The following is a 144179-nucleotide window of genomic DNA, read 5'->3' as shown; positions in this document are numbered from 1 at the left end:
TCAAAGATGGCCCCTCACTTCAGCTCACCAGTTGCTTCGCCAGTTTGCAAGTATTTTCAATAGCACAATACGAGGTAATGTGACGTGAGTGTTTGTGGAACATCAGTCAAGCTTTATCCAAACCTTACCCACAAATCTGATGTAAACTTTTGAAAAGTCATCAGAGTTAGACCCTGTCGAGTATCTGTGTTTTAAGCCTATATTGCCTACATTTTGGCAAATCTGCATTAACATTTCCCACAATTTCTCCATGAATAATTCTCTAGAATTCCCCACATTTTAGCTGCCTCTAAACACTTGAACGAACAGTAACAAGTGTACTTCTGTGAAGGAAACCCAGTGGGATCCTGGGAAAGAGCAGAATGAAGGCCCATGCTGCTTCCTGGCTTTTACAAAGACAATGAAAGTGTTCATAGTTTTTTTTTTTAATGCTTTATTGATAGTGTAGAGACAGAGTTGAAATGGGGCAGAGAGAGGAGTGACATGCAGAGAACGACCGCGGACTGGAATCAAACCCGGGTCCGCTGCTGGCCGAGGCCCATGGGGGGGACGCCCTACCAACTGAGATAAGGGCGCCCCCGTGTTCATAGTTTCTGTCGCTGTTTAATACAGAATGTCTTAAGCCGCTATGCCTTAGGGACTGTTTTAAAAAATTAACCCATTGAAATAAATGTCATTTATACTGCTTTTATTGTAGAACAAACTGATCCCTGATGAGCCCATTAAAGAATGCATTTTCTTATGTGAAGTTGGGAGAGTCCTATGGAAAATCGGGAGAGTCCTGATTCCCTGCATTGGCATTGATGAATATAAAGGCTCATTGTTAGTAGCTTATTGTTGTCTCTGTTGTCTTCCTTTTGAACTGTGAAGTGGGAATATGTTCTTAAAAATGTCTTTCTTTTTTTCCAGTGAGAAAATACTTATTTTTCTTTTATCAATCTGTTTGCTGATCTTTGTGTGCCTCGGCCAGTGAATTCAATCAGAATGCAGTACCTTAAGCCCTTTGATTCTACCAACAAAAGTTGATGGTCTCCCTGCTTGTAAGCTGCCTATCAGATAATAAGGGGGGACCGGAATACCAGCCCGTTTTGCTACAATGAGGGTGGTCCTGGTGTTTTCACCTGACGTCCTACGTGTCTTTGTCGGCCCTGTCCCGCCGCTCTCTCCAGGGAAATCTCCCAAGAGCAGCTGTCCTTATCAATGTGCCGGCTCCCCGCTCACCGCATGCCTGGGCCGCGTTCTCCATGACAGCAGCACTGAGGTAGCGGTAATCTGCCAACACTTCAACAAAATTAAACCGCCAACCAGGCCACCAAGGGGAAAGGCAATGAGAAAAGATTTCCTGCTCACCATGATATGGCAACAGAGTCCACAGACAAACGCACCACTGTCCTCAATCGTTGTTGTGCTATGATTGGCTTCACCTCAACGCAATTTTGTTTATTTTGATTCAAAATTCAAGAATAATGCACTTTAAACACATCAAACCATATGTCAGTGAGCTTGTTTACACCAGTGTGTTGGCATACACTTCTGCAGCATACAGTACATCCCCAAACCTCCAACTACCTGGAAAAGCTGGTAGTAGCAGTGGTTGTTGTTGAAGCATCTTGTTATGTTTTGCATGAACCAAACCTTTCAAACCAAAGTACAATGCTGAACTAGGGGTGCAGCTACAGCACATCGGAACTAAACAAGCTACATTCTGAGTAGCTTGACCAATTTAAATTAATTAATGAAAAGCTCACCACTAGACAAGTCACCCGAACAAAACCGATTGGTTCATGATCTTCATTAACTATAATCTTATTCATTCCTTGATATATTTGTTCTATTCATGAAGATCACTTTCTTACTAAATTGTTGCTTAAATAAGACTCACCAACAGGATAGCGGTACCAAAAGGTTTTCACTAGAAAATAGCCACACATTATAATAGACCCAGAGAGGTTGAAGTTAGCACCCAGCAGGGTCCCTTCTAGTACTATGACCATACCATATCTGATTTATATCGTTGTAATACATGAACTGTTTTATTACTTTGTGACAGGATGATATGGTATTTGATAAGTTAACTGCAGTGAATTGATTCACTTTTTTTTAATCTATATCATGAGCACATGGGTGTGATGGTGGGCTGTCAACAGTAAGCAATGTTTCAGTAAGTTCAGAAAACCATCACAATGGTGGCAGTGAATGCAGGAGAATGAGAGGTATAACAGAGGGGTGCTATTGAATGATACCTTGCTGAGACACGCTACATGATTTGTCCGCGCTGAAGACCTTGTGTTGTTTTCAAGCTTTTTTCTAAAGCCTTTTGTTACGCTTCTGTGCTGTTGTTAAACCTCTTCGCCGTGCTGTCAGCATCATGAGTGGTTCAAGGTAAAAACATCATCAGTTACTGTATATAAAAGTAAATGCTGCGTATTTGAAAACTCTTGGGGGAAGCACTGCGGCTCATTGGGGGCTAAAACAAGGAGAGGGGAGAGAGGCAGGAGGATTAGATAAAGTCTGGCACATACTGAGACATTAATAGGCAAGGCAGGAAAGTGTGGGAAATAGAGGGAGAGAGAGAAAGACAATCAGAGGAAAACAGAGAGGGGGTGGTTATAAAATGATTAAGGTGCATGCTACATAGAATATCATGATTTGAATTACAGGTCTGTTCGATGGCTCTGCCTCACCATCTGTTAGCTATACTGCCAAAATGTACAGCGGGGTAAGATTTGTGACGAAAAAACATAAATAGCTCTGTGAACCAGTTAATAGTTTGGCCTTAGAAAATTAGGTCATGTTTGACACAGATACTCATTCACAAGTTATCACAACACATACAAATGTGTGGACATACTGTATAAGAGAAATAGAGTATTTGTTTATTTTAATTATATATAAACTATATACACATCATTTCGTATTCCTTGTTGTATAGATAAGGCTGTAAGTTGTTTTGAAAAGCTCTGCAGATAACATCATACAACACCATTGAATAAATGGTTAATGGATTACATGCTGTAAATACTCTGCTGATATTTTTGCTCTGAGGAGCCTCTGGCCCCTTCTTGTCCGGAGCCTGTGAGTCTGGACTCACAGACTGAGGGCCAAAGTGGCTCGCTAATGCCACATGGAAACACACACACACGCAAACACACACACACACACACACACAGAAAGGGACATTTATTTTGCAAAAACCCCTGGCATGTAAAGTGCGCTTTGTTTGATCGCATATACTGCACCTTGTAGGGTAAAAAGGGGAGAACCCGATATCGGCTCACAGTATCATTCATAAACTATTGATTTCTTAACTTTTCATAAGAGGAAGGTGCATTATAGTAATATGATGCCTAGTCTGTGATGAATGGCTGTGAATATCTCTTCAATCCCCTGAGCTTCTGCTTACTCTTAATGGGCGCGGCTTCAAAGGTAATTATCTGAAACGGTTTTATTAAAAGCCCTACATGTAGCATTTGAAACAAGCTTGAATCAGTATCGTAGTAATTGTGATCCATTAGTTTAAAAACAAGGAACCGTGTATCAGACTGATTATTCTCTGTGCGACTGTAGGTCAGATTTGAAGGAAAATCAACAGCTTGAAAACAGGAAAAGGGCACAGAGATTTCAGATTAGCTGGGACTGGCAGATAAAGGAGTGAAAGGCTAATGGATATTTCAAATATCTTTACTTTCGCCTTTACTTGAAATTATAAAGTCTTGTGGAGTTTGTGTGTTGGTCCCTTTCTTTTGTATTTTGCACACGCTTAAGTATGGACGTGATGTATACAAATACATTATTATGGTATGCACATGTAATGCTTTCTGAATAGAAAAACAACATTGGAATTATTGGAGTCATAAAGCAGCATAACACTTGTTTAATGCAAAACACATAACTCATAATCCCATATTGAAACCAGCAGGCGCCGCGAAGACTGAAATAAGGAACCGTTTCAAAACATTCATGCAACTTGGCCTGATGCAATTCTGACTTTTATTATCACATTGACTCAGTTAAAATTTAGTTTTTTACTTATTTGTATGAAAGTCATTGTCAACTACAGATCATGTTTTATATTTGATTTAATTTACATTCTTAAATTATTGTTAAAAAACATTATTGTAGGTATGCATTGTGAGCCTAATTCATACATTGAGGATTAAAATCTGCAGCACAAAACAATTTTATCAACTGGTATAAGCCCTCTTCCAAAATACATTTGTAGCTATTTTTATGAAAATAATACAAACTTATAAAGATAGCAGCCCTGGATAGCTATTATGTGTGCCCAAATAAGTTGTATTCTGCTGATCGACAGTTGGTTGAAGTACTGACCATCAGTTCCATACAAGGCAGTGAAGAAGACTAAAAGCTAAAAGGATACAGATTTGATACATTTTGGTGAAAATATTCAGAATGTGAACATTAACCAAGTGTCCAGACCAGCTTTATTTACCATATATTTCCTTTAAGTGCGAAGAACTTTCAGTTATTGTAGATTCTAGCGGTCCCTTTGGACAAAAGTGGTAGTGTTATTATGTCACCAGTGTCTGCTGATCTTTGCTAGTGCTTGCATTTGTTTAGAAAGCGATGAAGTAGTGTATATGTGAACATTTCGTCATAGTCTCTTTAAATAAGAAAACCTAAATGTTAAAGCACCATCAATATAAAACAATAGGGGCAATGTAATTAAGTATTATAACTACCTGAAAGTGAATACATTATTTTACATGCTGCATTTTCCAGAAATATCTAAGATGGGAGGAAATTCTAAGCAGTACCGCAGATCAACAACAAAGGCATGCCTAGTCGTTAGCATCAACATAATCAGACTGAATGTTAAAGGAACCGCTAACAGCGGTATTAGTTTATAAGAAGTTGTAATGGCCGACATAAAAAGAGAACAGGAATGACTGGGCCCATCATATTATAAGGGCTATTCCGATGCTGTTTTACCACCATAGTCCTCCCGGATGATTACAACAGCAGCACAGTGGGAGGTGAAATAAAGCTGTATGGCTGGCTCTATAGCTAGCATCAGATGACTTAATCAGGCCATAAAGAAGGCCTCACTTACAGATGCTGTGTTGCCCCTGTGCTCCGCATTTCATCAGCCCTAGGGAAGGGTGAAATATGCTCCCTCTGAAGGTAATGTGCCCTATCTCTGTCCAAGCGCTGACAAATTTATTGGCCCCTCCACTATTTACAATCCATCCGGGCCGTGATGATTTGGCTTGTGTTATTTAAGCTGCAGAGGTAACAGCCATGTCGATGATAGTGCTGTTGTGAGGTGCAGACAAAGGGACACAGCAAAAACCAGGGCAAAGGTAAAAAATATATTTATTTCATGTGTGAGGTTGACATACCCACGTTAGCTGGTTTCCCATGGCATGATTAAAGTAAACCAAAAACATGGTCTGCTTTTAAGAGTTGAATGCAAATAAGTATTGCAGCTTGAATAATCAATGAAATGCATTCTAATCAGTCTGCCTTGCATATCAACATGCTGAAGGTGGGATAATCTCGTGTTTCTACCACATTAAACATGATCTTCTCGTACCAAATTATACCAAGGCAACACATGGATGTTATAGTACTCGATAGGTGCAGTCAAAATAATTTACAGGTCCTTTCTGTTGAGCAGTATGCATATAATGTATTGAAAGTTGTATTACCTTAACTGCACACTTAATTTAATATTTAATAATTCTAATTTGTACATCCATTTTTTAGGGATTCCAGAACGTATTTGATTTGGAATTAAATCTAACAGCTAAATGATATGCCAATATTTCAAGATTGCTCTGTCTGTGACTTACCTTGGTTAAAAGACCAAGGTTCCAAAAAGCCATTGAAATTAAGCCAGAGACAGGTTATATGTATCTCAAACACAAGATTTTCTCTCTGGAAAGCTGATTAGCTATTCACATTTAATGAACCTCATTAGGCACATTCCAAACTAAGATGCACAACGGCATTAAACTATTGATTTACTAATGTGTCCAATATGTATACAACCATAATCAATAAATACTCATTTGCACTTTTAAATTATGAATGATCTTTGTTGGCTACAATGAATAGCCAACAATATTATCAGATAATGACACAAATATCATAGATTTTAACTACACCAAGCCTGTTGTATTTGTGTTCTCTGTGCTTGGTTTGGAACATGTGTAGAAAAGCTGCAGGAATTGGACAAGTTATGTTTTTTTTAATGCATTATGAGACACACACACACCGCACACACACCTACACACACATACTTAGTGAACCATCAAATAAATTATCCACCTTCACCAGTGTGCAGACTCATCACTAAGTCTGCTTCATTATGCTGAACAGCTCCACAACTTGCTGGACAAACCACAAACAGGGACTACATGCTGCAGAGGGGGCTTTACGGCTTTCTGAGCAATCTACTATACATTTAACATGAACACAGTGCCGTGACACCCAACCACACACACACCCACACCCACACACACACACACACACACTGTTTCTACAAAACACTTCTCAGAGATCCTACAAAATTAGATATATTTATTGCTGCCTAAAAACGCACCCCTTATTCACCCACTAACTGCTCCCTATAATGGAGAACTCAAAGGTTTACTTTATACAGACTACTAAACTATGGCTTTGGACACCAACAAATCAACTCTTTTCTTGTGACTCCTTGATCTCCTTATGTTCCTTCTGTGCATTACTTGCATGCTTATGAGAGTGATGACGTTAGTGCGTGTTAAACCAATACTACACTTACCTGTCGACCTGGCTGATTGATCTCTTTAGGAGATCAATGAAATAAATACAACTTCTGGTATATTATATCAATGAACTAAAGAATGGACTGATTCAGAACGCCACATCTTCATAAAGCAAATAAGACCCTGCAAAGAATACGATAGACTATTTATATTCCCCTAGATGGCTATTTGTGTCTGAAAACTGTCGGGTCAGTATTTGCTCTGCAGTCTAAACTGTACTCCTATGTCTAATATCAGATCCCTCATTATTTTAATGGAACAGAACGCCAGCTGAGTATCTGCCGTGGGGTCATATTGTGGGGCTCGGATGTGAGAACATTGCAGTGTTAGCACATCTACAACAAGCAATAATATTCCACTTCTAACAGGCAATATGGCTCTGACGGAGAAGGACAGTCAGGTCAAGAGGAGTAAACAATGATATCTCACTGCTGAAACTGGTGACTAGAATAACCATGTCATAACAGGTCCAAATTGAAAGCTTGTATATCCTTACATATGTTTCCACTAGATTAAAAAAATAAAAATGATCAAACGTATACAAATATTTATACTTTTGATAGACCCGAGCCTTCACACCCTTATCACTTGGATGCCTTTATACCATAACATACGTTTACACACTTCACTTGCCCTTTGTTTCCCCACTGAAAAGTACTCTGCAGGTGAGATTTTCACTGGTGAAATCAGAGGCCGCGTCTCATTGCTTCATTTTATCCCTTGGCACTTTCCTTTGAGGGAATTCCCACAGTCATTCACAGTATGTTCCATTATTCCGATAAGCACACTGTCCAAGAGAAACCCCTCAAGGCCCGGGGAAATGAGCCCATTCAGAGCTGTGATATTGTATTACTCATTGCCCTATGTAATCACTGGCCCTATTATTAAAATTTATCAGGCCAGCTTAAGAATTAGTTAGGATTAGCATTCCATGCAAATTCTATGATCCCATTTGTATTCTGCATCCTGTCCTGTGTCCAGCCAATGGCAGCAGTGAAGTCGAGAAGATGTGTTGAGAATAATAGGAGGCCAAGAAGAGAAAAAGTGTTCTAGCTAAGTAGTATTAGCTACCTAAACTGAAATGAGTCAACACAAAACGGTAACACTTTATTTGAAGGGGTATGCAGAGGACTGACATAACAGTGTCATTACAGTGTCATAACCATGACATGACACCTGTCATGAACATTATTATAGTTATGACTGTTGTCATAAAGTGTCATTCGGTCAATTATGTCACGTTTAATGCAACATTGAAATTGTATGAGATGTCTTTGTTATGACAACCTGACATAAACTGAGACGTGCCTGAGCACGTTGCAGCATAACCATACATGGAAAATCCGGATTGTTCTATGTAGATAAATCCCGGAAATTTGAACAAGTGAATCGCGACCAGTGTTCCTAGTGTTTAGCGCTCTGCACAGCCACCCCAGACGGTCAGCAGGGAAGACGTCTAAATACATTTAAGTCATTATTTGACACTTTAGTATGGTTAAACATGACTATAAATCATTATAACAACGTTTATAGGTCATAAAAGGCATACTTTCAGTCAAGGAAACACACATTACATGCTCAAAGTATCTTAACAAGGTTGTCTATAGATGAGAAATGTATTTGTTGCTGTTAGTGTAGAGAATAGAATAAAAATGTACTAAAGCTCACCAAATGTGACATGGAATCAGGTTTTCTTAGCCGTGACAGCAATCTGTTTGACAATATTGTGTTGAAAGACACCGAGTTGAGTAGAAAACGACAAAAAAACACTTATTGACTAATTTATGATATTTGATAATTGACCCATAATGAAACATACCAACAAATATGTTATGTGATGATAATGTGGTTGGGTATTCACTGGCACTGTCACAATCAGATGGTTTTTGATTTACTGCACTAACTGTGAAACTAAGATCTTTATCCACTTTGTATGCACTTTTTGTCGGTTGAAAAGATGAATAATGAAACAAAATTGACATGGAAATGTTGTCCTGTTGGAAGCTATATATCACTTTGTTATATGAAGCTTGATCAGTGACAAGCTTCGACTGCAAAAATGTAAGATCAACCAAATATACCCACATCAATTTATGTAACATGAAAATGATGTATGGCCAGTCAGCAGTGACAAGGACTTAACCTAAATTGGGGAGAAAAGTGGAGTTAAAACATTGCATCCAGTGGGTTCAGTCAGTGCCAATCACATTTATTTTTCTTCCAGCCCAAGCCCAAGCCCAAGCCCAAGGTGATTGGCACAAGGAAAGCCAACATGTTCCACTGTGCACACACGCCCTTCAAACTGCCACAGAAATAAAATAATTAAAATGGAAAAATAAAAGAAAAATCAATATCTGGAACCTCAGTAGAATATGCCGGAGTTTTAACATCCCCAGATGCCTTTTTTTCAGCCTTTTCTTAACACGTGGAATCCCGACATCCTACCCTGTGTCAATACGATTCCTTTCCACTTGTCCTGCTCGACCCAACTTCTCTCAGCAGTGGCTTAGAAATGATGATTGCTTGTTGTACTGTGACTTTCCCAGCCCGCTGCCTCTCACTCACCTACACACACAGTTTACTCCCTCTATTGTAGCCTGGGGGTCCCTTGCCTCCCTCGCTCTCTCCATCTCCACCTTCCCATTCTCTGCTTCCTCTCCATCCTCCACTCACTTCAGTGCCTTTGTGATCGGAGTGACAGCCTTTACAATATGTCGCTGCGGATCTACCTCACCTTTAATATTTCAATAAAATGCCAATGTGGCATGGTGTAGGACCCAGGGGAATGACTGGCGGAGGAGGCCTTGCTCTGTCTGTATGTCCCTCATCCGGGTCTTATTCTCTTTCTCTGCGTCTGCCCTTTTCAGTCAAGACAAAAGGCTAAACAAACAGCCACAGCCAGTAATTATCAAAGACAACATAGGGGAGAGATGGCGCTGTGTTATGTGATCGGCTAGCTGAGGACGAAAAGTCAGTCGAGCCTTGAGAAGAGAGTTGTTGAGAAAGCTAATAAAGAGAGCTAATGAGATTTTCTGGAGACTTAGGGTGTATTCACACAGGGAAAGTCCGCTAGTTCACTTGCTTTGGTCCAGACCAAATAGAGTTTAGATTTTTTTTATTTTGGTGTGGTCCACTTTCATATTGCCCCTTTTGCAAGTGAACCAGCATTAAGGAGTAAAACCACACGTGATCTGAGGTCATTCATTCATTAGACAGGCATTCTGGGGTGGAGAGAAGCAGGAAGTAGGAAGTGAAAACTGCGAGATATATAACTGATACGATATGGGGTTAAAAATAATGAATAAATAAATGTAAATAAATAGGCCTACATCTAGCCTATAAATAAAATAAAAAAACATACAATTATTGTTGTTTCATATGGTTATAATATGTAGGCCTGTGTCAATGTGTGGCTTGTAGCCTACGATGTGAAACATAATATTTACTGTATTTGTGCTGCTGGACGCGCAGCTCGCGAGGAATAGGCTCAAGCTGACACACAGCTGATTTAGCTGTGTATCAGCTGGGTGTGAGTTTGGCGCGGCTCAGCTCCAAACTGACATGGGGATAGTAGGCTATTGATGGTCCCACATGGGAAGCAAAATAAAAACACGCACTTCATACAAAGCTCAGCGTGAACCCGTTGTCACTGTGCGGGAGACGCTCCCCTCTCCTTCATCTGATCGCTGAACACATCAGCATGTTTACGCGTCCTGTCTATCAAATGTAATATATTCGCTCGGGGCTCCCGGTCAAACCACAACTAATCTTCCCAACAACGGCGACAACAACACTTTCCCATAATGTGAAGCTGACGGCGATTTATTAAAAAAGAAAAGGCACAGTGCTTCCTGCATTTGGGTCGGATCGAGTCCGGACAAATTCACACCACAAACGAACTGCAGCAGAGTGCGTATGGAAGCGCATCGAGACCACCTCTTCAGCTGGGTCTCGGAGCACTTGTTTGGTCCGCCCCCGAGTGCGATTGCTGTATTCACACGTCTGAAAGATGCACACCGAAGGCGAAGTGCACCTGAGTTAATTTCAACCGAACTAAACACGGCATGTGTGAATACACCCTTAATCAACAGCTCTTAGGACCTCTGTGAATTCTTTTTGTATAGATTTAGTATTGAGTGTTGAGAATTGTGTAAAATGAAACAGTACTGGAGGGGTGATGAATTTTGATGTGTAGGCCACACCTATCACAAATAGTACCAGCCAACACCTGCAAAATAAATAAATGAAGTCAAAATATCTATTGCAAATAAAGAACCACTTTGGTTCCATTTTTAGGTCCCCATATGATAACGTCTAGCAGCATCAGATAGATTGTCATGAAATATGGTACATTGTTCCCACAAGGACTTATATTAATAACTTTTTTTAAACGCTGACTTTTCACAAAGTGCCATCATCTATCTATCTATAAAGCAAGACATGTCTGTCTGTCTGTCTGTCTGTCTGTCTGTCTGTCTGTCTGTCTGTGTCTCTCATAGTATCTCTCTGACTGTTAGTCAGATCAGCCTGAACTTCCGGATGTGGCTTGCAGACGGCACAAGGGTGTGCATCCTTGAAGTGATTTGGACCAACTATGTAGAAGTTATCATATTTATATCATGCTGGCATGCGCATATGTGCGCATACTGAAGCCCGCAGTGAGAACGGGCATGAAGTAATCCCCGAGTACAACCCACCTCCCTCTGATTTGATGGGCTGCTGCTACCAAAACGTACATTGACGAGCGGGAGTCGGGACACGGCAGGGCAGGCACAGCCTTTTGTTACTGCCTCATTCCATGCACCCAGCATTGACTGCCGGGATGACTTCACAAACAAAACGTTATTAAACCTTTCCACAGACACAACCAACCCCTCAAACCTGTGCACTTTAGTGTTAAAGATCGCGCTTTACACTATTTTCACTGTAATACAGTTAATGTATTAAACACTACCGCGACAGTGATGCTAATTTCAGTTAATGTGTCACACACTCACACACACACACACACTGTGTAGCTGACTGCTATTGACACGTTAACGTTATTTTACAGTTATCCAGACTCTTAACTTTTAAACTGTTTCTGTAGCTGGCAAATACACATAATCCATCCTCCTTACTAATGTTGCATCCATCCAGCTTATTACATGAAGACCAAAAGTGACATTGACGAGCGATGCGGCAGCCATTTCAATGACTGTGTGACACTGCCTATGTGTAGGCTACATCTGTTTCTATGTCCCATTTTCATAGACATGTTACATTTAAGCATATAACTGCTTCCTAAGGGCACTACACTAGTCAGGTTAAAACAAAAAAAACAATAAGGCAAATACTTTGGTTTATGGTCAAGGTGCAATGCAATTGCAACAGTGTATACTTCAACGCACGTTTGGGTTAATATCAACTATTTTTTTGACCAAATACCTTCAAAACAAATGTCCAGGACTGCTCTTTGAGATTGCCCATTAATGCAACATAGCTGTACTACATCAGCATCAAAATACCCCCAATTGCAAAGTCGGAATTTATTAATGCCCTTTAAAAGGCAGCAGTTCAATAGCAGAACAACCCATTATCCCCAGCTTGTCACTTCTACTGCCAATAAATAAAATGAGAATACCCAGCACAGTACACATATCCTTGAATTGATGCCAATTATACAGCAAAATGAATATTTATCATGGTCTTATCTTAGGCCTCTTAGAGCTAAACACGGTTAAATCTCCTCGAGTAAACACGTTATAACAGACGATATCTACAACAATGATTGAGCACCGTGACTAAAGAGCATGTTTACTTTTCCCATGATTATCTTCCGTCAGCCTGTCTTGAAATTAGGTTACAGTAAAGATCGCTATTCATTTGCCTGACATTTGATCTTATTTTTTATTAATTAAGGATGTCAATTTTAGATCTAAAAAGCCATTTATTGTAGTAGGTGCACCTGCAATACAGAGGGATAGTAGTCAGGCACAGTTTCCACGCCCCTGAACAGGAAGATTTGTCACCTGCATAATAACCGCAGTGAAAAAGACACCCCACCCCCTTTTACAAGGATTTAGGATCAGTCAACAGATATCATTAGGACACAAAAGCCTAACAGATATCTAGAAAATGTGTGTGTGTGTGTGTGTGTGTGTGTGTGTGTGTGTGTGTGTGTGTGTGTGTGTGTGTGTGTGCGTGTGTGTGCTCCAATCTCCAGTATTAGAACATGGCCCGGGGATAATAGTTAGCACTAGGGTCTTTGAATTCTTAATCCAAAAGACAAGAGGCATTGATTAATCATGGAGGAAATCTATTTTAGCGACAGGTCAAGTATGTTTGATAGGCATTAGCTGAGGGCAGAGTGCTAATACAAAAGGTTAGAGAAGCTACCAATGTGATCACTTTGGCGGACGATGAGATTTTAATGAAATGCATCCAAGGGGCTTTCATGGTTATAGAGTTAATAGAGGCTTTTGTAAGTGTTTATTGGATATTTTGTCCCAGATTTAAACACGAAAGACAGAAAAAGAAGGTGAATAGAATTTAGAATGATGCATGCACTATTGAAAATGTCGCAAACTTAAGCAATCATTCCTGTTCAACTTGTTTGCTTTAGAAGAGAAAAGGTGTTTCTGCACCCTGCAAAACTGTGCTCGTTAGCATCCTGCTGATTAACTGAACTTGTATGCTCGACTCGTACATGGGAGTTCCAACAAGTAGCCTACTTTGTAATATTTTAAATCCCGTTTTACCCAAGGTACATATTATTATTAGTTTGACTTAGTAGAACAAGCCATTCAGAAGCATAATGTTGCCGTTCGCTGTGAAAGTAGGAACCAGGAAGCTGCTGCGACGGCTTGACAACAAATAAAAGGGTGGGTGCGAATAGCAGCACGTGTTTAATGCAATTTAGAAAAATGCATCATGCTCTAATCAATGTTAATTGCATTTCATTTGTTAATGCTGGCAGCCCTAGTTATAACCCAAAGTCAGGAAAACAGACAACCATTTTGCTATTAGTAATAGTAATTTTTCAGCATTAGCTGTTTAAATGTTGTATACAGTATTGCATTGTTAGTGTCTGAGTCCGCCATTTCCGTGTTGTATTCAAGCTTCCTACCGACTCATGTATTAACAGGAAATGATGTATGCATCAGTGTTGCATTAAGTTAATGCTAATGCAAACCCAACATTTACTGCTGCTGCTTGTTCATATAAGAAGCATTCAACTGGAAAAAACTGGGTGGCTTTTATTGTAAAGCAGTCAGAGAAAACACAACATGTATGCCAATAAAGTCCATTCATCAAATAATGTATGTATCTACAAAACAACACAATGGTCAGTTTTAAATAGTGGTGGGAGTAATGGAACAAGAAAAAGGAGCCGTAATGAGCAGATGTAGTTGAAAAAGTTGACCTTCTTTGCACATTATTTCATTATTTGTCTTCTTTAAAATATGCTCACCAATTTCAGGAAAGCTTTCTGTGAACCCTACCAACATGCCGTTGAGACCCCTGCCGCTACAGACATGCAGTGAGTGTAGAGTGTATGGAAAACTCTGGAGGAGAAAGGCGATACCTCTGTCGCCTCTCCTTCAGTTCATTCAAATGTGAGCTTGATCAATGCTTTGGCTCTGTATGGACTGGGACTGGTGTTCCTAGGCGTCACTGCACTCATTTGTGTAGACTAACCCCCGCCAGTGCAATCACACTGTGGAGACTCTCACAAGGAGACAAGTAGTATTTAAAAGACTCACTGTGATACCTGAAAATAATACGCCACCACCTTTTTCAATTCTTCTCCTTTGTTGTGTCCTTTGTCCCCTTTTCTTCCACACTCGCTCCCAGCAATATTGTTCTCTCCGCTCCACTCTGTGTGACCTCAGTGACAAGATAAGCAGCAGCTACATCACCAGCCGCAGTCAGTCAATTGTTCAGTGATCAAGCATCGAGATGACATCATTATGCGCTGAGACATTATCCCGAGCCCGACGGTCTTTTTTGCATATTCATTGACGTTATGATCTCCTTGACGTGTGCCCAGGGGAATCAGAGGGATAACCTGAAGTGTTCATCTGTGCCTGTGTTTATCTGGGCCGTGGCACGGGGAGGGGCGGCTGTTAGGGTGCAGAGCGAGGGAGCCAGGGCTCAACTGGGTGTGTGCATACATGATTTATGTGGCTTATACACAGAAGGGGCGAGGGAGGGAGGGAGGGAGGGAGGGAGAGACGACCTTCTTTGCAGCTGGAGCCAAAGATCTCTCTCTACATGTTAGAATGCACCTGACTACTGTAGGCATGATGACACTCCACAAGAAATGTCAGATTGCAACATAGAAGGCGTGAGATGTATTGCTTTAAAGATTCAATCGAGGGTGGTCTTTCATACCTGCCATCGTGAGTTTTATGGCTGGACTTGAAAGTAGTTTTCCTGTTAAGAAAAGGGTTTGGAACTCTTTTTTTTACACACAAACCTATTTATTGTGATGCTGTTTGTTGCTCTGTGACACAGCAGCAGTTTAGCTCCCAGCCACTTTACGAAGCATTTTCCTTTTAAAATGTTTGCAAATGAAGCAAGGCATTTTACATGTAGGGAAGTTATAAATTAAGGCAGAAAGAGAACCACGAACCACTGCAGTGTCTTCATTATTAGCACTGAAGTGTGGCAGCAAAGCATCAAACATTTATCACTAATTGTGTGGCATAAATCAGGAAAAAGACGGATAATTAAAGTAAAAGCCACGTTACCAAAATAGGACAACATGGATGTATCATATACACTCAACAAAAATATAAACGCAACACTTTTGTTTTTGCTCCCATTTTTCACGAGATGGACTTAAAGATCTAAAATTCATTCCAGATACACAATTGTACCATTTCTCTCAAACATTGTTCACACATCTGTCTAAATGTGTGATAGTGAGCACTTCTGCTTTGCTGAGATAATCCATCCCACCTCACAGGTGTGCCACATCAAGATGCTGATCTGACATCATGATTAGTGCACAGGTGTGCCTTAGACTGTCCACAATAAAAGGCCACTCTGAAATGTGATTTTTTTTGCTTTATTGGGGGTCTGGGGACTCAGAACCAGTCAGTATCTGGTGTGACCACCATTTGCCTCATGCAGTGCAACACATCTTCTTCGCATAGAGTTTATCAGATTGTCAATTGTGGCCTGTGGAATGTTGGTCCACTCCTCTTCAATGGCTGTGTGAAGTTGCTGGAGACGGCTTATGGTGGAGAAATGAACATTCAATGCACGAGCAACAGATCTGGTTGACATTCCTGCTGTCAGCATGCCAATTGCACGCTCCCTCAATGCTTGTGGCATCTGTGGCATTTTGCTGTGAGACAAAACTGCACATTTCAGAGTGGCCTTTTATTGTGGACAGTCTAAGGCACACCTGTGCACTAATCATGATGTCAGATCAGCATCCTGATGTGGCACACCTGTGAGGTGGGATGGATTATCTCAGCAAAGCAGAAGTGCTCACTATCACACATTTAGACAGATTTGTGAACAATGTTTGAGAGAAATGGTACAATTGTGTATCTGGAATGAATTGTAGATCTTTAAGTCCATCTCATGAAAAATGGGAGCAAAAACAAAAGTGTTACGTTTATATTTTTGTTGAGTGTAGTTCAAATATCACACATAATGCAAATGAAGTGTTTTATGAGGTTTGTAGGATGGCTGAAAGGAGAGAACAGTAATTAAATGTCTCCAATAGTTGCATTAGAACCTCCCCCCCCCCCCCCACACACACACACACATCTATTAAACTTAATTTGAGCTTATAATGTGGCCACTAATGTCTGCAGCGCTTGCATGTGGTTTGACGAAATGAGGTCCTTTCCAGGAGCTTCCTTTACCCTTTGGTTCACTTTGTGACAATCTTATCCTAAATCAATGGTGTGCTTGACTGTGTGGAGTGTTGAACCCTTGTCAAAACAAGGGCACATGTAGGAAATGTTGCATTCAGTTGTTGTGGTTGAAACCTTGTACACAATTTCACAGTGTCATGATTGCAAATAGGACCTCGCATTGATTTGTGTTTGACATACAGGCCACTACACAACAAGACACACTTGTTGCCTGACAAGCTGTAGAGTACTACGATGCAGCGGAACATGCATATTAAGTAGTGCCAAACGTATTTGCCTTTCTGTATGTGTTGAATCTCCTTACTTGAATCTTAATAAATACATGTAACCAATAGACAATGTGGATGGAAGGTTTTTAGTGTAGATTAATGCCCGAGTTGTCGTCTGTGCGTTTTAGGATAATTGTGTGAGGATGAAAAGAAACAATTTACCTGTCCTTATGACTGAATCAGTCACCCGCAGTATATGCAGTCATTAATGTGACAGGGCCGTCACAGTTGTCAAATATAGGCCATGTAAAACCCTGGCAATATGACTACGCAGGCAGCATGTTGACTCAGACGAGATTGCTCTGCGGAGGTGGTAGGTGGCATGTTTTGTGTGTGAATGTTCACGGATCATGCTGAGAAAATGTAGATGTAAGTAGTATGTTACACCTGTACATGGACAGTGTGTGAAATGTATTTTCAAAGGCTTAGTTGAGGAAGAGGGGCTGTGTTAGGCAGTGTCGTTTTGGATAATTTTCATCTTTTTATTTCCAAATAATTAAATTATATTCAAGTTTATTCAACTGTTATCTCCTTCTGGTCTGTGTCATGTCATAGAAAGACGTCTCAACTCTCTCTTTAACGTCTTCTCTACTGACATACCTGCACCTGACAGTAATAACTGAAATCATTTGGGAACCTTTACTTTGATGGTTTTCTATGGTATTAAGTATAGTGTGATACGAGATTTTGTATACTAGTTTCCCATCGTTTACTGACACCATTTACGGAACCATTATCTGGATTTAAAGCCAGGATCAAGGCTGTATTTGATCATATTCTGAATATAATGTTTGCATGGAACACATAGGTAGCCTAATCTGATTATCCATGTTGCTGAATCCATACTTCAAGGTTCTATTCCTGTCATGGGCGTAAAATTGCGTATGGACGGTGTGGACGTGTCCTTACCAATATTCAAACGTGCTGAAATTGTCCACACCAATATGACAACGATATGACAACGACGAGAAAGGGTTAATGCGTTGCCTCAATAGTCCCGCCTTATGTATTTTGTGATTGTTTTTGCCTCCTGTTGGTTGTCGTGGGTTGTGCTTCGGTTAGCGGTGATTGGTTGCTTAATTTGAGAGCGGTAAAACAGCTTCTGCTGTCATTTCGGAATCAATCAGCTCAGCCGATGAATGCGGCTATGAATGCGGCTGAAGTTTGACGTCAACTGAGGAAGAATGTCGGGGAAAAAAAGGAAAGGAGAAGAAGTATTTTCACCAAACAACGGTAAGTTAAGTTAGTAATCAAACAAACATCTCATTGTAACACTGACAATGATATAGGCCTAGTCTAATCAAGCGTTGTTGGAAAATAAGATCTGACAGGACATGTCTGTCTGGACCACCGGCCATGCAAAGCGAAGTCTTTGCTTTGTATTTGTCCTGCAGGTTATCCGATGCCGACAGCCAGACATTAACAGCCTATAGGCCTAGGCCTACATCTTATTAGACAATATTTGCCAAAATAGGCACTTAACTGTCATAGCCTAGACAAATGAACTGTAAACTAGAAAGCAATTTGTCCATGTGACGAACAGCCGCAACCCATATCAGAGAGCATGTGGTTCAATATGCAAGAAGAATCAATAGGTCATCGTGATTCAAATAGCCCTGTTACAGTTAGGCTAGTTATAGTAGCTTATTATGCGTGTAAATATATATTGCACAAATGCTTTAAAATTGTCTAAAACATTGCATTGATTCTGTCACTGCCCATTATTTTCTAGGCTAATCAGAAGGAGACAGAAGATCCCCAGCCAAGTAGTTCAACCTCAGACCCAACAGAATCAAGAATACGGGTACATTTGACAGAATTGAATGTTATTAATGTAGGCTATATTTGACTGTTAATGCATATGGCGAATACATCATAGGGTAGGCCTAGGCTACATGTTATTTCAAAGCCAGACACCATGTGTTATTTCAATAGGATGAAACTACAGCAGGTCGGAAGAGCGGTAGTTCAGGGAGAGACCAGCTATATATTATATATTTCTGATGTGCTTATGTTATGCCACAACTATGACTATACGTATACTGTACTTGAGAATCATTTGTTGTAAGAAATATCTTGGTAGTTCACCTGTGTTATAACCCAATCTGATAGAAAAACTTTGCCATGTGTTTTATTTCTGTTTTGAATGGAGTGATATTTTTGTTTAATAAACTAATTGTAATTGTAACCAAGAGATTAAACATGAGTATTTATGAGTAATTATATACAGTATAATAAGTGTTGAGAATAAAATCTCTCATTGGAGACTTTAACAAGCATCCCAGGGTCTCAGACTTTTCTCTTTTGTCTATTCCTTTCCAACCTCTGGTTGGCATCAGTCAAAGGAGCCCTTATCAAGTCAACTGACCCATTTCCTACCATAGGGTAACACAACCTGTTGGTAAGTGAACTCAAAGTCAAAGTCTGCTTTGTGGTCAATTGTTCATATGTACAGGACATACAAGGAATTGAAATTGCGTTTCTCGCTATCCCATGCATAGACTAGACAAAACCAACACAACACACAATTAGTAAAGTACTGGTAAGACACAAATGGTAAGTAACACAACATAAATGATCTAACTACCATTAGTAACAACAAAACAATACAATAGCAACACATAATAATAAAAGTGCAGATGGTGGCATAATACTCAGGTCTTGAAAGAATGATGTAATGTAAACAATTGATGTTTCAACGAAAAAGTAGTGTCTGTGAAACATAAGCAGCCAATGATGTATGAATATAATACGTTTTTAGTGCAAAACGATTGATAGCCGCTCAACTCTTGACTAAACAGTACATACAATCATATGAAAAAGTTTGGGAACCCCTCTCAGCCGGCATTATAATTGACTCTGCTTTCACAAAAAAAATATAAAAGTGGTATGTCTTTAATTTTCCAGGAACAGCTAAGTACTGGGATGTTTTCCAAACAAAGATTTTTTGAAAAGCAGTATTTGGTTGTATGAAATAAAATAAAATGTGAAAAACTGGCTGTGCAAAAATATGGGTACCCTTGTGGTTTTGTCGATTTTAATGCCTGTAACAGCATGTAAAACTGATGAATTTAAACACAAAGTTGGTTGGATTATGTTGTTAAGCCTTGAACCTCATAGAAATGTATGTTTAATCATGAGAAAATGTATTTTAGGTGCCTAAATGCAAGTTGCACTTCTCTTTGACTCTCTGCTGAAGTGAGACAGAATGGGATCATCAAAACTGCTCCCAAAAGATCTTAAAAACAAAGATGATTCATTATCATGGTTTAGGGGAAGGCTACAAGAAGCTTTCCCAAAGGTTTCAATTGTCAATTTCTACTGTAAGGAACGTTGTCAGGGAATGGAAGGACACAGGCACAGTTGCAGTTAAACCCAGGTCTAGCAGACCAAGAAAAGTACAAGAGCGGCATATGCGGCGGATTGTGAGAATGGTTGCACACAACCCAAAGATCACCTCCAAAGACCTGCAAGAACATCTGGCTGCAGATTGTGTATCTGTACATGGTTCAACAAATCAGTGCAATTTGCACCAAAACATCTGTATGGCCAGGTGATGAGAAGGAAGCCCTTTCTGCGCCCACGCCACAGATACAGTTGCATGGAGTATGCAAAAGCTCATTTAGACAAGCCAGATTCATATTGGAAGAAAATGCTTTGGACTGATGAGACACAAATTAAGTTATTTGGTCTTTATAAAAAGCAGATGTTTGGGTGCAAATTGCGCTGAATTGTTGAACGATGTACAGATACACAATCTGCAGCCAGATGTTCTTGCAGGTCTTTGGAGGTGATCTGTGGGTTGTGTGCAACCATTCTCACAATCCTCCACCTATGCCGCTCCTGTTTTTTTCTTGGTCTGCCATGCCTGGGTTTAACTGCACTGTGCCTGTGTCCTTCCATTTCCTGACAACGTTCCCTACAGTCGAAATTGACAATTGAAACCTTTGGGAAAGCTTCTTGTAGCCTTCCCCTAAACCATGACAATGAACAATCTTTGTTTTTCAGATCTTTTGGGAGCTGTTTTGATGATCCCATTCTGTCTCACTTCAGCAGAGAGTCAAAGAGAAGTGCAACTTGCATTTAGGCACCTAAAATACATTTTCCCATGATTAAACAGACATTTCTATGAGGTTCAAGGCTTAACAACATAATCCAACCAACTTTGTGTTTAAAGTCATCAGTTTTACATGCTGTTACAGGCATTAAAATCAACAAAACCACAAGGGTACCCATATTTTTGCACAGCCAGTTTTTCACATTTTATTTCATACAACCAAATACTGCTTTTCAAAAAATCTTTGTTTGGAAAACATCCCAGTACTTAGCTGTTCCTGGTAAATTAAAGACATACCACTTTTATATTTTTTTTGTGAAAGCAGAGTCAATTATAATGCCGGCTGAGAGGGGTTCCCAAACTTTTTCATATGACTGTAGATACATGATAGAACTGGTTTGGTTAATAAACTAGTGAGCGGTTGGATGCTGGGTCTGGGGCGAGGGCGTTTTCGCCAAATTGTGTTCCCACCAATATGAACATCAAAGTTACGCCCTTGATTCCTGTGTGCGTTTGCATGCACTGCCTGCACACTTGCACGAGTGGCCCCCATTCCCATGCTGCTACCACCTTTTGTAAGATGATAATTTCCTTTTGTAGGGGAATTTAATGTGATGCCAAGTCATGTTCCTGAGACCTTTTTGCCATTCTAAATGGCTTCTCGTCCTTAATTATACAGCACCGTCCCGCTGGCAGCACTTCCACATGTCCACACACCACGTCAATCTAATAAGACACGCACAAAACAGCATGCTATTATTCAGCAGCCTGACACGGACTGCATGTAAGCATGTTTGATTTAAATTCACAGTCACACTCAGGCTTTTCTATAATTTTGGTCAGAAAGGTTGGCAGTGTGACCCTGTGGTTAGCGAGCTTTGATCTCTGCCACAGCAAATGTGTCTGCCTGCTGACCATTCACTGTAAGTCACTTTGTTTGGGAGTGTCAGCAAAATATTCCAGGTTTGTTCATTGCATTTTTATTTTATTATTTGAACTTTTTTTTTTGTTGGCTCAGTTAAAATGACAATAGATTAGCCCCCATGCACACAGAGTTACATTGTAATCATAATGTTCAAATGCAAAAGGTGTCACTCAACAGCGCAAAAGCAAAGCACTCGATATGCATGAGTTGTTTAACAAGGACAAAGGAATCAGTTCAGTAAAGTAACAGTTTCGTTCTTGGGAGTTTCACTGAGAAAACGACAGCAAGAACATCTTGAGACGCACAGTTAAGTCCCGGTGCAAGGAGCTCTATCAAGGAGTTTCTAACAGCCGCTCGGCTTTCTCACATCCATCTCTTCTTGTGGAAGGCCCGACAGCATGAGCAACAGCAATTACTTGAGCTAAGAGAGAGAGAGGAAGTCCCATTCTAGGGAAGTATCAGCAAATTTAAGATCTGTGCACAAAACCGTAATGATTCGGTGCATTCTACAACTTCGGTTTGGTGGTTTGAAGCTCTTGATAGATGTTTGTTCATTAAAAATATAATAATTGTCAGCGGAAAGTAAATCAGAACAAATAATTCCAACCATTCTTTCTCCCAAACCAGGTCTCTGAGACAGCATGTAGACCAATATGTGATGGTCAAACCATCCATTGAAACTTCCTCTACCCCTTCAGGGAGAGCTATGATCATAGGCCAACTGTTTGCCAGAACTGCCAGGCCCTGAAGGACCAGATCACAATAGCAGCTGTAGGTGGCTGAGACACTAATTTGACATGTGCCCTGACAGAGGCAGTCGGCTTCTGAGATTTGTACCTGGGAATTTTAAAGCAAGACAAGCACTTTTTAGGACTGTCTGTCCCTAAATGAAATCTAAGGTGTGAAGAAGTTTTGGTTCCTTGCAGGTATTTCTCTTCAATTCCCTGCGACCAACAACATGGCAGGTTGAGGTAGGTTCCTCCATAAATCAGCCGTCTAAGCAAGGGGAGTTTAGAAATCCAAGGTACAAAAGTATGACAGTTAGGCATGGTTCACACTAGGGCAAGGACTTCACATTACAAAATTAACCCCTTTAACACGCAATTATTTTTCAAAATATAGTTTTATGGAGCTGGAAATCAATACACATATCACAAAAATAAATATCAGGTATCTACAATCTCCGTGAGGCCATTCACTTTCGTATTAAGAAATTATAGCACAAACAATAACTATTTAGGTTATATGGAAGGGTAAACTATCAAATGCTCTGAAATCGACCGTTTCACATTTTGGATGACGGCTCACTTAGATTATTTTGTTCTTTAAAGGAAAGCATGTGAGTAGCATCTGTGGGGGTGTTAGTCTTTTGGAATCCCATGATTCTATTCCGATTCTCAGGGTCATGATTCGAGTCAAAATCGATTCTCAATTCAAAACGATTCCTGATTCGAATTCTCGATTCAGTTCAAGGGAGTATTTCGGGATCTACTCCAGTCCACTGTGTGCTACTCGAAGAGGCTCTCAGGCAAAGTATGGCATGAAAGCAAATTAAAGTCCATGTGTTATCTATCTTCATTTAATGTCTAATACATATACATATACTGTATATAAAAAACAATAAGAATGTAATAAATGTTTTGCAATTTATGAATCGATTTGAAATTGCACAAGACATTTTTTAAAATAATAACATTTATACATTTTTTTCACCACGCCTATGCATCGGAGTGATCTCTCTCTCTCTCTCTCTCTCTCTCTCTCTCTCTCTCTCTCTTTCTCTCTCTCTCTCCATGTGACCCCGACCCCTGCAGGATACCGCAATTCATGCTGTGCCTTCAACTCTTTGCCTCTGTGATGGCAGCACTCCTCCCCAAGGGTATACACTGGGAGATGTTTACTATTGACCGCCCTGGAGCTATTAAGGATATCAGAAACTCAACTGCATCATATTGGCTGGTCACTGACAAGTCAACATCAGCAAACCAGGTACAATTTTCTCTCTGGCTTTAGTGTGCTTAACAATCACACACACACACGTACACACACACACGCACGCACGCACACTCACACTCACACACACACACACACACACACATATGCACAATAAATATATATTTACCAACACCTCATCATTAATAGAGGAATATTCATAACTTTTTCTGTTATCTCTACTCCATTGATTCCAACAGCCCATTGCCTAATGGGTGACTGAATAGGAAACATAAGAATAAAGAATACTGAGAGAGAGGCTTTGGCAGTGTGTGTTTGAGTAAGGGAAGATTATCCATATATACCCACTTTCTTCGGGCCATATTTAATCACCTGGCGTTCTGGAGCCAGCAGTTGAAGCCTCTCACAAGGCCATGGGCATCTCATAATGGTATGAGCTGCTCTGTGGCTAAGCTAAGGGCTGACACTTAGACTGAGGCAGAGGAACTCCAGCGCTCTCTTTAGGAAAGACAGCCTCACTCTCGCTGACGAGGGCATGTGTGTGTGTGTGTAGTGTGGTTATCAAAGGGGAGCTGCAGAAACACATCTGTGCCCCCAAGTGAAATCATTAGATTTTAAACGAGACGTCAAGTCTAATGCACGTGACAGCTGAGTTTGGAGTTCGCTGGTTTGATAGTAAGCTTAGTCGAGTAGTTACACACAACTTTAACATTTGGAATAACAATGACAACAACAAAAAAACACATTACAAATGTTAAAGCGGTGTGAAAAAGCTTAAACTATTCTACATTGGTGCTCATACACAGTGATCATAGCCTCAGGTAAAAACCAATCCCACGGTGGGCGGATTAATAAAATAGTAATCAACATTGAATTCAAGCTTTGTTACTTGATTCGGGGCAATACTAATGCAGGAAAACAATAAAAGGCACCGCAACAAACATGAAGAGAAATGGACCAAATCAAGCAGGGGCTTTTTCGAATTGCAATTGCGGAGAGGCTGCCTACCTGTTTAGGAACGAGGACTGCTATCCCGCAAGTGAATTACCTGACTGTATGTATTTCATGAGCAGCAGACCATATTTAATATCCTACCCTGAAGAGAGAGTATTTTTTAATGATCTGCACGTTTATCAACAACTGCTTTTATTAATCAGACTTGTACAACCTATTTCCAATCTGGGCCGTTATTACTGGGACTCTTTCTTTCCTCTAGTGGGCTGAAGTGAATCTCCTGTACATCAATGAAAAATGAAAGTGCACCTGCATCAAACTTTGAAATATGCTGGTGAGCAAGTCTGATATGATGGGTCTCCGGGCGAATGGTGTCCTGAGTATTCTTGTCCTGTCGTGCACAGCGACCTAAATGGTCTGCAGACCTGTAACCGGAAAACATATTGTTTCCAGTTAGCCTTTCCTCACTAAAAATCTGCCTCTTTTCAAGCTTAATTCACTTCCCCTTATCCCCATCCAGATGAACAACTGTTGCAGCAAAGGCCAGTGGAGCTTGACAATAAATAGCCTCCCGTTTAAAGACTATTGTTATCCTTACCCTATCAACCGTACGTGTATTTAATGAGCTCCTTGCCATGCAAAATAATGCCACTGCCTGTCCCCCAATAGAGCCCTATCGCACTGAGTTTCCATTGCAGTGTAAGAATGCAATATACCTAGCTGTCACTCAAAGGCCCTGCTAAGAGAATATGGAACTGGGAGTTTAAAGGGAGGAAAGATAAGCAAGCTGTAATAGTGCTAGCGTGGCCCCCTACAATTGCAGGTGTTGGAAAATGTGTGGCCAACCTGTCCTTAAAAGGAGATATTGTTTCCAGCATTGTACATGATCTAACTTGACTGTACAGTAGCCTTAAAACTACGGATGCAGTACAGTAAATCAAATATTGAGGGATGAGGAGAGACACGTTTGCATACATTAAAGAAAACAGGTTACAGTCGTTTCGCCTGTTTCTAATTAAACATCATCAAACAAGGATCCTGTTTTTCTGAAATCAGGGGAAATGATTCAAGAAAGCTGAGTAACAAAACTACAAATACCCTCGGGAAACCCTGATTTTTTTGGTCATGTAGACCAAGGCTTTTGCTTACACTATTTGGAAGTTATTTTGACGTTTAAGTAGCCCTACTCGAGTGCTCTTTATGCCTTATGACCTGTAGCTATGTATATATCAAAATTATTAAACTGAGATACCATTGATTCAGATTCTAAGATTCTAACTTTCCATGTCATAGTGAAACTAACGTGGCTATTTTACTCAGACTTTAATGTAGTTTGATACAAAAATACATTTAGGTTTCAAGACAAAAAGGTTGGCATCATACTGTAAGTAGCATTCTTATTCAGGTTGAAAGAAAATAAATGAGGCAAGGACATTGATCAACTTTCTTTTTAACAACCCAAAGCCTAGTAATAAGAACATCTTCTGCCAAAATCTATTTTATACCATCAAATACTGACCCCCCCCCCCCCCCCCCCCCTCCCGCCCCCACCTGTAGGCTTAAAAGGTGGCTGTGGAAAGCAGTTTCATTCTCCTTAGAGAGCAGCGCAGTGGTCAGCATGAATTCATGTCAGCTGGATAACGGTCACAGCTACATTTATAGCCTACAGGGGGTGACTATCGGATACTAAAAAGAAGACTATAAGGCATTAGAAGGACAAAAAAGTACTTTGGAGGAAGAGGTTGATTACTGTTAAACCGAAGAAATTGTGCACATTATAATAATGAAGGCATCACATAAAAATCTTAGACATAAGGGTTTTAGTTCAAGTTAGATCCCTCACAGCAAAACATTAATAAAACTGTCTATTATAGTCATAAATCAATTTGGTTGATAAAGTAAGCGAAACGGTTTAGCATATGGATTTTATGAAATATAGTATGTAGGGATTGATTACTAACAAGCTCATACGACAAAATTAAACCAGAGCAATAGCATTTATATCATATATATGTTTAGCCATAATCATTCTAGATTACATGACATCTTGAAATGAATAAAGACAGCTTTTAAAGCTGCATGCATAAGGATTGTAATGTATCTACAGTACTGTATATTCCTCAAATGTATTAACACTAGTAGTGCTACTTAGCATAGTATGAGTGGGTACCCATTTTGTTGGCATGCAAAATGATCAAAAACATCAGCTTTGCAATTGTTTTAATGGGGAAGGAAATCCATATGTGAGGTCTCAAAGGACTGCAGCAAAAAAGTAGAATTCCATCCGCCTAAGATTGATCTTTTTTGCCTGAATGAATTTGAGTTGTAAGGTGTGGACAAACTCAGTTGACAAGAAGATGCGTCAAAGCAAACTGAGGTGAATTAGCAATGAGTGAGTGCTACTGTCATGATGTGGGGGGGGGGGGGGGAGAGACATGATGGCAACACATCCACTCACAAGTACTGTAAATTAAATGTTAAATGTGGGTTTTTTTACTTCTTGCAATCATGATTGGTGAATTGGGCCCTTCTAGCCTTTTATTGAAATAATGACCTCCTGCTGCCATTTGGGGAAACCAAACTGTACATTTGTCCAACAGCAGGTCATTGCCTTTGACAGATTGTCACATAGTGTATCACATTTATATTTGCAGGCCTACATTGAACTAGATGTTTAAAATAAATGTACTTTTCCATGACCTCCAAGCCAGATTAGACTATTTATCACATTCTATTAAACAGTAAATGCTGGAAATCCAGTCATTTTATTAAAGAGGATATGATGCATTTGATAAAGGTAAAGTAGGTCTATACAGTACTGTTCACAAAGTACTTAAGTGTTCAAATGTGTTGTATAGACTATAAATCTGGAGAGGAAAATCTCTCTTTTTTCAGTCGTGCTATAAATAAATCAGAATTACCTTTTACAATATAATATAGTATATGAAGTTTCAAAGATGTATTTAGAAATTCCAGGGGACTCCTAAACCCATTATCACAAGCATTGTACGGCACTTCAACATATCCTGAAAACCCATTTGGCTCCACCTGTTTCTGCATAGTGAGCCGCAGTCGCAACACAAGGATCTCTTTACAGCTCACTTCACATTTCAGCTGAGAGCTCGGTACATAAACCAGACTGCTGCACTTGCTCTGTGCGCCCGCCAATGCTGAGGCAAAGGGACAGGAAATCATTGCCATCAAAACAACTCTGGCAAAGGTCAGTCAAATCAGGGAAATGAAATTAGTCACCTTGAAGAAAAGCAGAGACCTTGTAACAGATGTGGAGGGTGGGACAGGAGGCAGAGACACTCAATAAACTCTCTATGATGGAATGGATTTGCTCGTGCGTGAGTGTGTGTGTGTGTGTGCGTGTGTGTTGTTTGCGTGTTTGTTTGCTAATTACGATATGTAATTAGGCCATTCCCATTTTGTACTTAACATGATAATAAAAAGGGATTTAAATGACAAATGACAGTTGATACACTCGGAAGTAGATAACAAGGCAAAACAATCAAACCATCTGCAGTAATGCTGCATCACATGTGTCACCATGCAGGAATGTCCACAGAGGTAAATTCTCTGACCTAGCCCTTGTACCTTATTTCACACTGGCTACAAAAGAAAAAAGGAAGAAAATAAATAAGTATTTTGGAGCTGAAGGTGGAAACATTGTAACATAGGGATACATTTTAATAGGAGTTGCATTTCATATACAGACACCAGTGAGCAAATATTATCTTCCAGTAAGGTCTTGTTCATGCTATCACGGCTACAATATGAGGAAAGGTTGAAAAAGGTCACGACTGGCACAATTGTTCCTATTGTAGAACACACAGAGGAGGGAGCTGCTGGCTCTTTGTCACAGAGGGGGGATTCATCAGATGCACCATTCATTTGGTTGTTAGCGAAGTCTCATTATGACAGATACACAAAGGCTGTGGCAGTATACTGTTCACACAGTCATCAAAGCATGTACGCACTTGTCATACGCCGTAGGTGGTATGAGATAAAAGAGATAATTTGATAATTCACACAAGAACCGTTGCTTGGTAGCCTTGTCTCCTGTGTCATTCAGCTGACTTAGTACTTAAAATTATTTACACAATATACCTGGAGGTACCATATGTTTCTACACTGTTACAATCTTAAATTCCCTGGATATTGGTTTCAAACCTCCGCCATTTCTTATGGAGCATAACATGCTCTGTGCTAAAGGCAACACAGTTGAAGTTAAGAAAATAACATATTTAGGTATTATTTATTAAGAGTTTCATACTCAGCTGCCGCATCTGGACTGTATGGTTGGCATTTGATCAATACGATTGACAATGGACTGGGGAAATCAATAAACAACATGGATTGGTACTTAGATATATACGTGACATCCCCTTTTTCTGATATAAGTCCGGGTGTTCTTTAAAACCCAAGCACAAACAAAATACAAAAATCTATAGTATGAAATAAGCAAATCTTTTAGGACTTTGAATGAATATTCTGCTTTCCTGTTGAACTCCATTGTCCAGAAAATAAAGGTGCATGTGTGTGTGTTTGTGTGACACCTGGAAAGTGTGCACTAAAAATAATGCAAAATACAATTCACGCCACCTTTTTTCATCTTCAGTGGCAAGTGTTAGGCAGTTCAGTGTTCATTATATTATTCTGTCAATAATAACTCTAGTTATTTTATCTATCTGGAGTGACTTAGTTTACCACTACTTGGAAATCAAGATAATACAATGACTAAGTACTTTAGAGTTAAAATCTAGAACAAAACTTCCAGACAAACTGAGTGAATGCATATCTCTTTTTTAATAAGGTATTTATTTTCCAACTTCTATCCATCTATACCATGACTAAATGTATACGAGTATGAAAATAGCATTGAATGGTTGGGCAAGTTACTGCATACATTTTAAAATCATGACATGCTGACGACAAGAACATGTGCAATTTTTCAACCGGTAATTAGCGACAGTAAAGTGTCACTGGAGCATTTCTTAGCCACAACAGCCTGAACTGTAGACGAGCCCACAAGACACTGCAGTTAATAGAGCTATATTGATTTCATATAGAGATTTAATGGCTTGAAAAAAATGCAGTTTTTGAGTATGGTATTTATTATTTATGGGCGGTTCAAACATTACTCACTCAGTTTTAATTGCAAACAGACACAAGAGGACAATATGATTAAATTATTTACAGTTTGGTGTTCAGGATCCGACCAATTCCACAAACAATGATTATGACCAAATACAATATCAAACAACAATTGTTTTCCACAGAATGCCAAACATTGACAGAAGTAACCTTCAACGCTTTCAAAATATCACATCACAGGCATGGCAGAAAGCTCTGCCCTAGCCCTGTTTACCACCCACAGTTACAATATTTTGAAAAAGGAAAAAGGCCAGCGTGAGCTCATATTGATTCATTGCGAAAACAAAGGTTCACTGAGAGTGTCGAAGTCCTGTTGTCTGAAATTAACATCCCTATTATGTTCAGGTAATGCTGAAAAACAAGGGACGCTGCACAACGGACCCATTCCCCATGCTGTTAAAGAAAACTGGATCCAACTGAAGTTTTTCTTATTATTCTGGGAAGCATACAGAGACGAAAGAGGGGATTGAAGCCCGGACGATTATTTACAGCTTATTAGGCGGATGCAGTGGGGCATTACTTAGCTGCATGCTGTGCGCCCTGCCATCTTGACTGCATCAAGGGACCTAACAACAGAATCCTGTCATCTACAGCACATTGGTACGTCTTTGCACTTTCTTCCAGGCGATGTGGCAAACTCTTTTACTGGCTCTCCTGGGACAGACAATGACCAACTCTAACTAAATGTCCTGTGCAGTGGCCCAGAGTAGCCATTTAGGAATGCAGTATAATGTTCCCTCCGGCACCTACTGCCTCGCCAATTAGAGGTCAGAATGGAGGTACTAGTGCAGAGTGCCCCGTTGGATGGATGATGTCATTGTTTCGGAGATGAGCACAAAGCAAAATGAGTTGTCATGGCTGGCTGGATCCCTAAGTGCAACTTTTTTTTGGAAGCTCAAAGTGAAGGCAAAGGCTTTTTGAAACAGCGAGAAGCAGAAATGACACACACATTGAGTAAGAATAGCAGGCAGTTCCCCTGCTTGGACACAGCGCACTTCATGTTTGCATGCCACACAAATAAAACAATAAAATTAACATTTATTATGTGGCATTGGCTGCGGCAAGGTTTCTTAATACGTGAAAACAAGAGTGTTTGTTTTGGCGTGGACTTTGTTTACTCCGCCTGAGGACAATGGCTATATTTGTCTGCAGGGGCCCACACAGTCACCATGACAGTTTTGAATAAGGACATCAAAACGACCCTATAAGCAAGATTGTACATTTGCCTTTGGCTCAACTCTGCAACATTAAGCTCACATGCTTGGTTAATACCACACAAACAAAAACACACACCACGATGCCAACACACCATCACAGATATAACATTATGAAACTGGACAAACTGAACACAGGACACATACGTGATCCTCTGCACAGAGTAGCCTGTAAGTTGAGTGCAACACCATTGGTGTAGTTTTAAAGCAGCATTGGACCAAATTGCTCCAAACCCATTTGTGCTGAATTGAAAGCGCAAATGAAAAATGAGATCAGTGAGGCTGGATTAACAAATTAGTTCCAGAGTATTTTTGGCGGCGTGTGGACGGTGGATTTTACTTCTTTTCAATAAGGTTAGAGAAGAGGATGTTGAATATAACCCACGTATAGTGCAGGAGTGATTTGATTATGATTCATGTCTTTTAGACTTGACTTATTCATCTAGAATTGAAACAGAATATGTCACTCTGAGCTACAGAGTTCTGACGCTACAGCTGAGCACAATCCGACCAGTTTCTATTCACTATAGCTGAATCATGTGGCTGAATGTGGCACAACATATTTTATTTGTCCACTTAGGCTCTTTAATTTCACAATTCTATTCCGACTGGAGGAGGTTGTGGACGGATCAATGTGTGCAGTTAGAGACACAGGGACCTGCAATTAACCATTTTGCTAATGTGCTCGAATGGATTTTCTGATTTGGTCGGAGGGAAGCAATACTGTACAGCTAAATCTCCCACCACCTGTCCTCAGTCAGCGTCTAGCTGACGGTTCAGTCGGAAAAGCCTAAAGCACCTCTGATTCACCCACAGACTGCAGTGGAATACCTTGGGATAATACCACACTATCTGCTCACAATGCTAGTCCGTGATCTCCAAAGCATACAGGAGGCACAGGAGAAACAGACAACCCTGCAAAACACTGCTGAGTTGAAGGAGTTCTTTTGTATTCATCGCTTCTTGCAGGGAGAGAAGTGGAGACACCGGTCAATAGAATTTCATTTAAGCAAATAGAGAGGATAAGTGAGATCTCGTTGGTGCGCTCAAATTAATCTTTAGGGCTGATACAGCAGCACACTTACATTTTCACACACATTGGGAGGATTCTAACAATAGTAAAACACAAATTCAAATTTAACATGCTACATAAAACCTGTTCAAATGATTGAATGGTGGTCTTAGTGGAATGTCTGCATTTCTGAGAGGCCTTGTATATTGATATATTTTAAACTACTAGTGCTTCCCTGTTATAATTGGTTTTAATGTGGCTTTCTAGGGCTATTGCTATAATTTATTTTTAAATGTATATTATTTGAAACTGTATTTACTGTTTAGTATCTAGTATTTTTTATGGCCTTGGGGGCAGACTTGTCAATAAAAGTTGCCTGTTAACATACCCATTAGCATTCCCATGCAGTTGAGTGTTTTGCCACCTGATGAAAGTTCAAAATTCAGTCAGCATTTTGGCATGTTTTGTTCTCAAAACAACGTCTGAGGGAAATAGCTGGCTCTGTAGCTTCTAAAGGCTCCACCATTGCTGATTTTGGCTGATAACCAAACGCTGTTAAGTGCAATTACAGAAAAGTGAAACTGTGGAATTGTGGGCCATCAACCAAACCAACAATGAGCTGAAAGACGCCGTAAGGCCCCACAGAGCTCAGGGGAACCGTATTGCTGGGTGATGGTTATTTGTGGGTTCGTCACTACAAGCTAGAACTTTCACATTACGCTTCATCCATTTTTTTATTTAAAAATATTGATTAGGGCAGCTTTAGATGTCCTTTTGTATTCATTAGCAGCTCCATAAAGCAGAGGTGGGCAGCTAGGATTTGAGACGCATGATGCAAACGGTTGAATAGCAGGCTTTAAACACTGTGCCACTATTGGTGAGCTAACCCTATCCTTTACCATCGACATCAGTGTCCCTGTGTGTCTGTGTCTGTGTCCAGATAAACCCTCCACTGACACCACAGGTTCTCTCTTCCCCCGTCTTGCCCTCTGTGGAAGATGCACAGTACCTTAACAGAAAGTGAATCCTGCTTTCTGTCCTTCTGAAACAGCATCGATTTTTTTCTTCAACTTTGCAGCCACCAAGGTCAGCGCTAAGAACAAGCCAGGAGGATCTTATCACCTCACAAGTACAGGCCTTTCTCTCAGTCTATTTATCCAAGGGAAAATAAACACAAATGAAGTTGAGAGCAGCTGTCTGACTCATCGTGACCTTGCATAATAGCAAAGAAGCAAATGTTAGGACTGAGAGGGGTTTTGAATTAAATGAAAAATGTACAATGTGGTATGATGTTACATATCATTTACTGATTACGTATTTTGCTAAAATAAGTGTGTGTCTATTTTCTTTGTCTATTTCATTTACTCTTTCTCAGGGTGATTTACCCAGTAGACTCAGACTTAGCATTTCCTTGGCTGTTCTGTGATATTCGACTCGGGCTGCGCTGCCTCGGAGGCACTAAACAAGTAATGGGTCTAATCATGGCAGGTGACAGCGCTCTCCAAATTAATTCTTTCCCAGCGAATGACTTGAACTTGGCCCTAAAGTGCATGAGAAGAATTCAAACCGACAGCAGACCACAGGGGGCATCGATGCACCAACACAAACATTACTCATTGCATGATTGTGTTGTTGTTATTTTAGAAACCCCCCCCCCCACCCATAGTAAAATTAGGACACAAATTACATGTTCATTATGGATTTCACAAATTATTACAATCCAGATTTTGTATTTTTCCCAAATGATAAGTATAATACTTGTTTGTATTTCCACCAAATTTACACAAAGCATTATGTAATGAATGTTTTTCACAAGTTTAAAAGATGAACTTAGCCTTTCATTTGTTTCGTAAAATATACCAATCCCTCAAAAGCTACTTTTTAAAAGTACATATATTAAGCAATAATCATACTGGATGAAATGGACAAATGGGTGGATAAGCAACTGGAAACTGACCATAGAAACAAATAACTCAGATGTAATCAAATGAAGCCATAACTAAGTCGTTATTGCTAATGAAAGTTATGACTGTTTTACAACAAGAGTGAATCAACCTCCATCAAACCACAACATCCAACTTTAAGGAAGGTATATATCGGAAACATTGCAAAATACACTTTTTGCTGAGGGCTGCTTGTAGGAGGATTTATTTTCCTATGGACATTATTTCACATTAAGCGTACAGACATGAGTGTGGTATTGGTATTTTCCTATAATTTTGGCAAAAACAAATAAGTGTATCTCCCATTATGAGAAACGATTTCTTAGTTAGATAACCTGGAGATTAAGGGCTCTTAAGACTCTAACTGCCTCGCCATTAGAAAGTGTCTGATTGCAGCAAGAGGCATTAGACAAAATGTCATCCTCCCTGGCCAAATGGATTGATCCTCTCGTAGCAAACACGGCATGCATTGGCGAATTTTCAACTCATCTCATGCCCTTTGCCTCACGTTGCGTGCTTGCCTTGCACCCTGAGGGAATTACTATCTTCTCATAGAAAAAGAATGGAGGCAGAATTGATTTGTCAGTGGTCTGCAGTTGGTCTGGCTCGCTGGTGATCCATAGTCCCAGTCCTGATGTTATCGTAGAAGAAGTAGTAGAAGAGTCAAAGTCTCACGTACAAAGTGTTTTAGCTACTTTCCACTACGTTGACAGTCTCAATGCTAAGCTAAAGAGAATCAACTGATGAACGTTGCTTCATATTTAGCATAGAGACATGAGCTGTGTTGATCTTCTTGTCCAACTTTTTGCAAGAAATTGAATGTACCAAAATGTCGAACTATACCTCTCAAAACACACTATGTTTGTTTTTAAATTAATATAACATATGTTTTACATACAATATGGTCATAATAGAGATGGCCCTATGTCTGTAGGCCTACGACATTGGTAAAATATTAATTTCGAGCAGCATCATTTCCTCAGACTTGGGGATATTTATTTGTGGAATCCTGATGGGACTATCACTGTATGTCTTTAATTATGTACTTATCAAATAACCTCCATTAACAAAAAGACAATATTTCCATTTTACAAATTGCACACTGGGTTTGTCATGGAGTCAGCATAATACTTGGCTGAAGCTGCCATTACAGCTGTCACATGCAGGTTGTACTTAGTAACTTAATCTAATTGCACTGTAATGTAACTGATATTGGGGGGCATTAGGGAAGTGAGTCTGCAGAGCAAGGGATGTAATGAATTAATTGATTACCGGGCTCTGGATTGACAGGCCAAGATCCTGTAAAGTGATTGGGTGGGGCGGGAGAAAGGAGGTAGGTTGGGAGTGATGATGCGCATATGTTTCGTGGTTCATGGACTGTAAACTAGGGGAATGGAAACGTCTGAGGCAGGAAATTTTGCTGTGGCCGCTGTTATAACTTTTCCACTGATAAGTACTGGCACACGCTGTGTCCATACAGGGAGATGCCAAAGCATGGAACAAGATAACACACACTTGGAAGAGGCATCCAGATGGATCCATGCGTGAAACAGTCTTTTGGGTGAGATTAATGAAGTTTGCTGTGAGAAACGGGTGAATAAGGAGGCGAATAAGAGATGGAAAGTGTGTTATGACACACCAGCATTCACAGATGCGGGGCTCTTTTCTCTGGGAGTGAGATATCAAAGTAGCCTGGCATCGATCCCCGGGAGCAATCAATAGGAAGCCATTGCACCTTTGTATTTGTTGCTCAGCAGTCTGCCTTCTTCTGAAATGGGCGATCATGACTCCAAAACTGTGTGTGGATGTGTGTGTGCTTATTTTTCACGGATATTTGCTGCAGTGTGTGCCTGTGTGTTGGGATCCTATGGGTTTTGCATGCTGTTTCGGCAGGTCACTATGCATGAGGGGTGTCAATATGCAAGGCTGGGTTGTTGTGTGTGTGTGTGGGTTTGTTTGTTGCAGCCGCTGACAGGTCCAGTAATACTGACAGGACGCAGGCATTTCCCATGAGGCAGTGCATGCTGACAGCAGCTGGCCACGAAGAACAACAGCTGCTGATTGGCTTCCAGTTCAAAAAGCCCACACAGAGCTTAGCCTTCCTCTCTATCCCCCACTATACATATATATTTACTTTTTTTTTTCAATTTCTTAGTTTTATTGCTAACATAGCCTCCCCCTTTGTCTGTCTCTCTCTCTTCCCAATATAAAAGCATTATTTTCTCTTTAGTTAAGGCACACATACGCTCCATATTCCCTGACTATGTTTGGACAAAACTTTTGGTGCTCGAGGGAGGAGAGGAAGAGGAAAAAAATAAAATAAAAGCGAGTTATGGATTTTTCTACGACACCCCTCATTGTCCATTTGGCTTCCACCTGTGCCGCCATGCTTGACCAACCCTCTCCCACCTTCACGATTGTCTCTTGATTTACACGCCTTACAGACAGAGATAGGGCTTTGGCACACGTACAATAAGGACACGTACACACGCTCAGGCACTCCTCTGCTGTTCCGCAGACCCAATCATGTCCCCTATCATTTAGATGTGGGACTAAGATTTACATATGCAAATAGGAATTGGCCAATTTCAATTGAAGAACATACGCTATGCATATCTGTGCAAATATGTGGCTCTCATTTGAGAGTAGGGAATTATTCTGATTATAGGCAGTGTTGGGGACTGGATGGTAGGGTATAGGGATGGTAGTGTGTGTGTGCACTGTAAATGTGTGTCCATTGTTGTATTTCTGATCAAGTACATGAAAAAGGGCATACTGTACAACAGCACTGTGCCAATAAAAAATAATAATAACATAATTGGCAAGTTCACTTGTCTATGCTGGACGATTCCACATCTTAAAGCCCCTATCTCACTGGGCTGCGACTGTTTGCGACAAGTTGGAGACTGCATTCGCAAACGAGTCTCTAAACTGTCTCCAAACGTTCGCGGAGGTCTCAATTTCCTCGCATGAGTCGCAGAGCCGCGCAGTCTTGTCGCATGAATTTTGAACATGTTCAAAAAAAGTGTGCAACAAATCAGTCTCAAAATAGTCTCAGAGTCGTCGCAGGTGTGTCGCACGCGTCGCAAACCCTTCTCAATTTAGTCTCCGCGAGTCAGAAAGTGCGAGAAGTGTGAGACAACTTTGCGAGGGTTTGGCGACATATGAAACTAAATTGCGACTGATTTGAGACAAAAAGGAGACTGACATTCCGTTCGTGAGACATAAATGCGACCTTCCGGCAAAGACATTCGCAAACGTGTCGTGAGGAACCAACTCAGTGAGACTGCAAGTGAAAATTGTCGCAAATTGGCACATTTTGTCGCAATTTTGTGTATCCAACTGGTCGCAAACAGTCGCAGCCCAGTGAGATAGGGGCTTAAAATGTACTCTTAATGTTGCCATTAACAGGATATTTCCTTAACATTCACCATACTATGTTTCCTGCAGATCAGTCATTAATTTCAATTAGCGACACCTAAAACAAACAAATCTCATGAAATGCACAACCTGGCTGAACGTTTGCTACATGGCAATGCAATGCCAAGTCAAAGTAATATTAGGATAATACTATTAGGTTTATATACAGTCCCCTCCATAAGTATCGGAACAGTGAGGCCATTTCCTTTATTTTTGCTGTAGACTGGAAACATTTGGGTTTGACACGCAGGTACAAGCATTGTACCTGCTAAAGAGGAGACTGAAGAGAGTAAGCAAACAGCAACTGAATAAGGCTGCGGTGAAAGCCTGGAAAAGCATCAAAAAGGAGGATTCAAAAGTTGTGTGATGTCAATGGGTCACAGGCTTGATGCAGTTATTGCAAGCGAAGGATTTGCAACAAAATATTAAGTCTTATTCACTTTAATTTATTTGAAGTCTATCTGTTCCAATACGTTTGCTCACCTAAAAATGTGGTGTTCCTTTACAAATAATGCTATCTTCTCAGTTGTGTATCAGATCCAGATGTGAATACCTGGAAATTAAAGCTGAAATGTTGATCTATTGTCTCATATTCATATTTTGGTGTCAAACCCAAATGTTTCCGGTCTACAGCAAAAATAAAGGAATTGGCCTCACTGTTCCGATACTTATGGAGGGGACTGTATAAATGAGTGTTAAGATGTAATGTCCTCATCTGGAAATTATTTATACTTTTTGATGATGGTATGAGCCATCAAAAATATATAACATAACATTTTTGAAAACCACGACATAAGACAAAAAAAAAAAATATGTTTTACCTCCGCATTAAATGTGCATTGATGAGTCAGTGGTTTGTGCAGAAAGGGATGCTTCAGATGTTTTACAATGGGAATATATACAGTATATTACCCCTGATAGAGTATGCTCTCACCAGGTTATCCCTTCATGATTCACTTGCTGACCTCAGCCTGGGTCATCTGTAACAGGTTGGAAAGTTTTCTCTGTATGGGTGCAGACACATTGTCATTCATTTACTTACTTTATGGACAAAGGTAAACCGTGCCAGACATTTCAGTGGGAGCTGGGTGTTGGCTGTGTCTTGGCCTGGCAGCGTTTCTACCTGAAGCTTAAGAGGACAACATGGCCAACAGCTGCTTGTCTGTCTGTTCTGTCTACCAGTGACAATGTCTGCAAACCCTCCTGCCAAGTGCATAGAATCACAGTCTGAATTCCGCATGTATTTCACGGTCCAGTAATCTATCCTATTGTATATTCCCATTCCTGTCTTGCACTTTGTCCAATTTTTTTCTTTTGACCAGTCGGATGTGGGTGTCCGACTTTGATATGTGGCTCACTTTTGGATTACACCGCATCCTTAGATAATGTTTGTGTGTTATTGTGTTGCTGGTTTAACATAAATCAAACGTATCCAAAAGGGAAAATTGGAGCTTTGAATATAAAATCAATGTTTGCTACAAAAGTATGGCTCATTTCCCTTGATGGTTACTGTTTCCATTACTCAGGCTGAAAAACACATCAGTTCATGCAGAATTATGTCCCTGCTTCATTCTGTGTATAGTTTCGGAAAGGCTGAATTATTAAGTACACACACTTTCCCAAGAGTTTCAGTGCTTTAATGGCAGAGTTGGATACAGATTTAGAAGCATGTAAATATACAGTACATGCACGCACATACAGCCACTTTTCCAACCACACACATTCCCCAGCAATATTTTATTCTGATTCCAATGCTATTTATTCACATTCACGTTCCCTGCCTTGAACTGTGCTGTTCTTGCTTTAAAAAAGGTAGTCATAAAAAAACAACAAGCTACACAGCCTTTTGTTGAATTTCTCCTCTCAAACCACTGCTTCATTTTACATTACTATGAAATGGGATACAGTGAGCCTGTCCTCATGTTGGCATTTGACCAATATGTTTTTGTTAAGGATTTTAAAAAAAGGGTGGAGAGTGTCTTTCTTGAAGAGAAAAATGCCGCTAAGACAATATGACAAGACAATACCTAGGGCCTATTGTATCAGTTCACACACTACAGACAGGTATCGATGGTGAGTAAAAATAAGCAAATTTTGACAAAAAGTGTTATTATTATAAACAACAAGGTGTGTATGGTGAAAAGCAGTTTTTGCACATTTACAGGTCCACGCTTTGGTTTTAAAGTAGTAAAGAAAGGTCAAAATGAATCCGTGTACCTTCCGTTCAATCCATATCCGTTTGGAAATCAAAACACGAAAAACGAAAAGTGACCTGTTTTTTTAATAATCATCCTCTCATCTACATTATATATTATACTAAAACACGTTTTTATCTATTTTTAATCACAATTCATGACCAGGATATCAAATATGAGAATAATGGCCTAAATGTTGATTTTGAAAAATACATGTTTGAATTTAGTGAAAGAAGTGCGTGCGCACGCGTGTGCGTGTATGTGTGTGTGCGCGCGCGCCCAGAGGCGAACTTAACCATTGCGCAAAGGTAGGCAATTGCCTTGGGTCTCATAATCATCTAATACATGTTTGTTTTACTCTTCATTCATTAATCACCAATTATGTGCAGACGTCAGCATCGCACTGGGAACTGAGGGACACACCCTACATTATTGATAATGTTATTGATACTCGTGATCAGCTGAGGCATGAGCCCCAGTGCAGACAGCTGCATATGAAAGCATTTGTATTGGTTAGGTCCACGAGTGAAAATTGCGTCTGAGGCGATCGTCGTCTCTGTCTCTCTTTTTTCCCTGTCTTCACTTCACTTGCCGAGTCAAAGTGGGCAATCGCCCAGTTTAAGGGGACGCGCGTGCGTGTGTGTGTGTGCGTGTGTGTGTGTGTGTGTGTGTGTGTGTGTGTGTGTCGAGGAAAGAAGAAACTTGTATAAGCTATATTTTGTCCACGTTTAGGCTATAGGCTATCTGAATTGAGCTTTTTGTCAAATAAGGCTCTTGATGTTAGCCTATGACAGAAAATGACATAGCAGCCTTTGGCAGCCAGCCAAAATATGTTTCCCCTCTCAATAAAGATTAAACATTTGGTGGTTTGTCCCGTTTTGATCTGGATCAACAGCTGTATGTCTGTCGCTGTTTAGATCATGCCTCGTTTCCTCTGAGCAGCACAGTTCGGTTCTGCACGGTTCGGCAGGGTTACCCTACTAGATCTGCCATGCGTTTCCACTACCGACAAGAGGCTTTAGCCTACTTAAAAGACGGAGATAGCCACGGTCAGAAAACAGTCTATGGGTCAGAGCCATCACGGCGCTGGCCGCGCATAGCTTGTGGCATTGTGGCAGCGGGACACATTTTAACCTAGCCTGGCTCCGCCCGCCCGACTACTTCCGGCCAAATTTCATTTTCCCTTCAGTAGTCAGTCTGGGTGTACAGTGCATTTCCCAGTTTTACCGGAGAATCTACAATCGTCCAATCAGCGAACAGAGCGAGTGGCTGAGAACGATTACGTCTAAGTCGCGCTCCAGTTTCAGTTGAATGCTGCGTTCCTTTATACTCGGAAGAAGAAGATTTCCGACTTGGTAGTTCCGAGTTCCGTCCTGTCTGTGTTCCAGTGCATCTGCTCGCGAAAGTATGGACGCCTAAAACCTTTCTCGTCCAAATAACTAAACGTTAGGCTCTAACAAGTTACTGTTGCCAGGTACCGGTAGATTCATAGACTACAATATGTAGTGAAGTCGGAAATTTCCGAGTTCCCTGTCCAACTGGAACGCACCGCCAGAAGCCGGCTCATGACACACGTGACGACCAAACGTGATGCGATTGGTTGGCTAATCCAGAGTGGCACTGGGCAGATCCAATAGTTTTAAACTTCGACAGACACCCGCCTCCAAGTGAATGAACGTTTGCCAATTACAGCACTTCCAGACCTTCTGTACAAATGAAATGAAGTACGATGGTCTGGTTGGACTGGGCTAATTTTAACCCGCTGATGAATATAAATTATTATTTGGAACTTCAAAAATGAAAATGCAAATTTTTTACATTTTCTGTTTGTCTACTTTCCCATTTTCTTATGTAAAGGGCGACATGGGAAATAAAAAATAAGAAATGGCAATCAATTCATGTTTTACAGGCATATTTTGAATAAAACAGTCCGTTTTAATTTTTTTTTAAATGAAACAAATAATTAAAAAATTAAATCAAACATTTTTTTTTCGTTTTTCGTGTTTTGATTTCCAAACGGATATGGATTGAACGGAAGGTACACGGATTAAAATTGATACGGCATAACTAAATATTATCCAGTGAGGCGAATATATTATTGACACTTGTATAAGAAAAACAAGTTTAAAGTCCACAAGAATATTATCGTCATACAAACCTATTTACAAGGAGTTACATAGTTGCTGACTTATAACTTGTGTACAATTCTAGACATAAACAGAAGCCTTAAAAAAGCACACTATGTTAGGCTATATTACAGAAAGCTTCCGATGAATGAAAGGCTTATAACAAATAAATGGGGTGTCGTGTGTCATTACTTTCTCCAGTAGAAGCGCATATGTACCATTTTCCCCCGGACAGTGAACTCAGCAATGAGACTACTACTTTAGTGTCGCCTGGTTGTGGGAGTTGTAGTCTATGGAAGCACTTCTCTCTCGTATCGTGTGTGGTGGAAAACTACAAGTTCCAGACTTGACAATGCGGAAGTAGCGCAACAAAACACTGTGATCTTGCAGCTGAGCTGAACCGCCGAGAAGATGTCTCATGTCGCCAAGAAAAGAAAATTGGATAAAACCCGACAGGACAGACTGTACTTCGACAGCTACACCGATGTTACTATCCACGAGGAAATGATAGCGGACCACGTCCGGACCAACACGTACCGGATGGCGATACTGAGTAACAGTGAGTCCATACGGGGTAAAGTCGTGCTGGACGTCGGGGCAGGCACCGGCGTTTTAAGCATGTTCTGTGTACAAGCGGGGGCTAAGAAAGTCTACGCCGTAGAAGCCTGTTCTATCGCCGAACAGGCTGTTAAAATAGTTAAACAGAACAATATGGAGGACAAAATTGAAATCATTCGGGGCACGGTGGAGACGGTGGACCTACCGGAGATGGTGGAGGTGATAGTGAGCGAGTGGATGGGTTATGCCCTCCTGCACGAGTCTATGCTCAACTCGGTGCTGTACGCGCGCGACAAGTGGCTGCAGCCGGGCGGAGTGATACTGCCCAGCAAAGCCGAGCTCTTCATCTCCCCCATCTGCGACCCGGTGGTGGAGGATCGCTTACATTTCTGGCACACCGTCAAAGACCAGTACGGCGTCGACATGTCCGGCATGGCCGACTTCGCCAGGAGGTGTCTCATGAACTCTGACATTACCGTGAACCCTGTGACCTTGGAGGACGTGCTCTCTCACCCGGCCCGCTTCGCCGAGCTCGACTTATACACGGTGACCGCGGAGGAGCTGCGTGAGGTGAAGGGCCGCTTCAGTTGCGAGTCGTTCGGCTCGGCGGCGGTGAACGCCTTCTGTGTCCACTTTACGGTGACTTTCCCGTGCCCGGGCCCGGACAACAAGCCAATGGTGCTCTCCACGTGCCCTTTCAAGCCGGAGACACACTGGAAGCAGGCGGTGCTGTACCTGGACGCTCCCGTGGCCGTGGAGCAAGACACGGTGGTGAGCGGAGAGGTCAGCATGTATCCCTCCGAGGACAGCGCCAGGCATATATGCATCCATGTGGACTACACGATAGGAATGCACAAGAAACAGTCCAAGACTTTTTCCATCCCTGACTGGAGCAGTGAAGCCCAGTCATAATGTTGCATCAACATGTAGTGTTACAGTTTAATCATCAGGCAACACAATCCTCCTAAGATCATGAGTCCATATGATTCCCAAACCTGCATAGGCCTACTGATGTTAATGTGAGTGGAGCCATAACTATTCTGACCAGTGTTTCACATTCTTCATAGCTAAAAACTATTACAACTCTAGAGCGAATGCAAACAGATTGCATCTGACATTCAAAGACATTAGTTTTTTGACCCATCTCTCTAGGCTGAGGTCTTTAGAAAAAACATTGTGGCCACTAGTCTACGGTTGATATCTTAACCACAGTACATGTTATCAGTTTGGAGTAGTTTGTTTATATGCTTGTTTTCACACCCAATAAACCATTGTCAATAAAGTTTGGAAGAGGAGACATGTATGTCCCTAACTACTTATTTCCTCATCCTCACTCAACCAAACCAGTTATGTGTCTATGAAAGCCTGCTCTGATATTGCATCCTGTATAGTTACACCCTGAAGGAAACATTTTCTACCAACACATTGCAGTAGTACTGAGCAGGGGAAAAAACAGTTTCTCAACAATAAATATTTCAGACACTTGAATAGGTCATTAGTAATACATAACAAGTAAAGAAATACATACAATAAACATATACAAAATATACATAAATACTTGCGCAATTTGAACAATTTGTGTGCAAGCTGATATTTCAGTGTTTTTCCAGAGTCCAGAAGGTGAGTATTGAAAGCAGCTCTTCCTAGGACTTGTTAAAGCCTCAATGTTGCTATTTTCTGACTCATCAATAATTGTTCGTTCTATAAGCTTTATTGTCAAAATAGTCAACAATAATTTTTTCGTCAATCAGCTAAATCATTTATCTGATTAATCATTTCAGCTCCAGTATTTAAGGGAGCACTCACACTAGGCCATCTGTTCCGTGCTCAAGCTCATTTGCATACTAAAGTCTAGATCGTTTGGCTTGTGTGAGCACGCCATCCGTATTCCAGCACGGAACACTTCATTGGCCGCGGACCGCTTGGGAGAGGTGTGCCCGGGCACGGTACAGATGCTAATGAGATGACACACGCACAGACACGCAACGTGAGCTAGATGACATCCTTAGAAGCAGCGCTGCAGCAGCAGGAGCAGTTGAGGCGTTCCATGTGTGGTCAAAAAAGTGCGAGAGAGGCAGCAGTATTGTTCTGTGTTTTTGTTCTCCATTGTCCTTCTACTAACTCTGGCAGCGAGGATGCTTGGTGATAACATATGTATCGCATTACGATGTGATGACGTGTGTATGAAGGAGCAATCGTGCCCAGGCCACGGCCTTTGGGAGAAGTGTGAGCACAGGCCAGCGGGGGAGTGGGGAGGGGGGGCAATCGTACTGGAGCACGGAACAGTCAAACTTGCCTAGTGTGAGTGCGCCCTAAATTTAAGCTGTTTTATTCTTGTTGTGATGCAGTATTCAACCATCACAACAAACTAAATCTCTCCTGGCTAATTAGAGTTGGAAGCGGGTGTGTAGCTCTGTACAGCAGGGTGAGCCAGGTTTCGTTGGAAGATTTTACAAATTGTTGGATAAAATCAACGCCATGCTGCAGACATCAGAAATTCCAATTAATTTAATCATGCATATTGTATTGAATCTGATCAAATTGCTGCACTCAAATAAGGATTAAACTAATATATTGACTTGGATGAGCTGTAGTCGACAGGCAGGAGGCTGCATGGGGGGGGGGGGGGGGGTTCTACTGGCTGGTTTGCAGTTTGTATTAACAAACTAAATTGGCTCATTATTTTGGTTTTAAATCTTTCACACTGTCATTTATTGCCAGAAACCACCAATATAATCCACATTTGTGTTTATACAGCAGCATTCTTCAAAAGAGAAAACACTGTTTTTACGTTTTACTTGTTTACTTTACTTGTCCTTTAAGGATGACACCTTAGTTTTTTTAGTATATTAAAACTCCTTGATAAACATGTTTATTAATCTGTTTTCATCTTTACTGAACAAAAAAATTGCTAGGTCTGCAGGTTTAGACACTCATTCGTTCAGTTTCTGCCCTGGGAGTGAACTGTTCTTTGTGACTTATTTTCAGGAGAACTGCATCACATTTCACAAGGTGAATTATTAGATTGGTTATTCACAACAAAAGTATTTTTTGACTGATATTGAAGTTTAAATGTGGATGTTGCCTTCGATGAAATAAGAAAAGCCAGGGGTGCCCATAGCACAGTTGGTAGGGCGTCTCCACCCGGGCCAAGGCCCCGCAGCGGATCCGGGTTCGAATCCTTCCTGGGGTCCTGGTCGGACCCCAGGAAGACTAGCTCTCACTCCGGTGTGTTGCTAATGGGGATCCTAATAAATCAAATCAAAAAAAAATCCTTCCCGGGTCAGTTCCCTGCATGTCCTCTCCTCTTTGCCCCATTTCAACACTGTCTCCCCAATCTGTCTAACAAAGCAAAAATCCCCCCCAAGAAATAAATCTTAAAAAAATAAGAAAAGCCAACTAACTTTTTGCTGGATAAATATAAATGCATATTACAAAATACCAACTGAATATAACTATTCTCAACTTTGATAAATAATTATTTGTCTATAACTTAAAAGTCATGTTAATTCAGGGGAGGTTGATTTGTTAACATTTTCAGAGCCTGCAGTTAGTTTACAAAACATATTGCCTCTACATGTAAGTTATTATTATTGAATAATTATATCATCATAAATCAAATCAAAATTATTTGGGGGAGCCTGCAACCAAACACAAGACAAGAATATGCTTGTAAACAAAACTACCGGACCTGCTGCTGTAAGCAACAACAGTGAAACAGTAACTTTTCAGGAAGCTTTCTAATTTCAAACAATGTTCCAAGGATCCATTTTTACTGTGAGGAAAGGTTGTTTTTCAGTTAAGAGAACATATTCACTTCTTTGACACACCCAAAGTAACATAGTCTACATTTAAGTGTATCTTAGTTTACATTTCAATTCAAGTCATACGGTGTAAATGGTTCTCAGCACCAACATTATAATTACAGAGCAGTGAAGAAATAAATATAGATCCCTAAAAACGTTCAGTGATAATTCATGTCTTACATCATCATGTTGAATATATGGGGGTCATTTGTTTCAGCGTCATTGGCAAAAATGTGAAACACTCAAATGAAAACATTGGAAATTAATCAAAAGCTATAGTGTCTACAAGTCAAGCGCCATTGTCTGTCAGATTGGGAATAATGGCTGAATTACATTTTGCAACTGCAACCATCAAACCTAGAAAGCTGATAGAATACTCACACAGCTGCTGCTATTTCACAATGACATGAAACAAACTGATAACCTATGTTAACTTTAGTCATGAATCATGATGAATAGTGAAAACACTTACTGTACAAATCTGACCCCCTCATGTTCCTCTAAATGTATACGATTTGGCACTGGAGAAATATGTCATTCATGCCTCAACATTTGAAGACCAACTGAAACAAATAACTACAGCTTTGTTAGTTTGACCTAAAATGTAACTCTGGAAAGAGAGATTCAGTAACACAATTGTCAAGTTACAACACAATGCCATGATAAGTGACAGGAGCTGCAACTGCAAACAATATATTCGGTGCAGCAATCAAACACATGATGTGTCAGTAGATTGGAGCATTAGAATTTCCCGCAGATACCCATCATATATAAAACCGCGTAAGGCCATTAAGTTTGTCGGTTCTGTGCTACTGTAGAAAAATGGCAATGCAACATGGCGGCCTTGGTGGAGGGCACCCCCGCTCAAATGTAAAAATAAAAAAACATTTATTTTCATGCATTTACACACTAATTAAAACCTACTTATGAATATTTTAATCCATTTCTACAAAGTCTATTCTGAAAAACGCCAATTCCTTTTACACACTGCACCTTTAACTTACAAGTATACTTTGGATGGAAAAAGCACATGCAGGGATTGAAAATGTCGAGTTTATTAACAGTGGGAAAGAAAATACATATTTTCAAATGTCTGACACAGGTGTGTTTGCTGGCTCAGTGCGTTGATGTGAAAGGGCTGCACAGTATGAGGTGGCTTTTTCACTGTCCCTTTTTGTTACCCGTGAAGCACTTTTGGGTCAAAGAAAGACTGAACTAAATGTATTCACTTTTCACTCAAATTAAATTCTAGACTCGCAGCTCTGCTTCTACAGGTGCCCAGGAAAGAGAATATAGCCCTGCAGGCAGAACAATAGAAGGTGTCCAGAGAATGGAAATGTCAAATGCAGTGCAGAGCCCCACACACTGTTAAGCCCCAATAATCAAACTTGTGCATGCGCGGCCACTCTTGGCCACTTAATGCTAAACTAATTGTGATCCATTCATTCCTGCCTGAAATGATTCGGAAACCATTAGAAACAAGTGTTGAACATTGAAATGGGATTATTTGTGTTGTATCGCAGCAATTTAGGAGCCAATCAATAGACGATGTGCTTAATCGAACGGATTTCAAGACTCATCGTTCAGTGCAGGACTGCTGAACCCAACTGAGGGACAGGACAGCGTCTGCTAGAGTCACAATATATGCAACCTTTTGAACAACCCTATTACTGGTGGGAATATTGCATGAGTTACATGTGCTAGTATAATACATTATGTTGTAATGGTCTTAAAATATTCCCAATTTGGTGTGATTATAGCTCCTTATATTCTGGTATTTGGATACTTGTTATGTACACTGTTTATGTTAGTTTAGCATTGATTGTATTTTCTTCTTTTGGGATTTTCTTAAACCTCATTTTAATTGGACAGAAAATATGCATTATTTTACAGGTGCAATATGCAGTTTCAGTGGAGGGGGATTTGTTTACATTTTAAATTTCAAAACATATTTACTCGACCAGTAATCTGTAATATTCAATACTTCTATCATCAAAAATATATATTTTGAGGAACCTGGAACCAAACGTAAGACTAGAATATGTTTGTAAAGAAAACTGTGGGCCCAGCTGCTGTAAACAACACAAGTAAGAAAGTAGCTTTTTAGGTAGCTTTCTAACTCCAAACAATGTTCCAGGGATCACATTTTCCTGTTTCTAAAGTTTGTTTATTAATTTATGAGAATATAAAGTATCTTAGAAAATGTTCACTTCCCTGACATACCCAAAGTTACATAGTGCACCTTTAAACAACCTAATTAATTCCTTTGTTAATGCATTCAATCACAACTACATTTGACCTTATTTAACAGTAATTCTATTTTAATTGTTTGGGTATGCGAGTTTGTATTTGAGCTGAGTGAATAGGAAAAAATTGTCTTTATTAGAGACAGCAAATCTCATTGTGTGTTAACATGCAATGACAATAAATGCATTGATTGATTGATTAATTGATGCATTAATTCATTCAAAACTATCACACACATTTTCCTTTATTTTTAATTCTCAGCTGGCTCCCTCAGAGACCTCCACATCCTGGCTTTTGTAGCTATTCCAGTGTTGATTTGGCCAACCTCTATGCCCCTAGGTCCCGTTGGAACACCCAGTCTGAGGTGTTTGGCATTCTGCAGCAGGTTTTATTTATGGCGTCCTCTGTCGTTAGAATTCTCCCACTTTGAGCCAGAGAAGCCGTTCTTTCTTTGTGACGATATGATCACTTTGAGTCTGAGCCTTCTTTGCATTGTGACTGAAATTCAGTTTTGGTTTAATCGGAAATTGAGACGACAGCATCATCTTTTAATAGACCATGTTCCTTTTTCTCCCCCTCATATCAAAGGAGTGCTGGAGTTCAGTCAGAGTGGCCCACGATTACAATCCTCTTGATCAGCTTCCAGACCAAAGTATTTCTCCTGTTCCTCTGTTTCGGGCAGACAAATAGAGCGTGCTAATGATGCAGATTACAGTTTTACTTTGGCCTGTATGTAATTTCAGTGAGTTTTGGTAAAATGTACACACACACACACACACACACACACACACACACACACACACACACACACACAGATCAGTCAGTACTAACATACAAATATAGATTGTGTACAATGTAACCACAGACAGTATTAAGTGGTACACTGTGGTACACTGCAGCTGCATTAATTAGAGCAGATCAGCAGTGAGAAAGAGTTATACTTTTATACACAACATGAAGTTATGTCCTTCTTATTTTTTCTTCCCTTTTCTGTGTGACAACGATGATATGGATTTAATGTCACCTTGCTGGAATCAATTAGTGATTGCTTTGGGGCAAAAGTTATAAAGTACGTATGTAAAACAAAACTTTTAAAATGTGTTTATTTCTTTTATGTGATTTGATTTAAGATACCGGTAATGTGTATCGTTAGAAGCCCATTTAAATTCCTGCAGTCATGAGTTCCTGTTGATGTTTTTAGTGACCGGATTCACAAACTTCTCAGACATGGCGGTGGGTGGGGGAGCTACATTTTCGATCGCTGCTGAAATCCGACTGGACTCTGTTGGCGCGTAGAATCTAATCATTCATCCTTGCATGCTAATGACACCACGGATAAGCCAATAGGATACAATTCCCATTGTCAGTTACAGTAACCAATATTTCTGTCAGCACATCCTGTGAGGACAATTTGGGACCATGGTATTGACAAACGCTAATTTTCGCGGCCCAACCCCCGAGAGAGGTGGACTTCATTTCTCCGGGGCCCAGCAGGCCAGACCATTTGTCATCATTACCGTTAGCGAACGGGAACTGACCCGCGTGTGCCTACTGCTTAACCCCAAAATAACTCTGTCCACACTGTGTGTTCCTCCATATTTTTCTCAACCGTAATAGAACAGTACAAGTATTTAAACCAGAAACAGTATCTATCTTGACCCTGAGCTGCAAAAGCTACAGCCGGAAAAAGAAAGAAAAATCTGCTGCCTATCACGAAAGCATCCAGCTGAAAGCACTGAGGCGCGTCTTCACGGACGGACACACACCGCACAACAAGGACAGATCTGGATGCTGTCTGTTCAGAAAAGTAAATCCCGAATCACTCGCAGGGGCACGTGAATCTGAATGGGACGCCCCCCGATTCACAATCAGCCCGACACAGACGGCTCTCAGCTTGTGAGCAAAGTACAGATCCAGCAACTGTGTGGCCGCATCCTCCCCCTCCTCCTCCTCCTCCCCCCCCCCCCCCCCCAGTAATCCTTTTTCAATCATGCACTTTTTGGATTATGCCACTATGTAATTCTTCTCAGGTATTGTTTTATAACTTAATACGATATTTCAATGTGGGGTGAGTTGGGTTATGGCTTTAGGACACCGTGCGGAATTGGATAAGCGGCCTAGGATTGCAGGCAGCAGATTGGAGCGGGGTGGTTAGTGCCAGGCTGAAAGGAACGTGATGATAAACCTTTGACACAAAGTCCAAATGGAGCAGGAGCATAAAGGTGCTGAGACCCATCCTATTCAATCCCCTATTGTGATGTGAACCCTGGATTTGTCCTGACTCTCCCAAAGTGTATTGCATTGCAAGAGAAGTTAGCATGCTCTGCATAGTCAGGCAGTTCATGTAGGGTAGAGCCATCATCTTTATTCACCTTGTCCATATCGTACATAGACCAGATCAAGAGCTCAAAAGGTCAAGGTTACATTCTTCCATGTAACTTTGCATAGGAATATCTATGTCATTTGTGGGTCTTTTGTCATTTTACACCATCATTATTGCACTGAAGAAGTTTGTAACATCTAATGTATTTTCCCAAGTCACCACTGGTAAAAAATGTAGCTAAGGTATTTACTCAAGTAATGTACTTGAGAAAAATTATTTAGGTACCAGTGCTTAACATTAGCATTTCAATGTTTCATTCATTTTGTGAATTAAAATACATGAATGATCAAGGCATTTCATCACACCTCTGACAAAAGGTCCATACATCTAGCAGTGGCTTGATGCAGTCCTATATACGTAGCAACATAACTTGCAATGGTCTAATACAACCAGATGTACTTCTTCTCATGGGTTATATAGCAATATTGCCCACTCGTACGCATCGGTAATTATGATTTAACTAAACCTACACACACACATGCATGCACGCACACACGCACCCCACACACACTCCTACCCTCCTCCTCCCTCCACCCCATGTACTTACAAACACACTCCTCCGGATGAAAGCAACATTACCCTCCATTGAACAGGCGTAAAAAATCCAATATCTCTGAGCCTGGCGTCCGCCAGACAGGGATGTGCAAAGAAAAACAGCTTTACCCATCAATTTTCTAATATAACCATCATGCAATATGACAAGCATAAGAGCGAAAAAAAGAAACTTAACAAGACACAGGGGTGAAGGTGAGATGGGTGGTGGAGGAGGGGGTAACGCGCAATTATTGGTCTCTCAAGTAAAGAGCCATCATCTGTGAATAATTCTAATCATCCACATTCAAACACACCCTTATTTCATCCTCCTTGCTGACCTCTAGCACACCTTGCTTGACACAGTCCTTCCAACGTGTATACACAAGACATACAGTATAATGGTGTTTAAAGGTGGAGTCAGCCATTCTGCAGAATGCTTGTGGTCAAAACAGAAAATCAGTTTATATATCCTCACGATGAACAGGCATGTTGCTTGCTGCCTAGGTCACCTTTGTTTAATTCCCTTATACCAGTTTTGAGAGCCTGTGGCTGTGTAGATTTGTTTTGCGGACTGAGTATCAATAGATAAAGGTAAAAAGCACTTATTTAAGTGGAAAGTGTTCCCGAGTGATCTGAGCCTGTATTGCGGTGCAAACATTATATACTTCCCTTTTGCATTAGTCAATGAGTGGGAATTAAATGTGTTCTTTGGTAGATTCCCACTATGCACGTCACTTTTTGTGGCTGAGTGAATTATAAAGAGAGCTTCATGCCAAGCAGGTTGCCCTAGGGCTCTAAAAGGAGAGTGGCAGGGAGCTTCATGGAGAGATAGTCGACACTGAATCCTTAACCTTTCCACTGTGTCGCAAATAAAGTTAAAAATGAGTTAAATAAGTGCATAGCTGGTCTATACGCCAAGATGGCCGCCTTTCTGCACTGTTTATCTGCAGGGTTTGGTTTGGGTGTATTGATCAATACCAATGACTCACCTTAGTTTGGCTTGTTGAGATTTCTTCCTTTCAGAACGTACTAACAGGTTTATATGCTGCACCTGTCCTCTCTGCTGTAACTGCTCAGATTAGGGACAAGCGAGCAACGACTATAATAATGTATAATATTTGCAAGTTGCTAACAATATCAGCTACATAGCCTTTACACCACATGTTTCTGATGGATTTTCTGGCTTAGAAAGTCTACCAATGTCACACTTATTTGCAGATAGACAACGTTAAAAGTCACTTCTTAATGTAGCTTTAAAAAAAATGCTGCATAGCACCTTTAAACACTGCTAATTGCCACATCAATTGATATACCCCCATGATCCTAAACAACATGACTTTGATCAAGCTGAGTGGTAGTCTCTATCTAGCAGCAATGGGTCCAAATATGTTACACATTATCTTTACACCACCTTCTTTTGCTTTCTGTGTCTCAGGGAGGTGGTTTTACATCATTTCATTAAGTTACTGTACCATCAGTCTGTTCTGAAAGCTTTGCTTTCCCGACTGTTGTGCAGAGAAGAACAAAATTCCCATCATGCCATAAACTTGATGGCTTGGGGGGAATATTTTATTTTGGATTTCCCACAAATCCCTGATGCCGCTGATAATATTAAATATGCCTGTTATCTCAGTAATGTGTCGCAAAAAATGTGTCTGTGGAAAATGTTTACCAAAAATAAAATGAACATTAAATAAAATCTACAAATTGTAAAATAATTGCACCAGTTTAAGGTGTTTCTCTTCGGGGTTGCACTCAGCTTCGGCTCTCAGGTTTCAGCAAAGAAAATAAACTTCAGGTGAAAGTCAGTTGTCAGAGGCTCAGCGCCTCATTGTGTTTGAGAGCAGCGAGTCAGCGCTGTCTCTCACGCTCTTTCTTTAAGGAGCCACTTGGAATCATATTTTCTTATCCGCTTCTTCTGAACCAACTTTTTTGTTGCATCGTTACATTTGGCTTGCGGGGTTTTCTCCTGTCGTCTGCACTTGTGCTTTGTGTCCGGCTCATAGTGACGTTTGCGCTGGCACCGGGAGCTGTCCTCCATTCCCCGGGAGCGGCAGAGACAAGCTGGTCTATTCTACTGCGAGTCTCTCGTTCCCGCGCAGTGCCAAGATGTCCCGTCTCAAAGCGGATGTACTCGGCTGCAACAGGCTACACGACTGGCTGTCCTCGACGCTATGAAGCACTGAAGACTAAGGTGAGAGGCTCGGGGAGCTGATTTATTTTGGTTTAATTTTTCTTTAGGAGAAATCCGTGCGCGTAAACTTTGGAAGCCTCGCTACGACGCGCACCGAGTGGGTGGCCAAATTACGCGTCGTTATTAGAGAAAGCAAGCCCACTATTTTGAGAACACATGCTATTTATTTCATGATGTTCTTCTCTGCTTTCATTTAGTTTCCCTGTCTTCCCTATGCGTGGAAAACACGAGCGACACGTTTGGTGCGATGGCCAAAGAGCATTCAGGTGTTGCTTATAGTATCTTCACATTTAAATGAAATAAGATGTTTCGTTCCATAAGAGTAAACTGCTTTGTTCTTAAAATGTTATGCATAACACATCTGTATATGAGGCTATACGGGACACGTGGACGTGCTGTACGCACAGAACCAAAGCGCAATGGGCAAAGCATGTCCACCTCACGGTCTGTTGAAACGAATCAGTTATGCTCTGGGCTCTGCACATACATATCAACACACACATGATTCCTTGTAATAAAAAAAATAAGTGTATCTTACGTTGGATAATCACCTTTATTCCTCTCACCTGTTAAAATATTTTCTGTCCGGTGAAAAGAAAAAAAGATGACTTTGGCGCACGTTGTGTGTGAGCTCCAGGTACCTGGGCCTCTATAGGCTTGCACAGGGTGACCAAAGACTGCAAGCATCCACACATTCAGCTGTGTGGAGGCTTGTCAACCTGCTGCGAGGTTAACCTGTGCACCAAGTGCCGTGACCCTGCTTCTTCTATCACCCCTCCCTCTCTCCCTCTGTTAATCAATTAAGGCGCGTGAAGGCGGTGTACTCCCCAGTCTTGATAACATTTACTCTGCATTCATTAGAAATTATATTGGTACATACTAATATATATGTATTAAGTATTTTACACAGCCACATCCCCCCCTAACAGTCGTCCAGTTAATCCTGAGAGTTTAAAACAGTTTGGAATTAAATATTTAGTCCAAACTAGTTCCTTCAATTACACGTATATGCAGTTTAAACTACTCACTGAAATAGACCAATCTACACTTAGGCTTAGGCTACTTATACCCACGGTAGCGCTCCTTTTTTATATCGTTTTTTAATTAAAAAAAAATAAGAAAAAAAGTTGAATCACTTTTTGAACAATTACGCACCATCGTAAATTGTTACAAATGATTCAAACCGGCATTTCCTTTATTAAGTAAACTATGGCTTAAGCTGAGCACAAGGGCGTCTAATTCCAAACATTTCACAATCTGCGCACATTATCGGTTGGTTCGCCCAGTAATATCACTGATGTGGGAGTCAGACATTTATTTTTTCGTCTTTCTATTTTACCCGAAAGCAAACCATTCCTTTCCGACTATTAACGCCATGAAATTGTTGGATAAATGAACGCGATCAGAGGACCCCAACTACAGGCGATCCTCCCCCCTGCTGAGTTTTTAACGGGTGTGTGTGGGGGGGGGGGGGGGGGGAGGCTGGAGGGGTGTGGGAGAGGAACCAAAGGTGTGCGTATAGGGCGGGAAACAAGCTGAGTGAGTGCGCGTCTCATCAAATAGAGCCTAGAGCCTCGGACGCGCATTATCTTCCCCGTCATCTCTTGTCTGGGTCTGATCGCTCCGTCGGTCGGTCGGTCGGTGCTGCGCCTGGTAGACGTCCAGGAGAAGATGCGTTTGATGAGAGCTGGATATTATCAACAGACGAATCTAATTGGTGTGAATCATATCCCCCCGTTGAGAAGCTGAGACCCATACTCACAGCCTGGGAAAGGGAGAGTTAGGGGAGAAGAGATTCGCACATATACTGTAGATCCGATCGCAGGAGTATTTGGAAATGAAGGAATTATAAACGGAGGCACAAGGGGACGCACGCCAGCCAGTCAGCAAGTCAAAGTTTCTTTTGAGGTGGTGGTCTTTTTTTTTTTTTTTTTTAGCCTACTTCACTGTGATTTAGATTGACGCCGTGATGGAATGACACTTGGAGAGAGAGGTGAGGATGATGGACACTTTGGCACCGGACGCCCCCTCTTCTCAGAAATCCTTCCGTTCACAGCAGCAGCAGGCGCGCGCGGTGCTGACCGAGCCCTCGGGACGGTGATCAGTCATTTGTTTTGAAGTGGCAGGAAAATCCTCGTCTTGATCGTTTTCTCTCTCTCTCACTCCCTCCCTCCCCCGGCTCCCCCCAAAAACAAGAGTGAGAGATGGTGCGCACAGCGATTCCTCAGAGACTGACGTGCGTACTCATCACATTCCCGTAGAGGAGCGCATCTTAAAGAGCTTGGTTCTTCATTCATCTTCATTCCGCTGCTTTGAACTTACTTGTTGAACGGCGTTAAAGAGCAGTGGGACAGGGAGTGTACCCCCCGTGCGAAAGGGCCGTTCAAGAAACGTAAGTTGTTTTTCAATTGCTTGTAAAGTTTACTCTTTGTGTGTTGAAGCGTATAGTCTATGGAGTAGCTGGTTATGGGAGTTACCTGGCTCTGGCCTGGCTGCATTTATCTCCTATGATAAACAGATAAGGTTGTGTTTAATGATTTATTTTTACATTGCATAATCAACATTTAAGACTTCCTCAACCACAAAGGTAGACCTATATTCATTAGTATTTAATTTATTTATGTTCATATAAATGAGGCGACCTTGAATGCATCCCAAAACTTAACACCATTTCCTCAGGTCATTTTCAGAGGCGCCCCCTTGTGGAACTTTTTTTGTATCTAGTAATCGTTGCCTATCTATCACGCAAATTACATGTGTGTCATGCTGCAGGCAATTGGCCTACCTTTTAATACGTCATTGTATGAGCAGCCTATTACAGTTAAGTTCAGTTTTTGGTACATTGCTCCCAATATTGCCTCACTCTTTTAAATGCCTGATGGATTTCAAGGCTCCTTTATGCTCATTAGCCCAGTGGGTAAACTTAAAAGCATGTCTTTTATTTTCATTGTTTTATTTTATTTTTTACATAATACTCTCTGGCTGTGCCTGCTCCCTAGTTATGATATCATTTATAATAGTTATAATCTACAAGAGCCAAGTGATTATAGGCCTACCTTGGCCTGATATGGGATAATATAACTAACAATTATTCCTTTAAAGGAATGTTCATAACCATAAAAAAACATTAAATAAATTGGTTCATTGCTACGGCTCATGCTGGTTGAACATACTGTGCATATAACGTTTAGCATGACTGGATTAGAGCTGTAATTGAAATGCAGTTTAAATATTTGAGTTAGAAATATTAGTCACACATTTAGAAGTCATTGTTATGGACTCATTATTTGCTATTGCAGTCTGTTTTATTATTGCACAAACCTATTAAAAATAATGACTTAACAGGTAATAATGAGTCATCTTTTTGTGCTGTTGTTAGCGGCTGTCGCTTTAAACCAGCAAGTGGCTATTTCCTGCTCGTATGTCCAGCACGAGAGAGAGAGAGAAAGAGAGAGAGAGAGAGAGAGAGAGAAAGAGAGAGAGGGAGAGAGAGAGAGAGAGAGCTACTGTACCTGGGAGAGCAGCACATTCTTTAGAGCTAAAGTGGACATTTTCTGTACCCAGACATGTCACTGCGGTTTTCAGAATAATGTGCTAGCAGCCTTTTAGGAAAACTGTCTTTAATAATGCATAAGGTGTTCCTGTGTCGCGAAGGAGAGAAGCATGCTTGGTGGCGTGGAGGGAGGGAGGGAGGGATGAAGGGAGTGATGCTGGCTGGCAGAGGCGTGATCTGGTCTGGCTGTCTCATTGGTTGACCCGTGCACCGCCGTGAATGTGGCAGCTGGAGTTAACTGACGCCCGAGGGTGTTTCGGCTGGACTCGGGGCCGGCTTTGCCACAGTCACCCTGTCAAGAAGGGCTGCTCTCGGAGTGCATGTGGCAGCTTGTGGGGAGTGGGAGTGGGAGGGGGTGGATGGAGTTATAGGAGGGACAGAGGGGCTGGTAGATGGTAGCTGGTGGTGGCAAGTGAAGCACATCTTTAACAGTCAGGGACTATTGCATCGCTCTCCGGAGGCCTGACCTGTCTGTCTGGCTCCAGTATACACGCCGGAATTGGTTGAGAGGCTGAACCCACGACCTGTTAAAGGAATGATTACCTCAGCAGGGTTTAAGAATGGCCTTTTTTATTTTTTGTATTTGGTAGCCGGCACTAACACAGTATTTTTTTGTTCTTCATTTTTCAGTTTGTGTGAGTGTGGAAGAAGCCTTTCAAACTAAACTAATACAATTCTTTGAGGGTGAGAGACTTGTTATGGTTCACTTCTTTTAATTTTTGTATTGCATGCAGGTTTCACAGAAAGGTAACAATTCATCATGTTTGGGTTGGAAATTACGCCTCAATAAAAAGCCCACTTTTGGATTGGTCCACTTACCCTATAGAGCAGCAGAGCCACACAGCTTTGAATCCTTCCTTGAGGCTGCCCACCCATCCACAACACACAGTCACTTAACCAGCTGTCAGCCCTCCACCCATTCGCTACCTGTCGTCATTATTAAAAGATCATAAGTCTTGCCTTTTGAAGGCGGGCCGCGTTTTAAGAAGTGGAAAAAGAGCGCTAAGTGATGGGCTGACTCCGGAGGCAAGCCCCGGGGATGCGTTCGAGGCGTGCTCGCTGTTCCACGGCAACAACGCTGGCTGTCATGTTTGCAGGGCCATGCTCCTCTTTCTGTATGTTTATTCATGAGGACGGCGGGCCTATTGGCAGGTTGTTAACAGGCCAGATTAGGGATTCTGAAAAGGAATGCAATCTGGTGAGCCGGAGCACAGAGAGCAGGCAGGAGGCTGTTTTTTTTAAGCCTGGCCAGCTTCTATCTTTATCTATCTTTCATCTGCTTGTGACTGTCTGCCCTCCTGTCTCGCTGCCCTTCTCTCTCCCGCACTCTTGTTTCTCTTCTAGCAAGGCACTGGTGGGGAATATGAAACAGGTAGAGTGAGAAAAGATGAAAGTAGGTAGAGACAGGACAGAGGCATGGTCAGAAATTGCCCTTGAAAGTGCATAAAATGTGTGAAATTAGAAATGAAAGAGGGAGAGAAGTAGCCCAGACATCAGTGGTAACCTTATAATTATATTTCACCTCACTCCGGGCTGAGCACATCCTTTAGAGCTAAAGTGGATGTTTGGAAATTTTGGGGACAATTTGTCGAATTGCGGTGTGTAATTACCGCCCCTTGTGGGCCACCGTAGGAGATTTGTGGGAGATTATGACCCGACGGTTGTTTCCCGCTTCATCATGGGTGAGAAAGTATAGCAGCATAGGAGAAAATGCTGAACCCACACAGACCATAGAAAAACACCTTGGGTCAAAATCGACAAACCGATTTTGACCCTAACACATCTCTTCATGTGCTTGGACAGGAATTACTTACCCTGGACAAAATGTGCACTGGCAGGATTAGACTTAAAGGTGGAGTCAGCATTGCAGAGTATCTATCAACACTGGATATTTTTCACCACACACACACACACACACACACACACACACACACACACAGTAAGGGCAGGAATCGTGAGGAGATATTCACTGGTTTTGACAAAAAGGGATTTTCACAACAAACTTTCTCCAGAATCGCTGACTACACCTTTAACACGTGGAATGAGGGAATCTCCTTCATATCTGCCCCTTTTTTTGCGCATTTGATGATATGCATGATTTACAAGTGGCTCCCACCACTGGTAGGCATTGCGTGTAACATTTCCCTTGCGATTTGGCAGAAACACTCAGTGATGCTCGAGTGGCCCCGGGGATGAAATGGAAGCGGACACCAGGAGCTGTTTCTCAGCCCCAGAGGCCCGTGCATGGGGCCGGTGCATGGGGGTGACTGTTTGGGTGGGTGTGATGAACTCAGCAAGTGAAGAAAAAAAAAAAAAAACTCTCCCGCGTCGACCACTTCTTGTGAAAGATTCATGTGTTTAAATATAAAATCTGGGCTTGTCACTCGCAGTGCTAGCGGGTTGGTACCTACAGTCTACTCCTCAATGGAATTATAGCAATTTGAACGATGAAGGCCTATGTGGATTCACTTGATCTGAATCTGTCAATATACAATATATATATACATGTTTTACCTGCTTTTCTATAATACAGTACATTATTTAATTTTTTAAATCTTTTTCATGACCAACATGCTTTCCACCATAAGTATTTTTTGTAGAGTGGGATAAACTGCATTCAGACCACCATGAGACCATTAACTTCACATCACATACACATCTCCAGTGTATTGTTAAAACCCTCTAAATCTCTTCCAGAATAAATTGTTGATAGCACCTTAATTTCCACCAAAGATTTGCGACTTTAACTTTTTATATTTCACTTTTTACTCCTACATTTTTCAGTATACTTTTAGAATTTTTTTCACCCTCATTTCAAAATGTGTTCTGCTTATTTTTACTTCATGTGAATGTTTGACCTTGATTGTGCAGAATGATGTGTATGTGTGCAGAGTGACACAACAAAGGCTTTTCTCCATCTGCTCTCCGTTCAAATCAGAGTATAAGATGTGTAGCAGGATAGTGTGGCAGCACAACTAGTTTTGAAGCCCACTGTGGTCTGATTCGCTACGTCTAGTTTTGTAATGTGGAAACCTGAAGCCTCCTCTGAACGCACACTGAGAATAGTAGTTCAATTTGTATTGTGTCCACAATAGTAACGCTTTTCAGATTAAACAAAATAGTTGCATATTAATAGTTTCTGAATAAACAATCAGGGGTCAATGTTATATCGAGATTGTAACCAGGTAATTGAATGTTTATTTGTGAAAAACCATATCAGCACAAATAATTTAACACAGAGTATTTTTAATTGTTCTTAAAACATGCCAGAGGGAGGTTTTTTTTCAAGGTTATTTTGTTTTTGTAATTGTTTACCAATTATGCATTGTAAATTAATTGTTAACCTCGATTCGCTTTGTTATTTCACTTTCAAATTTGAGCCATGACCATTTTTCATATCTAATTTTCCCGGTGTTTGGTGTTGTGTGCCGCCAACAGAACCTTCAAGGCAGCACTGGTCAAGGTTAGGGTTAGGGTTAGGGGATAGGGCATTCTAGGCAGCGCTGCCTTGAAGGCATAAACACCATCGAGCCCTTTTCCCCATAACTTAACTTATTCCTCGGAAAACACTGCATATAATCATAGTCATTGATTAAAGGTTGCTAGATTAATATGTTGTGACTTGGCTACATTACAAACCTTCCCATTCACAGTAAAAACAATTAATACAAAAATAGTTTTTCTGCCAGTCACCCTCCCTCACACTGTTACTAGAAGCGTTGATGGCTCTGTGCCTACCATGCAATATACACTCCTGTACATGGAAGAATGTCAGACTTCCTGTGAGCGCGCCTCCTCTGATGTCCTCGCACCTTGATCGATTGGTTAGAGGAAGCGACCTGCCCTGAAATAAACCTTTTTTTCTCACTTAAAATGCACATCCACACTTCCTCCATCTGTTCTCCTTTTCTCTCTCTCCCTCACCTCATCTCCTCGGGGCGACCGAGGGTTATAAGCAGGCGGTAATGAGAGGAGGGGGGGCTGCCGCGCGCTGGACGGTGCAGTCATAATAACCGCACTTTTGTGATCTCTATTGCTTGTTATCGAACAGCCTCGCCGGCCCTTGTTGTCTCATTGCCCATGACATGAACCTTTCTTTATCCAGAGGTTGACACGCACGCACACACACACACACACACACATACATTCCGGCCGTCTCTTTAGTCTCCTCCCTAACACGGTAATATTATGTCTCTTAATGGGAACAGGGAGCTCGGTGCCAAGAGTTCCTCTGGATAATTGGCTGCTTCCTCACCTGCTGACATCCCCCCATTGACATTGTTACATTTTACATTTAAGGTGATTCATTTCATTTCCCCACTTGTTCACTTCCTTCTTCCTTCCGTCCTCTGAAATGCAATTCTTGCACTTGTATTTTTTTTTATAATACCGATTCTACATTGTCTTTCTGGATCATGTCGTGCAAAATTGGATTTCAGTGTCCATCTGTGGATAAAGCTTATTTCTAGTTTCTAGTTAGTCTATGGATCGTTATTTGATTAATGTTAATGTTCATAAACAGCATATGTACCATGAGGGGGAATTGGCAAGAAGTGTGTTGTTTTTAATTTGCATCCATTATGAGGGAACATTTTTGAATACTTCACCTTTGCCAATGTATCTGCGTACATTTCCCTGCACACTCAAGGATGTTGTTTTTCCCTCATTCACTGCTTTGTATAAAACATATTATTTGTGCCAGTGCACCTTAACCGGGCTATTCCCTAACATTACGATTTACACTTCATCAAATGTATTTGGTTCAGAAAGGCTCAGTGTAACACAGACACAGTTCTTGAGCTTCACGCTACCCATACTTTGGTGCAACACTTAAAATTACTGATTAAAGACGCAGTGCCAAATTTGCATTCACATATTTCATTAATACTTACACATTTTTTTTTTAAAATCTTTACAGCTCAGCACTGTTTCTATAAAAAGTTGAATTATCTGTAAGGTGTGAAGTTATTTCAACATGACTTCAGGACTCAGCTTGACTGTCAAATATAACTTCCATTATACAAAATATATTATTATTATTATTCACGTACTGTTTTTTCACACTTTACAATTACAAATATACAGCCAATCACAGCTTCCGCTTGGAAGGAATAAGGAATAGTTGCACTTGTTATACTTTTAATTATTTTGTATAATAATAACTATTCTTTTAGATTCAGTGCAGCAGTGGCTAGGTTTTTAATCCAATTTTATCAAATGATACATCAAATTTTAAATGAACTAGCAATGTTCTAATTTTGACAGTTTTTGCAACAAACACCTTATCTACTGTACACTGTTGCTTGTTATTGATTACTGATGACTGAATAAGGTGAATTGGTCAGCACAAACACATTGACTCAGATGGCAGATTAAGCAGCACTAAAATGTCTTCCAGTCTGTCCCTCCTGACTCCAAACCATTGGCTCTGGTCTCCATCAATCAACAGCAGTCAGGCTGCTGTGCTGTTTGAAGGTGGGAAACCTTCACATGTCTCTATCCAAGGGCTCAAACAATTGGCTTCCTGCAGTGTTTCTGCCTGAAGAGTCTTCAAGGTATATACCCATTGCAGACTGCCTAATTTAAAAGACCCGTATAGGCCAATCCGGGGAACCAGATATATATAGGGAAGAACACTTGAAGTGAATGTAGCAGTAAGTAAAATAAACAGAAACCATACATGATTGAACAAAAACCTGAGACTAAAGGAAAAGTGAGGCCACAGCGCACAATGGTTGGCAGATATAAATGGATGCTATGTAGCCTGGGAAGTAAATCTATATGTATGTGATATAGTGCAGTGGCTCTTGCTATGGACAGCTCGACCACTTGGGAAAATAAACTGGAAGGCGGCACAACATATTTATGTTAACATACGGATAACTGTTTTAACCCAAATCGCAAAGGTGGGCTGTGTCTAAAGGATGTCTACCGTCTTGTTAAAAAGTGATGTTCTGCTGTTAGAATATTTTTCACTATTCACTAAAAAATAAATAATAAAAAGTAAGCCAATGGTGCTGTAATCAATATTTCTGATTAACTGCAGATAACAAGGTGTGATGGGTGTTGCTCGTTCTGAGGAACCAACAGAGCATTATGATCATTAACTCTGCAGTTCCCCGCTCCGCTCTGTCGAGCTCTCTAGCATTTAAAGCTCATTATTTTGGATTTGGGTGTTCATTGTTTTGCTTCTCTCTCACGTGAGCATATATCCACCCAAAACAGGAAGCTGTTTTTTTGCAACAACAAAAAAATCTCTAAAATAAAAGCTGTACTGTACACTGTCCAGTAACCACACAGCAGACAGACTCATTTTGAGAAGAGCAGGGTGACAGTGGAGGAGAGTGCATGTTGGACTTTCACTATTCAGGTGGACACAAACAAAACTTTAAAATAATGCCAGTGCTGCGTCTTTGTTTTGCTGTTCACAAAAAATCATCCTCCGGCCACTGGCAGAAATTTGACGCCAGTGCTTCAGCTCTTTAACTCTCCTGTTATCCTCAAATACACTAACATTGTTTATCTTTTTTTCGTGTCATGTACTCTCTATGATTGTTTGTTGACTACTTAGAAAGCCTTTTACATTTAACACAACACCCCACCTGCCTTCGTATACTGTACACACAGAATAACTATGATCTGACCCTGGAAAAATAAGCAAATCACCATAACATTTCACAGATTGACCTACAATTAGAAAGAGAGATATTTATTTTGTCTAAATATTTTTTGTCATTTATTAAAACAACATTGATACATGTTGTATACAGTTAAACAGCTTGGGGTTGGTTTGACCCCAAATAACTCTGAGCCATAAATATTTTTACAGGACATTGTGTGAATTATTTCAGATACAGTCGCATTCATGCACAGCTAAACAGTATCTAGTTATGGACTCAGGACAAGGCTCAAACTATAGTATTAAATAGTGATATGCTACACAGGATGCATGGGTACCTGAGGAGCTGTATCTCAACCTACTAGATGAGCATGCATGCTTACATAAAACATTATGTTTTTCTCATCTTCTTTTGATCTTGACGTACACTCTATCATTCCAGATCATTCATTGTGGGGTGTGAAGGGTGTTAGGAGCTCACAGGGGAGGGTGATCGCTGTAACACTGTATAGACCTGACACTGCTGAGTGAGATGAGGTGCTTTGGTGTAAAAGCAGCAGGATCCAATTCACCCCGATGCCCTCACTTACTGATTCTTTGTGTTTTGATGGACAACTAACACCAACATAGCACCCCTATCCAGCAACCATCCAACGTTTCCATTCACACATAAACCTTTTACCCATGCCACGGTATCAAGCTAATGCTCCCTCCCTGTCAAATGCTAGTCCCATAAGGCCGGTGTATTTATCCCTCTCTCCCCTCTTCTGTTGCTTGTGTCTCCACAGCGGCCAAATCTCCACGCAGGACCAACACCAACACCATGATTGACAGCCAGGCGAGCTGAGGAGACCTGTCACTCATCTTGCTATCAGCGTATCGGAGGGCTATCTCCTTTCCGCATCCCCCTAGTCTTTCCTCCTCCTCCACCTCCAGCACCCTCCTCCTTCCTTCAATCCTATCCTCTTATCTTCTCAATGAACTGGTAGACTCGCCATCCCCGCTAGCTACCCACCACTCCAGAAACCTCAACAACACAGAAAGTGTAAAAACAAAAAAAAATTACGAGACACTTTCTAAACCAGCCCTCGCTCCACCTGAGGGGACTCAGGCATGTCTCCTCACTCCAGTTGAGTGAGTTGTAGTGAGAAAAAGAAGAGCCCCCCCCCCTGTCCGTACAGCTTGAGAGGGAGTTAAGAGAGAGAGAGAGAACAGTCATGAGATTCCATTTGGCGCTGACGCTGCAGGCGCTGTGGACGGCCGCCTGCCATGCGGCCATGCAGCACTACCCCGCGGCGTGGGGACACTACGACGTGTGCAAATCCCAGGTTTTCTCCGACGGAGGCTTGACCTGGGACTACATGGCCTGCCAGCCCGAAGCCGCCGACATGACCCAGTACCTGAAGGTCTCTCTGGATCCGCCTAACATCACCTGCGGAGACCCTCCGGAAACCTACTGTGCCCTGGTGAGTACGTTGCAGACCTTCTTAAAATTGTTTACCTAAAAAAAAAAAAAAAAAACATTAATTTTTTTTTTAATTAATTTAATAAATGTTCAAACAGAACAAAACAAAAGAGAAAGAGCAAATGAAAGGCAACAGGAAGAGCCGGTGGTACATAGTCAGGTGTTGCAAGAGCACAGTATACAAGTAAAGAGTACAGGATTATATCACTACAGAAAATAACAAATATTGATCTTTGAGATGGTTGAGGAATGGTCCCCAAACACTTAAAAATGTCTTAGGTAGCGTGGCGTTGTGGAAGTGTATCTTTTCCATCTGTACGATCATTATCATTGGCAGGCACCATACCAAGCATCAGTGCTTGTTGTTCTTCAGACATGTAGTTCAAAGCCATCTCTCAGCATCCAAAAAGTGCAAAGTTCTGGATCAGGGGGAATGTTTTTTCCATAGACGCCAGAGAAGCACTTAAATATTTCAGACCAATATCTTTGTATGAGGACAGAGCCAGAGCATGTGTGTTTAAGAACCATCTTCACCCTTGCATCCGTCACATAATAGAAGGATAAATAGATGGATGGATTCGATATTATTTGGTTTTTGAGCAATGGAGTCTATGGATGTCTTTCAACCGAATCAGCTTGTTGCTGACATTGAGAAATGCTGCTTTCTTATCAGTTTGTGTGTGTGTGTGTGTGTGTGTGTGTGTGTGTGTGTGTGTGTGTGTGCGCGTGTGTGTGTGTGTGTGTGGTGTATCTACTTGGCTTCCTGACCCTGCAGCCGTGACAGACACGTTCAAAGCCTGTGTGACTCAGATACGTCTACAGTATGTTGCTGAAGTAATAGAAGTGTGTGCCCATTGACGTCACATTCTGCTGTTTTGAGAGCCTGTGTGCTTTGCAAACTCTCTGTTGTGCTGTCGAAAGCTGCCACAGCCCAGAAAACCCTGTGTAATGCCACTTTACCAATGTAAACATACTTACGTATCTCAAACCCTACACACATGAAAACACAGTTCGCTCAGTCGTCGTGACTTCAAAGCAAAGAGACATCCCAGTAGAGTTTCCATTGTGTCAGTGAATGAATTCCGATAAAGTGAGCCGCCTTATAATGCAAACTATGTGGGTGAAATAGTGCATGTGCAGACTAAAGATAGAACAGCATGTATCAGAATTGAAGTGGAGCACCATTATAAGTGCCATTACACAAGGTGTTTGTTTTCCTTGCATTCATCAACACCTATGCAGTACTGTAAGTATTCATAACTTAACTTCTTTCTGAAACAAAGTGGCCATACATGATAATATTCATTATCAGCATTATTTGTTTCTTTCTTTATCAGCATATTTGCCCTTCTTAAATATTGTATTGCCAGATTTTGTGAAAGGTCCCTAGAGGATGAAACAACTTTAGTGATCCCATGATTTTTCCACCAACAGTATCATACGGTTGACATGTATGGTTTTCAGTGAAATGTCTTCCCAACCGTCAGATAGATTTACAATTTGGTAAAATGTCAGGCTGAATTGTAATAACTTTGGTAATACTCCAACCGCTTCAGCTGTCCTCTGTGTTTATAAACATTGTATTTGTATGAACAGAATAAGCTAAGCTTGAAAGTTATCATATGACCAAATAATGAATCCATTTGATCCAGTTGTATCTGTTATATTACATTTTGCACAAAGAGAATGTAGGGGTTGCCATGGTCCAGTTGTTGATAAAGTTTTCCCCTGTGTAGATCGTTTAACCCTTTAAAGATCATGTGGTGGGGCTGTTTATTTTAGAAATTGCATTGCAATCATGAAAATCATAAATTCCTGGTGGAGCTGGAAATAAAAATCAGTCAAAGATGCATATTAGGTCAAGTATCTAATTAGCAAAGCACCCTCCTCCGTATTCGGGGTCCTTTTTTCATTTTGAAACTCACAGCTGGTCGCCTCAGATCATCGCTAAATGATGAATCCACTTTGGGCCGGCGCGTGTTACCAAGTCATCAAAGATTCTCTCAGAACAAGTGCACCCCCTTAAAGAGCTTCAAGAGCTCTTTAGATAAATAGTGAGATGTTCCGGGAAAAAGTAACTTGAGGAGTATAAATAGACGGTCGCCATCAGCAGAAAAAGTCAGCTGAGAGGAGGAGACACAGAGGAACAAAGAGGGATTAACAAAATACACATGACAAACACAAGTGAGCCAATGATCAAGAGAGAGAGAGAGAGAGAGAGAGAGAGAGAGAGAGAGAGAACACTGGGGAGCCAGCCACTCTGAGGACTGTGAGCAAAGCACACGGTGACTGAGGAACTAATATCTCCTGCGTGGGGGCGCGACTGAGGCTCTAAAATGTGAATTATTCAACATGTTTTGTAGCTAATGTGTTTTATTCATAGGACGCATTATTCAGCCCGACATCTCTCAGGCACTTTTCAAAAAAATGCTGAGTATCGTCATCGACCAAGGTTGGTTGGAGGCAAAGGGGAAATGAGGGCGAGTGGGGGATAAGTTGCCATGTCTGGGAGGTCGAGCTTCAAAATGGGGTCGCCCTCCATTCTCCCTGTGGGCCGAAACCCGCGACCCTGGGATCGATCCACCTTTTGAACCTGAAGCGTGTCTCGTATTTGCTTTGCAACGGCAAGAAAACTTGATAAATCCTCGATGAACGGCACTCTCCCGTGTCTGATGGTGCTTCCATAGGGGGCGTTCTATTTGTGGAGGCACATTTGAAACTGAGTCTATTAGTGTTCTTATTATTGCCAGCCCCTTTTAACAGTCTGACAATCGCTTATTGAATTAACAAGAGTTTGCGCCGCTCCGTCTCCCTCATGTCTCCGGCAGTCACCATGATGGTGTAGTGCTTCAATTAAACAGTCAGTGGTTAGCTCCCACACAACTGTTTCCTCTCTCCGCCTGTACTGTTTTGTCATCACAAATCACACAAACATCAGTGAAATATGACCCCCTGTCGCTTGCCATAGAGCCCAATTCTCCACCATTGGTTTATGTTTACCCCAGGCAGTAACATGGCTCCGAATCAACATCGGAAACAATTATCATTGATATTCCAGCCACTTCTTGGCTGCCAATACGCCGCTGCAATGCCAATAGTGGTTTGAATCGTAAGTCAGATCATTGCAGATTTGGGGCAATTATCATTATGGGCTGCGCTATCGGAGAATTTCATCTCTCTGGTAATTGATTTTGCGCGGGTAGAGGCGGGTGTACTGTTATGCCTTGTGTCTGCTTCCTGGAGTGCTGAAGGTAACAGACACCAAAGCCCTGACGAAAGGAGAGACAGAGAGAGAGAGAGAGAGATGCAGCAGCTCCAGGGTGCGGTGCTGCTTATATGAGCATGGTTATCACAGGTTGCGGCCTTAACCTCCCCTCCCAAACGTACACGTACACACACACACACACCTACACACACACACACCTACACACACACACACCAATTACACGCAAACGTACACTCGTACACACACCACTCTCACCGCCGGTAAAGGCTTTTTACTCTCCTTCTAGCTCAGTGACCTTTTCGATAGCAATAAGCTGGCATTCACTGAACTCTGGCACACAAATCTGCCATCATATGTGATTTCACTGTCCCCCCCAGTTAAACTCAGACTGGCCTTTTAAAAGCCTGGACAGGTTGCAGAGCCTCCGCCAGTTTGAGGATTGAGTTTGTGTAGGATTCAGCAACTTTAAAAAAAAAACAATATAGTTGATTATCGTTAACCCATTTGTCCAAAAGACTAATTGAAGACTTTGTATTCTGAAAAACGTCCAACCTTGAAAACAAGTTACAGAATAGTGAATACAAAGGATAATACTATTTGGACAAGTATACCGGTACAGGTAGATATAACTGAATGATAGCTGGGATTTCCTTCTCTCTTGCTCCTGCACCATGTCTAGAAGGACTCCCAAGGTAATGATCCCTGTTTCATCTAATCTACTGCAGAGATTTAAACCGAAGAAGCATCCACTCCATTATTCCAACACTCCGACACATAACGTATCAAAGCCACATTACCTCACATGTGTTGGTCTTTCTTCGATGCACTATGCAGCATTAAACATAGAAGAACCCCCCTTTCTAGGTGTAGCTCCATAATTCATACCAGACTTGGAAAACCACGCTTGTGTGTGTGTGTGTGTTTGTGTGTGTGTGTGTGTGGATGTGTGTCCTCACGCGCTCCTGTGCAAGTGCTCAGTATGTCTTTATTTGTGCCATCAATTTATCGCCAGAAAATGCTGATGACCGCTGAAACCTGAGTCCCGGCAGGCCGGTGCATTTCACAGCCAATCAAATCTCAATGAGGAAACCAAAGGGGATTATTAAAAAAGGTGGTGCAGCGTTTGGCTTTTTGTTGTTGTTGCTGAAATATCATTGACGATACTGTGACTCTGTACTGGGAAGGGTTAGGGTTAGAATTTGACTTAAACTTGCCAGACTGTAATCTATTTGCCCATGCAGAAAATGCTATTAATCATATGTTTAATGCATGGTTCAGTATACCCTTTGATACTGTTAAAATAGGTGGTGAAGTTTTATTTTTGCTGCATGAGCACTGTGAACTGTGAACTGTTAACACTTGGGCAGTGATGATAAGATATGAGGCGTCTTCTTATTTCTTTGTGTGATGTTGCTGATCATCTGCTCCTTAAGTGATAGTGAAAACAGGTATGCACCAGAAGATCCCTCAGCAGTAATGACTGGGCAATATTAATTGAAGAAATGGTAAAAACTTATTTAATATAGGTAACACTCACTTGTGTGCCATTGTGTGTGCTCATTATTTAGCCATTTATTTTAGTCCTAATGTCCTCCTTGTTGTACCATTTTGAATACTTCAACCTGTTTAACTCCCCCTGTGCTTTGTAAATTGGAGTTAACAACCTTGCCATTTCCCTTCTCTGAAGTGGAGGAGAATAATGCAGCCTAACTTACCGGTAGCTGGTTTTTATCTTTAAAGTGTATTTGTCAAACTTTTGCCTCGTGGCCCACTTTAATTTGTGTTCTTAAAATATATATTTTGTTCACAAACGTCTGTTATTAGATCACACATTGTTACTTTATAATCCCTATAGTAAAGATTGCCAGCATGCAAGCAGCTCTCATGATTGGGATAAGGAGCCACAATGCTCAATATGTTTTTGCTGTCTCCATAATCAACCTAATATCCAAGGAACCAATTCAAGCCCCTCTCAAGGCCCGTTCTATGTGTATCAGTGAATAAATGCAAATGCGGGGTGCCATTGGTTTACACTATGATATACAAATCTGTCCTTTTCCTTAAGTTGATCCTAATTAGAGGTTTCAGGCAGACGATTAAACTTCCCAGTACGCCACCCACCCCACACACTGGGCCACCCATTAACTGGCTCCATCTTAACATTTCAGTGGGTCAGCAGCAATATGTCTCATTTCATTTTGTAAGAGTCAGTGTGAAAGAAAAGAGACAACACCAGTACCAGTGTTGTCGGTGACATTCTGTCTCACAGACTTGTTTCTTTGTGAGGTGCCAAATTGCAAAAAAAAAAGAAAAAAAAAAGAAGCACAATGGCTGCTTTTCAGACGTGCTGATTTGGGTTTAAAAAAGGTCAGATTCCAGGAAAGTAGTAGCAATTAACCAGCATTGAAAAACTAATTACTTATTCAATAGAACTGTTTAACATCAGAGGATTAAGTCAACTTGATCTAGTGCGTGTCTTCTTTCATCTTTGCCAGACCAAAGCAAATCAAAGTTTTATTGAGGTTCCGTGACAGATGCACAGGATATGGACCAAAACAAGCCAAATGCAGAGACGTGTGCGATTTACAAATTATTGCCGCATTGTTGATTAGTGATAGCTATCTGGAGTGCCAAACAAAGCTGTAGTTATTATTTCTGCGTAATTCGCCAAAGGGGAGCGTTTGACACGCGACTGAATTTTTCACACATGATCCTAATCTGAGCTCAAGGGAATTCTGTCTCTTTGTATGTGATTTAATTAGTCTAATCAACCCTTGAGCGAACAATTCTAATTTGGAGTGAAGGTAGCAAACACTACACTGTTAGAGTAAAGGCATCATTCAGCAGAGTAGACTGTGCCCTGTGTTTGTTGGTTTGTTGGTCGTATTGTGGCGTACTGCGATGTTTGGTTTTGACCCGTGTGGCGGTTGGATGTGGTGAGCTCCCCTCAAAACTATGGTTTATTTTGCATGCTGACATTGCAATTGATGGAACCACTTATATATCGTGCTACAGGAATGATAAATTCTTCAAAATTAGACCATACCTTATCAATAAAAAGAATGAAATCTAAAATCTGAAAAAATATTGAAATCAGAAGAACAACCTTTATTATAACAAAATGCACAGTGATTACAATAGCATCTAGGCAGTAAGACTAAACAGTTTGATAACATACAAATGGATTAGATTGTTGGAATGGAAGTCGGGGAGGAAATGATCAGAGTTGAATTGTGTGATAATCTGTTGCCTCATGATCCTTATACAAGATTCACAGTATTTCTTTCATGAAATAATTCATGCATTGCATTAGTAATTTAGCCAATTGAACCACAGCATTACGGTTAGACATAATTACACTGTTGTGCAAAAGGATTTCATAACCCCATGCAACATTGAAAATAACATCTGAACCCAGTCCAAACCCTGCAGCCACAACAGATCAATAGGCCTACAGACAAATGACTAGAGGCCCCTATACAAAATATTATTTTGATGTATCTTAGAAAGGTACTACGTTAGGTAGGTATCTTTCTGTAATTAAGGACCCATTGTTTAAACAATTATCAAATAGTACAGAGAATTTCGATGGCCTGTGTGCTTTTTGAGGACTGAAAAGCTTAGGTGTACCAACCATGACTAGGAAGGGAGAGGTTTAGCGATTTTTATGTTATTGTAATCATCATCAACAGACACATTTTCATCGCCCTTACTATTTTCACTATTATGTCTTCTATAGCACCACATCATTAGTATGTGATACTTTATAGTTTTGGTATGAATGCAAATGAGAAATTGTGTTCATAAAAGTGCAAATAGGAAGTAATGTTTACTCCCAGGGAGAAAAGTTTTAAAAGTGAAGAAATTGAAAAGTTGCTATGCAACATCTGATGTTGCTCTGTGAAGCTGTTTTTTGTAAGCATACGTGTGTTTGTGTGTGTGTGTGTGTGTGTGTGTGTGTGTGTGAGTGTGACTCCTCTATCTGGGCTCCATCAAGGCTTTCAGTGTTGCCTCACTGTTAACGCTGCCATAACAAGATAACCGGGGGCCTCCTTGACTCCAGCATCCCGCAGGGTTTTCTGTTGACATTTTTTATTTTTATTTTTTTAAAGTTTGAAGCAAAATAAATCCTCCTTCACCATGAAGTATGGAGGGGGAAAGTTTAGAGAAGTTATGAATGGAATATCTCAGTTTTTCCTGTAGATGCGTGTAAACCTATAGTGTTATATTGTGAATGTGCCAGTTGAAAATGTTTCTTTCACACAAATGTGAAGGAGAAGGGCTAATGTTTGTTTTTGGTTAACAAAATCAGCTTTTGTTTTCATGCACGCTGACATGATGAATTCCCAAAATATTAGTATTGAATATACGTCATGGGAGGAATGATTTCTCATAGCTCAGATTTAGCCTCTAAATATTGTAAAGGACCTTTCTATTGACTACAAGTCACCCAGAAATATCACATTGTCTCATTTTTAAAGGCTCATTGCACTCACTGGATTTGAAGACCCATGCATAATATGAGCCAAGAACGTGGGCATTCATAGTCTGATTTGTATGACACAGAGATTTTTAGCTTTCTCCCATGCATTTTATTTTTACCCTTCTTTTCTCTTCTATTGCTCGGTGGGCCCTAAATCCCTTTTGCAGTAATGGGGGCTTTTGTTGCATTTCACAGTTCATCACTCATAGAAAATTATGGTCTGGGGGAACCACCCCCCCCCACACACACACACATGCTTGTATGTGAGGCTCTGAGACCCTGAGAATAAATGGGCATACAGTTGTGGGCTGCTGGAAACATGTGAGGACTTTTAATTGCTCTTTCAACCTCTGTGGTGGATTTCCCCTCAGAGCTCCCTCGCTTTGACAGCAATTGTCCCAACCCTTCTAATGACAATTACAGCGGATGAGTGGGAGCGTTGTGAATGGAGCGATCCCAGTGGTCCCAGCCCTCATTTTTGTCCATGGTGGGAGTTCAGATGCTCCCACAGCCGTAGCAGACGCTCTCCCTCCTCTACTCAGCATTTTAAAGCAGCAGGGCCACTCGTTATCAGCACAATAAATATATTTTTTGGAGTGACTGGTGTATTAGGCGTAGGTGCATGTGTGTGTGTTTGTGTGTGTGTGCTTGTGTGTATGTGTGTGTGTTATGCTTCTGTCTGTTTCTATTTGTGTGTGTATCTACATCTACGCCACATGCTTTCATGAGTGCTGAACCTGCAGCTCACACCTTACCGTTTTAGATGACTGTTCACATCTATTTTTGGATGTTACCTACAGTACCTGCCGCTCTAACGTGATATGCTATGATGTGGGAAAGAAAGGAGGATGTTCAGAATAACAACATGTGGGTCGAGCCCAACTGCGATACAACCATTGAACAAATATTATGATAGTGAGTACATTTTCATCACCTGGCAACAAAGTCACACATAGGCCACATGCTTTGTAGGCCTATATCAAATCCATGCGATCCTGATTTGATGTTTTGGAACATTGTCTTAACTGTAACAGGACACAGCCTTTCAGAATGAAGCGTAAGAGAATGTGTTTTTTTGGATGTGATAACATCAATAGTGTGCAAACAGAGGTAAAGAGAAAGGCAAAATGGGGTCAAGCTCATACTATTTGTTGTTGTTGGCTTCAAGCATTCATTTAACTCTTATGAGTAAAAGGAAATATTTCAAGGGGAAACAACTTTTGCTGCAGTTTTTATTTTCTCACTATCTGTCCTCTCCTCTCCGCTGGCCTTTATGCCCATTCTATCCTCCTCCTTGTTTGAGTGAAATGCGAGGCTGTTCTTCACCCTGACAGGCTTCGAGAAAAGACTACTGGATTACCCTGAGTGACAGCTCCCAAACCAAAAGATCTGTTGTGTCTGGCCCACACCGAGCACAGGGCAAACTCTGAATCAATAGCCACGCTATCAGTGATGGAAATTGAATCCTGAAACTGAACTCTGAATACCCCCGTTATGAAGTGCTTAAGAGCATTTCTCTGATGCTCATCTAAGGTACTTTTTTTCATACAGCCACGACTAAGAGAGAGTTGCTTTGGACTTGCACATTTTTCGTAGAATCAAATATAGAACTCATGCAGACGGAAGGCCAAGGATTTAACTGTCTTCAAAGCACAGAGTCAGCAGTCTTTAAAGTGATAGTACGTTCACTGAGAACATTTTCCTTTTCCTTTGCGCTCATTTCGATCTGACACTGAGAAGTAACTTGACACTTGCTGCCATGTATACTTTTGGATGACTAATCACTCATAGTCGCACACAGGCCGGAGGACCAGTTCAAAAAGACAGCTGACGACAAAACAAGTAAAACATGAAGTGACATTTTTTTTGACAGAAACTATATCCAACCCATACAGGGGTCTGTGTTAAAAACATTAGAGAAGTTATTTTTAGCCATTTGAACTTTTGCAAGAGCAGTAAAATGGCTCCCCTGTGCACTGTACTACACATTTGTGAGCTAGCATCTGCCCAGCGCAGGGAAACGGAGCCGTCTTCCAGGAAAATGTGCTTGCTTAATTAAAGTAGGGGAATAACCAGTGCAGCTATTTACACCTAATTCTGACATAAATCTGCAGTTATTGCACTGGCGAGACTGTCCTCTTCCCAATTTAGGAAGGACCCAAGAGCTTTTCCTTAATAAGCATTCCTCCTGATTAAGCCAATGCAGGAGTTACAGTCTCGTTCTATAGCAGAGAGAAAAAAAGGACAAGAGAAGGTGAATGTAACCGGAGGGGAGGTATAGCAAAGTGCCGTCATGGATATTGAGATGGTTAGCATTTTATTAGCCCGAGTCAGGACAGAAAGAGTAATTGGTGGATTGGGCATAGACTTGCAGTGTCTGCAGGACTTTTGTCTAAGGAAGCTGGACACTTGGCATTTCAACCTCTCCATCTCCCAAGCCATCCACTCAGGCAATACTGACTGCCTCAGTCCATTGCTCTCCTAATTAATTGTCGTTTCTGCGACTGCTAGAACAGTTTCAGTCTTTTTTTTTTCAGGAAGCCTTACTGTCTGGAATGAGATGACTTGTGCATCATCAAACATCTCCCACAACATCGCCAGGCACTTGTCAAGAGAAGTGCCATGTGACAAGCGTGCAAACAGTAATCTGTTCATTATGTTTGCAAGGACAGCTAGCCGATGAGAAGCTCCGTGTGGGAATGCATTTTACATCAACCTCCGTCTGCACTTAAGAGGCACTAAATGAAATGATTTAGTAAGAGGTGCCAGACATCAGCTTTTACTCTGGGGCACGCATTGTTGTCGCGTTGAAAGCTCTCTTTCAACAACATTCAGCATGGCTTCAGAATATTCCCCCGCCCTTAACAAGAGGGCCATTTGATATGAGTCTACTTCCCTGTTCTCGCCTGTGTCCCCTTGGATCTCATCAATGGCTTTATTCTACTCATATTATCAGCTGTCTTATTGTCTTACCATCTGACTTTTGCCATGACAAGGGGTATTTGACAATTGAATTTAGACACATTAATCCTGCAAGAGCGTTGTAATTCAGTCATGTTGAATAACCACCGAAGTCAGGCATGTAGCAGTACTGCTTCAATCAACAAATACAGGCTAGGAAAAAGGAATTGTGCAATTTGGCTGTCAGTAATCCTGCACTCATTTTCAATTTTGTTCAACAACGACTGGGCAATTTGTTTTAGTCCCACTTGAATAAAATATTTCCTGCTAATAAACCTAATTAGCTCCCCTAATGCACTCCCCTCCTCCTCTAAATACTCCCTCTGGTGTGCAGTAGAGGTTGGAACCCGTTCAGCCCTGCCACTACCTCTGTGCAGCACACAGTCTGACTGACGGCAAGACTCTTAGCCACTTCCCAGGGTGAAAACCTCTTGGGGGGTTTTACTTAACACGATAACACAAGAACATTTAGATCAGATGACAAAACTAAGAGGAATCAATCCTATCCATTTATTTTTATTATTACCGAGCAAAACCTGTCCAGAGATCCGGATTCATTGCTACTAATTCTTTTGAACTTGCAGAAGTGCTTTTGGGGAATAGTTCACAAGAACCAACATGTATGTGTGTTGTTGTTGTTGTTGTTGTTGTTGTTGGTGTGTGTGTGTGTGTGTGTGTGTGTGTGTGTGTGTGTGAGACTCTGCCTTTCTGTGTATTCGGGTGCCATGTGGCACTGAGCAACTGAGCTTTGCTCTGCCAAGAGATAAGAACACAGGGTAAGCCACTCGCTGCGCCAGCGTACTGGATTTCACCTTTGAATTGTCTGTCTTGGATTTTGTATGGCTGCTCTATTTCTAAAGTGACAATTCTTGAAGATTGTCATCTCGACTTTACATGCGGTACATGCTCAATGTGATAACCTCTTTAAAAAAAGATTATCAATGGTGCAGCACTTGAGAGGGATGAAAAACCAGCTTAATCCTGCAGGGGCTGGAAACTGTAAGGTTGTTAAAGCATTGTTCATGGAGGACAATTTCACACATAAGCACGTAATAGGCCTGTGTAAATGTTTTGATTATGTAAGTACTTTCATCTTAAGCAATGTATATGATTATAGTACAAGAATTTGTGATTCTGCAAGGGATTCTGTTTAATCTACTGTGTTATTGCCAATCAGTGCACGGTAAAATAAAAGGGAGACTGGCTCCTGAAGTGAAGGTGTTAGACTGTTGTGCTGACTGGACGTATGTGTCGCAGAAGATTCCTGCCAGTGAAATGTTGGCTGCAGTCAGCAAACAGGTCTGCAACAAGAGGGCATTGCGTGCTGGGACGTGTAGGCGGAGGCTGGCATATGGCTGACGGTGCTCACAGGATTTTTGCCTCACCAGTACTTACCCTTGTTAGGCTGCCGTTTCTTTCCCCTCTTGTTCCAAGTGAGCAGAAAACGAGATGATTCAATCAAATGGTGGTAATTCAGTGTGTTTTATGTCAGACAAAGGAGTCAGGGACCACACTGTTTAATGCCAGTGGTTTCCCAGCTTGGTTGAAACCGCATATTGATTTGAACTGAATATTAATGTAATAAGAGTGGCTGGTTAAAACAATAGGTGTTTTGATGAATGTATCTGTACTGAAGGGAGTAGCCTTATTGCAGAGAAAGGAATGGTTGACTAAGAAAATTGCATTTATTTATTTTATTGCTAACTTGTCTGATTTTAAGTTGTCTCTGCTTTTGCATCATTAAGGCATAATACTGTTTGGGTCCAAAGCGGCCGAAATCGTGTTGTCTTGACAACATGCAAATTAAGCATCAGATAACTAATTGGAAAATCCAACTATCCTGTTAGACCTTGTTTTCTTTCACATTCAACTGCCTCAACTGTCTGACCTCGGTGAACCAGTATCTGTGGTTGACGAATCACGTTGCGAGACCACAAACTAATAGGGTTCCCAAACCTTGGTTCTGATTGCATTAACTCCCTCACACCAGCCTTATTAAACTCTTGATTATGCTTTTACATTTCTAAATCCAAATCCTTTTTAACGATTAACAACAACTAATTTGAAAAGTGTTGTGTTGTGTTTTTTGGGGAACTCGGGCATTTGGGAGTTTAGGGTGGGTTTGTGAAAGTTTACCTTCCTGTTTGTAGCACAAATATCTTTTTTTAGAAACAAGATTCACCCTACTCTTTTCCTAATATCCATGTTGCCCATGCACATTAATGTGTCAATGTGCGCTTGCACTGTTTTCAGCTACTGTAGGCTGAACCAGTATTTATTGTTTACCTTTTTGTTCTATAATTCTATAATTGTTTGTAGAGTAGATATTTCTACCGGTGATGTTTTAAATTATATTTTGTGAATATTCAGCAGAGACACTTTTACATAAAAGTCTGCTAAATAAACACTATATAAGTTTGAGTGACAGCTACTAAGCTACATCCCCCCTCTTTGCAAACGTTGTCTTTTCAAATCCCTGCTGGACACCGCCTGGCTGCCTCCAGCATAACAATTCAAATCCCACCTGATAATACCTCTTGTCACACTGACAGCTGTCTTCAAGTCAGTTGTGTACACTGTTTAGATTGCTTTTCAAATTAGCAAATTGATATTGTCACAATGGTCTTTGTTTTTCCTCTCTTGAAGAATGGGAAAATACGCCCTCAGGGAACACAACCAGGCATTTGTTCATGTTGCTGAGAATTGAGAGGCAGTTTGATTTGTTATTTGCTGCAGTTTGCTGCCTTAGGTATTGAAATTCAGAATGCTTCAGTTTGGATTTGTCTGCCAGGTACCCATTGTACTCATTGCATGTGTTGTACATAGAACAAACTACCTCTGAATTAAAGCTCTCAATGTTATTCTGAATCACAACCCAGTGAGTTGTGCTGGGCATGTCCAGAGCATGCCGTTCTCAGAGACAAAGTTGTATTGCTGCTTTGAAGATAACTTCATGAAATGTCCTAATCTGGAACCTGATTTCAAGCTGAGCATAAAGAGTTTCATTTATACAAGCTCTGATTTGAAGCTTTTACTTTTATCAAAACTCAATAAAGTAATTAATAAGTAAAATAAATAATAAATAATATTAATAAAAAGAGTAAGTATTAGGTAAAATTCAGGACCTATTGTCAACATAGGAACAGGGTTTCAATCAGTCACTGTTCAGCATCAAAATACTCTCAGGACCAAATCGTACTTGAGCTGCATACACAATTGAAAAACAATCATTATGTAGCGTTACACCAGCTTTTGCCGATGATTTACGCTCATTGTCTACCGTAAAACACAGATTACGTGGAGCCTGTGGGGTACTTATCTAATGTTTTGAAAGCAACAAACAATAATATCTAACTGGCTGACAGAGCTGGAGGGCTGAGGCGTGCCGGGCCATAATCACCCACCTCTCCGATACCCCCAAACCAAGGCATGCAGTATTTGATTTGTAATTGCAGCCATGCCCTGTGACTGTGGCTGTTAATGTGCACAACATTGTGAGTCAAAGGGCTAACTGGATGTACCATAAGTCACCTTGTCTGGCGACAGTACACACAACTCACACACATATTTCTAAATAAAAGCTGCCGTGCACATTCCACAGAAGAATCATCAGAAGAAACATTATGAGCAGAATTACACAACCATGAAGCTCCCCACTCAGTCAGCGTCTTATACTTTCCCAGCTTTGATATCTTTATTTTCTAAATCTCCCCTTCACTGTTTTGCACAGTATGACAATGTACCTTTACAAACATATACAAAATATGAACATATACATTTAGACTTAAAACGGCTGTACAGTGTCGTGCGAAAGTTTGTGAACACCTTGAGCCTTTTGGAATTTTATTTATGTTAACCATTATTAATAAATTTTTTTCAATACCAGTATTTTTTATATGAAATAACAGATGTTTGTTTATCAATTCAACATTTTTCTTTTCCAGAAATCAATTGTTAAAATAGATAAAACAAATTATTTGACAAATGTTGTATGTGCAAAAGTTTGTGAACCCTAAGCTGCATTGCTTAAATCGAGCAAGGTAAACACAATCAGGTGGGCCAAATTGATTGATGAAATAGACCAATGTAATGAGAGATCTTTAGGGAAGAAATTGGGCGCCACTAGATAAAACACGGATAAAACGGTCAGTTTAGGCCCACCAAACTGAACCCATACAGGTCAGACATGCTAAAAGGGAAAAACATCTCAGAAGATCTCAGGAATAGAGTTGTGATGCTGCACATTTGTCTGGGGACAGCTATAAATTAATTCAAAAAAAGTTTGAGCTCCATCGGTCCACCGTGAGGCAAATCATCTACAAATGGAGAGCTTTAAGAGTGACTGAACATCTGCCTAGAAGTGGACTTCCTTCAAAAATATCTTCAAGCGCCACAAGAAAAGTATTTTTTTAGTTAAAAGCCAACCCACACATTACATCTAGTGATTTGCAGACCTCTCTTGCAACATCTGGGACAGATGTGCATGGTTCCACAATAAGAAGAAAACTCAGTCAACATGGCTTTCAAGGGAGGGTTGCTGAAGAAGCCTCTGCTCTCAAAAAAGAACAAAACTGCTTGTCACAGCTTTGCCAGAGAGCACCTGGAGATACCTGAAGTCTTATTCTGTGGACAGATTAGTCCAAAATTGATCTGTTTGGTCATAACCAAAACCGCCATGTTTGGGCAAAAACGCAACTCTGCCTACCACCGACAGAACCTTCTCCCAAGTGAAGAATGGTGATGGCAAATGGTCTGCAAATCTCCAGATGTAATGTGTGGGTTGGCTTTTACCTGAAAAATCCCTTTTCTTGAAGATATTTTTAAAGGAAGTCCACTTCTAGGCAGATGTTAAGTCACTCTTAAATCTCTCCATTTGTAGATGATTTGCCTCACGGTGGGCCGATGGAGCTCAAACTTTTTTATACGAATGTATAGCTGTCCCCAGACAAATGTGCAACATCAAAACTCTATTCCTGAGATCCTCTGAGATTGTTTCCCCTTTGAGCATGTCTGACCTGTATGGGTTCAGTTTGGTGAGCCTAAACTGACCTGGTTTTATCTTTGTTTTATCTAGTGGCGCCCAATTTCTTCCCTAAAGATCTCTCACTACATTGGTCTATTTCATCAATCAGTTTGGCCCACCTGATTGTGTTTACCTTGCTCGATTTAAGCAATGCAGCTTAGGGTTCACAAACTTTTGCACATACAACATTTGTCAAATAATTTGTTTTATCTATTTTAACAATTGATTTCTGGAAAAGAAAAATGTTGAATTGATAAACAAACATCTGTTATTTCATATAAAAAATACTGGTATTGAATTTTTTTATTAATAATGGTTTAAATAAATAAAATTCCAAAAGGCTCAAGGGGTTCACAAACTTTCGCACGACACTGTATATGGGCATAGTTAAGCTACAAAGGCTAGTGGTTAGGGACCAGGGCGGCGCAACACTTTCCCTTCCCTGTTATTCCTGTAGGTGTTCAGACCAGAATTGTTCCAGTGCAACTACAATGGTTTATAAAGCTGTATGCTGATGATATAAGACGTTTCAAATACTTGCCTCTGCTCAGAGTTGACTTCTCCTCATTCTTTTCAAAAGGCTTACTTTGCTCAAGGTGACTACCACCTTTGTGATTGTGTTCAAGTGTCACATACAAAGTGCAGAACATACAGTCGCTGTCTACAAGTCTTCAAGGTATTGGCACTACATTGAAGTTGTACAGAGAATATACACAGCTTTTTTACAGTAGACTTTTAATTCTCTCACGTGAAAGAACACTTTGACACATGGCTGCACTTGAAGCCATTCCAGTTCCTCTGCAGAAATCAGGCCCCGAGGTCATTGAAAATTCAAGAAATCTTCACATAATAAATACTTCACCAAAATACTCTTAGAAGTCCATACTGTGGCACTTACAGTTTGGCAGTAGAACCAGTGAACCTGTCACTTAAATGTCCAATTATGTTACATTTCAACAGGACACCAAAGCTTGTTTTCAGGGATTTAATAATATTTAGGAGGTTTATTAATTCAGGTAGACTGGCTGTCACATTCCCATTAAGAAGTTAAAACTGTGAGTATATACGTTTGGCAAAGCTGTTGAGTATCGCTGCCAACCAACTCTCTCCAAGGGTTTCAGTCTAGAAGTGCAGGCAGGCACACACACACACTAACACACATTCACAGTGTGGAGCCAGTGATGCAAAGCTGCGTTTACTGTGTTTGTCTGTGATAGTAGCCCTGTGTGTTGAGGCATCATTTTATTTATTTTTTTACAACTCAACCTTTTTTGTGAATTGTCAATGATTGTCCAAGCAATTCATTATTAATAGCTAAAACACAAGAATGATTCAATAATCAACATATATAGTCCTATTTATCTGATGAACAGTTTAAACTGCTGTTAGTTTCCTTGTTCCAACCAACAGTTAACATATGTGTTTTTGTATTAACAATGTAATCATGGCAATGAAAGTCCCTTATTAATAACCAAGTATTATTATTCCCAACTCTATCTAAACCCAACCAAGTCAGGTTTCCATTTGTGCCAAATAACATTTGTGTGTGTGTGTGTGTGTGTGTGTGTGTGTGTGTGTGTGTGTGTGTGTTTTATCTGATTATGAGGGTGTAAATTCGGATTAACTTGTATATTACTTAACCTCCCATGCACAAGATCAATTTCAGATTTCCTTGTTTGCTCATCAGAACATCATTTAATCCTACAACTGAAGCTTTGAACATTGTCTTGACCAAAGTCTGTATTACAAGTGATCTGCATACTCACACTAAAGCAAATCTAGACATACACACACACTCCCCAACACGGATGTTTTTCAATTCAGGACAGTGGTCTGATAATTACACAGAGATTAGATCTATAAGGAAGGCTGAAATACAGCCAGCCCTCATTTCTGCCGATACTGTTGAGTCAGAGGAAAGGAGGACGTCTGATACTTTGCAGTGATATGGATTCACTTTATTTTTTCCACCACTGCTTCAGTGCCACTTTATTTACGTTGAAATAAAATGCCAGTTTGAGTGGTATTGACATCGCCAACCCCTGTTGCATCATAAAAGGCTTCTGTTATTTGCTTTCATTTCCCAATAATGTGTCTGGTTTGTGGACAGTGTTGTAGCATTTTACTCCAAACAGAGAGGCCTGTTATCAAAAAGTGAACTGTGTTTACATTTTGTGTGCATCATTTGAACACAGAGAATATTTCCCTTGAGCATCCCTCACTTGCCTTTTTCCGTCCCCGTTGCTCGCCAGCACTTATCCGCTAGTAAGTTTTGCCCTCACCAGTATAAAAACTAGGCCAGCTGAGCAGGGTAGGCAGGGAGCAGTTTGCCAGTGTCGTTGAAATGAGAGATAAATGCTGAAGACAAACAGGCGCTGGCGAGGCAGAGCGTAGTCGCTGATTTTTTAGGTTTCATCCGAGAGCTGTCGAGGCATTTCGCTTCCTGCCATGTTCGGCTAGGTGACAGAGCATTTGTAGCACCTCCACCCATGGCTGTCACAACTTTGCCATGTCAGATGAAATCAACTTTTTCCAGAGAAAAATAAGTACAAGGAAAGGAAGAGGTTGCAGAGGGTTAGACATGTACAGGAGTAAGGGAGAGATCTTTTTTCTGCTCATAGAGTAGGGGGACGTCTTTGGGGCTGTTAACACAGGCGCTGCACCGTAGTTTCACTATGTATTTTTATTTTTGTCAGTCACAGGCAACAATGTCTAGTCTGGGTCGGTAGAGAATAGCTGAAAAGGAATCCAAGGTTGAGAATAAACAGAAAAACGCCATTGAGTGGTGAAACAGTGATCCTGGACAGAGCGCCAGATTAAACAACCTTGTTATTTATACTGTATACTGCTGTAACAACCAGCAGACCAGCATTGTGAATAGTACATGCTTGAAAACAATTGGAAAGAAAAGTTATCACACGTATGGATACGCACGTATGACTTCATAAGATAAACATTAACAATCCTCAACTGTTCTACATCCATCTGCACATAGAGACTTATTGACTTACAAGTGCTGCAAGGTTTATCCTATGCAAAGTTTATGTTTTAATTAATGTTTTTTCTCTGTCTCTTTTTTTCATACAATTCAGTCAGACAAACTTTATTTAATAGAAATCCTCCAATTGAGGATTTACATTCATCTTAGCCCAGTCAATTTAAACACTAACTTTTAGATCTTACTCGTTCTCCTTCAATTTTGTATTTCCAACTGCACCATTAATAGCTACACACCTTTCTTGAGACTCAGCTTATGGTTATGCTTATGGTTGAAATTTATTATTTCTATGCCTTCTGGCATTACCCTGAATACAGATAAAACACTTTTTTTGCTAAACATATATTTACAGTTTACATATAAAAGATACCACACAAGAGTACAGGAAATACTTCATCCTACCTTTTTTTTTTACTATTATCTCCTCACAAAACACAGACACCTGCTGCTGCTTACCACAGACAGAACCCCCTGACAGAGCACTCTGCTCTGTTTTTCATGCTTAGAATGTGGACATTAAATATTAACATTTATGTAAAATCTCACTGTCCTGTGTTTTGACATCTTTACTGTAATATGAGTGTAAATCAAGAAGTTCTCCTGAATCCAGTCTGGATTCCAGATCCTGTATAAACAAGGAATTTTATAGGCCACCACAGAAAAGGCGCGCACAAACGCACACACACACACACACACACACACACACACACACACACACACACACACACACACACACACACAGACGCACACAACGCTGTGTGGTCTCATTAGTTTGAATCTCTGGGTTTAATTCATCACTAACAGAGTGCTTAATTTGACTATAATTTCAGCAGAGTGGAGTTGATTAGTGTAGTATTTCCCTCTGGCCCTGTTAACATTTTTTCTTTCCTTTTCTGTATTTTCTTTCTTTCCTTCAACCCCCACACCCTCACTTCACTCTCATCTTTTATAATGGCGCCTCATCAATAGCTCAGAGACAATCAGCTGGCGGAGCACCCTTGACTCCCTTTTTAGAGGATTGTGATTACGATGGCAGCGGATGCTTGAAGTTATTGTCGTGGAATCAAGTGGATCCACTTGTGTTTCATTGCTGCTGGCTGTGCGCTATCAGAGTCTCCCTTTAGTTTTTTTTATTGTCTAGATTGCTGCCATTTTTAGCCCGACAGGTGATGAAGGGGGAGACGAGTCTTCAGAGAATCGATGTGATCAAGTGTATCCCTCTTGCTTTGGTGCACTGTTTCCGGTGCTATTGAAGAGTTCCTTTAACTGTGTTCAATGATATATGATGATGGAGAATTACACATTTGAGAATGTGATGTATTATTCAGAGGATTGTGTTCATGTCTGCCTTTGTATTGGCTGTTGTAGTGACTGTTCAAAAGTGTTTCCTATAGCTTTTTATCTGTCATGTCACACTGATGCCACTATTTGTTTTTTAATCCCTTGGCAAAAGTGGTGACTGCAAGGGAACACAATTATTTTCTGTGGTTACAATAGCTGATACTCGTGGGTTATTACACTTTTATGTACAATCAGAGAAAAATGTGATGTCCAAAAAATTTAATCTTGGCCAAGTAAGCTAAAGAGTTCCATTCATTGTGAATGTACTGAGCTGCCAAGGATCATAGGAATAGTGCTAGGTTGATGTGTCTATGTGTGTGTATTTTCATTCCTAATATTTCTTAAAGGTTCTGTGTGACTTGGCTTCACACACACACAAATGAATGTGTGTGTGTGTGTGTGTGTGTGTGTGTGTGTGCCCCCTTTCCCTGTCAGTGTGTTTGAATGTCGTGATCCTCGGAGCTCAGAGAGAGGAGAAGGCCCGAGCTCTCTTTCCCAGGAGTCATCTGCCAATCACTATCTCAGATTTAGCGGTAAGAAAAGAAATCGAGGGAGGGAAAGGAGACAGAGAAAGAAGAATATAGTGTGGGGGGGGGGGCAGCCTCCCTGTAGAATGACTAAATAGACCTTCAGTGATCTGACAGAGAGGCCTGGAGCTGAATCCCAACAACGCTCTGCACAGTTAAATATCCACACTGTGAAGGCCCTGCCAGCTTTACCACAATATTGATTTGAATCATCTCCTAAAAGCTCACACTTTAAAGGATAAATAAAGTAAGAGACCCTAAAGACCTGAGTAAAGGAAAATGATATCGCATGAATCCGGAAGTTGGCCGATGGATTGGATTTTTTCCTTTTGACATCTCCAACACCCTCGCCTCGCCCCAACCTCATCCGGCAGAGCCTTTTGAGATAATTAGAAGGTGCTAAATTTACCCCTGCTCTGGCCACTGCTGACCGAGTCACAGAAGCGCTCATTAAAAGGGAATAGATTCTGCATGTGCTCACGACGGTCTGTAGAGCCACTAATGAGGGTTGAAGCATGATAACGGGGGCTTGATTGAAAAAAGCATCGCTCAGAGTGAAATGTGATGGCACTTAAATGATCGTGAGAGCTAGCGAGGCAAAGATAGTGCGACAGACACCACGCTATGTTGCTTATTCTTCGATGGCAGCCTGCTAGATGAGAAGACAGTTCTCCTGATAGCAATCATTCATTCATCGCTGCTTTTTTTTCCAGGGTTAATGACTGAAAAGTGTATCTGTTTCTCATTGCGTAAATGGGGAACCTTAAAAAACGGTGGCATCCGTCCAAAACATAACACTGTATCTCTCCACTGGTCTGAAGGTCGGAGCCATTTGCAGGGAAATATTAAAGTAAAACACTCAATAGGCCTGATTTTTCTTACACTCCCTAAGCCCACACCTCGAAACAAGGTCCTTACATTCTATTTTTCTCATCAGGAACCTAGATTCCGAGCAAAGGGCCTTTACCTGAAGTTCCAAAACCTGCTTATACACAGTGTGTACACAGGTGGTGTTTCAGCACAGTACTGAGTGTTGGTAGGCACTGGAAAAACAAAGCCCACTCATTCTAGTTAAGTGCCGAAAACTGAAAAAATTATTAAATCTTAAAAATACATCTTTTGTTTTGTTTTTTATGTGTGTGGAGTCCAGAGATATGTGAGGCTGTACTGTTAAGATTCGCCCAATGACGATGATAACCTGCTGATGTCTAGCAGTTAACATATTTACCATGGGATCTACTTGTACTTAGTATGCCATGCTATTTGCATTAGAACTAAAATCCAAGTGCAGCTACGGCGGATAGGAATGTTATTAGAATTGCAGGTATTTCATCATGAATCCAAAAAGAGAGCTGATGATGGATCTAAAGTAAAAATGAAAAAAAAAACTTTTCATCACCAAACAATTTATCCTGAGGGAGATGTGTGTGTGCACCAAAATTCATGACAATCAATACTTGTCGTAACATTTCACTCAAATCCACACATTTTAGCCTTATTCCTCTGCCTGAAGGAAAGTCAGAGAATGGGAAAAAATAATCCGCATCCATCCTCTCCACAGCATGGGTATCTATACCACATTCCATATCAATCCTTTTGTGGAGATATTTCAGTCTGGACCAAATTTATGGACCGACCGACAGATGTTGACACCAGTAGAGCCATGTTGCTATGCTGACTTAAAACTACTAGGCTACTCAGTAAAGAAAAGGCTTTTGGGTAATTATGTTAACATAGAGCAATTACTGTTAACTGCCTATTCTTATTCTTAACAATGCCTAATGACTAAATCAAAAATGTGACTTTCTAATGATAAGGCATGGTAGGTCCCACCCTTTGCCATGCCAACAATAATTGACTTCAGTGGCCCTTGTCATAGCTCAGATATTCCTTTGGGCTTTTCTCCTTTCCCTATTGGCATCAGGACAGAAAATGCCTTCCGCACTAATTTGTAAGGTAGCTGTATTGTTGCAGGCAGGTTGGGTTTGTATCCATAAGGGAAGAAGCCGGGGGAGCTCCCTGCGCTGGGGTTAGCCTCTTAGCATGGTCAAGGTGACAGTGATCCATGTATCTCTGGGGGGCTGCTATACAGGATATGTAGCATTATAATACCATTAAAAATATACCCTTTGGATGGAGAGATGGTGAGATGGGGGATGGAGGCGCTAGTGAGAGTGTGATGTAGCCCCTGCTTCCGCATGTCGACTCCTGAGGGATTTCTCAGCTGAAAGATAAAGGGGGGTGGTGTGTGTGTGTGTGTGTGTGTGTGTGTGTGTGTGTGGGGGGGTGATCATGGCCATGGGAAAATCATTTTTTCAAGACTTTATGAAGAGTGAAAAATTCCAAAGTCCTCTTGTTATCTGACAGGACAGTTTGATTGAGAGATGTAGCATTGCAGCAGCAAGCAGATCGATGTATGCCCTGGAGTATTGGCCAACTGTGGAAATGTCATACTAATAAAAGATGAATGGCACTTCAAAATGATAGAAAATAACAGTCATCCATTTCTGATTTAATTTGATTCGGAGCAGCAATGCAGACTAAAATATATTGTTATTGAAACTACAAAGGAACAAATGAGCTGTATAGACTCATTAGCTGAGAAGTTAGGCTGTTACTGTATGAGTTCCAATTTTTTACTCCTAATGTAGCCTATAACCCACTTACAGAAACCACTAACTTTCAGTTTAAGTTTACTAGTAAATGAATAATGCTAAATATGAATAAATGATTAGGATTGGTTTTGAAATGGTAGGCTACATACTTCTCTCTCTTTCCATCGTAATGTACCGCCACTACCATTGGGTATTCTTTCATTATTCGTCACAGGTGATAATTCATTATTTTTAGTTATGAATCTGCTGTGTTGAGACACAATTGTCTAAATCAGTGAGATACTTACCTGGGTGATACTTCTGCATATGCCAGGGAGTGAAAGGAGTATAGCACTGCTTGACTAATTTGAGAAAAATCACTTTTTTCTTTTTCTCTTTTTTCTTTTTTTACATGTCAAGTTTGAGTATGCATTAAAAGCAGTTAGCAAGTCAGAAGGAAGATCTTAACAGTAAGCTAGTTGATACGAATGATGCCGTTGTACTCAAGTTTAGACTATGTCACTGATTCATGCAGCACAAAGTACTATGTCAATCTACTGTGCTCTACCATTTACCTGTCAAGTTAACTGCCTGTGTTAAAGATTCACTTAAAAGCCATAAACAATCCTTGGCTTTAATGGCTCTTGATTGGTTTACTTGCTTTGCTTTCACAAATACCATTTCTTAAGCAGGGGATTCCAGATCATATTCCAGTGGCTCCCAGTGAGGCTTGCACTACCATATAAAAGATAATGGAATATAAAATAGTTTTTATATCCTCTAAATGTGCAGGGGCTACGTGCTGAAGACTCTCCCCACCATTGTTTCAAGGCTCATGAATCTTCTAAATCGCCCGCCACAGATAGCAGTGAACGCAACACACAGACATTTTTACACAACGTCACGCCTCATAACTTCCCCTCCGCGGACTGGACTGCCCCTGTCCTGTGATGCTTATGCTGGCTGAACGGTGCGACTCGTTGCTTTGGATCACTATTGGATTTCCCCCATCTGTTGGACACTAGGAGCGGTCCATCTACGGTTGATTTAACCCAGCTAAGAGTTGGTGGAGCACCAATACTCTTTGTATAAAAGTCACGGTGAGACTCATTTTATGGGTTTACCTTGAACTTGCTCAGGCATTTTTTTCTAAATGTATACACTATTGTTATTTTTAGACAACAGCCCAGAACCCCACAAATTGAATTAACAAAGGTAGAAGAAAAAAATAAACAAAAGTTGCAACTGTTCTTATCAGTTAATTTAGAACTAATATATTAATGTAACAGATGAGGATGGTGTATACATCAATCAATCAATCAATCAATCAATACATTTTGTAAAGAATTGTGTATAACATAATGTGTGTGTACAGTTTTAATCCTAATCCATAAACCAGGGTTTAATGAACTAAATAGTTTAGCTCATTATTATAAATAAAAAGCTTCATTAAAATATAATAAAATATGTGCTAAAGTGTGAGGCCCATTTGGCAAGCCGAACCTTGTGTGAGTCTGTGTGTGTGTGTGTGTGTGTGTGAGAGAGAGATTGTGTGTGTGTGTGTGTGTGTGTGTGTGTGTGTGTGTGTGTGTGAGAGAGATTTTGGGTCCCCCATCTTCTTGTTGACCATGGTCCAGGCCAGTCGACCTCTGGCCGACCCTGAGCCATTTGAAAATATGATTGTAATCCTAGTGAGGATTTGGCCTGGGTGTCTATTACCACTGTAATCTGTCACACTGTCATCCAATATTCATTCCACGTCCAGGTTAAGCCCCTCTTTCTGTCTGCACCACCCATCAGCATTGGAGAGAGAGAGAGAGAGAGAGAGAGAGAGAGAGAGAGAGTGACAGAGGGAATCCAGTAAAGGTGTTGGCGTGACTGGGAAGTGAGAGAGAGAGAGAGAGAGAGAGAGGGTTTGAAATTGAGAGAGCACAGCTTCAATCAAGCCCCTGGGTCGGGGATGAAGAAATCTATTGTGGAACACAAGGTCTCATTAATGCAGCAGGGATAGCTTTAACCCCCTCCACCTTACACAGTTGCAGCACACACACACCTTGCTGAGGAAAGACAGGTAGAAATGTGGGAGAGAAATGGATAGAGATAAAAGAGAATGTGTGTATTTCTTGGGACGGTGGGAGTGAGACTGTGAGACCGTGATGTGACAAACTGGTACACGGTTGTGATAGAATATATGTAACTTTTTTTTTTAAGATAACTTTTTTTGCATTTTCAAGCTTTATTTGATAGTACAGAGTTGAAATGGGGAGACAGAGAGAGAGGGGGGATGACACGCAGTAAAGGTCCACGGGTCGGATTCGAACCCGCGACCACTGCAACAAGGCCTGAGCCAATATGGTCCGCGCTCTATCCACTACACCACCGGAGCGCCCCAGGTAATATGTAACTTGGCAGAAATGATACGACTTATTTGTGAATTTATGACAATTATCTTTTACTTTATTGATTGCATTATCTCCTTTAAAAAAATATTGTTGTAACATCCAAATGCAGCCTGTGGTATTTCATCTTCATCAGCAATATAGATTACTCTCCTAATAGATAATAGCATCTTTAAAGACGTGTGAAACTCGGAAATTGTTTTGATTGTTTTTCATTTCTTATAAAATGTGGAGTCCTTCCTACCAAACCTGCCAAGGCTGGTGCATTATGTAGCAAATAGCTGCTCTCATTAGGAGTTCCTGTGCTCTGGTATTGATATAATGTCTCTCTCCGGTGCTGACACAATGACAGCAAAGACAGGATTGCATGTGTGTGATTATGTGTACTGTATGTGTGTTGGTTATATATGGATGTTGGTCAACGCATTGTAGCACAGTGTGAGCCAAATTTCATCTGCGTAAACAACACATATCACCTATCGCCCATGCAGAAGGAACAGTATTAGTGGCTGAGCAGTCATCCTTTATATATTTTGGCTTTCAGACATCAGACTCGGTTCAAAGCAGTGTGCAGTGAAATAAATCGTTCTAACACATTCTCCTAACAATTGCCCGAGCTTGAGGCTGAAACGATTTACAATTGACATTATATGGAAACATGACTAAATCAATGTCATAAACTGTACAATTTGGGACTGGTGGTGCACTTACAATGATGGAAACGGCATGTCTAATTTCAAATAATTATACTGTAAAATATCTATAGAGTGAAATCTGGTTTAACTTTAATGTTAAACTAATCACAGATGCAGATTTTAATACAGTTAGAAATTGTCAAACTGGGCCATTACTGATGCTAGGCACCTTGACGACCTGCATCTCAAGGTTTTCATGTCAAAGACAAGATCCAATCTCATTTAGATTGATTTATTTCTCTCGTTTGCACACTGATCACCTCTGGAATGAAGTACAATATGTGCGAGTAAGAAGGACAAAAAGAAGGCGAGGGAAAGGTTGGAAAGAGAAAGAGATGGAGGGCAGATTCAATTTGCTATCTGGGTTACAAGTGCAAGACATCTGTCACACAAACGGATATGTTTGATTGGTGGGAGCCCATCCATCTCGATGGCTTGTCAGCAGTTAGTAAATTTATATTCCCCCAAGTCCCATCCTCCATCAGCGGTTATGGTGTGGCCGGGCCATGGCTGTCAGCCACCACGGTCATATCTTATTCTAAAACCAGACACGCTCAAAACCTTGGGTTACTACTAACTCTGTAGTTATTATTACACAAATATATCCCTGTTTGGCAGGGCTGCTGTTGTTCTTTTGTTGTTGTTTTGTTTATGGGTATTAAAGGTTAAAACATAGAAGTTGAAACACCTCTCGTCGTCTATATATAGAGCCAAAATGAGGGAGCGGATGGGAAAGTGTGCATGGGGGGGATCAATGCAGCAGGATATGTTGGCCAGGAATGTGCAATACTTACTCACATATTCAGTAATAAATCATAAGAATGTGAGAATTTGCATAAAAGTAAGAGACATTTTTTCAGTGGATAAAGTTCATAGGTCTGTTCCTATTTCATTGTAATGGATAACTAAAGAAAGTAGTTCAATTTAAGGTTTATAATTCTTCAAGAAGATTTGTCCATTAAAATGAAGCAGCTATGGAGATACACTCTCAAAATGTAAACTGCTACAAACAAGCGATATGAAATATAAGTGCTTCTGGCAAATTGTCTAAAAGTGTTGATATGGGAAAAAAGCTTCCCTGTCCTACACGCTACAAATGGCTGCGATTGGACTGGAATTAGCCTCATTTATTATCCTCTAAAATTGCTGTTTTGTTGATTTTTATTCCTCTAGTCGGTTGGTAAAATTAGCCTGAACTGTTTGACAATAATGGGGGAAATGTCAAAGGAATATAGAGTAGCTTCCTGATGATTTGTGTAATCCACCCACCACGACACACACACACACACAAACACACACACACACACACACACACACACACACACACACACACACACACACACACACACACACACACACACATACACACACACACACCCTTGCTCCCTCACGCTATCTAACTGCATCACAATGCTAATAATCGGATTAAGCCTTTGTGTTTTGGGTGGGTCGACAGCATCTCTATTAGTGCCAATTTGGCGTGACTTATCCGCTCCAGCAACCTCAGCGCTGGCTTTGTAATGTGCGATGGCTGTCCCCCATCCTGGCCACTTATCATCACACCGGGATTAATAGAAACATCTTTTGTAATTACCAAATTTCTGCAGCGGCCGGTTCTGTCAATTATTTTAATGCGTGCCAAACCATTAATCGGCTAACGGAGCCCTTAGTAGTGCCCTACAGTAAAACACAGAAACCCTGCCATCAATTTTCATGAAGCCATATACTCAGCACTTTATCTCCTTCCCCTTCTCCGGGATGACCAGTGAGGTTATTGATCTTCATAAAGCCAGTATTTTTGTCGATAGGCCACAAGCGGAGGAGACAGTAATGAAAGGTTTTTAACCTGTGTGTTCAACGACTGGCCAAGGTTGTCAGGTGCTACACACAGCAGATTTCCAACCGCTCGGCCACAGGGATCGATACGGATACATCTCTGTCTGATTACAAAGATGTGACCGTATGGATGGCACTTTGTGTGTGTGTGTGTGTGTGTGCGCCTCGGGGTGTTGCTATAATAGCTGATCACTGGACCGACTGAGCTCAGATATAATACCGTGACTGGCGTTAACACACTAAATGTTTGCTTCCTCTCCAAGCCAAAGGAAGAGGCTGCAACTGAGGTATTTGCAACATCTAGTTTGTATCAAACTCATACAGATATACTACAGGTTGATGGTGGCATAAATGCTTCTCCTATTTAGAGGGGAAAAAACACAGTACATGTACATAAGCTCTGTACTTCAATGAAGTGTAAGTACCTCAAAATTGCACTTGAGTAATACCAGTTACAGCCTCTTTATACTTCGTTATTTCCCGAATATATTATATTTACAACTCGTTGTAAAACTAGAATATTGTGTTGTGCATTTTGAGTCATATAAGGACACAGTCTTAAAGAGAAAATGCTTGTGGGTGGGGATAGGTCTACTGTTGTTCAATTAGAATAATACAGTAGGAATACAGTATAATTAACAATAATTATTAGGGGCGAAAAGAGAAACATGTACTTCTCTCTCTCCTAATACACCTGTTCTCCAAGCAAAGCTCTCCTCCTACCATTGACTACCAGCTTTAAGTCTCCCTCGATAAATGCACATTTCCAATGAGCCAAAGCTACACAGTCGAGCGCCATGCATGCCAAGTGTGTTTTTAGAGACTGTCCACGCCCCCCTAAGCAGGCATAACTGTCATATATGACTTATTACACATTTGTCAGTGGATACACGGTGTGCCAGATGCTACAGTTAATGGCACACCTAACCTGCCACCATGAAACGGTACACTTAAGCCCAAGTGGAATTTTCCCACTGCCTTCTTTCTATCCCAATATCCTCCTTGCCACTGCTGTCCAGTGCTGGGAGAAGCCTGTAGGGGATGGTCAAGACAGGATATTTAATGGGTACCCCCCCCCCCCCCTCCCTCCCTCCAACAGTCAGAAGGCCTGACTGAGCCCTGTTTCTTTGTCCTCTTGCCTCGGAGGACAGGGGAAAAAACTAGTGAAGCTTATTAGCCGAATGGAGCTGTTTCTCCCCGTAACTTAGTCGATCTCTGCCTCACCGCTTCATTAGACGGTCTCAGGCCTGCTCCTCTTTCTGTGTCCTCACTTCCACACACACACACACACACACACACACACACAGACACACAAACACACACACACACACACACACACACACACACACACACACACACACACACACACACACAGGGCCACCTCTCCCACCTAATCAAGTAGTGGATTATCTTGTCCTGATAAATTGGAGCTTGTAGCACTTGAAAGGTCCTTCTTGGTGGAGTGCCTCCTCCCCGTGACAGCTAGATGGAGCCCCCAGGGAGCAAGGACAGAACACCGCCTGGTAATGATTTGTGGTAAATCAGACAAATGTTTTTTTGGAGAGATCCTCTCTCAAGCAAGGGATGCAATGAATTTAAAGTTTGCAATGAAACCGAAAACTACAAGTCAAATTTAAACATAAGGGGGGAAGAATAGAAATCTGTATGTCCTCTATTGAAGAATCTATGGTGAAAATGATTAAATCATCCAGAAAATGTGGTGAAGTTTGAATGTACTCAGTAGTGTTAGTTAATCAACATGGAGGAACAAAGGGGGTTAAGAGCAACCCAGAGATACTTGCAGACCAATGAGCCGACTGGAAAAATAGCACTTAAAGAGTCTCCCAACGCTTTAAAATGTATTAAATCAATTTAAAAATAGAATTTGTGTTCCTCCAGGCCCTTTCGCACATAGCGCACACTACTCTTGTGATTCCGACATTAGAGAGCAAAGGAAAACAGGCTAAATGTTAAAAGTTTACAGATGTTTTGCCAGACTCTTGAAAGATGAATGTACAACACGACAATATGTGGCTTTAAATATTCATATGACTGCACACTACATCATACTAGAGTCTTCACAACACACTCATTGTGATTCATTGTTTGTTAATGTGAAACTTAGAGCTTGACACATTCCTAAATAACCCTCCTAAAGCATGATGATATATGAGTGATGCAAAAACCATGCTTACATTGAGGTCTCTTCATAATCTACTCTGAAAATGGCCTACTTTGTTCTTGTCATTCATCGGCAAGACTAACATATTTTGTTTTCTCCACTCTCTCTCTCTCTCTCTCTCTCTCTCTGTAGGAAAACCCCTACATGTGTAATAACGAATGTGACGCCACCACAGAGGAACTTGCCCACCCTCCGGAGCTCATGTTCGACATCGAGGGCCGTAACCCCACAACCTTCTGGCAGTCCACATCTTGGAAGAAGTACCCGAAGGCCCTCCTGGTCAACATCACGCTATCTTGGAACAAGACCATTGAGCTGACCGACGACATCGTGCTCACCTTTGAATCAGGCCGGCCCGAGCAGATGGTCCTAGAGAAGTCGCTGGATTATGGACGTACCTGGCAGCCCTACCAATTCTACGCCACTGACTGCCTGGATGCCTTCACCATGGAACCCAAGACGGTGCAGGATCTGACTCAGCATACCCTGCTGGACATCATCTGCACTGAGGACTACTCGCGAGGTTACGTGTGGAAGTATGATAAGACAGTGCGCTTTGAGATCAAGGACCGGTTTGCGCTGTTCGCCGGGCCCCGGCTCCACAACATGGCCTCGCTTTATGGACAACTGGACACTACCAAGAACCTGAGGGACTTCTTTACCATTACAGACCTGAGAATCCGCCTGCTCCGGCCCGCTACTGGAGCTACCATGGTAGACGAGAACAACCTGTCCAGATACTTCTATGCCATCTCTGACATCAAAGTCCAGGGCAGGTAAGACCTGCATCCTTCTGTACACATGCCATGTAGCCAACTCTAGATTGGATTACCAATTGGGCCCCGGACCCCTAGGGACCACAAAAACAGTCCCAGGTGTGTCAACTGGTTTTGTAATTTTATCAATTATTACTTTTTGCACCAATAAAATTAGGCAAGATCAATAGTATTGATAAATAAGTTTCCCTGGGGTGCCCTATCAGGTTAATCGAGCTACGCGTTGACGTATTCCCCACTGTTACACATTTAGGACTGAGAATGTAAAAAACACTCTATAGGCTGATACCTCAGTGTCTTTCTTGTGGTTGTATTGCAGCGACAGTACAGCTACCCAATAGTGAAGAAAAATGTGTTTACCGTTACCATTCTTTCCAATTAGGCCGTGGATCCATATTGATGTGCAGCGTCCACCAGTTGTCAGCATGTCTTAATTAACCAGGCTGCTTATGGCCTGCTGAAGCACTCTATTTTGGATACCGAATTCACTCAGCTGTCTATTAGCCCGTGGAAGACAGTAAAAGCAGCATTTCAGCTGTTGGGTCACTGCATATTGTAATTAGAGTTTGATTTATCCACAGAGGGTCATATAACATGAAAACAAGACACCATTATACCTTTTACGGAAAGGCAGGCAACAGCTTCTCCCACTTCTTGATGCTAATACAAGAGTCACTGGGGCATATACTTAAGTGGATCTGTTTTACACTGTGTGCTTTTTCAATTTAACAGATGTGAATATGCTTGTAGGGGTAAAAAGGAGGAAGATTTAATTACTCTTGTTTTGCTTTACACACATGAGAAGCTTGCAGTGGCTGAACATCACAACAGTTCATAGTGTAGGAGTCATACTGCCAGACTGTTGTTGTCATTATCATGTCGCACTATGACGTCAATTACATACATTTTGTCTAATGCCTTTAAGCTATTGACTGGATCTCTAATTTGCTGATTTCCTCAATATGCCAAGAAAATGGAGTACGGCTATACTACCTTTTGCTCTAACACACTGTAAATGGTCAGGTACCCTTGAGCACAAAGGGGCTATGATAATGAATGCCTCACTCAGAAATTGAATATCTGACTTTTCTTATGATAGAGAAGGTTATTCAACAAAAAATAACTTGAGGGAATTTACAAACACAAAAGAGTTGGTTAAGGCGCCCATTCAGCACCCGCTGAAATGAAGGGGGCTGTCATCAGGGCAGATTATTTATTCCATCTAACTAATCATGACCGAACTCATACATCCCTGTGGGGCTGTAGATTTGAGCAATGGCCATGCGCCATTGGGCCGTTGTCATTTACCAGCTCGCTGCTTTTAGAACGACGCCCGCCTGAGAAATGTTCCCCCACTGTTTACCAAAGGTAGCGCACAGTTCAGCCATAATGAGATACACTCAACACAGAGAGGCTTCACTCTCCTTTTCCCCCTCCCATGGCGAATCACTGCTCAGCCCCTTTCTCCATGCGTCCTATACTAGACATAAGCTCCTTAACCCCCAGAATACTGTTCTGCGAGAACTCGGCGGGAGCGATTTTGCAGGGGCAGTGAGGTTGAGTCTGGCATATTTCACTGGGCTGGACTGTGTTGCCATCCAGCCTAGATCAGGAGTGAGAGGGGATGTGGAGACGCGGCACTGTAGTTGCCACAACAGTGTGAGAAACAAAGAAAGGAACCTAAGCTCTTCGCCGAAGTAGGGCAATCTAGAAACAATAGAAAGGGACGCAGAGAAGCAGAATTAAGTGGACATTTTTGCATCTGTAACATGTAGCCAGTTGAAGAAAGTTGTTACGTGGAAGCCAGAACTGTCATGCGTGACCATTCTATTATCGCTGATTACAAGGAAAGACCCAAACCAAAGGCGCTGAGGAGGAAAAAAAATCGATGCAAAGAATTTCAAATCCAACCAAGCGGGGAGCTGTGAAATGAAAGTGAACAATACAAACTGCCCCATGACTTAAATGAATTTGACACCCTCTATATTTTATTGTATCAGCCTTGCTATATGGATATATGGAGAGAGAAAGTGTGGCGAGTTCGGAGGGATTTTCTCATTATCTACTGTATGACATTGGTATAATTGCTCTAGTTTCTCCATTTTACATGCTTTACAGTAGCTGCAGCCTGCAGTTTGGCCAACTCTCTGCCCCTCTTCCCCCCATCCCCCCCCCCCCCCTCTTCCTCCCTCCCGCCTGTGATCAATAAAATGTAATTAAAGCTTGAAGATTCAAGCTAAAGGATCTCTCTTTCTGGCTCTCTGTTTCTCTCTGTTTCGGGCTTTGTCCCCCCTGCTACATGTCTCGCTCTATTTCTCCTGTGCAGAGTAGACTTGTCTCTGAAGGGGCTCTGGGTCCCTGCTTTGAATTATGTAGAAAGACTCAGCACCATTCCATTTCTGTACCAACTCTCAAGGGGATAAACACCAACCAAGTACCCGAGAAAAACATCACCCACCGCAACACCCAAAAAAATATCCCTAAGAGCAAGAAGTGGAGGTGAGATATTTGGCACTACTTTTCTTTATCATGCCACCCTCATGTTTTTTTAAATTGCCGAAATTTTACCAGGGCATTCATTATTTATATAGGCCAAAGTTTTAAATAACATTCCAGTATGGCAACAGACGTGCTATTAGTTCCAAACCTGTTTTCTGCATTCAGTGAATAATTATAATGTATGCGTCTTATCATGAACCGCATTTGTTTCTATCCTGTTTTACCTACGGAAAGCCGAAGAAGATAGGGAAAAGAAAAGTTTATTTTCCCCCAATATACCCCCGCGTCAGTGTGAAGTTTCAGAGAAGGTCCCAGACACTTTGCCTTCAGGGTAACCAGGTAATGCACTGGAATTGGTAGATATGTTATTGTATTATGCATCTGGTCAAGAATCCCCGTCAGCCTGATAAAATCATAGTCCTGTTCCGTGTCCGTGAATTCACACTCTTAAGATAAAGCCCGACATCTCGTTTTTTGTGGTTTTTAATTCTCCCCGGGTCTGCTTTGGTTCAGCTCACATGCAGTACATTTTTGGCAAGTTACAACTCCTGAAATAATCATTTGGATATTAAACCTCCTACAAGTAACTTCAAAAATGTTTATGAACATGTCTCACTTTTTCTCTGGTGATTTAAAATGATGCTTGGGAATTGACTATTTTTGGACATGAATTATGTCTAACAGCAAACGAGACCAACAGTGAAAACAAGACCATTGCTATATACTGTAGTTATTAATCATTTAGTTTTAATATTCAGACTCTTGTCATTTATCTTATACTAACCACCTGGAGCAACCGTTGAATTCATAGGCAACTATTAACAGATTTTTTTTTTTTACATTTTCCTTTTAGGGTACACAGGGACAATTTAAACTCCAGGATTCCATTTATCAAAGCTGAAACTGATTATGCACATCAATGGCTGTGTACAGGTCTTCAGTTATAATGTAACTGTATAAAAGACTTTTGGGGCTCCCTGAGGTCAAATCTGATAAATTACCTCAAGTTCAATCTTTATCAGTTAAAGCTTATGTCTTTAAAAACTAAATGAAAAAGGAAATATATTGAGGTGTGTAGTTAGACGTGGCCTGATCCTCATCTCTATTTGACGCTTGATGCTATCAGTGATGCTATTAGTGGTCAAGTTGCAATTCAGACGATGCAGACCTCAGGTTTTGAGACGTAACATAATGTATGGGGGAAAACAAGGTTTTATATTTGTTGTGCTGCATCAGTTTTCGACCGTCCATCTTTAGTTTGACAGTGTTATGAGAGTGCAATCATTGGGGTATTGTTGTTCATACTCTTTGGTTTTTGCACACAGTTGTAATTTGTCAATTAGTGAACTTTTGAGGATTTTTTGTTCACCTTTTCACAGAGCCAGGCTAGCTGCATAAAGACATCAGAGTGCTATCGATCTTCTTATCCAACCCTTCCAAAAAGGAAGCAAATATCAAATGTCCCCCCCGCTCCCACCCAAAACATTTTTAGTTTAAGCATTCCCAACACTATTTTATATCATTGGTACAGACAAGCACAACCCAAAAATAGCGAAAAAGTATAATGACGCAAAGCTTTCATCTCGGGCACACAAAAATACAACGGATGTACACGTCTAGACGGTTCATCTCCCCCACGGTCCGCGGGTCAAATTATTGGTGCATTCTAATTGCCGTATAGTTCAGTGCATGTGTGCTTTGGATACAGCTGTTTCAACTACAGATCAGCAATTTGATGAGTGATGGCTCTATTGGATCTCCCCTAAGGGAGGAACAAACAAGAAGTCAATCTCCTTTTTCCCTCTCTCTCTCTCTCTCTCTCTCTCTCTCTCTCTCTCTCTCTCTCTCTCTCTCTCCTTCATCCCTCCACAGTGCTTGCCGTGCTCTTAGGCCTGCCTGTAGTCGACAGATAATCTATTTGTGCTAATTTCATGTTTCTTCCTGCCCACTTCCCTCTTGAATAAGTCATTCCACTTGTCTACCCTCCTTATTCTCTCTCTCTCTCTCTCCCTGTCTCACTCTCTCTCTCTCCCTGCCACCATGAGCATCTATTTGCCTTCCGTTGTGCTCACTCTGCATTTCTGCCTCTCTTTTTTTTCTTCTAATCAGCAGTCTGCATTAGTCATTGTCTGACTAAGAGAATGCCGTGTTTGTGGGACGGATCGAGCGCTTGTTCCAGACCATCTGTTAACGTCCACGCCACATGTTAGTTTTATAGCTGTAATCAAATGACCCACAGCCTATTGTTTGTCCAGCAAAAATGAGTTAAGTGAGGTATTTCAAATGTCAGCCAGGCTGTTAGTCTAATGTATGCCTCTGTCATATTTATGGTAGAATAATGGGAATGGAAGTGGAGCATCCAGGCTGACTCATCAAAGAGGAGATACAGGAGTGATGTGGGTACCACTCAAAGGCCAGCGCTGTAAAGTGGTTGGCAATCAGTTAATTCTGCCTCCATTTATCAAGCTGTCACTTTGCTTTCCACACTGCCACTGTCTCCATATACTGTCCCAGCTCATTCATAGATGACACTGCCATTTTCAGGCCATTACAACCCTGACCATTGTGCCATAAAGTAATATCACTTTGGGCAGTAAAGCAATGCAACAGATTGTTTATCAACTAACCTGTTAGCACTAGTGGAAGAATAACTTAAATTCTTTACTTAGCAATAGCAATATCACAATGAAGAAAACCCCCATTACATTTTAAGTTGATGTATGCATTATCCTTCTCACGCTCCAATAACAGTATTATCTGCAATTGTATTGGAGTGGAGGAACTTGATCTGCCTAAACGGCACTGCAAAACATTAATAGGTTCAGAATATTAATGTTTCAATGCATAAATAGCATTTACTGCTGTAGCTCCTCAAATGAAGCTAGTTTCAAAATGTTTAGATACATTATGCTGCTCTCCCAACCTACGTATCCAAAGGGTCACAAGAATAAATATAGGGGACCAGGATGAAAACAATAACAGGAATAGGAAAGAAGAAGAAAATGTTGTACTAGTCTTTTGGGCAATATTGGATAATTTGACCTTTTTGGGCTTTGAATTGTGCTTTTATTGACTTTGAGTTTGGCACTGGGCAGATCCAATAGTTTTAAACTTCAACAGATACCCGCCTTCAAGTGAGTTTACGTTTGTCAATTGAGCGATTCCAAACCTTCTGTACAAACAAAATAAAGTAAGATGGTCTGGTAGGACCAGGCTAACAATTACACACAAATGTAGTCAAAAAAAAGATAGGGGGGGTTATACAACAAATGTATAAAACATTAAAATGTATATACTCAATTTCAGAATTGCACTTTAGGCCATTGCTAGAGTAACTACTTTCAACAACTTCAGTTTAGCACAAACAGCACTAATAGCCTACTTAAAATCGTCTTTATTATGGTTATTTTTTATTACTTTATATTCTACTGATAGCAGTTAACTGTGTTGCGGCTGTTTTGAGTCGCTTCAGTTCAAAGCTGTGAGCTGCCTCACTACATTTTACTCTTGGGTTCACCGGGAAAAAAAGTGTATAGGATGGTTTATTAACTGATCACATCTAAGTTTGCAACTGAAACAGTCTTATTCTTTTCTTTTTACTGTTTGTGGTTACCTCAAGAGACTGACTACCATCAGTGTCCCACCTGGCTGCTTTTGATTTTTGACACTTGACCTCACATTATCTCCTTGCATGTACTTGTCAGTGACATAATTCAATTAACCAGTCAATCGCTTCCTCAGCTGCATCTCTGAGCAAGGGATTCAGAAAACAGATCATCTTTTTTTCTTGGACCAACCACAGCTGCAGAGAAGCACATGCAAAGGTTGGCAAAGAGAAAAAGTGAAATAAATACTAATATGATGTATTTGTTGCATCTGTCCTTGCATAGTTTAAACATGTTTCCACACAAAGTCACCTGCAGTCCTTTATCTTGTCCTTGTGCATGGCCTGGTTTGACTTCTCACCTTTTTAAATGCTTGTTTTTGTAGATAATGAAAAACAATATTGTACCATTTTTTTTCCAGTAGTTTGCTTGTGTTGAGCATTTAACCAATCACAGTCATTTAGTCAAACATGTGCCCATCTAGAGCCAGCTGTAGTGGGTGTGTTTCCATGTGCGGAGGTATTAATATAGAAGCTGGCTACCCTATCCAATTAATTGGATATTCCCATCTGCAAAATCCTCCCCGAGCAATACACATGCGAACCGTGAAGGTAAAAAGGGAAAGAATATGGTAGAAGGCGGATTTGAGAAATGCGATAGGCGGAGGCAGAATATGATGTGCGAGGCGTTGGCAGCAGCAGAGCGCGGTGCACAGTGCATCATATCTAGAGGCCACAGCTGCCTGTGCACAGTCATCTGCATATTGCTGCTGGCAAAATCAGACCGTCGTCACCACATCCTATATGGCAACAAAAGAAAAATGGGGCATATTCCTGGATGGTAGGACAAAAATAGTCTGCGCTCTGATGTCTTTTTTCTGTCAATCAAGCCATGGTTCATTTGCTTAATAAGCTCTCATTACCATGTTTAGCCAAGCCAGCAGCGTGGCTCTGTGACCCGGTCCACCATTTTGGATCACTTTTATCCATTGACATGTCAGCAGGTCAACATTTCGATTAGTCCACTCTTGTAGTTTATGGACCAATACAAGCATTACTGATAACATTCCCTTCACAAGCAACTTTCCTTTTTTTTTGTATGCCAATAGCTATACATAATCATGCTCACAAGCTGACCTAACATCAGCATGTTAGCGTTGCGATGGTGAGCATGCTAGCCAGATGACATTAGAACATTGTAAGCTTCAAACACTTCATTTCCTTCATTCTGGTGAACTTGTATGCACCAATTTGATCCTTTTCTATATTAATTCCTGGTGGAAATGTGTTTTTTATTTGTGCGAAATAAAAGACCACATTCAGGTTACTGGTGACACCAATGTAATGGAATATATACTTGTAAGGCTCTCAGGCATTCTGTATTGATTTCAGGTATGTAAACTCCTGTATTGTTCAAAACTTTCTGCACATTCAAAACATATCACAAGTTTTGGGGTGTTTTTTCTTTTAGGAATCAGCTCTGCAAGGTTAAGATGGTATGGTCCACTTACTTTCTAAACTTTGTGCTATTGCTGTTCAGCCCGTAATGTCATGTGACATAATGAACTCTCAATCCGTTCCTGTACGTTGCACAAATGTATTTTCTTAAATTAAAGAGGCCATTAGCAAGCACACTTTCTTGTTGAACTGCATTTATATAGCGCTTTTATCCCAAGCTTTTTACAATTAGCCCATCATACACTTATTCACAGGCCCACTCACACACTGACAGCCCACTCTAGCTCCTGAGCCACTGAAATATACACATTCAAAATGAGGGCATAAACAACACATATATTGAAGTTTATCTTAAGAGAAATAGATAAATTAATTCATTTTCTTAACCAAGATAATACCATGGCAAATAGTATAACTGACGTGCCTGATTGTATTGCTAGGTGCTAAATAATTTCTGAAACTGAAATTATCATATATTGCATGTGACAGCAAACAAGAACATCAGTGCAAAGAATGCTATTTTTATATAGTTTTTCTTAATGCCTTTGTCATGGGATACGCTCACCCAGGAACAACAGCTCATTATTAAGAGACACACACATTGCTTTGAAGATATTAAAAAATAGCGCCATTTGTCAAACATACGTTGTGAACGTGCATTATGTAACTTTCAGGTCTGTGCAAGCTCGGATTCATATAGATGTCTCGGCTGAAAACTATTATATGAGGAGCATTCAAACCAAGTACTATGTGGTAAGAAAAGTTAAGAAAAAAATACGTGGATCCAAGGCCCGCTATTCAGAAAATGAAGTGTTCTTTGTGACAATGAAAACACGTTATGCAATTTTCTGAGTATAGCTGCGGTTAGGAAAAGAAAAAGAGACATGACTTCACTTGTTTGAATTTCCAGTGTGTTTTGTCTCAACCAACAACAACTTTATTCTCAGACTTAAAGGGCATCTGTCTGAGTAGCACTTTTAGAAGGTGAATGTAAGTCTCTTTTAAGTCCTGGGCTATTTCCATGTATACATCACCTTTTTCCAAACACAGACTATCTTCTTGATGTCCTTTTGAGACCAATGTTTCTCCCAACGCTGCCCATCACTCTCACATACAAATGGCAGGATGAAAGGAAGGATGGATTTTGGCTGCTTAGTCTCTGTTTGCTGATCTGCCCCTTTGCAAAGACAATCATGTGAGATGTCCTTGAGTTCTAAAAAAAACATGTTGACTTTGCGCGTGCTTTGCTTATTTGTACATGGATAGCGTGAAAACCAGCAGCAGGGATGTTTACCATATCAAATGGGGAGATTGCTTAATAGTGGTATAAAATCCAACAGGGTTGGTCCAATTTCACATAAAATAAATTATTTCATGTTTCAGGTTGCTTTCTCATACTAAAAGCTAAAAACTGATGTCTGTATTTCCTATTGACAGCAAATATTAAAACCATGGCAATAGTGTAAACGACACAGGAGAACACAGTTGTGAGATAAAATCAAATACACTGAAAGCTTTATGTACAAATAAAATCAAATGATAAGCCACCATGTCACCGTCATTGAACCCACAGAAGCTGCACAAGCCAAGCCCTTACTATTTATCACAGACTGGTGGAATCGACCGAGGCCAGAGATATGAGGAGCAGGGCTACAAGTGACTTTAAGATGTTATCAGTGGAGCAGAGGACGACATTCATTTCTCAGTTCAGAAGCTAAAGTTTACACTTCCACTTGATCCACTGGTTTCCTTATTGAGGGCTAAATGACAATGCAGATTTTATATTGTGTACACTCCTCTCCCAATAGGTTCACCATTTTAAGTTGCCAGCATTGACTTACAATTGGATCTATGTCTTGGGCTGGAAGACTGCACTGCTGATGAGCCCCACATGACCAGACAAACCATGCCTCACTGGTATACTGTATGGATCGTGTGGATGTATTGTATACAGTATTACTATTTCCACAACCAAGGCTAGTTGTATGTGTGTACGTGAGCTCTTGTGCCGCGTGTGTGTGTGTGTGTGTGTGTGTGTGTGTGTGTGTGTGTGTGTGTGTGTGTGTCTGCTTCCGAATCCTCCAGGCAATATCTATCCCATATTCTATTCCATAAATCCAAATCTAGTTCAGCAAGAATTCAATCTAAAATCCTAGTGTACACACACATGCACACACCTACACACAAATACACACACACACACACAGACTGTTGGCAGCATCTTTGATCCTTTTATGATCCATACATTCAAATACATAACAAAAAAGAATTACTAAGTGTTTACCATGGAGTTACATTAAACGCTTGACAATCTCAGTGTGTACAATGATCCATTTTACAATATGATTTCTCACAAAGCCTTTTTATTTATTTTTTTAAGTAAGCATAGCCAGATTTTCCTCTTTTGTGCCCAAAAGGGGGTATTGGGCACAGAAACCAGCCAAAGCATTTCACTCTCATCCTCACTGCCGACGGAGCACATTCAACATTCATGGTGTGACCCATTTTATTAATGGAGAGGCCTTTTTCATCGTGTCTTCCTCCCCGTCTTTGTGGGATCCAGCCGCCCTCATAATGGGCCCTCCTGTCAGGGTTTCATGACTAATCTCCTCATTGACCTCTCCTTCGCTCGCAGCCCCCACCACCTCACCCATGATTCAGTCACTGGGAGAGATTCTGGCAACACTTGCATAGTCAATGCCTTCTGGAAAAAACATAAAACACTCCGATCACATTCAGATATACCTGGTTCTATATTTTACTGTACATTCATATAATTTATTATATGCAAGCTTCTAAATACGTGGAATGTTTTAATTTGAAAAGCACAATAAGGATGATTTAAAAAAAAACAATCCTATTCTAACTATTATGAATATAATAGTATTTAGATTTCATTGTGATATGAATTTATGTTATGATGAATACAGATATGACTGGGAGCCAAACCCGTTGTACTTAAATGTAGGCGTCCTTCGGTTTCAGCTGATGATATTAATCTCAAATTGGACAATTCCACAACTGCTTATGTCCATTGCTAACACACAATAAAAAATGTCCTCTCGTTGTTGGGAGAGGGACAGTGAGGTCGCTGAGCTTAGGGTGGTAGATAGGTTTGTAGCACATCTGTCTTTCAACATTTATACTGTATGTTCCCCATCCAAGACTTGTGATTCACTGTAGTCATTCATCTTTTCCCAAACAGTAAAGCCAGCCACTATAATTCCCATTTTAGATTGACAATGGCTAACATGACTACTTGTCAGGGGTGTAGTGATAAATACCACAGAAAATGTTGTTATTCAGCACATCATGAGAAATACCAAAAAAAAAAAATGTCAACCACCAACTCTTCAGTCAGACATCCCAGCCAGCTAACCATATCGGCACGGGTAACATGAGAGGAGAGAGTCATCAGTGAAGTAAACACCATATGGCAGTATTTCCTCCTCACAAGTTGATGCACATACAGTGATTCTAACAGACGGAGAAGTGTCATCGTACTTCTTCTGGTGTCTAATACACCTCTTGTGCAGCAGACAAATATACAAACAAACACACACACACAGTGACTGCGCTGGTGTGGTAAACCCCCCAAGCGAGATATTTGATTCTGATCCGAAGTCGACAGGGAGTGATGAATAAAAAAGGGCTTGATAATGGGATCGTTGAGTCATGAAAAACGATTCTGAGCCAGATATCTTATAACGAGGACAAGGAACGCAGGCGCTCATTATGTATGGCCATCCGACGGTGCTTTAGCCTTCAAGCAGAACAGGAGCACACAATAGAGCTGCAGCCGACAAAAGAGGAGAAGGATAACAATCCAACAAAGAAAAAGTGCCACCGGATTGTACTTTCCAGACCTTTGCTCCTTTAGCCCGGTAATGTATAGTAACTTACTGGAGCACGATGACTGAGGGCTGATGTTGGCTGTTGACTGAGATGGTGGGTGATTGGAGGGTCTGGTGGTTTGAAAAAAATAAACGATTATTAAATCATTTTTGGAAGGCTGACAGACGGACATTGTATTCAATACTTTCTGTATTCTTTCTCTTTTTTTTGTAGTTGTTGCATATTTATAGGGCATTATATTTCCAGATAAATGTGTATTGGTAGCACTTCACAAAGAGATCATTGTTTAAAATACAATTACATGTAAAAAAATTTAAAAATAAAAAGCCTTCCTCAAATTAAGAAGAAGCTTTACTGGTCATTTGGCCTGTTTTGTGGTGCTGAACGGACAGCTCCTGTAAACATTTTTTTTAAATCTCAATGTAATCGGTACTGAAGCTGAATGATGAATTGAATTGATGATGAGGAGGCACTGTTACTTTGTAATTTGTCCCTCTATCTTTCTCTCTGCCCAATGAAACAACTCAATGTGGTAGATTGTACACCTTCAATAAGCATTTGAACAGAAAAAACCTGCTAATGCCATTTTTAGCGGCACTGCTCAAAAGTTTGGTACATACTGAATATGTTATTTATACTCATTAGGCTTTGAAAGCAAGAGTGTGCTTCTCAAGGGCTTTATCCTCCACTTAAAAATAAATCCTATAATAAAAACAGCAATTGTATAATGTAAATGCATTGTTAGTTAGTTTGTTGGCTTGTGTTGTGGCCTGTGGTGCTGAACGGACAGCTCCTTAGTGTGGGCCTTTCATTTTGCTGCAATATGCTCTGTTTCTGCCCTCTAGATACTTTGCTTTGTAAGGTTGCTGGTACTGAAATGATGATACCAATAGTTTTTTTATAATCTTACTTTTTCTTTCTCTCTCTATTTAATATATAACAAGTCTTTCCTCCGACTGTCTTATTCTGCGGTTGCTTGGTAAATGATCTGTGCCGCACACGATTTGCACCTGCTTTTCCCCCGATGGTAAATCACAGATACATTTCCCCGGCTGCAATGGTCAATCTGCAACAAATAAATCAGTTTCAGAGACCGTTTGTATAAATTACCATTTTCTTCTCCCTGATTTTGGGGGTATACATACTGTATGAATGCCCTCCGTTATACATACATTTCTGCCTTAGAAGCAGCCACAATTCAAAGACCTGAAATGGAATCATAATGTGCACTAATACGAAACCTATTGCCAAAATGTAAATAAATACACATACAAATCTCTCTCTTTTTTCTCCCATACACCCCCTCATTCCCTCCTTCAAGCGCCTTTACATCTCGCTTACATTCTCCTTTTGCATTTCATCACCAGGATTCCATGCAGCCTCCCATTTAATGAAGTGGAAACATTGCCCCCTCTGGTCTATCAGGCGCTCTTCTTTCCGGAGAACACCACATTACCACATGAGCTATACTAATGATGACCCTCGCCTGGTGTTTGAAAGGGAAAAAAGAGACGCTAGGACTTAGCCCGTCCGCTAGCTGGGAAACTGCCAACATTTTCTGTAATTACACCTGCTCTTTGGTTCCCACCCTGGTTTCAGATTCTGGCCTTTGTAGGGCGTAGCCATGGGAGATGTCTGTTCCCAGACATGGGGATTATGTAACAAGGAAACGGGCTGCCAGAGTTTAATGGGTGGGGACATTAGCAACAAGATTTCAGACGGCCATTAAGAAGCAGTGGCTTTATAATTTCCCTATTATTTCCTGCTGTTCACTTGATGTTATGTGATGTCACTGCTCTTCCCGGAGATTGCCTGCCATACAAATAGTTACAAAAGTACTGAAACCACTACTACTAACATAACACACACTCTTCCTTGTGTTGTACAATTGTTAAATACATAGATTGTATGTGCACATTTACGTGTCGATTAACTGATTCAAAAAAGTAATTATATTGGCCTTAACTGACCCCACACAAAGTGACGTAAGTTACACTTATTATTTTTGAAAACATTGTAACACATATCTTTATGAGTTTTAATCACTTTTGATTTATGAACTTGAATATAACTTTTTTCTCTGTGGTGTTGTTGTTGTTTTTTATATATTGTTTATACTGATATGGACCTGTGTGTCTGAAATTAACTTAAATTGATTTATGATACTAATTAAAAAATGGATACCTAATTTGCAAAAATGTTAGGTTACAATTTAGTAGGACGTAGCTGTAGATGAGGCAAATGTGCTATTCACGCTCTCTCTTTCTTTTCTAAAACACTCACACACACAAACCCCTACACCCCCCCCCCTCCCACACACATACACACACACACACACACACACACACACACAAACACAAACAAAAGGAGGTCAAATGCAGAGTCACCTCTCGCAATTTGTGGACTAGACCCAAACCGATCAATGTCACAGGATTTTCGGGGAGCTACTTCCTTTAAGGGCTCCAATCAGTGACGTCACTTATGAAATGACAAAATCACTTAATATCACTCCGCCACCTGGCCTCGCCTTGAATCTGCACCAACCTCCCACAGTGATGGAGCTCTCTCACTACTCCACACTGCTTCTTTTTTTTCTTTTTTTTTGTGTCTTCAGCCAATAGTCTTTAGCTGAGAGCAGTATCAGTGAGGCCCAGCATGTCGATTGTATTGAGCTGGTCTGGCACGTCACAGGCGGTAAAGACCTCTTGATTGACTCCTGCTTGGATAGCATGTCCAACTCCATACATTAGTAATGCTGAGGACTGGATAGATGGATGGCCCGGACGGATCGAGGGCGACACATTGCCTTCAATGGAGGGAACCTTAGATCAGTGCTTCTCAAATGGTGGGGTGCGCCGTGAGTTGTCAGAAGTGCTAGCAAGCACGATGTGTGCTTGTGTATGGTCATATCCGCGCGAAAGGCCGCGATTTGCAGTAAATAAATGTCCAGATGTGTCTCCAAATGTCTCTGTAGGCTATTTAAAAAGAAATCAAGCAAGTAGGCTAATAATAACATTAATGAATTATTGGTTATTGCATCACAGACGGCCTATTGGCCTATAATAATAAAAAAAAACACCACCTTAACTATGTTTACAGTTTAACATTTTTTGAATGAAATGCAAACCTCAGTGAATCATTTGCTCTTGTTTCTCTGTCCTGAGATTCACACAGACTGAGCAGTCTTGTTTAAATGTTACAAATTGAGCTAATAAACTGAACTTTGAATTTTTTTGCTGCAGAATTTATCTCAGCTAATTTTTGGTATCTAATTTGATAATAAGGTGATTGTATACAGAATGCTCGTGCCAGAAACTCATATAGTGGTTTTGTACAGATAAATAAATAAATATTGGCAGGTTCTCAATAGTATTTCAATTTAGGGGGGGCGCGAAAAAATGTCTGTCCCCTAGGGGGGGGGGCATGACAGAAAATAATTGAGAACCACTGCCTTAGATGAACTGAACTCAAAATGGAATTGTACTGTTGTGTTGGCATTGTTTTACTGGTTATACAGTAGAAGGGTAAGAGAGATTAATTATTTTCATGCATTTTGGATTTGCAAGATGTTGTTATTTTTATTTATTTATTTTTTTCATAATGAATTATTTTGAGAGGAACATTCAACACAAAGGAGAACTCTTCAGGTCACCCAAACAACCATTAAAATAATTGAGAGCGCTGCAATTGTTTAAGCTAGCTTCCAAAGTTCAGCAGCTGGGTCACTAACTGTGTGTGCCACAGCAAGGCTTAATTGGCTATTTAAACATATCACTTCTCCAATATATTACTGTTGTAAATATGAGCAAAGCTAGGCAGTGCAACTCTTCAGCAGATACTTAACTCCCTCTGCATGGAGGCATTTCATTGGCTCCTCCAGCATCTCTCTCTCTCTCTCTCTCTCTCTCTCTCTCTCTCTCTCTCTCTCTCTCTCTCTCTCTGCTCGCCAACATAATGAATAAATAATACTACTGGTACTGAACATGACAGGACTGACCATGCACCTGTTAATGAAAAAAAAAAAAAAAAACACACATTCTGCACATGCACAGCCCGGCTGCTCTAAGTGATCTTTTGTGTTTTTTATTTGGCTTCAAATAAATGTTTCTATCGTTAGTTCAGCAATTACAAACAGCAACGCCGGACCACAAAACCCAATCAACAATTGCTGGAGAATTCTAAACACTCTTTCTGTCAGCCAGTGTATATTCACCTGAGTAAAAGAGCTTTGTTTGGGCATACTGACATCAAACTGCAATTGTGTGTTCACGCAGAATGCAAAGGACATTTTCTGTCTTGCCAATATTCACGCACATTTGACTGTTGTATTCATTCGGACCCCAAACAGCCGATTTATTATCTGTACGCTAGCTGTAGCTAAAAACAGGTTGTGCCGACTGTATCGTTCCTGTGTGTTTGTGTTCAGACATAGCCTCTGATTGAACCCAGGAATCACCAGAAACTGTTTTTTTTCTCACCCGTTTCCCTTTTTTCTGCAGTTCTGCAACCATTTGCAAAAGGTCTATAATAGTAGCTCTGTTTTCATTTTCGCATCCCAACAAGTTATACCAAGAATGTCCATTTAAGTGGGGAATAATGCTGAGAATCTGCTGAAATGATTTGTTTCCCCCACAGCCTCCACGTCTCTGTAACTGCCCACTTTCTAGTGAGGAGGGATAGCAGAAGGATGTAATTAGGGGGATGTCTGGGGCTGAAGTCCATCTCAGGAGAGCTGCTGCTAAGATCTCACTCCTTCCACTTCCCACAATGCATTGCAGGCAGGAGGGGAAAGAGGTACATGAGACAATTAGCAGGTAACACAGGAAGACTGAGCTGACTTAAGACAACGCGTGATGGAGGAAAAGTGTAGTGGATATTGCTATTGCTACAGACGGGTGGGGGGTGTTTGAGGAGATCATGTGGGACAGATATATTGTACAGTAAATTTCATTCTGTGTGTGGGTTGCACAATAACCCTCACACACACACACACACACACACACCTCAAGGCCTTTTTAACAGCCACTCCTGTGTTCCTATTTCATTTTAATCACACATAATTAAGCCAGAGTGTTCTCAGAAAGCGCCCGCCTCCCGCCACTTCCCCAAACCCCACTGCCCGCCCCTCGCAACCCCTGGTGTGTTGTCACTAATTTACAGCAGATACTATATGCAGACACGGGCTGAAAAAAAGCTGATTAATAACCGAGTGTTTCACCCAATTGGCTCGCCTATGAAAACACCTGGGCGTTAGATTGAAATTTAATTGCTTCACTTAGTTAACCCACTTAAGGGCCATGTTGAGTTGAGTCGGCTCAATTTGCTGGGATCAGCAGCTTTGTACGGGGGGGATGTTGTAGGCTTGGATTATGGGTAATTGCTATTAATTACTGGCAGATACTTTTGCCTTTGAAACCACAATGAGCAAAATGGAGTAATGTTCTCTTAACTTGTCTGAACGGAATCATGCAGATAATGGCTGAAGTGATAGAAGGGAAAGGGGTTCCTTTCTTTCCTAGACACAGGGCATTGGGTTGCTTTGTTTTTGTTTGTTGAAGCTGGCATCATCGGTGGGGAAGGCGCAATATGTTGTCTGCACCCGTGGTGTCAATCAGAATCCCATTACTGCAGAGGTCATAGACACACAGCCCCAGGTAAGCTAAGTCTCAACGGGCGGCTGAGCTCGCATTTCCACCAGGATAAAGCAAAATAATAAATTTGCGCCCGACAATATCTCATGTCCCCCACATTTCAAGGGGAACTTTAAACTCTTGTCAGATAAAAGAATGTGTTTGCTGCTTCCTCGCAGACAAAATGGAACCAAAACTTCAGTCGAGGTTTTTTTTTTTTTTTTTTTTTTTTTTCTTCTGCCAGTGTAGCAATTTAAGCTCATATCCTCATGGGTAATTTTATGAATACATATCAGGACCTTTAGCTCACTGGCGGTGTCTGGCACACTCAACAATGCCTGAAGCAATATCCCTTTGACAGAACCACACAGAAACAAAGATGCCTAAGCTCCATGCATATTTATTAATATAGGAGATAGTGGAGCTGAGTTAAAAATGACACGCTAGCAGGTGCATAAAGCAGAGCAGATACAAAGAAAGTGATATTAAGACAGGGGGGGGGGAGTAAGGAGGAGACAAGAAGCCACAGAGCTATTACAAAGCAAAGCCCGCCCGATAGGAATTGAAAACACAACATTGGGAACCCTGGAGGAAATGTGCTTTTAAAAATGCTCTTAAATGTACGTTTACATAGCTGTAGCTGTTGGTTTGCAGGATGCAGCGGTGTAGGATTCTGCCTCTGTATATCCATATTAACTGCTGATTGGCACAACAGCAAACAGCACCGCCGGGTATGAGACCCTCGGGGGCCTCACTGGCGGCCTCCGTCGTTATGCCGACGGCGCTATAATTTCTGGATCCTGATTAAAATGTTGGGCGAGGTTAAAAGAAGCTGGAAGGTTAAACCGTGAAGGAGTCCCGCGTGAAGTCGTTTCACACCACATCCACTCCCCTCCTCACTATCCTTACACACACACAAACACTTACACACACACACACACACACACGCACGCACACACACACACACACACATGCACACACACACGCACACACACACACACACACACACACACACACACACACACACACACACACACACACACACACACACACACTTTAACAAGAGAGAGGTACAATAAAGTACATTGACGAGGCCTGTGAAGGACTCGATCCTGATCCTTGCTCGTTTTAGCCACTAATGGACTCTCAACCAACTGCACTGTGTCTCAGTGTTGCCTCCATGTTATGACAGTCGCTTAAGATTTATCCAGTGTTTCAAAGTCACAGAAATTGAGTTCTTTAAAGAGTGGCCGTGTGTCGTAACAGGATTCTCCTGCAATGTGTTGGACCTCAGGACCTTGATTAGGCAATAAAAGGATGTCAGCGAAATGCCATCACATAGGGGGGAAAATAAATAAGTCAGTCTGCATAATTGTTTTCTCCTTTACTTACCTAAATGTTATGCTGTCAAGGAAAGGTGTTTGGAGTGAAGTGGATGCCGTTTAATCAAATCCCTTATCGGATCCATTAGGGCCAGCTTTCAACAATTGTGACCAAGGTTGGAAAATAAAACTCAGAAGATTATCTTATATGTGAGCTGCTTCTTGTTGGCTTAGAAGGCAGAAAACAATGCAGTCCTTAGTAGCATCATTTCCATTCCCTCCTGTAGCTTAAACCTGAAAGTGAGATGAGCAACACAATATGAAATGCTGATAAAGAAATGTATCCGTACACCTTATATTTCATGAGTTTACTTACTTACTTCAAATTCTGCATTTGTAGATTAAAAATGATTTTTTTTTGCTTTGTATAATTTCAAATGAGCCAAAACAGACAAAAGTTGTACATGTTAGATTTTGAACGCAACCCCAGTCAGCACAGAGCTCTTACAGCTGGAAATTGGGGCAACTAGCAGATAGAGGGAGAATTGGGGTCAAGGACCGGTGAGTGATTTAAGACTCTGCTTCTCCTCCAAATCGTTATATTTATTCCAGGATCAAGTTAAGCTGTGATGAAACAGAATGGGCAGGGTGAAAGAGGCCATCTGTCACCGGAGTGTCTCAATAAGATGCTGGTAGGGCCATTCTGTCCATTCTCCCTCCTCAACACCTTTCCCTCCATCTCTTTCTCTCTCTCTCTCTCTTTCGCTCTATCTCTCTCTTGCTCTCTCTCTCTCTCTCTGTCATAGGAGTAAAAAGAAAGATGCCTTTCAACTGTGGGTGAATAAACGGCTGAATAAAAGGGCATTTTCAAAAGGCTCGAATAGTGCCTTTTTGTCAGAAATTTCTCCTGAAATAAACAATCGAAGCAAGAGTTCTATTCATCTACTATGAGTCATGCCTGTTGGAAGTCACATTTTTGCAGTCCTGGTCCACCAGAAGGTTCTGGTGAGCAGAGCCGCACGTGAGGATTTACTGCACCTTAAGGGAGCCTCTCTCTCTCTCTCTCTCTCTCTCTCTCTCTCTCTCTTTCTCTCTCTCTCTCTCTCTCTCACACACAATCTCTTTCTCTCTCTCTCCAAATTGAAAATATGCTTCCGAGATCTCATCTCATATTAATTTGTCACGGCGAATGTTAGCCATGCTGTTGCTCCAACGCTGCCCCCTCTGGCAGACTATGAGCCATATATCGCCTTCCATTCTGCCATTCTACCAGCGCTAGTTCCACAATTTAACTTGGCTTGTTTTCCTCAGCAGCCCTTTGTCCCCCTCTCTCCCTCGCCCCCATCCACTGTCACCTCACTACAATTATGCATTCTCCACGGAACAATTAAAACTGAGCTACCTTCTCCAAGTGAGGGTGAGGAAAAAAGGGAGAAAATAGCAATGCCGTTTGTGTTCACCTGCCTCCTTTTGAACTAGCTCCTCTTGAAGAACCAAGAAGCGACCGTTGTAGCCTCGTTCTGACTGTGTTCCAAATACCGCCGCTAGTCAAGGACGCGCTGCCCTTCAGCAGTGTTGTCCAACAAAAATGAAAGCTGCCTGTTTTTTTTTTATATATATATATATTATTCACAGCCGGAGAAATTCACTCATGTTGACGTGGTTTTCCTCTTTCAAATCCTTCAAACCAACCCCTCCCCCCCACACCCCTTCCCCACCCATCCTTCCCTCTCTCTGACAGGTGCAAGTGCAACCTTCACGCCAACAGCTGTGTCTTCGACAAAGAGAAGTTGGGCTGCGAGTGTGAACACAACACCACCGGGCCCGACTGTGGCCGCTGTAAGAAGAACTACCAGGGCAGAGTGTGGAGCGCCGGCTCCTACCTGCCTATCCCTAAGGGCACGGCTAATACATGTGAGTACACGCACACACACACACGCAAACACACTCATTGCACACACACGTAGTAATTAAAAGGATGGGTCACACATGACAGAGCAGGTGTGTTAGCAATAGGTTTTATAGATAGGGATACAAGTTACATAGGGGTACATGCCGAACGCAATCGTGGAGATTTCCTCCTTTAAAATTTGAATCGAAAACAACAAAAGCAAATGATATGATAGAAGTTGAATCCCAATTAGCGGTATCCTCCGTGTCATCTCAGTGTTCTGACAGTGGCTGCGTTAATGGTGAGATATTGAGTTGTGAGGGTTTCAAAGTAAAGTGAAGCAATTAAACATGTTCCAAAGAGATAAAAGACAGACGAGAAAAAGACAGTGGGGAGAAAAGGAAACAAATGTTTCCAAAAACGAAGACTAGAATGTCATTTAGCTAAAGAAAGTGACTCGAAAGCATCATTGGTAGTGTGTGAACTGGATCCTCTTCTTTGATCTATGAAACAAGATGTGACTGGGCTGGTGAAATAGGGATATTTTGACATGAGAAAGTAGCTAGACTGAACAAATCCACCATACAATCTTCAATTGCAATCTCAGAATTGCCCGTGTTGGCAGGTTACAGTGAAATCACACACCACTACTAAATATATCCAAAACTAGGACAAAGACTTTGATTGACTTGTTGGACAGACAGTATATACGGCACACACAGCAGGTGCACAAGGCTTCTATGTGTAACTGAACCACGTGTCAACACAAGTGTAAGCAACAGTTACATGAGCAGATGCCCAATGTCTGACTTCACTCTTTGTTACCGTCTTCCCATCCCAAAAACACCCACGACAGCAAGTCAGCACCATGACAGAATGTGAACCTGTGTGTGCAGCGTCAGGGGTTCGCTTCACCTTACCTTTCTATTCCATGTTATTTATTGAATTATTCCTGTATGGAACGGAGGAAGTAACTAGTAGATTGTGTAGATTTCTTAAGCAATGCCCAGGTATAAGGCGGAAAAGGGAAGGAAAAGAGGAGACGAATAAATGTAAGTCCTTGCATGAAAAATATGGATTTCTCCATGGGACTTCAACATATTTCCAAGTTTAAACTATTAGTATGTCTTTTTGTGCTGCTTTCTTGTTCAAGGTTCTCAAAACTGAAAATCAACGTAAATCATTTCTTTAGTTGAATTCAGACGTGCGGTATGAGTGGCTACGTCCTGCATTTCTTTCACTCCTGGTGGAAACAACAAATGATTTAGAAAAACCTACCGGCAAGCTTATGGCATCCACTCTTTAACAACAAGGTCTTTTTCATGAAAGAAAGGTATGCACAGACAAAATGTTGTACATACAGTAACAATGCAGCATGTCTATCTCTGGGCGACAATACATCTAGCGTAGCACACCTATTTGCTACTAAAGTGGCCAATGTCTGATCCATTTATTCGAATTAGCAGCAGACTGCATTATTTTGCCACATTATTGCTTTTAAGTGCCTGTTTAGGGACAAGCTTTGATGTACTCAGATAGATGGATAAACAGAGAGATAGATATCATATACTCTATTTAATACCACATGCAAAATTAGTACAACAAATATGATATAAATATGAAATGCAACAAAATTAATAATCTAATACAAGGCAAATGTATTTCAGTGAATGATTAAGGTTCCCCAGCTGCAGCTGCAATGATGTAATGTAAGATAGAACCATGTGTTTACTCCTGCACAAGCTGAAGAAAGTGGGCCAACTACTTTCTATCCAACTGAGGCTCAGATGTGAACCTTTGTAGATGTCGGATTGTTTAACCGAATGAGACTGAAAGCCTTATGAAACAATCACTCCCTTTGAACAGATTTGTTTTCCCAAGTAGCTACATGCGACTGAATTATATTCATTCATATTTTCTAATAGTTTTGAGGTCCATTAACAAATGACACCTCAGAATATGATGTCATTGCCTTGAAGTGCTGCACTGTTGTCTTTACTCTTATGACTCTCTTGTGAATAAAACCTGTTGTTAAACAGAGTGAAACCCTAATCTGACCGGGTATAGGGCCGTTTATGCTAATGTTTGAATCTCATCAATGGGAACCTATACTCACGAGCAGTTGGCTTTCATCAAGTTGAAACGAGCAACTGTGTTCACCTGAATCTGACTCCTGGTAGCACTCCTGGGCATGCTGAGAAACAAGACTGCAAAGCCTTTGACAAGCCTTGCAAAAGTATGGAAATATTATGATCTCCATTTCCTCTTTTTTTCAAAGGTTCACTCTTTAACACACACCACAACACTAATAACCACTAGGGGGCAAATAAGTTGTCAGTGAATAAATGAATGAACTAAACAATATATGTTGGAGTTTTGAGTGGATACAGCATTTCATATTAAACATAAAAACAGTCCCATTCGTTTTACCCTCTCCTTACTATATGGTGGGAGTGCAGCATCCATAGTGGCCGGTTTTGCCTTCCATACATCAGCGAAAACCGCAAAGGGATGAGCGGGAGTGCTATACGTTGGAGTGTTGGCTGGCATTTATTTGAAAGCCAGAGTTGTATACTGCCCCGTCTCCTTATTGCATCCGCTGTGATTTCTGCCTATATTCTCGACAGCGCTGGCGGACTCTGGGCCACCGGCTGATGACTTATTCTCCCCTCGGAGAGGATCTGTGTTATGAGACTGAGGGAGGGTTTGTGAAATGGCCATTCCCACTGGCCAGATTGACAGCACTTTATTAAAAATGGTCACATACACACACACACACACACACACACACACACACACACACACACACAGGTGCTCGTCTAGTCCTCCATGCACGCTCCACTTCCAAAGCATTCACACACACACACACACATTCATAACTACCGCACAAGGACACGTACGCACTCCCTTAGCCCTGCGAGTGATGAAAAACAGTCTTAGTATAAAGTGCATTATTATACTTTGTCTTGGAGGGGGTGGAAAATCCATAATGTAATAACGCTGTGAGAAATCTATAAGAATGCAAGGCTGTCCCTCCGGAATAGGAAATCAAAAAATGCACAAGGCTGACCAAAAAAGAAATAAATGAATAGAAAAAATGCACCTTTTGCTGTTTTTGTAATTGCCAAGTCCATTCAACACCAATTCCCTAAAAGTCTCCTCTTCCCCATCTCGATGTTTTCCCCCATGAACCCACTGAGCATATGGCGGGTCTTCGGAGACAAATTTGTCAAAGATGAAAATGTAATTAAGATTTAATTTATTTTTACTGTGCCCATCAAGTCGTCTGTGGCGATAAGGGGATCGATGAATCATCATCATCCAGAGGGGGTGTGGAGTATTTCGTCTTACAATGAGGCGCGGATAAGAGGGAGAAGTGCGGGATTTAAAAAAAAGTGATGATGAAAGAAAAGGATGGTGGAGATAGAGGGAGGGGAAGTGGGCATCACTCTCTGTCACAGCTAACTCAGCCTTCTGCGGTGGCACTGTCTCTCTCGCTTTCCCTTTCTCCGTCTATGTCTCTCAACCCCCCCCCCAACCCCAAACCTCTCCATCCGTCTCTCAGCCTCACTCATTCTCGCTTCCTCCCTTTCTGCGGAGACAGAGGGAGAGGGATCAGTTTGAGAATTAACCGTGGCAGTTCATTTCACTGTAGGGGCTGGGGATGCTGAGCGAGATAGACGCTTGGCTGTTGAGGAGGGCAGCAATGGGTGGCGTCTTGAAAAAGTTCATTTCAAGTGGTACAAAACCTATCCTGAATGTTATATTAAAAGGGAGAAATCCCTAAATGCACTTTAACAGGATAACTGGATTTGGAGAAATTCGCTTTTTTTCCCCCCTTCATCCTGTATGTGTCTGCATGCGGTGATTAGTGTGTTGAAAGAAGAGATTATAGCTTTGGCGTAAGTGCTGGATGTCTACAAGGTCAATAGCAAGTCTGCTGAAAGGAGAGGGCTTTAAAGTAGCTAACACTCATCAAGCTAGGACACGTGTGTTCTCAAACACAGGCTCACATGAAGAAAGTGTATACAAACACACACTAATGGTCGCTCAACAGAACAAACTCTGGAGTGCGACCATGTACCGAAGCGAGGAAAAGTGAGGAGCTGGTGAAGGTTGTGACCCGTCTCAGCCTGGTGACATAAGCACTGGAGTTATATAAGAGGTATGCAACCTTGCTGCATGGAGACAGCCCTGTAAGTCTTCAAGTGTAAGGTTGGGGAATGGCTGGTATTTTAACATCAAAGAAATATCCTCCCAATCCGAAAAGTTTTTAATTGTTGCAAAGTTGTACACAATGCATCTTTAATGTGTTGGGGCCTTAAAGGTGTAGAATTGATTGGCACTTTTCAGAGAAGACTTGGTAGAAAGGTAATATAATATTCATAATTACGTCTTAATTAATGTATAATCGCGAAAATAAGTTCAAATCACCTTAAAATTAGTATTTTATATCTACATAGGAACAGGCCGTGTTGCACCGCAATGTTTATACAGAAGCACAGAACGGACATACTTTACCGCCTTTCGTGTTTTTATATATAGTGGGTGTCCGCCAGAAATGCACCTGTAGGAAGACGAAGAAAGAGTTCTATAGAATAAATAACTAAATACATCTTCACCTCCTCACTTGATATTGTGGAAAGGACTTGAGGCAGTGGTGGTTGATGCCATCTTTAAAAACCTGCTTCTTGTCCTTGAAGGCCACCGTAACTTCTGTAAATTGTACAAAAAAGAGAGGGAGTTTTGCAATGTAGAATCTCACTACTACATGCTGCTAAATACTACTAAATATTACACACTGAACCTTTTAAAATAGTGTTCTGCTGTGTGCTGTTTTGGGCTGCGGCTTCAAATGTTGGTTCGAGCATTTACACACACATGTAAAAAAGACTATTTAATCAAAGGTATCTATTTGAACACATCATCTAGTAGTGGAAGAGAAGCCTTTTCCCAATTTTTACAAATAATTGAATTCAGTTAAGTTCTATCCATCACTTAATTAATTTTTTTTGGGGTGGGAGAGATTAAGTCTTCATTTGTTTTGCCTGGGGCTTGGTAAAAGGAATAGATTCCCTTGTCGGGATAGGATTAGAAGACACTTGTTCAGATTGAGCGGAAGCCAGCCTAGCAGTTTATGGATCTCCTTTGATCAAAGCAGTAGAAGGCGTGGACATGCTGCGGATTTCAATGTAATGATTCCTCCCCAGCACACACACACTAGCCCTCCACCGTCTGACTGAAAATCCCCCTTGTGCTGGTCCCAGGTTAACAGAGGGAAAGAAAAGAAGCGCCGTCATATCTCGAGTTGACAGACACAATAAGAACACATATAATTCTTTGGGACTAACAAATTGCATTTTTCTGTTGCTGTTCCCTTATTAGAGTATAATAATGCAGAGCCAGATGCTACAGTAGGCACACACACACATACACACACACACATACACACACACACACACACACACACACACATACACACACACACACACACACACACACACACACACACACACACACACACACACTATCCCTCATGTTCATTTGCACACACAAAGATATTTCTGATTAATCTTCCTTTGTGTGCATAGGAAGTAGGTTTCTAAACATATTTCAATGACAAGACCAAATCCCACAGGAACTGATATTTCCAGCGGAGAATAAATCTCATTCTTTATGCATGTGAGTTTGTGTGTGTGTGTGTGAACACAAACAAACTGTATGTGCTAAGTGCTCCTTATAGTATGTCAGATTTGACTGTGATTTGTGTAGGCAAACATATAGCGAATGGCCTCTTAAAAAATGTTTTGCTAAATAATGAATCATAAGCATTAAATGAGCCCTGGGAAGCTCATTGCTAACTAATTGATTAGTGTAATTACATGATTTTACCAACAAAGCACTATTTAAGAACTACTTGGTCACATTACGCAAACAACAGTAGCTATTCCAACAAACTTAATTCTTGCTGCCCATTTTCAGTTCTTTTATTTTTTTTACATTTTACCATACATTACTTAGATAGATCCTCAATTGTTGACATAGATAAAGATATTTAATTGAAGTGTCATTCCTCTTTAAATCAGCATACAGTGAGCGTTCTTCAGCTCCGAGTAAAATCGTCAGGGTCACAGCTCTACTGTGTATACTGTGTATTCAATTAGTGCCATGTGTTTATGCATCCACACACATAGACAAGCTTCCACTTCCAACTTCTCTCCCTCGCACACAGCACCCACTCGTTTATACCTTTTATTCTTTACCTCCACAACCATTTGAAATGAAATGTTAGCCTGTGTTCTCTCTCTTTTTCTCTGTAAAACTCATCACCTGTTGTTTTACATTGTCTCATTCTGTCCTTCTTCCCCCACCACCTTTTTCTTCGTATTCGTCTGCCTGTTCTCCCTCCATTTCTTGGTATTGTTTCATGCTCACGCTCTCTCTCCCTCCCTCCCTTCCTACCCCCCTACCCCCAACCTCCCAAGAGACCAAGATTGTTTACTCTGTCTTTCCCACATCCCAGCTCTGTGCAGCTGTGATGGTAATCTTTCTTTCAAATATTTGTTTCTCCCATCTCTAGATGATAACATTTTTTTTTTTTACTCCTCGTCCCATTCACCGCCACACACTGACATGTACACCTCGTTCCTTCCCTTAAATCTTAAACTGTGCTTCTTCCAACTAGGCTCGTGAGCACTTTAAGACTTGCCAGCTCCAATTTAGATCTACACGTTTGGAAGCAAGCAAGGGAACCAACTCCTCGGCGAGCCAAGACGTAATTTGGCTCCTGAGGAATTCAATCAAGTAGCAGTGTTCGGTTATTTTTCGGCAGCCCCTCTTTTTCCGCTACTAACCAGTTAGCAATGCCTGTCGACGACACCGGGCTCCCATATATATATAGCCAAAGAGCTCCAGATAATGATGGATTGCTATAAAATTATGGCAGCCAAGGAAAGTAATTACCAACTTTGCCTGCGGTGGAAATTCAGCATAAGCCCCTTTCCAGAGCAGTGCAGGTATAGCGCCAAGGCAAACAGGTACGACACATGGAAGGTCAAAGCAGAATGGATACTGACAAACAATGTAATAACGCCCCATAGTCACACACACACACACACACACACACACACAACCTTATATCCATGCCAATAACTGAATGGACAGCCGAATCTAGGAACAGTATGACAAATTTGATCATCTTTTTTTGCGAGGCATTGGAAATAGATTGTATGCCAAAGATTTAAAAGCCCATGCATCCACGAGAGAACATATTACTATTGGTTTCTGATAATCTATTAGCAAGGGTACAGTGATGGTCTTGGATGGATGACAAGATAACTGGAACTGAACCAGTGACATGTGAACATTGAGCAATGGGACTTGTAACCGCAAGACTTTGTAATGCTGGAATTATTTTTGAATCAGTCGATGCCCCACACGACTGGGGGCTCTCTATACTCTATTTGAATGCCCATTATACATTAAGTGTGTGTATGTGTGTGTGTTCTGTCACATGTGCTGACCCCACACGCACACAGATCATGTTCATGAATGACAAATCACACACACACCCCCTCGGCAGTCGTGTTCATCCGGCCGCTCGCAGCCATGATCCCCCGCGCCACTCATGAAAATCAATAGAGCGCACGGACAACAACATAAGCAGGCTTCCCTAATGCTCTTCCTGTGCGATAGGACCAAATTAGATTGCAGCCGTGCCCCGTAATGGCGGAGGGGCCAGGCAGGTGAAGGGGACTGGAAATGACGGTGATTGTAAATTAATGGAATGACTCGACATGGGATCCTGGACATCTGCTGGAAAGCCCACAGGTTGTTCATAAAGATGCGCTGACAGGCCGTCGGTGTTCCACATGGTGACGCTGGAAGAAAAAAAAGGTTGTTTGGCCCTGAGACAGACAAACTGACAAAGTGCAATTTGTCTGGTGAGTTGTCACTTTGGCTCGCCGTAACTGCGGAGGAAAGTGTAATGCATGTTGAATAGAGTAGATGAACATATCATGAGAAAAAATGATTTACATGTGGCAACTATTTTGTGTGTATTTAAGATAAACGGGTTGTACCATCCCCTGTCCGTCACATTACCTTTCTTTCAGTGGTATGATGGGTTGAACACTTAAAGGTGCACTATGTAACTTTGGGTGTGTCAGTGAAGTGCACATCTTCTTAGATATATTCTCATGAACTGAATAAACAAACTTCCCTTGCAGGAGAGTGGATCCTTGGAACACTGTTTGAAGTTAGAAAACTACCTGAAGAGTTACTGTTTCAAAATCTCAATCTCGAAAAATAATTTTGTATTGATTGTGTATTGTGATGATATAATTATTCAGTAATAACATGTCGAGTAAGTATGCTTTGTAAACCATTTGAAGGCTCTGCAAATGTAAACACATCCCCTACCATTAAACTGCATTGGGCACCTTTAAGTTCCAGTACTTGAGTTACGCTGATGTTTCTTTGACATTTAGCTAAGGGCAAACCACAGTCATGTGCACATTGGCCTACAGTGCAGCACTTTTTGAACATTATCTCTAAATCACTGTTATGAAGAATATTTATCTCAGCCCAAACTGTGTACTCACACTGAAAGTTGTGGTGGTGTGGTTCACTTTCTCTATTTTTTGCTCTGGTTTTATATTTATATCCCTTTCCATTTAATGTATTGCTGGTCCCCTGCAAATCTTCCAGACTAGATGTAGATAGCCTATGTTTATTTTTGCTCCGTCAGCTACTTAACCAGGCCCTTTTTAGTCCTCCTGCACTGCTGCTTTTTTTCACCCCTTTTTTAAAGTTCAGTCACAGAGCCAAAAAACTTGCAGTCTCACTTTTTGACTTTTCGTGTGACTTGAGGGACCTTCTAAAATGCAGCTTTGGCTCAGCAGCATGTGTAGTAATAGAGTTTGTAATAGCGTACGTATTAGTAGATGATAAAGGCCTTCATATCTGGTGTGAAAATGCATACTTTACATTTTACCATATAAACTCCATTTTGCATTTATACATAGACATATCCACTTTTTCCTGAGCCCCCCCCCCCCCCCCTAGTTACTATTCGTAACACAGTTTGAAAGAGACATTTTTATAACAGTGGGTCCTCGATTTCAGAGAGAGGGACACAAAAGCAGGAGTGTACTTTATCTTTCCACCTGTATAACTTATATCGAAAAATAAATAGAAGATTTTAGAGCACATTGCATGTATATTTTGTATTATTTTAACAAAAAAAACGGCTGTCAAAGCAGTACAACGTGTTGAAAATGTTTAAGGACCACCCAATGTTACTGTTAGGTTTAATGTTGGAATATCTAATTGCAATATCTCAAATGTCCTGTTTCACCTCTGTCCAAACATCCTGGAAAAGTTATGTCCATTGGAATGGACGGAGGATCTGAACGAGTCAATGGTCAATATTATTTTATTTCCATGTTTCAATTTTCAGTGCTCAATTTCATCAGTAGATGTTGTGATGATCAGAAGCAATGCTACCAAATCGAACTTTACTTTGCTACAATAAGGTGATTGTGATCCTGATTGTCCTTGCGCTCGTCCTTCCTGTCTCTGGTTAGCATCTGCCCGCCCCCTTGAGGTCTGACATCCATTATGCTCCTCCTCCATATGTCACCATAGCCCCCTGCGCCTCACAGCTCTCAGACGGCAACACAGATTTGCTACTAAATACAGCTCGCAGGCAGAGATCAGGGGAAGACTGATTGACTGACAGGAGTTTGATCAAAGTCCACGGTCATAAGCACATGCGCACACTCAGGAAATCCTTTGTGTTCCCCCCCTGAGTACTTAGAGACATTTTTATCCATTAGATGAAAGCTTCCCAAAAACCTAGTGCAGATGCCTCCTTGCCTTCCCTTCTTCCTCTGCCGGGGGCCGCAGGTGTGCTGGTGAGCGGACGGCCGGAGTGATGTGAGCTAGTAGTGGAAGAAAGCATCCTTTTTTCATTTCTCCATCTCTAGTTAACGTGGGCGCATTTCTTCTTTTTTTTGCCCAGCACGCTTCCCCTTCCCATGGCGAGGAGGCATGTTTGTTTTTGTGTGCGGACTGCGTTATTGAGGGGCAGGGGGCAGAGTGAAAGGGATGCAGGGCCTCTGTTCAAACGGATGATTAGAAAAAAAGTGGAGCTGGCACCGGTGGGTCCTGAAAGCGAATTCCTCTGAAAATGAATGCCCACTAAAATGACACACACTCAGTCAGTGTGTTCACATGCCTTTGAAGAATACTGATACAACCAGAGAGATAAATGGCAAAGTGCTTTTGCCTGTGGCAACCACGCATGTGAGTATGTGTGCACCGCTCATATTTCTGGTCCTAATTAACGCCAAAACGAACGTAGGTGGCGAAATGATCAGCACAGGAAGCCTATGAATGTTTCAATCTTTCTCAGATCCTTAGCCCGACAATGTCCTGGTGCGGGAGAGATCTTGTCACCATGGGGATGAGACAGACTGTATTATCTGCTCAGTGGCTGTCTGGCACACGGGATAGCGTGATGGAGGTATGGACAGACAGGCAGGCAGGCAGCAGGATAAGACATGTCCTTCTAAGGCGTCAGAGGCAGAGTGTGCTATCTATGATGTCCTTTTGATATGTTGTGCGTGTTTGTGTGCATGAGAATTCTTTGTGTGAGTCTTTGGCAACACTTTTGAAAGAATCCTTAAGCAGTACGAAACTTTTCCACTTTAGAAACGACTAAAATAAAGACTCTGTGAGCATTTCCGTGGACCCTGGAGCAGTTCTTTCAGTGATGGTGGGATATTCGGATGTGTTTTTATGGCATGGGAGAGGGCAGTAATGACCTTTTCTGGCACTACCACCAACAGGGCCATGAAAGCAGAAATAAAAGAGGAAGCCTGAAGAAAGCAAAGAACCGTGAAGCTGAACATGCATCAGACAAGACTTTCAAATCATAGTGCAGACTTACATTGCTTCAGAAGCCATGTTATTTCAAGTGTATACAGGTCATCAAAATGAATCACAAACTCAATCAACTGTGAGGGCCTATGGCAGGACTAACAATACACTTTTATTCTCTGGGTGAAATGTTGCATTTGTTGCCTCAAAGTCAATGTCATGCCTTGATTTAAGTTGCTCTTTTTCTCTTTCTCTCTTGCAGGTATTCCTAATAAGATTGGTCCAGTTAGTAAGTAAACTGTCACAAAGGAACTCTGTATGCTACATGCTTTGCTTCGCCTATTGTGCCACCCCTTCGCCATAAAACCCTGAACTTGGTGCCAAGTGTTCATTTCTGATTCCAATCTCCATACAAAGGATCACTCGCTAATTGTTGGCGAACCTTTTCTTATTTGGGAAGACATCAGTTATAGCCGGGGCTCTATTGTCATGATGTGGGCATATTAATTAACTTTATTCAGACTCAACTCAACCAGATAACACTTGCCTGGCTCTGCATGCAGAAATGTCATTTGTTTTGTTATTTCTTTTTTGGCCTCTCTCCCATGCATTATAAATAAATGGCATCTAGACTTTATTAAAGTGCCAAGACCTCTCTGACGGTATAGAGTCACAGGAGGTCATTTTAATATAAGCCGCAAGCACCTTGGCTGGTATTATCTTTGTCAACCAGTAGCCCCTCAGGAGGGGGAGGAAGGAGAGAGGAGCCATGTCTCATGTTACCGCTGCCTGGAAGGCTGTGTGATGCAGGAACTGTAGCACTGTATTGAACAAGTCAAAGTGCATTCACAGCTGGGCTCAATTCCCCTGAAGCTTTTCCCCCCCTTATTGCCCTGGTGTTAGTGAGGATCCTTTGTTCTCTGGCATCACATTGATTAGCAAATTGCCCCTTCCCTGTCTGATAGTGGACCCACATAGACTTTTTTTCGTTGGATCCAATGATCAACTTTGCTGTTAAATTATGATTATTTTTGCCAACAAAAAAACAGCATTTTCAGGTTCCTATCATTCAAATGATTTACCATTCATTTTAAATTCACTTAGTTGCTACATGAGAAGATTAATGAATAGCTCCCTTTTTAAAAATTGAGCTGACACCGGGAGACAGTTAGCTTAGCTTAGCTTGACACAAATACTTGAAGCAGGGGTAAAAACTGTCCTCCTGTCTAATGGTTAACCGAATTAACCCTTTATAGTGTTTAGTCAATATAAAAACTGAAGTGTAAAAAGGGCCAACATATAACCTAGCTGTTTGCCCCTGCCAAGTCTTTATGCTAGGCTAAGCTAAGCGTTCTCCTGGTTTCAGCTTTATATTTAAGAGACAGACTTGAGAGTTGTATCAATTTTCTCATCTAACAATTAGCAAGAAAGAGAAAATTCCCAAATGTAGATTTTCAGCTTCACAATTTGATTCTTTAAGCTTCCTTCCACTGAATATCAAGCTAATGCCAGAGGGACACATGGACGACACATGCACATGTGTCTTGTTTTCATCGTTTAAGGGCTAAGATTATGGCCGGGCGAGATTCCCAAAACGTGCTGTGTGCAGACAGAGAGTGAAAACAGATTGCTCCCAGGTGGTTTTTTAATCGGGCTTTAGATTGGTAGCTTACACAGGAAGTAAACACTGGGTTTTAAAGGCTGATGCTGTGTCATGAGTCAGAAATGGACATGTGGCCAAGAAGATCAAACCACCCCCTCCCCCGTTACCAATCTTCCACTGCTTCCCTCAACACCTCCTCACTCCTTGTATATTATGCTTCCACTCTATGCATGGCATGACGAGAGCTTAGTGCATGTGTGTGTGCATAGTCTTCATACATGCGTGTATATATATACTGTACATGCATACATATTCAAATCAACCTTCCCCGTCCCATCCAAATGTCAGGCCAGACCATGTCCAAAGGCTGACCTCAAATTCTCTATGCAAGAGAGTGCATGCTGATAAATGTGTGTGAGTGTGTGTTGGGGGGCTGGGTGATGTAGAATAGACACTGCCAAACCAAAGTCTTCACTTCTCATCCAGATTGGCCCTCAGGGATTTATAGTTCTCACAAATGGCTGGTTGTCACAGCTTCCCACAGAAACCGGCATACCACTGAACAACTATACACACTGAATAGAATGAGGCAGTTTTCAGTGCAAACTCAAACCAATTTTACGTATGCATTGTTAATAAAGTATAAATAGAGACAACAGAAAAAGGTTAGGATGTCCTTGAGGTTGTTAAAAGGACTAGAAGCATAGCAATTGTTGGTGTAGTGGGGGAGTAGGGGTGCAATACACATTTCACGTTGTTGTTTGAAGGTAATTTAATTCTTTATTGACTTTTTCTCAATTCTATTTCAAGTGTATTAAGCCAGGCAGAATCGCCTAATGCGGACCATTAAAGTGAAATTAATATTTAAAAAAACTATTCTGGCTCTGCGAGATTGCATTTCATTATGGGTATGGCATTGATTAAAATCCGTCACCACTCATTTAACTCGCCTTACCTGAATATTCCCCATAACCAAATAATTAATGGAACCCAGATGTGTGTTACATCCAATCAATTGCCATCACAGAATAATTAAAAATTAACTCACTCTACCAATTAGACAGTATAGATCAGGACAGTGCATTTTGCACGTGTGTTTTGTTTTTTCTCTCAAGCAACCGATACTGTGTTGTCATCACAGTTGTTCCTCACAAGTCAGGTTTGTTTTTGAGCAAATGGCTTCACCACTAAAAGCTTAACAGAGCAACAGAGGATGTGAATTCAGATATAAAAACAAGGCGCTAAGATACTTCATAGCCACTGGGTTTGAGTGATGTGCCCTTTGTCTCATGCTTTTAACTGTCATTTTCAAAGAGCCTCTCATCCAGTGACTTTAACCCACTGGAGATGTCACAGTCTTCACCAATGCCAGAATCCCCCAGCAGCCTCCTTTGTGAAACAATCTGCAGGAGATAAAAAATGAAAGAGAAGAATGAGACAGGAGATACTGATACTGAAGACTTTTGTTCATGCTGTTTTGAAATCAATGATTGGTAATAATACGGGGGTTTAAAGCCCCTGTAAACCGAAATCCACAAATTCCTTCGAACTATGTAATTTTTGGGAGTCAGTTACATAATAGTAATCCTCTATGCAGTGAAAAAGCAGTTTTTTTTTACTTTATTTTTTAATTATAAATGTAATTATATGAATGAACGTTTATTTTTTGCTAAAGCTTATTGAAACATACACATTTGATATTGTATTTTTTACTATTTTAGACCAGGTTTACAATGGATTTTAAGCCTGTTAACAGTCCTATCACCTGCCCACGGGTCTAACATAACCCTGACAGGCTAATTATACAGGAATGATAGGAGGTAAAAAGAGATTTTCCCAGTGTGTAGACATGCCAAGTTCTAAGCTAATGTATTACTCCATTCAGATGTAATGAAAAAAAAAAGGTTTGAAACAATCGTTATGTGTGAAAATGGTATTTCTGAAATGAGTTGACATCATGAACATCAGTGGCATTCTGTATTCACACACATAGTATGGGAAGTAGGCTTCTCGCCAAGAGACCACTGGACGTTAATGACCCAAGTCTGCATGATTCATGGAGTCGATAGCAAAAGGACGGTAAGATCAAGTGAAGAGATGAAGGGGCAAGATGAGGAAACTTATCCGTGCTCCTCCCTTTGCTTGGGTCCTCTCCATTTCCAACCGCAATGTATTTCCCTGACACGGAAATACCGACTTGTATGTAATTATGAGGTTATGCTACCCACAGCAGTCCGTCATTCCAAGTCCTAACACCTGCCATTATTTATTCATTGTTATTCTTCCACCAGAAATACACTGTAATTAGATATTGATTACATAGTCGATGCAATGAATTAAACAAAATGCCCCCTAACTTCTTAATTTGCTATTCATAGTAGTTAGGCCATGATTTATGCAAGCGAGTTGAAAAACAAGGTTAAGAAGGGTTTTTATCTGTTTTCTTCATTTTTTTCACTCATCATTGCCATTGCCATGAACATACATATACACAGCAAGCCCATGTAAGTCACACAAATTACATACAACCTCCCTCCAATGTCCTTAATGGGTCTTTGGATGCATTCTCTTTGCTCGTCCATGTCAGCCCTGCCCCGTTGTATTTGCTGTGTCCTGATTTACAGAGTCCTGGACATGTCCTTGTCTCCAGTTGTCTGTGTCCACTACCACTTAGTCCCCCCCCCCCCCTTTAGACTATATTATGTAAAGTGCATCACACAAGTGCAGATGAATAACTCCTGGTTTCTTTTAATTGCACGCAGTTCGGCCGAATGTCTCATCCCTAGGTGTCGCTAAGCAAAATGAAGGTAGGCATCAAAGAATATGCACCAACTATGTTTTTTTTACTAATCCATGTACCCCTTTTGCAGTAAGCTACAGATGACTCTTGGAAAGCTAAGAGTTTTCGTGGGATAGTGTCTTCCCCTTATCCAATCTTGGTTATTTTCCTGAGGCTTGAGTATTCATCGGGGAGTCTTGCAGTGCCGTGCATTCTCTTCTTAAACACTCGTTGTGTGCACTATACATTTGTACATACACACTGTTTTGTACTTAGGCGTATAGCTTCTGCAGATCTCAGCCCCATCTTAGTGCATCAGGAAGAAAAAGCATCTGAGTTTTCACGGTGTTTTTTTATGTAGATTGATGTTAGGCTCATCTCAACCTAATCCGTGGTGCAGATGTGATGTGCAGCCACCTCACCAACACTCGTCTCTGTGTTTCCATGACTGCAGCCAAGCGTATGTGTCAGAGGCTCATTTCATCCCCGTACAATGGCAGAAGCTGGGCCTATTATTAATTTTTTTCCCACTGTTTGTTTTATGACCCCAAAGGAATGGAGGGATTGATGTGTTCACTGCTAGCCAGTATCCTTACCCATGCTCCTGTGCACAAATGTATAGGGTGACAATGCTCGGCTGGCCTCCACCGAGGTGTACAGTAGTTTGTCAGGGGATAGTTTCTGTCTGGGGAAACACACACAGAGGCTTTTGAATTTAAAAAAGCACTTGTTAATGAAATGAAGCATACAAGAGAGACTTAAATATAGGGATTGTCCGCCCATCTAAGGCATGTGTGACAGATGCTGCTACATGCAGCCAACTTCACATGGCAATGTCACTCCTTATTTCCCAAAGCCATCATTCATCATTATTGCGTATGTTTCTTTATTTATTTTACTGTTACATTTATTATTATGCATGATGTTCAGTATTCTTAATTCTCTGACATTACATGTTTATTGTTTAATTGCAATATCATGTTTTTTTTTGTTTGTTTGTTTCTTCTTTTAATTTGTCTAGTAGCTCCTCAAGTTGCATTGTCTACTGCCCCTTCTGTCCACGTTGCAAACAGCAAGCGAGGTAGGAGCTCTGGAATTCACACCTTGCCCCCCACCCCCTCCCCCCAGATGACCTCCAAGCCTCCTGACTGTATGAACGTAATGTTTCTGTTTCACTGTAAGCCCCCCCTACACTTGCAGCGCTAACCCAATGCTAGAGTTCTCTGTGTCCGCATCTCCGGCTCAGTGCTGGACTGATGGATCTCACATTCAGGAATCGTTTGTCTATGGAATTGTTCTAAACACTTTAAAAGTCCCCTGGAATCATATCTTTTTCAGTGCAAATAAAGCGGGTGCTTGAGTCTACAACTATTTTCGGGGAACCTGTCTCCACGACACAAGACTCTGTTTCCCCATGAGTGCATGATTTATGACCCTAGCCTATTTCTGAACAGGCGAGATTATTTGTCTTCCGAGAGTATGCCTGTGAGAGTGAGACACCTAATGTAAAATATCTTGGCTTACACTCGGACAAGACTCTCTGCTTTAGGTGAAAGTTAGAGTGGACTAGACTTGCTGGTCCTTAATTTACAAGCCTTGTCGCGCGGACGGTGGAGAGAACTGACCTCAATTCAGATCCTTAATAACCACAATCCCTTGGAAGAAAGTGCCCACCTCTACCACCACCCACTCTCCTCTGGATCTGTTAGCGGGCTTTCTGTCCAAGCGGCTGCCAGCAAAGCTTAAGGGTCACATCTGTCTGTGCTGTGACACATGGTGTCAGTGGTCACTCAGCGTATCACACTGATCCTCACTCAGAAAGAGCTGAACTGGGCCTACCCCCTCCCATTCCACCCCCCCCCCCCCCCCCCCCTTTAGGCCAGGGCTGCAGTGGGTATCATAGACTGCAGCATGAGGTTTCGCAGTCCAACTACAACTCCATATATCTAATTTAGCGTGACATGACACTGCATAGAAGGCAATGACACACTCTCTCCCAGCTGCAACTCACCATAGGCTCACTTGTCTAATTGACTGCTTTCCGAAAGAGAACTTGGGTTGTAATACTAGACATTTAAAGACAACTTTCCAGCCACTTGTTCAACAAGTATTTGTTGGATAAGTGAAGGGGGTTTCTCGGATTAATAAATTCATCATGCATTTACCTCAAACCAGATCAATCGTGACAATCAAAAGATCAACTACACAACCTCACAACTCTCTAAAAGATCCATTACATCCATGGTTTGACCTGCATTACTCCGTGTGGTGTTCGTGATGTGACCATGTGTGTCTATGCCATCGTGTGGGAGCATTCCCCGCCTCATGTTGTGGTGTGTTTGAAGTGACGTGACTTCTTTGAGTACTACTAACGCCGTGCTTTTCTTTTATGTGATGTTTTTTTCTCTAACTCTGGCTGTGCCCCTGCCAGACTAACCATGAGTGACCGCTATGTCTCATCACTTCCCCAACATCTCCTGTTTTTCTTTATACCTTGCATGCCGTGGCGCCTCGCTCAATTCTTGCTAACCCCACCGCCGTAGCACTCGCAAAAAAAACAACAATTCCAACACTCCCTACCGCGTCTCTCTTTCTTTCTCTTTTTCCTTTTTCTCTCTTTCTTTGTTCTCCTTCCTTCACACTTACTCTCTTTTGCAAGACTGCGAATGCTTTGGCCACTCCAACCGATGCAGCTATATCGAGCTGCTAAACAACGTCATTTGCGTGAGCTGTAAGCACAACACTAGGGGCCAGCACTGCCAGCTATGCAAGCCGGGCTACTACCGCAATGCCTCGGCAGAACTGGACGATGAAAATGTGTGCATAGGTTAGTCCCCCCCCCCCACCTCCATCCTGGCCCCTTTCACTGCCACCCTGCTTTCACACAAACACTTTCCCTCTTCTCATCTCCTGTCTTTGATTGGTCACTATGTCATCTTTCACCAACCTCCACTTCACCATGCTCACAACCTTCAAGTCTTTCAGTGGTCTCAACATCTCCCTCTTTTGCTTCTTCTGCTTTTGCACACAATGATGTCGCTCATTACCCCTTCATTGTCAAAGGTGGAGACAACGATTCCGGATAACGCCTGTTGTCAAAATTACTTTTTGTCAATATCATAATAATATCTCCTCACGATCCGCTACCTGTTTGTACTGTGTGTGCGCTGAAAATAAATCTGGTGATAGTACACAGCCTAGGCTCTGTAATCTGGTATGTAAACAAAGGGGGCCCACCTTAGCTAGAAACATGCCCATTTACAAAGCCTAGGCTGTATATTGATACTGGATTTGTATTTTGCGCACACACATTACGGACAGGAAGCGGATCCTGAGGAAATACTCACTGATTTGGACAGAAAGGGATTTTTGACAACAAGCATTCTCCTGAATCACTGATTCCACCTTGAAATGAGTAGGAGTCACTCCCCTCAAGTATGAGTAGTTTGAATAACTGCAGATATCTGATAATACAGTATTCCAGTTAGCTTCTTCTATCCAATGGTCTAATGGGTTCTTTTTGATTGATGATGTATTTTACAGTAGGTTTTAAGCTGCTAGCTTACATCTGAGGGCCATGCTGTGAGTCAAGCATTGATCTAAAGCTAGATTGATTTAGCAGATAGGACAATTTTATGCTGTACATAAAAACTGTGATAACACTGTCAGACTGCTAATTGGTATTCAATTTAATATGATTTGTAAAAACAGGGCCACCCCTTAACAATTGTGATACAACCAAAGATGAAAATTCCATTTTTATTTGGTGATTCTGGTGTATTATCCATGAACTTAACGCAAGAATCGTACGCTGCATCATCTGTTTTTTTATTATGTGTAAAAAGACAAAAGTGTGGTTAATTGCATTTCACACAGTTCCTAAGGCACTAGTTTGGGTCCCTGTTGGATTCTATATAGCTGGAGTGTGAGTTCACAGCACTCAGTGGCAGGTGCATTTGTGAGTCCTGAGGGGCGAGTCTGACAAGCGACACACGCTCTGAGAGAAATGTCGCGGGAAGTCATACGGCGAGTCAGAAGTGCCACACAAGTGCATATGTCACATACATGAAATGGCCTCGGGAGTAGCAGCTGAAACCCTTCACGAGGCGCTAACAGTCACCGAGGCGTTACTTTGTGGCAAACTTGTCGTCACCTGGCCCCTCACTTACTGCCCCCCACCCCTGTTTGTCACTTCACCCTGCTCCTCTTGCCTGACCCCAATGCCGGACGTCACTCGGGTGCAGCCTTGTGCAGCCAACACAGTCACAGAAGGTGCAATGTGATGGTCGGGGACTGTCATAATAGGTGTCACTTTAACTCCAGAGTGCTCCATAGTCGATTTTTGGAAAGCTTCAAGGTCAGTTGAGCCCCAATAGGTTGTTGTTGTTTTTCTTCTAGAGGCTTTTTGGAAGGGTGTTTCAAATCTAAGTGTGGCTAACGACCATGCTCTTCTGTTAACGATAAAGGGGCATTTGAAAATGTTGCCAAAGACACAAGGAAGAAGATAAGATTAAGAAGGATAACATTTAAGTTTTAAGAGAATTAAAGAACATATTACTACAATGCCCATTTCAATGAACTGTACTCTCGCTCCTTTAAATCCTGCACATTCACTCGTTATCTTTGTGACATGCCATTATCCATCGGATACCTGCTGATCCCATTTCCTGTCTCCTCTTTCCACCTTTTTATATTTCTACCTGTACGAATGAATCAGATATTAGAAAAAGCATGTGCAGATTAGCCCACTTTGTTCATCTCAAGTCATCAAAGCTACTGACAATGCTTTGCATATTTGCTCATTGCACATTGTATACCTATAATGGAAAAGTCTAAGACTAATAACGAATACGCTGTTATGAATACAAATGCATCTTTAATCAACTTCATTCTTTCCTCATTCTGTCTCCATTGCAGTTGAAATGGTAGCATTTTTTCTCTATGAGTCTTTAAATCTATTCACATGTTAAAAAACAATGAAGCACCTTGTTGTAATAGTTGAGCTTGTGATTTAGCTCTAGGAATGAGGTCCACATTGTGGAAAGTCCTACATTAGACCTGTTGACGGGAAAGTCAAAGCACCAACCCTGTTTCCAGCCTCTGTGTGTATGTGTGTGTCTTGTTTTTCCAGAGTGTAATTGTAATCCCTTTGGCTCAGTCAGTGATCGCTGTAATGGCACAGGATTTTGTATATGTAAGGAGGGCACTGCAGGGCCTAAGTGTCAGGAGTGTCTACCCGGCTATTTGTGGGACGATGGCTGCAAATGTAAGTAGAACCACAAACCCACCACCATGCAGCTTCGATTGTTCTTCCCCTCCTCTATGTTTCTCTCTGATTCCCCTTTTCTCTCTGTGTGGTTCCTGAGCTTTGTCTGGAAGAATGTGTTGCCCATGCGCAGGGACCGCCCTGCTGCCTTGACAAATACAGACCTAACCCATAACACCAGCTAATCCAATACACTGACTTAAGTCATTTGGTTCTCTAACTGAACCTGCATTTCACACTTGCTGCGTTAACAATGTGATATGACTAGGTGCCCCTGGATGGCTCAAATAGAGAAAGTAGCGATGGCATGGCAGGACGCATGCTGCTCAGTAACTCAGTTATCTAGCTGTGTCGCACGCCAACAAAACAACAGCTGAGTCAATATTGACTGCTTGACAGGCTGCCTGTGATCTGTTTGAGTAGCCATCAACCCCCTTGCCAGTCCACAACAGGACAATGTCATCCAACACTAACATTATTTCTGTTGCTGAAAGACAATTTATTTCCGTCTACCGTTTATATTTCCCCCCGGTCATTTTGCAATGCATGCCCTGTGTAATGATTTTTTTTTTCAAATGTCAACAATTTTTCATTTTTTTCATAGGCTATATTTTTTTGTCAGTCAAACTTCAGTGACAAACACACAGGCAGTAGCCATAATAAAGAACACCCGTCATGATGAGGGATTTCAACTCTTTGACAGTTAAAGAAAGTACTCAGACACAAAACCACCACTGCAAACAAATGATTTGGACTCTTTGGAGCTCTTTATAAAAAGTCACATGATTCATCGTCAGACCAGCTAATAGTTGCTGTTAGCTGGCATTAGCGCACCATTTTCAGTGCATTGCCTTATACCTGCAAACGTTTTTGTATTCTGTATATGTTGTGCAATAAAACTCAGTACAAAGATTTTTCTTTGTTAAAACAGAACTGAACATTGATCTGATGCTGGAGCCAGCTTTACTGTTATTAGTACACTTCTTAAAATAAATACTAACACTAACAATACCCTTAATAATGACTGTTATGCAAATACATGAACCGTGAAGTGAACCCTGGGAAATACACCGGAAAATGAAAGTGAATATGCTCAGTGTTCAGTTTATATAATCATCTGCTTTATTAAATGCTTAGAACACTGATGTGGCGTAATATGCAATCTGCACAGTAAACACATTTCAAACATCTAATACCAAAATACATCTGTAATCAATATAAGGGATGCCGCCTGGAAGTCGGTGATTTGAATCATCAGTCAGAACCCCTGCAGTGACTGTAGATTCTTCAAGTCAAGCAAAGGTTTTTGTTCTATTTTGGTCAGTCAGTTTGCATAAAACAGGATAAAAGCAAAACACTGGAATAATCATGCCATGCCAGTGGGTGGTGATAATGTGAAACATAACACACCAACAAGAAGAACATTGTGAGCATGCACATTGAGCATCTTCTTGAGCTTGTGGCAAAACGAAACTGTCACTGACAAAAAAACTAATGGAGATTCATATGTTTGTGCGTAATATATAATGATTCTGATCCAAAACTCCAATGCACTTTCTGATTGCCACATAGTATTGCAAATAGTCAAATGTCTGTGTTGCAAAATTCAGAGTCGGGGACAGCCCTATTTAATATAATATTGATATATGGACCTAAATTGGTCAATTCCATTGCTGTCCACAATGGATCACAATGCACTGTAGCACAACTGTGCTGTGCTTTCATTATTAGGGGGCCAAGCCCGAGCAGGAGCTGGGACCGCGTTTTGCAGAGCAACGCGGTTCCCAAGCCCTGCTGGGCAGGGAACCCTATTGTTTTTGTAACAATTATTATTTGTAGTAAGGCTTGGCCCCCTAATAACTGCTTGCAGTTCTAGTTTATTTAATTTTTAATTTTATTTAATCTTTATTTAACCAGGCACAATTACTTAAGGTCAAATGACCTCTTTTTCGAGCAAGGCCCATTACAGGGGCTGTTGTAAAAGTATAGTAAGGAAGTGTGACGGAAAAGAGTACATGAAAACACTTTGTCTTTGACTGTCAATGTTTTTTGCAGCATCTAAAAATGTCTTTGCATTGTCCTTGAATATAAATTGCAGTTCAGCTTGACACTAACAAGAGACAAACACTTGAGAATTTGAAGTGCTTTAAAGTCAGCTGTGAGCTTATGATTTGAATTCAGTGTAAAATGAATAATCAGTTCATTTGAGTTGTTCCTGACGCAGATGAATATTCATTAACATGCACTGTTTTTGACTAATACATTCAGCGTGTTGCTTGTGAATAAACACTGTCAACAATCACATCTGTCTCTTCACAAAAGGTAGGAAAGAGGGCATAGTTTGTTAAGGCTCACATCCCACGTCATCCAGTAATGTACGCATAATGCAAACGCTAAGGCACTACTGGGTGAAATACTGCAAATGCTTTGACAGCAGTCATTAAATGTTTACAAGTAACAAGCAAGTGCAGATGGAAAGTCACATGCAGCTTGACAAGCACATAATGGATCAGGAGTCTTCTTTTTGTAGCTATGGAGCAGTGAATATAAAAACAAGGAAATATTTTACTCTCCTGCAATCCGATTCAAATAATAAAGCAATCCTTCAACCCTTGAACATTTTCACACTCTAATATACAACTCTTATTTCAACTTTAACTGACATATTTAGTTACAATAACAACTTTCATTAAATTAGAAAGGATTCTCTACCTACATTCCCTTTACATTTAGCTTTATTTCTGATAGCAGGCTTTACTACGTTACCAACAATTCCTTTCAGGTCAACCAAATAAATGTGTTCTCTGTCCTGTAATTGTGAAAGAGTGGGTAAGAACGATATCAGACAAGGACATTTTTTTATATTTGATTCTGTTTAGGAGTGCACTACATTTTACACTGTAGACGATCACTGACCTGACTGCACTGCATTCTGGTCTATTGAGGCTATGGTGGGGAAATTAGTTTTCTGCCTATCCTATCGATTACTTCATGTATCCTTAACATTTTACTACCTGAAAACAAATCCCCCACTGCTCTGCAACAACTTAAATATGACAACAACTGGTTAAAATATACACAACTGTTCCAAGGTGAATTCATTGACTGCATAAGATGTTTTTTAAATGAAAAGCTGAAAATGGGAAATACCAGAAATGATGCCCACCCAAGGAACTACTTAATGCTGAGTAATTCCGCCACTGAAATAGTTTGGAACTTTTCAATCTTGACCTTACCTAGCTGCTGCAGTATTTATGTGCATGGACAAGACTATCAGCATGCAGACCGAAGAATGCAATTAAAACTCAAATCTCTTGTCAAACACCTTACAGTCCCAGACAGACACAGCTAGTTCATCTGTCCCCCCCTCTCCAAATATTATCACTCATATCAAAAGCAAACGCTACAAAGCTTGTCACTTAAAGCCGGTGCTGGCTCTGTTTACATGGGGAGGAATGGTTAATGTGAGGGATTGAAGAGAGACCAAGGTGCAGAGCTCTCACAATAATGCATCCTATACCTATACTGAGTTTTCAGTCTTTCAGCACAATTCTTCAGTCGCCTTAGTCACACTATTACAGTTGTTCTAGACTACACTAACTCTTCCCCTGAAACAAGGACCAAACTTATATCACAGGGGTCAATCACTTCATAACTCATAATCCATAGCTCTTACATTACAGTATATACTGTATGCCCTCAGCTGTTCCGCATTCACAGCATTGCATTGCCTTTCAATATCTTGAATCTGACCCTGCCATATATCTTTAACAACGTTGTCACTGATGTTCTTTTGAAAAATCAATATCTCTGTTTCATTTTGGACATTAGCGTTGCCTAATTGGCATCCAATGAAGTGCTTTTGCCTGCAGGTATCTTCCAGCGATGACCTGAACCTTCCTTTGAAGCCAGCTGAACTTGCTATGCAGTGTTGAGCATCACACAGAATGAATTTTTAAAGCAGTGGTTCACCTTAAAATGAAAATGCACCCTCTGTATCTAGATATAACATAACACACGAAGCTAGCAACATTTTGATGAACGGATGACCCATGCCGATCCCAATTATTGCTTTGTCTTCCCATTTTGCACAATTCACATGTTGCTGTATTAGGACTCAGCCTACTTTCTGGAGCACAGTGAATTGAACCTGTTCTAAATCGGGGCTAAATGCAACCCACGGAGGAGTGTATCCATGCTGCTGAAGATAGCTATTAGCAGTCAGCCATCCCACATAGCTATTGTTAGCCAACATTTATTTCTCGAACTGAATTCATATTTACTGACATGCACTTGTTTGTTGACTTTCACCTCACGCTAGCAATAGGCAAATGCAGCTAGTCAAGGCTGCTGCTAAAAGGTGTTTTTAGCTATACAGTAAAGCTTATGAAATTGAACAGACTTGATTCGTAGATAAATAAGACATAATCCCAATGATGTTCCATACTACTTTTTTACCCAACACTATGGACCAGTGTCATTGCTGAAAGCAAATCGTCAACCTATGGTAGACTTTAATAAGGCCAGGGTTGTATTGTATGGGTATTTTTCTGTTCTTGTTTGGTCACATTTTGATATGCAGTCAATTTAAAGCTACCATCTTTCCCATCACTAATGCTCCAGCCTGTTGCACATGGTTGACCTTCCTTGGTAGAGGCGTACAAATACAATGGGTGTCTGGCACATCGTTTATGTATTTTGATGACACATTGAGAGCACAGAAAGACTACAAACCACATTGATTTTCCTTCAACATGTAAGGATGTTATCTTGAAAGCAAGGCAGTGTAAGATGGACAAGATGAAAGGTCATTGTCTAATTAAAGGATTCTCTCCCGGTGTACTGATCATATCTAGGCTTCTTGGGGGGTGGGGGGGGGGCACATGATTCCTTAATGAATACACTTGTTTGCTCTTCCCTGTCATCTTTTTTTCATCTGCGCCATCTTGAGGAGAAAACACAAGTGAACAAAGGCTTTCCTAAGGAAGAAACCATTTTTTTGGTATCAGTGTTTGTAGTTTGTTTTATCGTCTCATTACTAAAAGTTCCTTCTGTGTGGCTGAATTGGTCATGTCATTGATATGTCTGTTCCAGAAAAAAGGGACACAGAGAGTTCAGATGTCTTATTTGGATCAAGTTGTGCATGGTAATTGGTGAGCTGTGGCCTGAAGCAAAACCTACTCAGCCAAACAGCGGTTCCCTTTTTCTCCAACAAAACAAGACGTGGCACAAATAGGATTCGCAGAGTCAATGTTCCTTAACAAGCCTCTCGTCAAAGTCCTATTTGCCTATTCCTGGGTGACGGCATGCATCCAATCGTGAATCTTAGGAAAGAGGCCTGATATTTGTTATTGCGATATTTATGTCCCATAGAGTCCGTAGATTGCTCACCGCATTGTTTTCCACTCCTATAAAGGAGTGGAATGGGCAGAAGTGGCCCCCGTGTTTATCACTGTGCATTTGTCTCTGTTGGTTTATTAGTTTGTGCGGCGCTGCTTTGTTTGCCTCCAGCTTGCTTGACAGCTTGCCTCCACTGGGAATAGAGTGGCCTCGGCGTCCCAGCTCTAAATATATAACCATTTTTCAAATTCTACACATGGTGGCTTTTCGACATGTGTGATTTTAGCTACACATTATACCAACATTACTGTCTTGATGAATTCACATTTTGTCTAATTGAATCATGATGCATGCACTGCAGAGTTATCTTAAAATGTTATTTCCACATATGTATCAGAAATGATTTATCTTGCATAATAAAATGTTGTAGAAATATTGTCTACATTTTTGGAAATATGTTTTGTTGGTTTCTTGTAGGGAGTAAAATGAGACTACTGATACCACTCTTTAATCTGCACAGTAAATATTAAGCTTAATTATTGTATGAATATTCATATCGGTGTTTTAACAGCACAGGTTGCAGGTACAGGTATTTAATGTGCAGGTGTGAGAGGAGTATTCATAGTTTACCAAAATGTACTCCCATAACAGTATAATTTTTAATCAAAATTGCAATATATTGAATTAGAGTACGAGATAATTCCTTGTTTCCCCCCAAGGATCAGCTAAGTAAAACCTTTGAAATTACCTTGTGTCTGAAATGTGTTATATTATTAAACTAGTTTACTTTGCCTTACCTAAGATCTTAATGGGGCCACTGTGGCGATAATGACATTGTTATTTTTTTTTAAATGCACTTGATTTGTTTACTATTGTTAAATGCTTTTGATGCATCACAGTACACTTGAAGTAAAGTGTCACCCAAATATGTGTGTTGCACTTGTGAATCTCACCCTCTCTGTCCTATCTTTTTTTTTGCATTGCTCCCAAACGCAGCCCGGGTGTGTGACAACGACCTCCTGCGCTGCCAATATGGCGGTGTGTGCGTCAACAACCTCCGCTGCAACTGTCCCGCTGCCTACACAGGCCTGCTGTGTGAGAAGCCCCGCTGTGAGTCGGAGCTGGGGGGCTGCAGGGGCCCCGACTCAGGCCAGCCCTCCCTGACACCTCCGTCCGGTCATGGCCTACTAATGCTGCTGCTGCTGCTGCTGCTGGGCTCGGCACTACTGAGAGAGGCCTCCTGCCGGCCACCCCTGCTCTAAAAGAGACCTGCTGTGACAGAGTGCCGCCTCCACCTTAAAACCTTCCCATCCCCCACTTCCAAATAATCAACAACCCATTAAAACAAGAACAATCATGAGCTTTTCTGGACTGTACTGTACTGTACTGTACTGAGCTTGTCCGCCGCCCGCCAGACTCAATGGACACTCGCGCTGACAAGAAAAAGGGAATGTGCAAGACTGATGAGTGCAAAAACTTTTTCATTTAATTTCAAAGAATATATAGAAATTTAAAAAAAAAATACTAAAAATGCCAGATATTATTTAATAAAAAAAAGAGTAAAGTGAAGAGCGTTTGCCTAATAAGAGTAAAATAAGCAAAGAGCAGTGACCCCCTCCCGCCCCCCCCATCTTCTAAGCCATACCAGGTAGGCTACTTGAGCTCCTTCCAGTTTAAGAAGGGATAACTGAAGATGACAGACTCATTCACTTTCTCTCTTATTGCCACGGCAACAACAGCTGCTCTCGCACAAGCAGAAAGAAGCTGCT

The 144179-nt window shown here is 41.1% G+C and overlaps 2 protein-coding genes across 2 annotated transcripts; both read left to right on the top strand.

Moving 5' to 3' along the window:
- The first annotated feature begins 42262 nt into the window (after positions 1-42262).
- Positions 42263-43690, top strand: prmt6 (protein arginine methyltransferase 6). The gene has a single exon (XM_080050189.1). The coding sequence runs from the start codon at positions 42291-42293 to the stop codon at positions 43347-43349; it is 1059 nt and encodes a 352-aa protein (XP_079906315.1). The 5' UTR covers positions 42263-42290; the 3' UTR covers positions 43350-43690.
- A 21300-nt stretch (positions 43691-64990) lies between these two features.
- ntng1a (netrin g1a) lies at positions 64991-143672 on the top strand (the record flags this gene model as incomplete). The annotated part of the gene is made up of 7 exons (XM_080050184.1): positions 64991-65239; positions 95636-96279; positions 116389-116561; positions 127685-127711; positions 134464-134631; positions 136936-137070; positions 143407-143672. 7 exons carry the CDS (start codon positions 64991-64993, stop codon positions 143670-143672), a joined length of 1662 nt encoding a protein of 553 aa, XP_079906310.1.
- Between the last annotated feature and the right edge of the window lie 507 nt (positions 143673-144179).

This window comes from Ammodytes marinus, assembly GCF_949987685.1.
Source record: "Ammodytes marinus genome assembly, chromosome: 21".
NCBI classification, from domain to species: domain Eukaryota; kingdom Metazoa; phylum Chordata; class Actinopteri; order Uranoscopiformes; family Ammodytidae; genus Ammodytes; species Ammodytes marinus.
The sequence above is the reverse complement of the archived record's forward strand: the minus strand, read 5'-3'. Positions and strand labels throughout refer to the sequence as shown.

Coding starts and splice junctions, on each gene's coding strand:
- prmt6 (XM_080050189.1), top strand. CDS start 42,291: ATGTCTCATGTCGCCAAGAAAAGAAAATTGGATAAAACCCGACAGGAC.